Source organism: Neospora caninum, chromosome VI (genome assembly GCF_000208865.1).
Source record: "Neospora caninum Liverpool complete genome, chromosome VI".
Lineage (NCBI taxonomy): Eukaryota > Apicomplexa > Conoidasida > Eucoccidiorida > Sarcocystidae > Neospora > Neospora caninum.
In genome coordinates this window covers 3,137,214-3,256,085 of record NC_018392.1, presented here as the reverse complement: position 1 = coordinate 3,256,085, position 118,872 = coordinate 3,137,214, and the positions used below count along the sequence as shown (strand labels likewise).

The window sequence follows — 118,872 nt, the reverse complement described above, 5'->3', positions numbered from 1 at the left end:
GGGGGCCGCGGACATCGGTTCCGAGAATAAGTGATCTAGAGAAGAAACGGGGTGCCGTAGAGCCCCGGTGGATCTTCTCTTATCTCAGCCTCGCGCATTTTGATACACAGAGAAGAGGTAAAAGCAAACCAGTGAGCCTAAGGAGGGGATGGAGAAGAAGAGGGCGACTCAACAGGGAGTGGCGCAACTGAGGAAGGCGAGGGAAGAAAAAGGAAGAGACACGGAGGTATATGAAGAGCCCCGAGGAGGGCATCGACGGTGACCGAGAGAAATGATAAGGAAATGAAGAGAAAGGGGAGTTTTACAGAGACAACAACGCATGCGCTTCGAGAGAAAACCCCGCGTCGAAACGGAACAGACCATCAGCGCCTGGCGCTCATGACTGCGGTCGAGCGGCGTAAATAACTCCTCCCGACAAGAGGGAAGAAAGAAGAGAAAGCAGGGAAAAGGGACTGGCGACACTCAACCGCTGTCTTCTTCCCCCAAGAGAAGCTGGCGGTAGAGAAGATGAAAGATATCTGTCCTTTGAGCGGCGCTTCTCAGTGTCTTTCTCTCCTGCCTGATTATTTGCATGCAATGAAAGAAAAACCAGGAGCCCGATCTGCGATCCCTCCTCGCCGTGACTCTCCGCTGCATATCTCTCCTCTGTGAGGGCGACTGGAAAGAAGAGGCAGTTTCCCTTTTTTCCTCTTCTAGCAGAATTCTTTTAGACGCAAAATGCTTCCTTGATGCTGTCCTTCCGAGCCTCGAAGGAAATCCGCGGAAAGATCGACACGCGCGCTGTTTTGTGGGGCGACTGTTTCTTTTCGAAAAAGTCTCGAGCGAGCGTTGACCATAATGAAGAGGAATGAACAGTACGGGAGAAAAGGCCACCGCTGTTATTTCCCCTAGAACGGAAAGGAAAACGGTTCGATTTTTTCGCATAGGTAGCTAGAGCATAAAGGTGAAAGGAAGAAAAGGGGAGAAATCTTCGAAGGCACTACGTGGCGATGCGTAGCGCGAGGGACTAAGCTGCGAACGCAACACAAGTCTGTGAGCGCCAAAAAAACGACGGAGTTCTTCGTTTCTCGCTCTCCTCATTTTTCTCTGCCGACCCAATCGTCTCAGAATACAAGAGCTGAAGGCGCCTTCTGTCTGGAAAAACATTTTTAGGTAGTGGAGACGCCAGGAGGCACACGCGTAGAGAGAACACCCATAAAACCCATCAACTGAGAAATGAACAGACAGATGACTCTTTTCACTTGCACAGGACTTCTCTGCGGAACGTGTACGCCCCGAATGGGGCCCCACACAAAAAATACTTTAATAACAGAGGTCCCTATATATGAGCATATATATATATATATATATATATATATATACATCTATACATTTATATAGATGTATTTATAACTCTCTATCTATTTGTATACGTAGTCTACACCAGAGAGCTAATATAAATATGTATGTGTATTTGCACAAGTGTAGGAATTTCTTTTCTCGCCGACACGACGCTGTTCTTAGACCCATGTTCGAACTGTCTCGAGTGCACGTATTTAGTTTTTTGTGTTTGTATCAGTGTCTAGAGAAGAACGGAGTCGCGCGGCAAGGACGAGGGCTGTTCGTTGAGAGAGATCCTTTCTTGTTCTTCATTTTTGTGAGTCTTGATGCATACGCCTTGTCGTGGACCAATGCGTTCTCGCTTGAACTCTTTGTATCTCTCCCCCTTTTGTCCTGACCTGTCTCTCTGTGCCTCAGCCCTTTTTCTGCCTCGGCCTCGGTCGTATTCCTGAGGCAGCCTTTTCCTGCTCGGGATTCTCTTTCCTTTGTGGTTGCGTGCCTTCCTCTGTCGCGCGACGGCTCCGCTTCCTCTTGCTGGGTTTCGAGACGGTTCTTTCGCGGGCGTGAAAAAGCGGAAATTCTTTGTGCGTTTCCAAAGTTTCCCATTTCGCTTGATTCGTTTCGAGGGACAGGAAGGCACGGGCTCTCCTTTTATTCACCCCCTCTCACCGTGCCGACTGCTGTGCGAAAAAAGTTCTTTGCCAGAAACGGAAAAAGCTTAAGAGCCCAGCTTGGCTCCACGCGTCTTCAGGAGCACACGTGAACCCCCCCTCCCCCCCACTTCCCCTCCCCCCGCTCAAGACGGAGAAGAAGGGAACGAAGAGAAAACGCAAAAAACTGTGGGGAGGGACACCACCCAAGTCTTGCCTCTAACCGAAAGAGACCGACACTCAAACCCTCCAAGAAAGCGTTTCTGCTTCCTCGCCGAGCACGACCAAGACCGGACTCGCCGGCATGTTGAGGTGAATTTCTTCTCTTTTTGTCTCGTTCCCTGGCGCCCCAGCGGCCGGTCGCTTCTTGCTTTTGCCCAGCGGCCCCTGACCTCCCCGAGAGGTCTGCTGTCTACCGTTTTCCGTCTTTTCGGGTGCACAGAAGAGAATCCAGAGAGGTTCTGATGCGCAGACAACTCAAAGCCGAGCGGGGCCCTACAGGCCTACCGGCTCGTCGAAGGTCAAAACCACTTTCCCGCAGTTCGCGTTCGTTTCCAGTCTCTCGTGGGCCTGATCTGCCTCGCTGGCCGGGTACGTCGAGTCGAGAATCACCTAAAGAGGACAAGGACGAGACAGAAATAACCGACGATTCGCTATTCGGCGACGCCTCTAACTCCCTGTGTTATAGGGAAAAGCTCCAACGGACCAAAACACATAAAACCCCGAGATGCGGAGGAGACACCCAAAACCTTCTCGGCCCTCGAGCTCCTCGTTTACGTACAGCCTAGAGCACACCACTACGCACGTGCAAATATAAGGTAGACACACATACATTTATAGGAAGTCATCTTCAAATATGAATATATATATATATATATATATATATCGCGAGACATCGACATCGCTACATTGAGAGAGGCGTGGTGTTTGCGCCCGGCTTGAGATCTTCTGTTGGCGTGCAGTGGCAATGCTTGCGGTCGCCCGGCAGCTGGTTAACTCTATGGACACATGTTCTTTTTCCCGGAGAGGCGCGCGACTTTGGGGTACTTTGAGAGAGCCGTCGGCGAGTTTAGGCAGAACGGCCACCTCGAAGCTTTTCACCAGCATTTCCCGGTAGCTCAGGTCTTGGCTCCGGAGGGTGGAGGCGAGGAGGCGAATGCGCTTCGCAAAAAAAGGCTGGAAGTCGAACTCGGGAACCTTTACCCCTCCCAGGCCTCCGTAGAGCACCCAGCTGCGCAGCGTGAGTGCGAAAAAGCATCGGGACAGTGGACGCAAAAGAGACAAACACAAAACGCACCAGATGGAGACGACGCCAGTGGAGCCGAGACGGGGACAAAGCGTAGAAAACAGAGAAGATACCACTGAGGGTTTTGTCCCGAAGAAGAAGATAGGAGCGAAAAAATGAAGGGAGAGATAAAGGACATACGGCCGGCGAGGCATCGGAAAAAGGCGGGCGACGAGAGAGAGAGAGGGGTTGAGAGGGAAATCGACGGAAACGAATCGCAGGAGAGACACCACCTGAAAACGGAACGGCCTAGGCGAGGAAAGCGCGGCTCAAACGAAATCTCTCTCTGTTCGAAGCGGAGCCTGGGTGCACGGTGAATCCAGCCCCCCGGCCTTGACTCTGTCCAATTCTCGTCTTTTCCCCTTTCTGCGACGGCGTTCTTTTCTCGGCCTCGGCTCACCTCGCATCCACAGCGCAGCATTTCGCGTTCTCCTTCATGAACGAGGCGCCGACGGGATCGAGCAGCAGGTCCGCACCGCTGCAGGAGAAAAGCGATTTTCAAAAGCGAAGCAAAGAAGGGACAACGCCCGTTGGTCCACAAAAAGCACAGCCAGCTGCGCTTCGCGGCGAAAACAGATGCCTTTCCGTCTCCCACATGCGTCGTGTTTTTGCACATGCATGCGCGGCCCTCGGTCCTGCTGCGCATGCAGATGGAGACATTGACGGAGACAGACGGAGACGCACGCAAGTCAGCCAAGACGGGAAACGCGAGGCGGCCGCGAGACACAGTGAAGCGAGGCAACTGGAACAGGAGTCAGAGCACACACGCTGACTTGGTCCTTGACTGGAACCAAGAATCCTCCACAAGTTGTTCGATTTCTCCAGAACCGAGCTTCCGCTTTCTGTTTCTCGAACGGGCTCTCCTTTGCCATCCAGGCAAAAACAAAACGTCTTCTGTTCGGTCTCGACAGACACCGCCTCTTCGGCGGCCACTCCTTCTCAACCTTTCTTTGAAGTTACCTTTTCTGCGCTTCCGACTTACTCGCCGTTCGTCGCCTTCGAAACTTCCTCCGCAAACTTCCCTTCTAGCGCCCGATAGTTGATCACGTGGGTAGCCCCTGAAAAGACGAAATGATCCCTCAAATCCAAGATCTGTGATTACCCGGCTTTCAGCGGATCGCAGCGAAACGCACCAGTTCCAGATACGCGGCATCCCGCGACTTCGCATGCTTGCCGCTTCGTCTCCAAACGCCTTGGATCACCTGCAGTTACACACAGGCTACAACTGAAATGCGGCAACGCCGACTCTGGCCTCCGGAATACGAGCTTTACAGGCAAAACGACAGAGCTCCGTACTCCTCCGCACGCATCTTGTCATGATATTTGTGTACATACAGCTTCGCTTCCTACGTGGCAGCATGCATGCTCTCGGCAACGATGCATACCGATATCTGTCTATCTACCTACCTATCTATATATATACAATATATATATATATATATATATACATAGAGGCATGTAAGAACATGGATTAGAAGCTACGACGATCGCTTGCATGCATATATGTTTATATTCTCTCGCCTAGGTGAAAGCAACGAGGATCCTCCGCAATCGTTGTTCAATTTGAGCGCACCGAGGGCTCGACAGAGTCGCAGTTTCTCGTCCGAGCCCGCGGAGGCGATAACGGTGGGAATGGCGAGGAGGCTGCTCAGCTGGACAAGAGCAGTGCCGACCCCTGAGCATGCGGAATCGCGAAAATCGAAAACACAACTAAAAAAAAACGCACCGAGGCGTTTAGCTCGACGTCTCCGCACACAGAGCACTGGCCATAGCGATAGGCATACCATATACAAATATACACATACACACATGCACAACGACCTACGTATATATATATATATATATATATATATTCTATACATATGCGTGTATAGACATGTATATATCTATATGTATATGAGAATCACGACGGCCTTGCCGACTTTTTCTCGTGTTCGTTGTGTGTCATCTCTCGCGCTGTTTCACAACGCCCCTTCTTCGTTCCTGTGACACGTACAGATCCCACAGGTTGCAGCATGCGGGTTTCCACGCATAGGCAAAATGTCTCTCATCTTCCCTCGACAGCTGCCTCGTGTGCAGAAGCCGACTCACAGGAACAGACAGAGGGACTGAAACTCGACACAAATGGGGTGGGTTGCAGGGGAAAGAAAGGAGGGAAATGGAGGAAAAAGGCTGGAAAAAGAAAAGAAGAAAAAGGAACGGAAAGGCGTTTAAAGGTTCCTCACCTGAGGCTGCAGCGTGGATGAGGACGGAGCGAATCGACCGTCTCAGACCCGACGCGCCGGCCGGAACAGAAGGACCGACATCCGTCCTCGTTTCGTTTCCAGAGCGCGAAGGAGAGACAGGAGAGACAGGAGCAGAGAATGGAGAGACAGGAGCAGAGGTTGGAGAGGAAGAGCAGAGCGTTGGAGGCGTGGGAAGTTCAAGACCTAGGCGTAGGGAAAGACAGGCGAAGAGCGGCGACGTTCCAGAGGAGTGACAGGAAAGCAACGTTTCGGCACCGACGGTGTGAGGCGAGCGAAGGGACACTTTTCACCGGGGTGGAAACGACAAAGAGGACAGAAACCGCATCGGTCCGAGCACTCACCCGCAACGAAATGCAAGAGCTGGTACGCAGTCAACCAGTTCTCGGGGATAGCCGCAGCCTGCAGGGGAAAAGGCGCAGAAAAGGCGAGAAGATTCCTAGACAAGCGAAACCGGAGGAGGGGGAAGGACAGAACATCGAGCCAAGGCACAGAGGAAGGAAGGGACGGGACAAAAGACAGGCGAAAGAAGTCGCAGAGAGGACACGAACCGCAAAATGTGCGCAGACGCCGACAGGAGGACGCCGAGTCGAGCGGGGAAAGGAAAGACGAAGGAGAGAGAAGAACGTGAAGAAGAGACACGGAGAGTGAAGGAAGAGAAGGAGAGAGAGACACGAAAGTGTGAAAAACAGCGAAGCCAGTGGGATAGAGGACCCGAGCCAGACACGGAGAACATGGCGGCGACGGAGAGACAGTGAAACGCTTGTGAGAAGTGGTAAGGTGGACTGAAGAAGCGCAACCGAGCGCGTGGCGGCCGAGAGCCCGTAGCTTGAGAGAGAGTCGGCAGAGAGTTGAAATGGCAGCGGTGGAAAATTGAGCAGCGGCGGCGATCTGATTCCGGGCTGAAATGGGTGAAAGACTTTGCTCTTTATTTTTTCGACGGGAATCTCGAATGCGGTCTCACCTGCGCAAATGAGAGGGAGTCAGGAATCGGCATGCACAAACCCTCCTCCACGGCGACGTATTCTGCATAGCCGCCTCCTAGAAGAAGCGCCATGACTCGATCGCCCTCGCGAAAGCGGTTTCCTGAAACCACACACCAAACGGGCGAGTCGACAGGCGGACTTGAGGGTGAACCCTACGCCACAAGCAGAAAGACCACCGGGAGAGCGAGAAGGACGGAAAGAAGGCGAGAACGAGGGACTGGCGAAAAACAAGATTCCCGAAGGCGCGCGATTCGCCTACGGCGTGGCTTCGCTTCAGAGCTGCGGGGCGGGGAAAGAATCGAATGCGAAAAAGGGAAACGGACGAAGTCTACGTTCGCGAGTCTCACCGGAGGACGCCACAATTCCGGCTGCCTCTGGTCCGAGGATAGGCGAGGCACCAAGCGGCGGGGGGTATTTTCCTACAGGAGAAAAAGATCAGTTGTCGAGAGACAATATCTACTTATAATGTGATAATAGCAATACATGGTCTAGCTATGATCTTTATGTTCTTAATGCCGGCTTCGTACAGACTCGGCCAGAAGGTGAAAAGCACAGCGTGCAGAGACGCCCGGAAGCAGAGAGACAGAAAAAACGCGAGAACTCGGAAGAGTGACGCGGGGACGCAAGAAGATATCGGGACTGTCGAGAGTGCGGCGACACGGCACGAGAAAACACGAGTAAACGATTGGAATTCTCTTGGGAGACGGCGAGAAGAGCAAAGCGTCCACCGCGCAGTACGCGAAAAAATTGTCTGCTTCACCAGCAACGTTTGCGTCGTTTGTCCACTCCCGCTTTGCCTCTGCGTCTTCTCTCTGGTGAATCTGATCCGCCGCTCGCCGTCTTCCATTCTTCTCCCACTGCGCAGCTCTGCGCTTGCCTGCTTCCTCTCTCTCTCTCTCTCTCTCGCGTTTACTTTCTGCCCCTGGCTGTCTCTTCTGTCTCGCTCCGTTTTTGCGCTGTTCCGCGCCATCGCCTCCGCGCCCAGCGTGTATCCCCTTTTCGCACCTCGTTTTTGCAAAAGGTCCATGCGGTTCACGCCCGCAGCCTTCACCTGGATGAGAATTTCCTTCTTCTCCTTTTTGGGTGTAGGCTTCGCAGCGGACCCGAGGACGAGCCGAAAGGCTGGCTTCGCTGCGCCCTTCGTGGCTGCATGCAGCCGCGAGGGAGGCGACGCTTCCACGAGGACCGCCCGCATCACTTGCCCAGCGCGCAGGAGAGGCGGCACCTGCATGGGGAAGAAATCTTGATTCTTGAACAAGAAAGGTAATGCGTGGAGTGTCTACGCCTCGTTCACCGTTTCCATCTGGTTCTTCTCTCTCTCTCTGGGAGTTTGCCGTCCTCGCCGCTAAACCGAGAGCAATGGGCTACTGCGCCGACGAGAGAAGAGAAGACAGAAGGACAGGCTAACGGAGAGAGGCGAGGTTTTGAGGTGAGGGCCAGGAGAAAGACAGCAGATCAAAGCAGAGAGCGAGAGGGGAGAAAAAAAGACGTCGATGGAGACAGCTGAGCGGAGAGAATAGAAAAGTGGCCTGTGAAAAAAAAAACGGAGCAGAGGACGCGAGGAAACGCGCGAAGAACAAGGCGCTGGGCCCTGGTTTGAAAACGGAGACAGGAGACAGGCAGAGACGCGTCTCCTCCCGACGACTCCCATGGGGAGACCAGATCAGGAGAGAACAGGCAAGGGAAAAAAATCAAGGAGAGACGCTCGAGCCTCTGCGTCGTATCTGTGAGGAGAGGAAGATGGCAGAGAAAGAGATCTACAATTCGAGCTCGAGGCGTCTTCGTTTCTCGCGCGGCGGCTTCTCGACAACACACTGCTTCCGTTGAAGATTCTCCTCTTTTTTCCTGTTTCTTTCGACAAAGGTGTTTTCGAGCTCATAAGAGGAACAAAAGGCTAGATGCGAATCGGCAAGAAACAGGCGCGAGGACGGAAGACACAGAGGAAAGGGCTGGTTTGCATGCGGAAATAAAGGGTGCACGAGGAGAAACAAGACAAGAAACGTCGATTTTTCGTTTGGGCGAAGAAAGGAAAGGCGCGAAAAAGTCTCAGTTCCTTTCTCACTCCTGTTCAACGGAACAACCTAGGATTTCCTGCTTTTTTTCTCATGGAATCTATCCTCGGATTCTGTTTACCTTTCTCGCCGCTATCTGAGCTGTCTCCTGGGTGTTGCCTTGCTCTCTCTGTGCGGCCGACACATCCACGTTTTTGTAATTCCATATATCTCCTTCTATATATCTTTTAGAGTTTATCTACGTTTCCACCCAGCAATGTCGAGGTTTTTGATCAGACCTACCTCAAGGTGAATATGTATGTCATCTGTTTCGGTAGACTTCTGCGTTGATGATACGCCTGTGTGTTGAGAACAACAGCTTGCATGCAGCCTACACGTCTCCCTCTGGAGAAACGTAGCTATCCGGAGTTGAGAAGACACTTTTTCCTCTGAAAAACCGTTTCCTTCTCTCTGCGGATGCGTTTCTTCTCCTTCTTTCCTTCGCTCCTCAGATTGCTTCTGTCTGTTCGTTACCTCTTTGCTTCGCTTTCATAGCTCCTTTACCTCGTTTGTGTTCTCGGATCCTCCGTGTTAGGCCGCCGTCCATCTTTGTGTCCTTTAATTCTTCTGCTTCTTTTTTTCCTACCTTTCTCCTCAGTTCTTCTTTTCGGCTTTTTATTCCCTCACTCTCTCTCTCTATCCTCTTTCTCTCCCTCTATTCTCTGTCTTCCTCTGTCTTATCTGTCTGTTTCTCGCTGTCTCGCTCTCTCCCCGGTGACATCGACTGTTTCCTTCTTCGTCCTGCACTCTGGGCTGGTTTTTTCGCCTTTTTTCTGAGCGTTTGCGTTCTTGTCGCTCTCATGAGTCTGTTCTAAGAACGGCGGCTGTCAAGAAGCAAAACGCGTTTTTCTTGAGGGGTCGTCGACGCCGCCCGCTTCTTCCCAGAAGTTCGGGTTTCTTCAGGCGACGCTGGCATCGATGAACGCGCCGTCATGTTGAGATATTTATTCCGAAGAAAATGGAGGAAAACGTAGGCTGCAGATCGTCTTCTTTTTGCCGTTTGTTTCCTTTTCGCTTCCGATCCGTATCATGGTCTTTCCTTACTTTGCGTTCTCGCCCCTTCCTCCCTGCTCGTCTTCTCTGCGAGACCTCCTCCTTTCCTTTTCTGTTTTGTGCCTTCCGCAAACACGCCTACGCCACTAAATAAAACATTTATATCCGTATATTTATGTAGATTCCTACGTGTATAAATACCTCTGGATTCATAGTTGTATCGGCGCGTAGGCTCTGTGGTTCAGAAGTGGAAAACCGCGTGGGTCTGTACACAAGGATCAAAAAGCAGTTCATCACCAGCCTGCGTCCCGATGCCTTGCGTGCGAGTCTTCGATATTGCCGCTGACAGACGCAAAACCGGGACAGTTCTGTTTCTGCATTTCTCTCGGGAAGAGAAAACTTCTGTCTAGAAACGGTTTTGGAAACCGCGTTCCGCTGCGCTTCTCTTTCCTCTCGGTTCGAACCTCGCTTTTTTCTGCATTTTCCTCTCAGGCTGTGCGACAGGGGATCCTCGAGAAGGCAAGCAAGGTACGTTCCCTGTCCTTTCCTTTTCTTACCTTTCCTCTCTCTGTTCCCATCTCCCCGTCACTACTGTTCCTTTCTTTCTTCATCCACACGCCACAAACGATACTTATATCTTTCTATATACATACATATGTTTTTAGATATGTATAGATGTGGAGATAGATGTAGCATTTGTTGCATCCTGAGTCATTTGTTGTGCCTCTGTCTTTGGTTGTTCCTCTACTCTTCGTGAAAGCTTCTCCACGCGCGTTGATGCCTGGCTTTGTCCGTTGTCTGTCATCGTCCTTGACTTGTGTCTTGTCTCTCTTCCCGACTTCGCCGCTTCCTTCGCCGCAGGATGTAACGACGTGGAAAGCTCGGCGCTGTCTCTTGCGGCCCGAGGCGCTCTGGTATGCCAAGACAGCAGACGATCCGTCTTCCCCTTCGTCAGATTCCTGTTCGGCCTCGTCTCCTTGCTCTCCTCCTTGTTCTCCTTCTTGTTCCCTTTCTCCGTCGTCGTCTTCTTCGTGGTCGTCTCAGGCGCAAGTCTCTGGATCTGCGAAGCGTCAAGGCCGGTGGACATTCATTCCTCTGCGAGATTGCGTCCAGGTAGGCATCTCTCTGTTTTCTTTTTCGTTCTTTCCCGTCCTTCTCAGGCCCGATTCCTTGTCTCTTCCGCGAATCAGTTTCCCGTCATTTGGAAATGCTTCTTTTCTGTTTCCCGCAGCTGGTCGCCCCTCCGCACGATGCATGCAGTTTCCTGCTGCAGACGCGCGAACGCTCTCACTACTGGAAAGTGAGCAGGCACAGGAAGGCGGAAACGAGGGAAAACGCGGGGAGGGAATGAGAAACAGCCACGGAGCTATCACGGGAGAAACGCGCAAAAAGATGCTTCCGTGCACTCTCGCCTGAGAAAAGCGTTCAGACGCTTTTGTTTCCACGCAGAAGTGCACCCAGAGGCCGAGCGCAAGAGAGAAACGAAAGGGTCAAGATGCGACTGGTTTTCCCGTTTCTTTCCGTTTTTCTCTTAGGCAAAGTCTCAAACGGAACGCGACGCTTGGCTCCATGCGTTGGCGAGTAAGACCGACTGTGAACTTGGATGGGTGTAACAAAGATGGTCCGGGCACAGACGGAAAAGAGGGAAACGGCAAAACTTTGACACGAAAGAGGCAAGACGGGACGAGAAGAGGGAGACAGACAACGGAAAAGACGCAGCGAAGCAGCCGTGCAGCCGTGAAGAGGGCTGAGGTTTCAGGGTGCGGTCCAAAGCCGATAGGCGCAGAGCGCGGGGCGTCGAGAGGCGAGGCCTGCAAGAACGAGAGAGAGAGGGAGAGAGAGGAAGAGAGAGAGAGGAAGAGAGAGAGAGGGAGAGAGAGAGGAAGAGAGAGAGGGAGGAAGAGAGAGAGAGAGGAAGAGAGGGAGAGAGAGAGGGAGAGAGGGAGAGAGAGAGGAAGAGAGGCAGAGAGAGAGGAAGAGAGGCAGAGAGAGAGGAAGAGAGGAAGAGAGGGAGAGAGAGAGGGAGAGAGAGAGGAAGAGAGGGAGAGAGAGAACAGGGCGTAAATCCATCAGGAACCGGGTGAACCGGGACGGCCCCATGACACGGCAAAACGCAAAAGGAAGGACCGAGGAGAGACTCGGACCCTCTTGGTTGACATGTCCTCTTCTCCAGCGCAGTGTATCTCCATCCGCGAGGGCGACTTGCTGAGAGACGTTGAACGCCGCATTCGCGAGGGAGAAGAGAGGCGAGCTTCCACGATGGTGCGTCTTTTTGTGTCTTGTGTCTCTCTGGAATACCCTCTGACTGGGCTCTCTCGGCCCGACGGTTTCCTCCCCTGTTTCCCTGTCGCCTCTGTTTCGCGCTTCAGTCGCTCCCGGCATTTCCACTCGTACCTCTGCTGTTATCTTTCTCGCTCTTTCGTTTTTGCGGCACACGCTTTTGGTTTCTCGTATTGGCCGCAAGCGATACACTTTGGCGGCAGCCCACTGTTCCTCGATTTTCTTCCGGATTCTCTCTCCTTTTTGCTACAGTGCCTGGCGTGTGTGCGTGGTCCTGCCCGAGAGCACTCTGTGTTCCGCTTCCTGAAAACCCGCGTGTGCCGCCGCGCTCTTCTTTGGAGGGTTCCTCACTTCAGGCTGCGCGTCAGCCCTTCGCTTTCTGCAGTCTGCGTTTTCAGTTTGTCTCTTTTTCTTCAGCTCCAGTCGCTGGAAAGCATGTACAGGCTGGACGGGACTCTGTCGTTTATCGACACCCAAGAACTGCTTGCGGGGTTTGTCGTCGACTTTTACCGCACCCTGGCGGATCGAAAAGAGAAGCGAGAGAGAGAAGAGAAAGCGCGAGACGGGGATAGGCACGAGGGAGGCCCTTACGAACAATCGGAGGAAGAGGCAGAGAGCCTGTTTGGCTACATGACAGACGACACTGCCCCGCGTAAGCTGGCGTCTTCTCCACCTTCTAGACGGTTGTGGCGGCGTTTGCTTCGTCTTGTGTCAGCTGCTGAGTTCCGGGGTTTTGCGGTCTTTTCTGGCGCCGTGAATCGCGCCATCGCATCCCTGGGTCTCCTCGGTGCTTCCGTTCTTTGCGGGGCTGTATGGCCATCTTTATCCCTCCCCTTCCGTTCTTTTTCTCGATTCGTGGGGACTCTCGTCCCTGTGGTTTCGCATCTCTCTCCGGCTTCGGCCTCCCTTTCCCCCTGTTTTCTCTTTTCTTTTCTCTCTCGCATGTCTTCCTGGAGCGTACGGTGTGCGCGCCCTCTGGGGAACCAGCCGACGGCCTAGCGCTTAGACGAAACGTCGTCGCTCCGCCTCTTCAGCACTCGCGGCATTTCTCAAATTCTGCCGCTCGCCCGCGTTCCCTTCTTTCCTCTGTTCATGTCTCTCTTCTTGCCTGTCCGCGTTTCGTTTGTCTCCGCTTGTCTCTGTGCAGCCCAATTTACGCTTCAGCAAGTGCTAGCCTACATTCGTTCCTACGACCCAGAGAGCGAAGCACCAACAGGAGCGCGTCACCGCGAGGGAGAACGCGGGAAGGAGACAGCGACAGAAGGAGGAAGACGCGAAGCGACAAAGACCGCCGCGACGGAGCGAGACGCCGACGGAGGAGGAAAGGGAAGGGCCAAGGAGAGAAACAGCGAAGAGCACGAAGACGAAGATACCGATCAACAAGCAAAACAGGAAAGGAAAGGTAATCCCGATAAATGGGACGCGAACGAAGCGCGCGCCGAACGGAGCGATTGAGAAGACCAGACCTATTCTATGCATCCTTCTTTTCGTTTCCGTTCTCTTGGTGCCACCTTTTAGAGTCGCAGCGCTCGTGAGGGTGTTCCCCAAGCTCGTGTTTTTGTCTTGGCTCTTCAGGGTTCCGGAATCGAATCGCGTGTCGTCTGTGTGTTTCCTGTCGTGTTTTCTTTAGAGATCCGAGAGTGGCTAGAGGAAGTCATCTTTCCTCGTTTCATGGGATCTTCGATTATCCAGCGAAGAATCGCCCAACTAGCCGCTTCGCGGACGGTTGTCAGCTGGGGCTGCGATCCCCTTCGGAGCCCGCTGCTGTGCTCCCTCGAGCACACAGGCGGCCTCTCGCGATAGAACGACGGTCTACCGAAACCTCGGAAATGTAACTTGAACTTCAAAGGTCAAAATCGATTAGAAGCGTTCTTTTGGCATTCTGGGTCGGGCCTTGAGAGAGCAGGGCGATTCTGTTCAGGCTTTTGGTGGCTCGGCTGCGGTCTCGTTTCGGCGCTTGGTGTCCAAACTCTTTTTCGACGCGACTCGAGTCTTGTGTCTAGGTCTTTTGCTACATGATTTGCGACATTTTCAAGAACCAACAGATCGTTTCCAATCGGGCTATAAAAGAGGCAGCACAAATGGAGCGACGTAGACGTTCAGGTGAACAGACAGCAGTAGATGGAACAGGCAAACCCAGAAAGGCCTCCGCAAAGGTGTCTCTGGAATTCCGCACAGAGCCGCGTGGACGTAAGTTTTTGAGTCTATTAGAGTACGCCTAGCTGGACGCGTTCAGGATAGCGGGCTTGGGTAAAACCCGAGGTATCCGTGAGAGTGGAAAGACTTAGAGTTGATTCACACTCTCGCGTTTGTTTCTCAAATCTTCCTCAGCACTGCACTGTCCCAGATACACCCCGTTGTGTCCGCCGCGAACGGTGGCAGCGGCGAGCTGACACGAATCCGCGGTGTTTTCTCTCTGCGCACGCGAGGCAATTTCTCGAAGTTGCGAGGTTCAGCCGCTACTGCGCATCGTTGCGGAAACAGAGCAGAGGGTGGGGAAGGAACGGAAGGTCTTTCTAACAGGGAACCAGTTGCGCGGAAACGGAGAGACACAAACACTGGCGGAAAACCGAGACAAGTGACGGCGAGAACGACGCAGATGCATTTTTGCACATGCATTAATGGTTAATGGGACTTGGTTCCAGGTTAGGCTTCCCCCTGGATAAAAGGAAACCTAAGGACAAAGGGTACGGGTGGTGCTCTCTCCCTTCTCTGCGTTCGCGAAAGAAAAAGCCTCGAAAACCTGCTGCGCGCGTCCATACAAACAGCGAACAATACGCAACATCCACACACAACATTTGCAGACACACCAGAATATACAAAACCGCCTGTCGCACTCCTCCCGCCATCGGACCCCTGGCGTAGCCCACAGCGGGTGCGTCGAGGTATGCACGCATATGACGAGACAAGGAAGTTTTTGTGAACGGCGAGAGAGGGAGAGAGGCACACAAAACCGGGGGGAAGCTGGGCCCGCATGCCGACCGTCGGCTGTCTCGTAGACAGGAGGAAGCCTATCCAGGCGGGAGTTTTTTGAGGCCTCTGCGACGGCGGAAACGGAGGTAGGCAAAGTGCGGTGAAGTCTAGAAGCTGTTTCTTGTTTCCGTTCCTTGAAGCAAGGTTTCTCAGCACACGCCCTCAGGCGCCTGCTCTTTCGGAACGGCTCTGAGCCTCCAGTTTTCTCAGTGCGGCGTAGCTGCAACACCAGCCAACACACAAAGAGACTCCATAGCGGCAGAAGCGGTCGGAGCTTCACAGTCCTCTCCAGACAAACATGCAGATCGATAGGCGTGCATATTTATAGATACGCACACACCTACCCGTGTATATAATTATATACATATATGTATTTATTCATATAAATATATATATGTTTATATATATATATATATATATATATATATATTGAGAGAGAGATGCAGAGAGATGAATGCAGGGCACTGCATGTGTGCACATTTGTAATTGTACGGGTAATTTGGAAAAGCCACTACCTGTGGAACGTCCATGATTTTTTTTTTTCTCACTGAGGCTTTCCTGCCTTTCACGTGTTTCCATTTCACTCTCCTTGTCGTGTATTTTTCTTTCCAAACGGTGACACACACGACTGAAGCCTGGTTTTCCCGGTGAACGCTAAGTCCTAGCACAGACGTCGAAGATTCTCGGAGGCGAGAAACACGAGTCAAGTCCCCTTTGCGCGCTCTGAAGTTCGGGTTTGGAGCGGCGTTTCACCTTTTTCGGTACGCCTTTCACCCGACTCCAACTTTCCGCTGATCAGAAAGCCTCGATAATCGCGAGGCCGTCCTCGCGGTGCGAGTGCAGTTACAGCCGCTCGCCTGTGTCGGCCAAGTTCTCTCTGTTGTCTTTTTCGATGCCTTTTTTTCGGAAAGCTCCACGATTCTATCTCTCACCGTCCCATGAGCAGAAGTGTCGCGGTTGGGTTGCCACGAGTGATTTGGGGGAGAACAGAAGCGTCGACAATCGAGAGGCCGTCTAGGCCTTTAACGCGGAAGAGATCGTCCACGACAGTTCCCATTTCGGCGGTCCCGGCGTGATGCCAAATGCTGCTCATGTAAGTCAAAACGTACTCCGCAATTTCCTTGGGGTCGTCCGGTGCTGAAGCAGAAGAAAGAAATGCAGGCACGTCTCGCCTAGAAAAGGCAGCACAACGTGGAACCCAGACTGGCTACGTGCTGCCAAAAAGCCTAGCCGCGACGGGAGTTTTGAAGGACTAAGATCGCTGTTCTGTTCAAGCACACATTTGCCTGTGGACGCGGCAATCTACGTATAGGCGCATACAGCTACCAATACCTGCGAATATTGGCGTATATGCGTTTCTTGCTGTAGATTCCGGTATACGCAGACATGCCGCTAGAGACGCATATCCGTGCAGCGAATGTCTCGGGGCACCCAGGGAGCTCACGGGTACGATGTACATTTTGACTAGAAATGATAGACACAGAGAAGCGAAAAGGTAAACTCGACCAAGCTTGATCACGGGAGGAACTGAAAACCGGAAACGGCGAGTGAAACGAGAAACGCAGTTAAACGTGCGAGGAGTCTGAGGTCCTTGCACTCTTAAATCTAACGCCGTGACTGACTGATGTGGGAGGCTTTTGATTCTTATTGTTCTTTTGATAATGATTGTTTCGTGCGACCGTACATGGAAGCAGAGGTGGGAATGTAGCAGCCCACTGCCCAGAGGAGAGAACAGATTCTTTTTGCTGGAACCGCCTTGCCTTCGTTTCAAACTTGAGGACAAGGTCATGGTCGTCGTCCTCGCTTCCCTCTTCTGAATCGGCAACAAACTCTCTGCGTGAGTTTTCAGACGAACGGGGCGCAGCAGCGCTACAGAGGCCATAAAAGCCGTAATACGCGTCGTTCCACGGACACGTTTTCGTGTACATGCCATAGAGGAAGCGATCATCTACAACTCTGCACGTGTTGCTGCAAAGTGTCTCGTCCAGGAGTCCAGCTAGACGATGCAGGCGGAGTGTATGCACATGGGAACTGCGTGGCTGAGGTTCGGTCGTTTCCGCGTCTTCTTCGTGGCTAACCAAATCCTCCAGCAGCTGTTGCATTTCTGCGATTCTCTGCAGAGAATCCAGGCGACTCTCTCCTTTCACCGGTGTGGGGCTCTCCTTCGTTTCCCCTGACAAAGACAAGACAAACCAGCAACGGCGAAGTGACCAAATGGCCAGACACGCAAACGCCACCCATCCGCTACACAAGAAACGCGTGTACAGCCTTACTCGCACTGTATATAGAAAGTACCTATATACACACATATGGGGAGGAACGCGTAAATACGTGGATATGCGTGCATGCACACATACATATATGCGAATATATTTGTGAAAAACAGCGTCATGAGATGAGCATGTAGACGCAAATCTTCGACTCCTTTTGAGGGCAAATCGACAATTCAATAACTCCGAATATACATGTAAATATATGAGCATAATACGTTTATACATGTGCTTATGTTTCTGTTCTGTCTGCATTTCTCGCATTTTGCGTGTTCGTTTCTCTGCGCTTTAGAAGTTCTGAAGTGTTGGTTTTGACCCCCTCATACCTTCTGGGTTCTGCACGCTCATGCTCTCGTCGTTCCCGTCATTCTCGTCGTTGTCCCCGTTGTCGGAAAACGGGTATAGGTGGGCCAAGTTATCGTGATGCTTTCGGACCTTCCAAAAACGCATTGCACGTATGCATCCACATTCCTGTGACTGGGCATATATGCGTGCATGCGTGGGAGTGTCGTGTACGGTTTTAGATATGAATGCATGCACACAGCAATACAGCCAAACGAGAAACGCTGGTCTGCTTCCACACTGATCCCCAACAGGCACAGAGAAATGCAGACGTAGAGTCCTTCTTCCCGACATATATACAAATATATATATATATATATATATATATATATATATATAGACATATATGTACATAAGTACGAATATACATATATACGCAGAAGGAAGGTAGTTGGTGGACTAGAAGTGTTCGCTTACTTCTTCGAGCAACTCAGGAGTCACCGAGGTGGGCGACGTTTGCTCAAGAAGCCTCGTGACAATTTGAAGAAAAGCATCCAGAAGCATCACTGGGCAAGCTGTTTTTCCGACAGAGTCGATAAGACCGCGAAAGGCGTCTCCGTTGACACGCTGAAAAAACCGCGCAGAGACAGGAGACAAGTAAGTAACTCTTTTGGGTGGAAGTCGGAAACGAGATGTCTTTGGCCTTAGCAGTATCCTTAGGTCCATTGCCTTCCTTGGTGCATGTGTCTTTATGGGATCTTGTGCAGGAGAAGGCGGCAATTTCTGGCGAGAAGCAGCGCGGGGAAAACTCCAGCAAAGGGAAAATAGGATTCTCGAGGCGGTCTGCTGCAAAAGAGTGAGAAAATGAAGACGTGAGGCCTACTTCAATCGCCAACTGCACACCGCGAACCGCGTCGAAGAAGTCCTGGGGATCCTTAAGGTAGTTCGCCTCCACTGTCACTTTTCCGTCTTTGTCCAGCGAAACATAGCCTCGTGACTTGGGCTCCGAAGTGAAGGAAAACTGAACTGCCGTGCGGCTGAAGACCGGAACACGGGTGACAAGGAAAGCAGAGACGCGTAGGAGGAAACAATTTCGGAGCGGAGCCTGTTTAAAAATGGCAACCCACATGCACGTTCTATTTTCTGCCGAAAGCTTCGGAACCTTTTCATGCGCCTAGACGCATGCTCGCATTGGAACGAACAACTTCTACACAAGAATATTTGTGTGCGTTTTGGAAGTGTATCCTTTCCAATGAGAGGGGAATTACCTTGCGCATTCGATGCCTCTGTTAAGAACCAAGCAGACAGGCTTCAGAAATCTTTCCCTTCTGGAGAGCTGTGCACACCGACTGAAAATCTGAAACGTCGCTTCGATAACTCTGGTGTTGCGCAGATGAGGCGGGACGAGTGCGCGCGCCGCATAAATGGGCCCGTCCATGGCATGTGGACCGTACATCGTTTCGACGATGACCTGAGTGCATTTCAAAGTCCTCTCGCCTATTCTGAGACCGGACAGCCAACGAACGCACACTCGAAACATTACGCAAACTGTGCGGAAACACAGGAACATGCATATATATTTATATATATATGCATGTGCATGTGACTTCACATCTGCACAGTTGAATTCGAGAGGCAGCAAGTTTATATGTTTACCTATCGAAAGAGGACGAGAGAGGTATGCATGCATACAGACGTAGAACTCGCACCCTATTCGACCGCTGGGAAAACGCCTCAGACGTAAACGAGGGTAGCAGGCGGTCTTCTTCACGTCTCACTACGAACCAAGGAGTCGCTAGATTTGTGGGTACTCAGATGTGTATACGTGCGATACAGGTGACCGAAGGACACCGCGCGCTTCCTTTCCATTCTTGTCTCGCTTCGCACTTGAAGTCTGAGCAGTCGGGGCCGAAGGCTCTAAATCCAATGACGTCGGAAATTCGGGGTTTGCTGAAAGTCTGTTGCTGTCGCCGGGTCAGGAAGACACCAATGGGGACAGCGATTCGATCCGAGAAGCGTTGGCCCAGCTGGGGTACGTCGAGAACGAGGGGAAGACCGAGAGCCTTAATCTGCTCAGCTGGCCCCACGCCCGACTTGAAGAGGTTCACCGCCGACAAAATCGCTCCAGAAGACATGACGATTTCGCCGTCCTCTTTCACACAGGCGTGGTAGACGCGTGGAGCAAAAAACGACCCAACCTTCGACAGGAGCGTCTCAGCAGGCCTCGCGCCTGCGGAGGCAAGGAAACACAGCGAACAAAAACACATGGAAAGGGAAGGGTTGCAAAAGCGGGAAACAACGAGAACAAGTCAAAAAGGGATGGCGACACAGGCAAACACAGAAGCAGAGAAAGTCGACGAATGGAAGAAAGCGCGCTGAGATACAAACGTCCATATACATATATATATGTATATATATGCATATTATATATATATATATATATTTATGTACATGGGAGGATATACAAAAACGTGCAAGCGCATTTGTGTATCAGTTTCATGTAACGTTTGTCTCTTCTGTTTCAGAGCTTTCTGTTTGGTACCGTGCTTTGGGCGTGACCGACGCGTTCCTTCCACTTTGCGAGTTACGCCGTTGTTCCCGAATCTCGTAATGCCGAGGGGATGGCACTAGATAAAGACAACCAAAGAGTGATGCGCATTTGTGGATGCGAGGAATTGCCGCCTCGCTAGAATTTTTCATTCCGTTTGAAACCGCACCTATATTGTTTTCCCTTCTTCGTGGTGGACCTTCTCCCAGAGATGCCAGGTCGGATTCTTGCGTTCGACGATAATTGACGCATCTCGCACGAGGACGGTTGCCCGATCTGTCAAACAGAACTTTCTGGAAAGAAACACATGGGACACGCAGAGGGTAGTGAATGGACTCGAGTTCGAGGAAAAGGACTTCCGACAAAAACGACTGCGTCAAATCTGCAAGAATACACTCCTTTGACAAGCATCTACCTCCTACTAGGCCTGTAGGTGCATACGCAACTGCACTCCTTTACGGCAGCAGATGCACGTAGATGTTTGTAGATCTATGCAGTTGTATAGTCTTGAACATTTCTTTGATCGATGTTCAATGCAACTAGAATTTAGGGTAACTGTAGCATGCCTCTCTACGACCACGAGGGTATATGCGATACCGGAGAATTCGCAGAATCCATGATATGCACACCTGCCAACTGTATTTCCCACGCCATATATATATATATATATATATATATATATGCAGGCATGTGGACTTGTTTCATAGGGGTTATACAAAAAATAATGAGCACCACGTGTCTTCATTGGTCTACAAACCTTGGTATGCATATCTGCTCCTTTACATCCCACAGCTCGGTGATGATCTGTTTCTGCACAGTTAAAGGTACCTTTTCGGATCCTCAAGAAGTAGAAACACACGAAGCAACTATCCCCTGGGGTTCTTTACCCGAAACATCGATTTGGATGCGTCTGGAAACCTTTCGTGTCAAGAGAGGATACAACAGCATATCTGCAAAGGCGGTTACGAGTGTATGGCAACACAAACAAACTAACGTTGGCCAATCTGGGCTTTATGTTACGCTTTCGTACCAACACGATGTGATCGGTAAGCAGTTCGATGTTTTTCGCGGGCGTAAAATTTTCAATGCTTTCTGCTCCAGAGAACTCGTCAACCAAGAAAAGGTCTGCTGCATTCCTGAAACCCGAAGCGGAAGAATTGAAGAGCGACATGGCCCCCCAGAATTCTCCATGTCTCAATTCGGCAGATACAGGAATGGGGTACGTATAATTTTTGCCCGTCGCATCGAAGCCTCCGTGGGGCGTGAACCCTTGATCAGCTAGGCCCTGACAGATTGCTCTAGAAAAAGCGTTCTCCTGCGGCATGGGGCAGGAGACTTTGTCTTCTATCCAAGTAGAGGCCTGAGGGCATGCGCTCACAAAGGCAATTTAACACCAATAAGAACATACAAGCGGCTAGACGCATGCAAGCATGCATCTGCACACATGCCTGTACGTACACCGACACGCACATGCTTGTTCACGTGTCAGCACGCATGCACCGACAAACCCGCGAAGGAAACCACAAAAGTAGACACATCCTCTGACTACAAATCAAGAAATATGTATGTTGACAAGCAGCTAACCGGACGCACACCGAAACACGTGAGTACATAGAAACCCCCACGGGCGTGCGAGTAAAGACACACATATACAAAGCCCTCTCTACCGTTTAAATCGTGGACATATATTGAACTCTACTACAATCTTCACGCTCATGGATTCAGCATTCAGGACTACCGGGCGCCCGGCTGTAGATACCAAGACGCAGCCACACACAGTGACACATAAGTGTGATACTTCAGATACACATATACACATATGTATATGTATATAATGGCACGTTTTCATGTATGGAGGCTTGTGTGGATATCTGCGCAGTTTGCCTTGTGGTAGCGTTACTTCTGTTCTCGCACCGAACGGCGGTTTTCAGCGCGCACCTTACGAAGGGTTTTGGTGTCCCAAGAATGTCCATATTGGTCGTTGAGGAAATGGAAATACTCGTCGAGTTCCCGCACCATAATCCCCACGTTGACACTCGTGCCTCCGCCCGTGACTTTGCCGATGTGGGTCCGTACGCCTTGAGTTGTGATGACAGGCTGACTGATGCTGTCGTCGTTGATGCCGCGTCCAGCTCCATTCAAGTCCATCGCCGCAGGAGTTTGCGCTCGAGAACGCGCGTGGCCCCGCTCTATCACCAAGACCCGCTTCCCTTGAAGAGGCACAAGAAAAAGGAAGGGAACCAAATGGCATACTAGAAGGAAGCGCGTAGGAATGTATGCAGTTCTGCATGTGTATACGCACACAACGTGCGAGGTGTGGAGCCTGGTTTGAGATCGAGGGATAGTCCACGCCTGTTCTGGCTGTTTGCAGTGACCTTTTGACTCCACGCCAATGAGCAGTTTCTGCTGGATACACGTTCACGCAAGTAGCAATGCAGATGCGCCAGCACCAGCCCCTCCCTTCCTGGCTACCCATGGCAAAAGGAAGAGTCTCATACTGGCATGTGCGAATCGGTTTCCTGTGAGAGTCGAAGGGGAGATACACGACTTTGTTAGGCTCTCGTCACCATGTGCCTGTTTTCGCCCCGTAAAACGGTCCTAGTTGTACAGACCCTGAGAAATCCCCCGTCCGTGTCGGTTCCCCAAGCCGCGATTCGTTCGTTTTCTGGCGAGGTACCTGCGTCGGCCATGGTTCTAGCAAACGGACATCCAGCAGCTCCAGCCCCAACGACGATGTAGTCAAACACTTCTTGAGGGCGCCGCGCTCCCTCAACTCCCTCGACATGTCTCTCGTAAAAAGGCGTTCGTATCGTTGGCTCGACGCCAGATCGCAGCCACTCCCAAGGAGAAGAGCGAAGCGCAGTGAAAAACTGACTCAGAGAACTCGACCAGGAGTCGGCCGTCGGCGGGCCGTCCTCGGGGGAGGGAGGCGAGGGGGGTATCTGGTTCTTTGCTTGGTCCTCATGGTCGGAGGGCGAAGGGGATGCAGAGTAAGCAGAAGCGAACTGGCGAGAGACGAACAAGAGAGCGAGGACGGAGAGAAAAAGGCAGTGAGAGGGTCTCCACCTGAGCAGCGGCTTTGACGCCGCAGGAAGCAGCTGTGGGCGAGTCATGGTTTTGAAACGCGCGGACCCCAAGTCAGTACCCAAGAAAGAACTGACGAAAGAAAAGGACATGCCAGAGAGGCTGAGAGGTCAACCGGAATCGAAACGGTACGGGGAGAATGTGCGGATCCAGGAGTAACGACAGGCGCAGAAGCGGACCCGAAAGCTCAGTCCGAACGGCAAAAAGGGATACAAACTGGCGGAGAAGAGAACCAACAAAACAGCCAGAAGAGAGGAAAGTGTCAGGCCTTCGGGAAGAACCTGTTGGACGGTCGCATTAAGCACAAGAATGGAAGAGAGTCACGAAAAACACGAGAGTACGGCACTTGAATGTCAGTGACCGAAATCTCGGTTGAAAGCTCGTATGCATTGAAAAGGCAGAAAAAACCTGCAAGCTTGTCTCTAAACATTTGCTGACACGGTTTCGGATCCGGAGTCAACCTGCATTTCGCTTCAAAGATCGTCCGCCGACAACTGTCCTATTTCCCGGCCATCTCATTCACGGTTACAACCCAGTGCTCAACGCGTAGGTCGACGAGTGTTTCATGCCTAGGGCCATGGTAGCACAAATTACAGACAGTCTGGTGACATCGGAAAAGAACCGAAACATCACACACTTAGGTAGCCAAATAAAGAAGTTCAGGAGACGAGACCTGACAAGTGAAGTGACGAGGCGGTAGATGCATGGCGATCTGCATTCTTACAGGGATAAAAAAAGCAAGACGTGCGACTGTTCGAGACCGAAAACGACTTTTTGAAAGGGTGTGCATACGACCTTTCTCTTTCTCGTTCTTGGGAAGAGCGGCCCAGTTTTCATTCTTCCGTGCGCACAAAAGGAGGAATCGCCCTTTTCGCCAGCGTTTTACACTGTACTGTTTTCTTCTGGTTGCAGTGTAGATAATAGCGGCCTACGTGACGAACTTTCGAGGCGCGATGGTACTTCTCTTTCCTCCGCTTTCTTCTTAGAACACACACCCAAGTCCCTCTACAGACGTGCACGTCATCGAAATTCAGCTTCGAGACCAGAGAGTACATAGAGGGTCTAAACCAGAATTTGGGAAGTCTGAATTTCTCTTTCTGAGGAGACGCACAGACACCCCAATTTACTCGCGAAACAACGACGCACTTGCGAATGTCGGGGATCTGTGGGGTGAATGAAGAAGGCATTTCGGTTGCTCTGTGCCAGCGCCGAGTTCAAAGGCGTACGCCTCTATTTCCCTTCCTTTCTACCACTTTAAGAATGGTGAGAATAGCAGTTTGAATAGCAGTGGCAAGAACGCGCAAGTTACGTTCCTGACTCCTCGAGACCTAGAGAACCTGTGACAGTGTTGTTTCAGCTGTGTACAGGAGGGTGAGAAACCCATTGTTACCTTACGAATTGAAGTGTATGCAGCTTCACGTGGAAAGCTATGGAGTACTGTGTCCTTCGGAAGGGAAATGCCTCAGAAAGAGGCCGGTACGGGTGCGAAACGGTGTCGCTGTTCCTGTCCTGCTAAGAACCACCAGGCTAGCGCATACTTTAAGTACCCGCTTTCCGCTCAAATTCGCGAAGTCAGGCGACAAAAAAGGGGAGAAAACTAGAGAAAGCGGTAAGGAAGAGAAGACAAACAATGAAAAGCGACGGCGGAGTTCCTTCCGGTTCAAATCCTTTAAAGCAACGGCACAAATTTTCTTTCCCCGCCATGTGAGAAAACTTGGCCACGCTGACGACAGCTGGCGGACTCAACAGACTGCGCTTGGCTCCAGCGACTCCTTCTTCATTTCGATCTTCTCTGAGGAAATAAAAGGAAATCTTGAAACTCAACATGATGGAGAATCTGTTTATGTGAACGAAAACGGTGGTGATCTGCGGTGGTCAATCACTTAGTACTGAGAGAGAGTCAACGGGGTCAGGGAACAACAGGAGTAGGAACGCCGTCTCGGTGTCTTTTCCCGGATTTTTTTCAGTATCCGCCGTAAAGGTCCATTTCTTCTGCATGAACCCGCCGACCTTTCGGTTCTTTCCGGTTTTTCTTTCGCGTTTCTCGTGTTTCTACCCCTCCGTCTCGACAGGAGAGCACCCGAGAATCCTTTTCGCGACTCCGGTTTTTCTTCGATTATGTTCTCATTCTCTCGACGAGTTGTCGCAAAACGTGTCCCGGCCGCACGGTTCAAGTGCTCCATTGAATGTTCAACGCCCACAATTCTCCCCTTCTCTCCCGTCCTTCTCCGTAGCTGGGATTGAAGCGGAGATTCGCCAGAAGAGCACTTTTCGGGGCGTTCTTTGCCGCGGGTTCTTGCGCCGGTCGTGTCGCTCTCTTCCTGTACCCTGACCGTTTTCCCCTCCCCCATTGAAAACGGTTTCTGCGATTTTTCCCCAAGATGCCCGCCACAGTCACCAACGTTCGCATGCCCGACAGCAATCGGGTTCCTGTCTCGCTGACTCTTCGAACACACGCCATTTGGGTAGGCCGCCTTTCCAGAGCTTGATTTCTTCCTTGCCTGACAATTTGATCTTTTCGCTCCTTGCTGGACCTGTTTGCTTCTTCTTAAGCTCCTGACCCTCACATCTACATTTCAAGACGCTCTTTTCTGTGTAAGTCTGGCTCTGTGCCTCTCTACCTGTTTCAAGGCCTGTGTTGTCTTGCCAGGTACACCGCCGCGTTGTCTCTCTGTGGAGCGTTCTTTCAGTCTATCTTCCTCCGTACTGTGCCCTCTCCTCTCTGTCTTATCTCTCTGTTTTCCCATCTCTCCAGTCTCTCTCTGTTTCCTACAGACAACCAGTGCCGCCTTTGGGCGTGCAGATTTGCTTTGAAAGGCATTTGAACGCTGCGCCCTCGAATCTCGACCTCCCTCGCATGTGTTCTTTTTCTCCTCTTTTCAGAGAGACACAGTTGGGCACGATCCGTACGCCCCACAAGGCTCAGAAAACACAGCCGCTGCAGATGCGTCCCTGCGAGACAAGGCGCAAGAACTGCTGGTCCTTGCTCGTCTCACAGGATCCGTCGCATCTCGCACGCCTGGCGCATGCGCGAAATGCAAACAAGGTACGGTGTACTTTTCTCGTGCCATCCGCGTTTCCTGCCTTTCCTCGACGGACGCATCAGGAATCGTCCTCTCCCTCTCTCGCCTTCTCTCTGCGGCACTCGCTCTCTGTTCTCTGCCACTTTAGATCCTCTCTGCGTCTTTCCAGCGGGCGTTTTCTCTCTGTCTCGCTGTCTGTGCTTGCGGGCGTGTTCTGCCCATCACTCGTCCTCTCTATCAGTCTTGCTCTGTATCCCTCCCGCTGTCGGTCTGTTTCTTCTTTCCACTGAAATTTCGTCTGGTCTCTGCGGCTTTCTGCAGTCGGACACCTAGCCTACCAGTGCCGCAATATGCTGACCGGCTCGACAGACGCACCTGACGATGCACAGCTGGCCTTTCGCCGCGTTCAGGAAAGAGACGAGGAGGAAGACGACAAGGTGAGATACCTTACCTTTTCGCCTTTCTTTTCCCAGTTTTTTACACCTCTGGTTTTCTCTCCGGCGTCCACTTCTTGTAGACATCCACTTCGTCGTGTGCTTGTATAGTGTGGACGAAACGTGTATTCACCTTCCTGAATGTGGGCACCAAGGTCACCTCCCCGAGATTGCCTGCCTTGACGCTGAAGCCCAGCAATCTGTTTCGTCGTTTGCTTTGCTAGCGAGAAGACAAAGCCTTTCGTTTTCTTCCCTTCACAGGCTGAAGCACTAACAAGGCGACACGGGGTCTCGAGACAAGCTGAGGGTTTAGGGTCTCAGCAGTATCGCCCTTGTGCGTTTTCAGTTAACGTAGCCTAGCTCGATTCCGCCTTTGTGGTTCTCGACTCGTGAGAAGTATGTGCGGACGCACCACAGCTTCCTTCCCAGACTGTCCCCCCCGTCTCGGGTAGCGCTCCGGTCTGTTCTTTTTAGACATGAGGAACTGGCCCAGCCCCGCGGAGTGCGCAAACGCGCGGGGAATCTCTCGCAGCCTTTCCTCTTTCCTGCGGCGTGGTAGATTGGACGTGGGCATCTTGGGTGCATTGAGAGGTGCGTTTTCCGGTTTTCTGCAGAGAGCTCGAGAGGCACTCGGCATAGCGACGGACTCGGAGGAGAGCGACAACGACTTTCTGCGGCGGAAACGCATGCGCACAACCACGCCGAGCGGCGCGGGCGTCTCGCGTTCGGCGGAGAAGAAGAAAAAGTCGCGGAAAGTCTCCTCTTCGTCAAGCAGCGACAGCGGCTCCGATAGCAGCAGCTCGGACAGTGAGAGTGAGAGAGGTGAGGCGAAAGAGACAGGAAGAGGAAAGACTGGACCCGTGCCACAACGTGGAGGTTGAGCGCGTCGGCAGTCTCCAGAGGCATGTGACAGCGTCCGCCGTCCAGTTTTTCAGCCAGGCGCAGATGGAGACGGAGCCGCGCGTCAGATGATGCTTGTCCCGGTCGGGTGAGGCAACAGCGGGCGGTGCGTGGCCGGCAGGCAGAGTGGCATGGGCGGCGAAGGCCAGGGATCAGAGAGAAGGAGAGGGAAGGGAGAAGTGCATGCGCATGTCAAAAAACCTTTCAACCCTGAAGGAAGGAAAATCCGTGCTGAAGCGCTTTCTTTGGTGCCCCGTGCAGAGAGGAAAAAGCGCAAGCGCAAGGCGAAGAAGCAGAAAAAACGTGACCGGAAGTAAGAACTGGCTCTGTGAAAACGCGTCTCTCTCCCTTCGTTCTTCATTCCCGCCACTCTCTGTTTTACGTCGAGGCCGCTTTCCGATTGCGTCCTTTCCTCTTGGGTAACCCCTTTCCCCTTTGCCCGCCGAGAGATTCCGTCTTCGCCTTCAGCCCAGTGGGCGCCGTAGCCTCTCATCGCCTCCCCAGTGTCTCTCTTTTTCGCGCTTTTTTGTCGGGCGCCGTCTTGTCGCTTTCGCTGTGTTTGTCGCCGCCTCCATGCTCAGAACTCCCATGGTTTCCCCGTTTTCTCCGCTCGTCTCTTCATTCAAATGCCCGTGGCCCTGGTGTGTCGTGTACAGGCTGTAAGCCTTCCCGCCACGGAGGTGCGTGGGGGCTTTTACTGCGACCCGTCTGCATGCGTCTCACTCCGTCTATCGTCGCTGTGTTTTGTTCTCCACTTTCTTTGTGTCCGGGGAAGGCGCGGCACTGTCGTCCGGCCTCGCCCATCAGGCTTTTCCCATCTCTGTTCTTTCCTTTCTTTCCCTCTGCTTCGCGTTTTCGCAGGTCGAAGAGCAAGAAGAGAAAGACGCGGGGATGAGCGCCGCAGGAACGAGCGGCATCGGCCACACGAGAACAACTGAGGAAAGAAGACGTCCTCCGTTCCGGCGTTTCTCTTTCTTTTTTTGCATGAAAATCGAGACGAATGCGCGCTTTTGCTGGGGGTTGATGACTGGTTTCGCGAGAAACGACGAGGAGGCTCAGAGCTAACGCAAAACATCACCCATGACTTGCTCCTGTCTCCTCCGCAGTTCTTGTCCTGCTTCGCTTGCGCGTTTTCGCGGCACCTGAAATGAATGGCGAAGTCGCCATTTCGTCTGAAAACGTTTCTTTTCTCTCTGTCGCCAAAGACGAGTGGAGTCTTTTCCTGCTTGGCCGACAGTAAAACAGACAGGTGTTAACTCGCCTCTCTTAGCTGGTTTCTCTGTCTTTCCGTTCCTTTTCCCTGTTTTCTTGACTGTTCGAATCGTGTAGAACTTTCTCGATGCACCCTTCGTCATTGCATGTCTTAGAAATGGTTCTTTTCTTTTCCGACCGTTTCTTCAGTTTTGGGAAAACGCTTTGCGCGATTTTTTGCTCAGCCCCAAAACACCTAGAAGCCCCGCGCCGATCGGCCGTTTCCCCGCGCGTGTCAGCAGTTTCGTCTCTCGTGCTCTGAACACTAGCGAAACCCCCGCGCGTCGCGTTTGCGGGTTTTCGGAATCCTCACTCGCGGGCTGTTGTGCCGGAGCAAAGCAGGGAGGTGAAAGTGGGGCAAGGCAAAAACTCGCGTTCCGCATGGTGCATGCATGGACGCTGAGGCCGCTTGCAGAACTTCAGAGCGTGGAAGACGAACGTGGAGAAGGGCTGGCTGACTCCACTGGAGACCCAACGTCTGGGCACAGGAGAACGTGAGGGAGATGCGAGCGCCGTGGGTTTTTATCTGTGTTGATTCCGTCTCGAAGTGCACGTGACAAGGAAGGTCGAACCTCCACTGGCACTGGATACACAAACTAGAGCAGAAGGAAAGCGGCTACCCGGTCCACGCAAAAAGCAAGAGAGGGGAAAGCCGAGAACCGAAAACCGATCAGAACTCGAACTGTGGAAAGCGACAGACTCTAGGAGAGCAGGGGAGCGATTCCGCGAGGGAGATGGAAAGGACCGAATAAGCAGAAACTAGGACAGGCTGTTCTAAACCCTCTTGCAGCCGGGAACCCCCTTCCGCTGGCGAGGGCATTTGAAGGGAAGACACACGGAACTCGGACACAAACGGGAAGAGACAGCGTTTTTGATTGATCAGTCGCAAAAACCTAAACCTCTCCGGGACGTTCTCGAAGGTGAGGGAAGGAAACGAAGACGAGAATAGGATACGAAGATGCGAAAAGAGGAAACTGCACAGAAGCACAGACGTCGAATCCCTTCTCGGAACATCCCCGGTTTGTCGCGTCCTCCGACTCTCTTTTTCTCTGTTTTTCTCAGCCTGGTGGCTTGTCTTCTTCGGCTTCTCCCTCTTGTATCTCTGCTTGGCTCTTCGGCGACACTGCTTTTTCGGAGCTGCAGTTTTCTCACGCTCTTCCTCGCTGTCCTTCTCTCTGTATGGTTGCGCCTTTTTGATTGGCCCTCTGTTGCCCGTGTGTTCCTTCACAAAGAAAACTTCCACGACAGCGGTCCAGGCGCCGCGTTTATCCCCGAGAACTGCAGAAAAAACGAAAGGCAGAGACGCGCATCTCCGTTTCAATCTGTGCATGCAGAGCTGCGGCCTCCTTCGGAAAAACCAGTGCGTCAACACCTGGAGCATTCGTCGGTGTACACCTGACAAAAGACAGTTTATCTTCTCGCGGTGTACGGATTCAGCTGCCCGGATGTCTGTGCGTACATATATATATATATATATATATATTATGTAAGCATTGGTTATCTTCGGTATGTAGTCTGTACATGTACATGCATAGACCTATTGGCATAAGTCGCCACACTTTGTGTGAGTTTTTTGTGTTTCAAGCGCATTTCCTGGCTTCAGTTTGTCGGGACTGTGAGGATTTGTGGATACAAACAAGGACATGTGTGCATATATACTCGTAGAGTTAGGAGATGGAGATCATGCGAAAACAGTTTGTTAATGCACCAAACCCGTTCCTCTCCCTTGGGTCTTTTTTCCTTCATCCCCACCTCTCCGTCGTCAGCATCTTCGTCTTCGTCCTCTGCCTCACTGCTTCGCCCCTCTTCTTCGCGGGTCGAGCTCTTTCTTCTCTTCTCAGCTTCCATAGACGCTAGGAGCTGCGACATCCTGCTGTACATGTTTGTGATTTCTTCTCCGTCGCCTCGGCGCGGCTCTTCGCTCCCTCGCTGCCACGGCCTCGCGCCGCGCATGCCTTCGAACGCCTCTCGGCCGTCTCCTTCTGCCAGGCTGACGCAACCGTCTTTCCTTGACTGCTGCGCCTGCTCTAGGTGAGGCAAAACAGCCTCGTCTGAGCCTCGAACTCTTCCGGATCCTTCCTCGCTTTCGTCGCTCGTCTTTTCCGAGGCAGGTTCCTGCCGAGAGGCCTCCGAGCCCCAGTTAGGCGCAGAGGCTGTCGGCGGGGAGCGCGGCGACGGACCGCCTCGCTGGACGCTTCGTTTTCGTCTCAGAACCAGAGACGTTCGCGTCACAGGCAGAAAGGGATTGACTTCTTCCGGGGGCGGGAAGGGACACGGGGCGGAATAGGCGAGGAAGGGGCTGGCCGGGAGCGAGCGAGGAGAAATGGAGCCTCGCGAGGAAGAGGGCGGAGAGGGGAAGCGGAGAGCGATGTCGCCGCCGTCCAGAAGATCCGCCGCGTGATGCGCCGCATGCGCAACCGTCGCGCCTGAGAGAACAGCAGAGTGCGCGGAAACAGTTTCGGCGAGAGAAGGAGATAAAACGATTGAGAGACGTCCCAGAGAGAAGAACAGCCGGTGAGGGGAAGGAGGGGAAAGTGGGAAGCCAAGGCAAGCGGAAGACGTGAATATATACCGGCAGCGATGAAACGAACAAGAAAAATCAAAGTACGACGTGGCCAAGAGCCAGGGGAAAACAACAGCTGAAGGACCAGAGAAGGAAAACTGCGAGAAAAAAGCGCCTCACCATCGATCCCCTCGATTCAGCTATTTTTCTGCTCTTGCGTGTAAGGCGCTCGCACCCTGTACACCTCTCTTCACACCTTCTGCCTTTTTAGTCTCTCTTCTGCCTTTTTAGTCTCTCTTCTGCCTTTTTTGTCTCTCTTCTGCCTTTTTAGTCTCTCTTCTGCCTTTTCCTTCCTCGCTTTTCTATGGCTCTGCGTGGTCTGGCCTTTGCCTGCGTCTCTCTTTCCCCCGGTCGTTTCCGCTCACAGCCGAAAGGGTCTGTACCGATGAGGTTCCACGCGTCCATTTGTTGGAGCAGTTTCGTCGATTTGCGTGTGGGTCTCCTGTCTGTCGTCTCGTCCTCGTCCTCGCTGTCGCCGTCCTCGCCGGCGTCGCCAATGTCCCCCGCGGGGAAGGAGCCGCGCTCTTCTGCGCGCGCGGAGAGGCCTCGCAGTGTACCGACGCTCGGGACGCCTTGTAGCTGCAGGATCACGCTGCCTCGTTGCCTCAGGCGTTGGGCGTGACACGAATAGGAAGCAAACAACTTCTGCATGAAGTCGTCCGACCTCGAGAGCGAGGACGCCGCCCCTGGACCTGCGAGGATCGATCCTCCCTTCCCAAGAATCGACACTCTCGGTACCCTCTCGCGGCGGGCAGGCGGAGACTCCGCGGACCAGATGCCCCAGGGCGCAGGAGACACCTCGGCGGGCAACCCGCCCACGGCCTGGTCCAGGTGCGGCGCGTCTTTCGGGAGGGGTCGAAGCCGGGAATGAGCACTGAGAGACCCAGCAGATGGCCCGTTTTGGGCTGTCTGCGCGGCGAAAGACCGCGAGGCGTCGACAGTGCTCACGCGAGCGTGGCTCTCACCAGATCGGCGCCTTCGGTCTCTGGGCTCGAGACAGCTTTCTGCTTTCGCAGGCGCATGCAAAGTGCGCAATTTCCGCGGTGTCCGTTTGCTTTTCTCTGGAGGATGGGCCAGGGTAGCAGGATTGCCGCCTCCCCCTGACACAGTCACCCTTCTGGAAAAGGGATGAGGTTTGCTCGTGCTCCCCCGCTTCGGGATCGGTGGCGAAGCGCCCGCAGAACCCGAAGTCGAGGAGGTAGAGGAGGAAGAAGAGGAAGAAGAAGAGGAAGAAGAAGAGGAAGAAGAGGAAGAAGAGGAAGAAGAAGACGCAGGAGTGGAAGCCGGGAACGAGGGAGGTTTGGAGAGCAAAGGGAGGGTGGGATTTGGCGCTTCGTCTATTCTGGGAGACGAGGAGGAACGCGACGCGAGGCTGGACGAAGAAGCCATGTGCGAGAGAGCCGAGCTTCGAGGCGATGCTGCGCCCTGAGGCGGTGGCCCCTGTAGCCGCCCTGGGAGGTCGAGGGCGGAGGAATCTCCGTTTTTTTCTCTGTTTGCCGCCTCGGTTCCTCGAGAGCCTTCCCCTTGTGTCTCCGTCGCCGGACCACTCTCGCCGTCTTCGTGCTCTGCATCCACGCGCGACGAAGCCCAGGAAGAAGCGTCGGAAGAGGCGCGAGAGAACGATACAGGCGAGCGGCCGGTCGCCGCGTCGCGAGTCTCCACAGGATTCCTTTTGGGCAGTGCTGGGAAGAGCGAAGCGAGTGAAGGAAGAGGCGGCGGAGACACCCCGCAGGCAGGCGAGGAGGAGAGAGAAGGATACCTCGGGAAAAAAGCGGAAGACGGCGGAGAGGATGTACCCGCTGGAGACGCAGGGAGCGCCTCTGCAAAGACAGACAGAGCCCAGAGTCGAGGTTGGAGATGAATCTAAGACGCCAACACCCCGACAGCAGACAGGGAAGGAAATGTCCGTGCATCGGTGTCGAGGACGCGCTGAAGCGCATTGAGGAGGAGGAGGGGTTCGGGGGGATCTGCGGGTACACTTCGCACTCGCAGAGGCCATCGAGGACAGAGCGCACATCCGTTTTTCGCAAGCTGAATCGCCAGGAGAGGCGAGACCAGCCGTCGCCTGTGCTTCCAGCAGGGAAGGAGAAACACAGAGTCACTCGAGGGAAAGGAGCGGAAGCGATGAGTCGCTGAGTCCGCCTTACTGGGTTGAGAGGGAGGACTGTCCTTCGCTGTGTCGCGTTGCGCCTCGGCGTCCCCAAGACTGCGTCGTCGCGACGCCTGGGACTCTCGCCGCTCGCTCTGACTGAAGAGACACAGGACGCAAGCCTTGAAAAAGGAGGTAGAGTTGGGAGCTCGAGCGAAAACGCGACTCTCCTGGACTCCAGAGGGAGCGAGAAAGTGAAGGTGACGCTGGAACGCATGCATAAAGGGGTCTCAGCGTGGCAGAGAGAAGAGCAGATGCACCACAGGGGAGAGTTTAAGAGTTCGAAATCGGAGACGAAATCTGAGAGCGCGAATTCGCAGAGCTGCTCTGGTCGCACGAGAGGGCGAAGAAGCAGTCGAGGAAGAAGCGGAACGAAGCCAGAAGAATCGACGCTGAAGACAGAGAGGCCAGTTCACCCCGACCCGAAAGAAACGTCTACACGTTGCCGCAAAAAGGCGATCTCTTTGTTGTCCTTTTCGCCCTGTCGTTTCACCGTTTTGTGCGTTGTGTGTTTCGATTTTATTTCCGTGCTGTCCCTGTGCGATTTCGAGCGTCCTGTCAAAAGCTGTTCTTCACCTTTCGTCTCCCTGGTGTCCTCTCTCCCTCGTCTCCCAATCACGCGAGGTGCGCGCTGGGTCTTCTGCTCACTTTTGGCTGCGCGGCGCGCTCACAATCTTCTTGGAGTTGCCTCGGCTCCGCTTGCTCTCCTCGCCCAGTCGGGGTGCGCCCTTGGAGGCGGAAGGCGTCAAACTCTTGTTCGCGTGCCTCGACTGCTGTCTCGATGTCGAGAAGGAAGATCCCGCAGAGGCCGACGAGCTCCAGCTGGGCCGAGAGGATTCGCGGCGACTGCCTGAAGAGCTTTGTGAGGAGACGCTGTTGCAGGCAGACGCTTTTTTCTTTGCGAGTTGTTTCAGAACTTCTTGTATGTCTTCCCGCGAGTTCCGCTGGTGGAGGAGCCGGGCTGTCTTACCTAGAAGAAATACAGGAAAGAAAGGGGAGGCGGGGTTTGTTTTTTTCTCGTCCCCATGTCTTCGCGTTGGAGCTGTGTGTTCTGTGTGCGCATGTCCTTTCTCTTCCCACCCGAGAGTGTTTCTTAAACCGCTGTTTTCTGCGAATTGAGCGCAGAGCACTCAGCTGCCTGTAGCCTGCACTGGACGGTGCTGAGGGCCTCGTTTCCGAACGCTAGTTGTGTCCCTCTGTGGTTACCACGGTACGCGCACGTGCTTGCCTCTCCGTGTTCACCTGGCAGGGATTATATACTATGCCTCTACAGCGGTGTTAGCAGTCTCTAGTGCTGATGTATAACAGACGCTCTCTCCTTGTGTGCTGTACAGCAATCATAAGAGAACTTGGTTGCCTTTATCTCATAACAGCAGTGTTCCCCCTCCAGGCTTTCACTATGCGTTCATCTCTGCGAATAGATTCGCGCGTTCCCGGTATCATCCTTTCTGTGGGTTTTCTCCCCAACCGCTTTTCGGGTCTCGGCGTGGACATTTCCTCGGGCTTCACTGCCGCTCTAATCTTCATCTCGCCTCTCGTAATCTCTGGGATTTCATTCTGTTTTTGGCTGCGGTTTTTCGGCCGACTTCGCCGCGGGCGTCCTCGCGCCCGAGTCACATTTCCTCTCGCCTCCGTTCAGCTTCACCTGTCAGGAGTTGATGCGCTGGCGTGAAGCCTTCGAAAGATCCAATGCTGTCGGGGATCGATGCCAATACCATCGCCGCTGCATGCGCCAACATGCAACCTCAAACCCACTTTTCCGATAATCTCCCTCTCTTTATCTGCATATATATATGTATTTGAAGAGATAAATATATTCAGAATCATGTATCAGTAGAGATGGAATGTGCTTAGACGAGCATGTATGAAAATGCACATAAAGGTTGCGTAGGGATGTCCCAAAGAAGGAAAAAAGGTTCACATACTTCGCTATGATCTTTGCCAGTTTATTTTGGGCTCCTCTCCAGACACATCAGTACGCCTGCTCAAAGATGCGCATCTCAGTGAACTCCGAGGGTCTATGGGTCAGTCGAGTATATTGATCACTCTCTGCATGTGCGGGGCGAGAGACATACGAAGCTCTACGGTTGTGGGTGTCGGTTCTGACACACACGCATATATATCTATATCTATATATGTATATATATATATATATATATATATCTGGCTTCAAACAGTAGTGCACGTGGAAGCGGAAGGATGTCGGCACCTTCTCCACTGGTCATTTTCCCTCCACTTGGTAGGCATTTTGCTAGAGGTTCGACGACGCCCTGTCGGAAAGAGCCGAGTGGCTTGAGGCCTTCAGGTTGAACGCTCTGGATGTGGCCAGGCGCTAGAGTCTCTGCAGCGCACTTGGCGTAGGCGCCCGGCGCTGGTTTTGCCGTCGAGGCCTCGCGAAGCGGCGGAGCCGGCTGCGGCTGCGAAGCAGTCGGCATGGCCGCGTGTTGGAGAGGCGAATAAGGATAGAAATAAGGAGCTGAAGGATCTGCATTCCGGGGACAAAGATACGGCACACAGTCGCATTTCCAGAAATGAAGAACGCACTGGAGAAGGGGCGGCGGAAGGGGGGGTCGGGGATGAGAAAGCGAGAGAAAGAGCGAGAAAAAAAGAGAAAAGTAGAGAAAAAGTAGAGAGAAAGTTGAGAGAAAGTAGAGAGAGACGATGAGAAAGACCGAGAGCGAACGTAGGGAGACAAGTAGAGAAAAACGTAGAGAGACAAGTGGAGAGACAAGTAGAGAGAAACGTAGAGAAAAGCGTAGAGAGACAAGTAGAGAAAAACGTAGAGGGACAAGTAGAGAGAAACGTAGAGAGACAAGTAGAGAGAAAAGTACAGAGAATCGTACCGAGCAACGCAGAGAAGAAAAAGAGAGAAGGGATGAAAGAGAGACGATGCAGGGGCGATCCGAGTCAGTCAGAACGCAGAGGCGAGGGGAAGCGAGCAAAGAGGCACGGCGGGAGAGTGGGAAAAGCACAAACAGGAGACGAGGCGGAGAGAGAGGCGAGACGGCGCATGCGAGCGAAAAGAGAGAAACCAGACAGAAAGGCGGAACACCGTCACACTGGCGCGAAAACCAGGTTCAAACACAAGAGTGAACCCATCGGAAGCAGGCGGAAAAAGGTGGGCGCAGTCGGAACATCCTAGCAGAGACTCCCTCCGTTCTCCATCGTTTCCGTTTCCCCCTCTCGTGCCTACCTCGGTCTTTGGCTCCTGGCGCTTGCCTGGCAATGGCCGCGCAAACTGAAGGCGGTGCGAAGCCTGGAATGTCGACGGGAGGTCTGGGTCCATACCGGTGAAAGTTTGGATGTTTCAGCCCGAGAGTCAAGTGCAGCCAGGGAGAATACGACGGCGTTTGCGCGAGACGCTGGCGCAGGGGCGAAGCCTGACGGCTGAAAAGAAACCAGTCGCCGAGAAGAGAAGAACAAGCAACCCCTAAAGAGGTGGAGGGTGAAAACCTACCCAGAGAGCCTCCCCCCTCCGCGGTCACCTCCGAGGCGCATACAGGGCGTCTGGTCTGTGGGAGGCGGAAAGGCGCGAAAAAGGCCGAGAATTTCCCCCTCGATCCAAGTGAGTCCCCCAATTGATGCACATGCAACGAAGGAAGGACAATGCCTCTTCGGCGGCTGACGCGACATCTGTGTGTACATGCTTACAGGCGCGCATTGGAGTCGCAGGAGTGTGCAAGCAGCAGAACCCGGCTCTGATTCGAGAGAGGGAGAGTGCGCACGAGTGTGCTTCTATCGACCGACCCACAAAGGTAAAACCCTGACTTATATATATATATATATATATATATATGCATGTATAAATATACAAATATATTCGTATATAATATACATATATATACATACATGGATATATATATATATATAGAGAGAGAGAGAGAGAGATGTGTATATATAAGGGGAAACGAGGAGGAAATGTAGACTGGCGGGGGTCTAGCTCGGCGACAGGAAAGAGCGGCGTGGACCAGGCGTAGGCGCAAAGTTTTCCTTTCTGCCTGCCTACAAGAATTCCACTTCTTCTACTTTTGCGGCGACGTCTTCGCCGCCCAAGCCGAGCCAGTGTTCTCGGATTTGTTTTCGTGAGCTGCTGGCGCTGATGCTTCTTCGGCTGTACGTCTGTTCGGGGTCGCCGTGCTCCGTTCGGCCTCGTCCCTCTGACACGGCCGCAGCCGTCGCGTCTGCGCGCCCGCCTTCTTCCTCGCGTCCTCCCCGCGGCGCCGCGCGCACCGACGCGAGCGGACTGTCGCTGGCGTCTGTCGCAGCTTCAGGCAGAGGCCCGAGTTCCAGGAAGCGCAGGATTTTCGCGTTGTGCTTGTCGCGCCGCTCGACCTCTTCGTTCGTGGGAAGGAACGGGACCGCCGCCCCGGCCGACGCGAGCAGGGGCGGAGAGAGGCTCGGAGACGCGGTCGGAGGCGACACGGGCGCCGGGAAGAGCGAAGCCGGAAAGAAACCGGCCGAGGCGTCATCCCGAGTGGACAGGAAGACGGCGCGGGACTGCTGACCTGAGGGAGACCCAGGAAGCAACAAGGCGAGGCGGATGGCGAAAAAAAGAACGCCAGTTTAGGGGAGCGGAGGCGTGTTCGTAGAAAAAGCGAAAGAGTCGCAGGCGGAGAGAGAGATGGCGAAATCGACGTGCGTCCTAGAAGGAATTCGCTGTTCATTCCCTTCTCCCTTTCGTTGCGTTTCTCCTCGGGGTCGAGACTCTGGCTCGGATGGTCTCTCCCCGTCACAAACGCGCGTCTTCCTACCTGTTCTGTCTCCGAGATTCGCTCGAGCTTCGCCAGGCTCAGCAGCCAAAGACGACGCAAGAATGCCGCCTGACGAGAGGGCTGCGCGAGGCGAAAGTGCTGTTCGATCGTGTTCAGATCTCCACCTGTAGCATGCAGGCCTCGCAAGAAAGTTCTCGTTTCCTTCGCGCCCGTTTCCTGCGTGAGTCGTCTCCGCGACACTCTCCTCACAAAAAAATGTGTACCTTCTCCCTGGTTTTTCCCTTCTTCTCGCGAGGCTTTCGCTCGCTTGCGAAGCCTGCTGCAGCTCTGACGAACGCACCTCGCGACTCAGGATCTCACGTCCCCACGAAGAAGATCTTGCGCTCACTCTCCTCGAAGAACCTCACCTCGTTCCGTGCAAGCGTTTCCTTTCCCCCTTGGTTTCTCGGATCTCCACTGGCTTTTGCTTTGTTCCCGATCCCCCCAATACGCGTTTCTCTCCCGGCATCACGGCCCTTTCTCCCTGTGGTTTTGACGGTGTTTCTGCCCCACGCGTAGCCCGTCCTCCGCCGCACCACCTCGCGTTCAGTCGCGTCCCCCTCTGGTCGCCACCGTCTGTGTCTCTTTTTCTCCGAGTCCAACAACAGTCGAGTTCCGTGTGTTCGCAACCAGTCCTTCCCAAACCCCGGTTCTCCGAACCCGCCTCGCCTTCGTCTCTGAGCGTCGCGCTCGACTTCTTTTCGCTCCGCCACGTCTCGCCCTCTTCCTTTCCCCTCTTGCCTCCCCTTTGTGCGCTCCACAAGCGTAAACACTGGAAGCCGGAGCGCGGATTGCCTAAACATGTGTGAGATACAAGTCTGCCTTTTCGTGCCTTGGTGCCTACCGCGTCCAGAGCCTTCGCCACTTGCCCGTTTGTTGCTGCTGGCGTCTGAGGAGCGCAATGCGCTGGAGTGTGTCCTGCAGCTGTCTCTGTTGTTTTTCAATTTCGGATCGCGCAGCGAAAGAGTGCGCTCGACATGTGAACGGCAGGCGAATGAGGAGACGCCGAGTCTCCACCCTCGGCAGCTTGAGGGCCTTCGCGGAGGGACTGCCTCGGCCGGCGCTGTGGGAAAAGAGAGACGGAAAACGTCACCGCCGCAGCTGGGTAGGCGCGCAACGCACGCGAGCGTGTCCAAAACGTACATCTGGTGGAACAACACTTGACGCCGCGGGAGAAGAACGCGACGTCGACGCAAGCAGACGGCGCGGGGTGCGATGCATCGACCTAGAGTCGGGAGTTAATGGAAACGCCTCCGTAAGTGAGGTTTCAAAGCGTTTTACCTGGTGCCTCGCGACATTCGCTCCGACAACTCTTTCAGCCTCTCGGCCTTCTGCTTGTTCGCCAGCATGGCTGCTTCGTCTTGAGGCGTCAGCATCGGGTACTGCATCCACTGCAAAAGAGCCTGTTTGGTGTTTTGAACGACTTTCTCGAACTGCCGCCGTCTCCACATCGCCGCCAAGTTCTCCTAAACATCGGAGGGAAAAGGGAACAGGGGAGGAAAAAACAAACAGACGATTCAGGTCTCCTTTGTACACAGACCACGCGAGAAGGCAGAATGCGAAACAGTCGCAGGAAACAGTGCAACGCGACCCTCCAACCTTCGTCGGAGCCGAATCCACAGCGGGAGAGCGCTGACCAATCGAATCGAGAGACAAACACCGGACGAAGCAAGATGCCCATGGACTAGAATCAGAAAAACCAAAACGCGAGGACGCAGGAACTGAGTGGAACCAGAAACGCGCGGGAGATACGAATGAGGAATCGGGTTGGCGTGCACGTGGTAGAGACTCGAGCGCGGGACGTGAGAGAGGCAAAAGTCAGCCTTCGCTACAAACACGAATCCAGCGGGTCCGGTTCTCGCGATTTTCAGGCGCAGTTCAATGGTTGCGTTTCTCGTCTCGGCTGCCACGCACTCGGCAGTCACGAAGGTGATAAATGCGCCGAATCCAGCGCTGCAGCTTCACCGCCGCATCGCAGAGCGCAGGCAAGGGGTGACCGAAAGGAATCTCCGGATGGTACTTATGGTTGCATTTGGTTATGCCTCTCAGGGCACAGAAGGCCTCCAGCGCTCGTGCTGTCCGTTCGCTTTCTTTGACGAGATCTGCCGGTGGGCCGCGAGCTCCTGCCCCCTCCGTTTTCTTCGTTTTGGGCTGTCCATCGGGCAGGAGGTTCCTGCCTCGCTCTTCCTGCCTCCCCTCTTCTTTGTCCCGCTCTTTCGAGCCCTCGCCTGCTTCGCTCGTCCCGTCCTCCCTTCCTTCGCCGTGCGTATCAGGCGAGAAGGCCGACGCTCCCCAGGCGTCTTCGCCCCGGTTGCCTGGAGGAGAGTCATGGTGTGTGTCTGCCGCCTGGTCTCTCCCGGACAGACCGAGATCGAGAGTCTCGCGCTCCTCTCTCTCCCTCCTGGCCGCTCGCTTCTCCGCTTCTCTTATCGCCTGCCTCAACTCGAGGAGAAGCGATTGAAGCTGAAGCTCTCTTTCGCTGGCAGGCCGCCGACAGAGGGAAACCACCCTGCGGGCCGAGTCCTGCTCAGGCGTGGAGCCTGCGAAGGGAAGAAAGTCGCAGGACGGAGGCGACGACGATCCCGCCCTGCCTTTGGCTTTATCGCCGCGCGTCTCCTGAATGCGTAGCCGGCGCGGAGAGAGCGCGCGAGGGCGTCCGAGGCTGCTCGGAGACGGCCTCGAAAAAAGGGAAGGTGAAGGCCGCTCCCCGGTTCGCTCCCCGGTTCGCTCCGGCGGGGGATGTGCTGCGAGCCAGGAATGTGAACTCTGCGATTTCAGGCGAGGCTCCACAGCGGTCGGCGCAAGCTTGGCTTCGCGTGCGTCCTCGCGCTCTGCGTTGTCCGCCCAAAGGAAGAACGCCTTGGTGTCTTCCAGATCCCGGGAGGTCTCCTTCTCGTGCGGCGCGCGCTTCACCGAGATGCCGTCGTCTGTCGGCTCCTGGGCCTCGCTAAACGTCGGCGCCTTTTTGGAGGCACCCGCTGGAAACCGTATCTGCGGCCGGCACGGGCGGGGAGGCGACAGGCCTTTGTCGATGCATGCGTCGTTTTTTGGTTCTTTGTTCGCCATCACTTCCGAGTAGTCACGGCGCAACTCCCTGCATTTCCGGATGGTCAGAACGGAAGCCTCCAGATGAGCCGTTACAAATTCCCCGGACGAACAAGCGACAGGCAACGCGCTGCGGCATCTCTCTCTCGGCGCCTCCCCTCGCAGTCGCCTCTCCCCATGGCAATCTCGGAAACTGGGGTTTTCCACGTCGAAAAAGTGCGGTTCCTCCGAGTCCTCTTCGTCGCCGGCACAGGGCGCCGACTGCAGCCTATTGGATCTCAGCAGGCGAGGCGAGACGGACGCGAGGAGGCTGCGGCGCGACTGAGGTAGAGGCGACGAAGAGAGAGGCCGGCGGCCGAGCGCGAGCGACGTCGCCGGACGGTTGCGGAGTGCGGAAGAGACGGCGACCACGCCGGGCGTTCGGGGCGAAGACGCCACGTTGAAAAGCACTCGACGTTGTTGCGCCAAATCCTCTGCTTGCCGCCGGCGATGTTCGCGCATCCACGACTCTCGGCGCTCCTGCGTTTTCGCCCGGTGAAAATCCTAGAAAACACAACCGAAAGGCAGAAAGCGAGGAACAGAAAGGAAAATGTGGTAAAACACAAAGTGTGGGACGAAGAAACACGGAAGCTGCAGACTGGCACGCCATGCAGGCTGTCACCGGTGGGGCGAAAGTTTCGCTTTCGAAACACAAAAGGCACGCCAAAGTGGTGACACCAACCAGGGAGTGGATACGCAGCGGTGGAGAAACGGAGAAGGAATCGTTCCAGCATCCTCAGTTGAGGGACAACACTGAACGCATCGGCGCCTTCCCCTCTGTTAGAACGTGGGTTAAACCCCCCTTGGCAGGCGACGCAACGTAGCTCGCGAACACGAGCCGTTCGAGGACAGGACGAGGGCCGCTCTTCGCTTACCTCAACTGCTGCTCGATACGGACACAAAATGCTTCCCACATCCTCCGGAAAGGGGCCATCAAACAAGTCCCGCAAAAACACTCTGCAGAAGGATACGAGCAAACCGCAAGCTTCATATATCTCTATATATATCAGTATAGTTACGTACATGCATTTGAATGAATGTACATGTGTATACCGAGAGAAAGCGAAACACAGGTAGATAGCCACATATATAGATTGGAGCATAGATGGATAAATAGAGATGTAGGGAGACATATATGTATATATAGATAGATGTATGTATATATATATATATATATATGTCGGTAGATGGACAGAATTACAGATAGACACGTACACGGTGCATGCAGAGTTTATGCATCGCTCTGACGCGTCCTTATGTGCCCTGACCATCGGAGGTATTCCGAACAAAACAGACGTGTCTCTTGTTTCTTTGCCACTGCGGATCTGCGTCTCGCTAGGTCTTCCTCGATCCCTTTCTGCCCCCGACGGACCGTCTCGTGAGGAGACCGCGGATCTTGCTTTGGAGAACCGTCGCAGCTTCGTGCATTTTCTTCTCTGCTTGCCATGCCGTGCAGGCCACGCGTTTCATTCTCCGCAAGAACGTGCGCCAGTAAAACCCGCGGAAAACCGTCTAGAATAAACAAAAAGGCATGCGGTAAGTTGTAAAGAAGCGCTGCAAAGACATCGCGGCCACTTGATTTTTTTCGAGAAAAAAGGAGGTGTATGTACGGCTCACAGAGCGGTGCGTGTATGCGACGACGAAACTCAGGCGCGAGCCCCGATGCGCATTCCCAGTACATTTTCATTTGCATCCACCCGCACGTGCGCCCGTCTGCCTATTCTGAGACAGAAAGCTGCCGGCGGGAAACCGCGCAGGAAAAAGGAGCTTTTCACGGTTGTCGCGTGGATGTCTTGTCATCGGCAAACGAACCAGCGAATGTGCAGAAGACTCAAACGTAGACATATATATACATATGTATGTATAAATATATATGCAGAGGTATATATACATATGTATGTATAAATATATATGCAGAGGTATATATGCATATGCGTGTATGTTAGAGCGACGGCATCACGGAGAGCGGGACACAGACGCCTTGTGTCTTTTTTTGGAAACGGCGTTGCTCCGTCGTCAGTAGCGGTTGTCACACATTGGGAACACCTTGCGGAATGAGGGACGGCTCAGAGGCGCATGCGTTACTTGAATTCGGATCGCTGCCAAGTGCTCGGTTTGTTTTCGTCTGGTTTCCGGCGTCAGCGAGACGGAGATGATGTTCAGGGACAAAGTCTCCTCGCCATTCGCGTCTTTTGCCACATTGGCTTCTGCGACTCCTGGCTGTCCCATCGCTCGTTGTCCCTCCCTGTCCTCGTCGTCCTCTTCCAACGGCTCTTTCGAGGACGAAGACAGAGTCGACGAAGAAGGAAGCGCCTGCGGCATACTCGGCGTGAGCCTAAGGAGCTTGAGTTTTTCGTCTCCGCCCTCCTGGCATTTTGCCGCTGTTCGGCGCGGAGACGGAGCGCCCGCCTCTGCCGGCTCGGCGTCGCTTTCCTCCGCCCCGGCTTTCTCCCCTGCCTCAGTTGGCCCTTTGGAGACACCGTCCCAAGAAACCGACCGCGGAAGGTTCTTTCCCTTGGCACAGACCGACAAACTGTTGCAGCTGCGTGTGTGCCGAAGCGGCGAGAAACCGGGGTTCCGAGACGCAGAAGCACGTGAAGATATGTGTGGTCTGCGGGGAGGCAAGGACGAAGAAGCCGGAGAGGCTAGCGAAGGCGAACGGGCAGACGTTGAAGTCGGGTTGGGCATCCGAGAGACGTTTTGTTTTGCTTGAGAAGACGAGGGTTCCTGAGAGGAACAGACAGGCGACCCGCGCTGGGGCGTCGTGGGATTCCTGGAGGCCGCTTTCAGATGAGCAGACATGACTGGGTTTTTGCTCGGCTGTTTCCAAGCGGGAGCGAGGTGTAGGTTCCCTCCAGTTTTTTCCCCCTTTGCTGAGAGCGGCAGCGCAAACGCTGGAAGGGGAAGAGCACGACACGCTGTGCTGGAACTGCCGGTGGGGGAAACGTCGCCTTCGGACACACGGCAAAGAGAAGAACTTACACGACTAACGCCGTTCTCCTTCGTCACGAAAGGCCTTGCGCCGTGCATTGGGCCTTGGTACACGAGCTCGTAATCTTTAAGAGGTTCACTAAAGCAGCTGCGAGGCAACACACACACACACAGAAGAAAGCGCAGATGGAAGAAACACAGTCACACATCGATATACAAACGCAGGTGTGCACATCTAAACAGCGGTGACAGAAAGTCGCTGCTGACCGCACAGTTCACAGAACCAAGTTGCGAGCGCCGCCATTCCGCGATCGCCGGCGGAAGTCCATCACAGGCTCTGAGTAAAACAGGACAAAGGGAGAAGAAGCAATCCCCGAGGAACCCTCCGGCCACGGACTGAAGTCGAAACCGCCAAGGCGACGCAGACGAAGGTACTTGCACTTGAGGCAAACTACGAATACGCACACGCGAGTGACGGAAGCCTGGGCAAAGGCGCAGTCTGAACACACGGAACGCTTTGAGGGATTGCGAGAGAGGGGGTGCGAGAGTCGGAACGGTGAGGAAGGCCGAGAAATTTCCACGACAGATCCTGACGAAACACTTTTAGGGTAGCGGCCGACGGAAAGAAACGCGCAAGAAGAAGGCCGTAGTACTGTAAGAGAGCGCGATGAGGAAAAGGAATGCCAGGCGGAAGCCGAGACGCTGCCACGGATCAGAACCCCACTAGGGCAGCCCCGAGATATACACTGGCGGACACGCGCCGATCAGACCGAGGGAAGAGAGAAAAGACCCAGAGAAGGAACCAGATGGCGTTCGTCGTGTAAACCTCCATGCACCAGAAAGACGAAGAGAAGGGTTGTGGCCCGCAGAACGAGAGAGAGAGAGCGACGAGCGGAAGCGGCGCGGGGAAGCAGAGAGGACGCTGGCAGATTGTCAACGCGAAGCGGTCACTTACAGAGTTTCGTCTTTTCTTACCATCTTCGTCGCAGGAGCTCTTGCAACAGCTCCTGCGTGCGGGTTCGTCGGCGCTGCAGTTCGCGCAGTTGATGGGCGTGAATTTGACACGCTTCAGCGTAGATGGCCTTGATGCTTCGAACGCACTGCAGATCAGGCACGCGCGTCTCGAGAGCTCTCTCGCTGAACAAATCGTCACGGCGCGCCGCCAGTCTCCCCTCCACTTCTGTCTCCCCCTCCGGCGCGGTGCTCACGGGAAGAAACGAAGGAAAAGAGAGACACTTCCCGACCCTCCAGTCTGTGAAAGAAAGGCCGGAAAGGGATGTGCTCAAAGCCCGCGAAGGCGTCGTTCTCCGGGCGGAGTGAGCTCACCGGCCTCCCTTGTGTCACTGCCATGTGGGCGTCTGTCGCTGTCTTCGAACTGGCGAAGTCGCCGCAAATTTCCTTTTGTGATTCCCGTTTTCTTAAGGAGAGTGGCTCTAGAGTTGGAAGCATCATTTGCCACCCCGAGCGCTCCCCCTTTGAGGCACAGAGGGACATACTCTGCGTTGTATAGCGTGGCCGGCGCCTCCTCGGCTTCCGCTTACCTCCCGCTCGTACTGCACACTGGCGATTTGTCTGTCGAGTTCTTCGATCCTTTCCTTGGACCTCCGAAGTGAGCCTCCTCCTTCCGCGTCGTGGAGAAGTCCGGGTGACGAGCCTCCGTCCTTGGATATGCCTCCTCTTTGCGTGCCGTCGGGTCTTCTCTCCGTCCCTGCTGCCGCGCCGCCTGGCGCGACGGCGCCTTTCTGGGATGCGTCGTTTTCGGGGGAATTTCCAGGACACGACGAAGGAGAAGCCACGCAGGCGAAAGGCAAGGCAGGCTCGAGGCAATGTTCGTGGCCTGCCGAGAGTACGGGCAGAGGACGAAGCAAAGATGAAGCAGCCAGCAAGAAGACGCGCGTTTGCAGATGGAGTTTGTCTGGAAGTTGGAAGGCGGAGTCGTTATTCACAGCCAGGGAGTGTGTTCAGAAGATGAGAATACCGTTCTTGTGTGGGGAAAGGTGGGCCGAGACGACGGCGCGCGAAACTGATGATGAAAACGCACACGCTGTGTGAAGAGGGGAAAGTGATCACGGGATATACGCAGGCCTCGTAGCTTCACTTTTGCTTCGATATACGGAGGAGAACGCGAACGCAGGCAAGTCTCATGCGTGCAGACCGCAACGGGAGACGAGCACACAAAAATCCACTTGCGAAAAACACAGAACGTCTCTTTTTTCCCCCGCCTCCTTTGCGTCTCCACGCGAGTCACCTGTCTTGCCTCTCTCCCTTCTGTCTCGTTTTTCAGCATTGTCTCGTTTTTCTGCATTGTCTTGTCTTCCTTTCCGTCGCCTTTCGTCCTACCTTTTCGCACGGGAGACGCCAATCTGGTTCGACGAGGACCGGTCTCCCCTGTCCTCTTTTCCTGGTTCCTTCGTTTTTTCCCGTTTCCTTGTTCTTGGCGCGCACTGGCGAGCAGCAGTCTCTTCGCCGTCGCCGCCGCCTCGGCTGCCACTGTCCCCGCAACCGGGAGCGCCCCGCTAGCAGTGCATCTTTCGGCCGCGACAAGCAGGAGATGCGCGGCCTGCTTTTGAGCCGCAAGGCGAGTCTGCGACGCCAAAATCTCCTTCACTTTTTCTCGCCGCCGACGCTCAGACAGACGCTCGCGCTCGGCCATCGCTGCGCCTGCAGCTAAGAGCGCAGGACAGGTCATGGACGGAGACATCGAAAAACCAGAAATCGATGGCGACGAAACCGAGGGTGATGAAGCCGAGGGAGAAGACGCCGAGGGCGAAGAAGCCGAGGGTGACGCTGACGCAACTGACGAAGCAGGAAACGAGGAAGAGGAGATCGAGGAAGGAGACACACGAGCAAGGGGGAGGCGAAGCGACGGATCACTGGAGTCAGGGCGCCGAGGCGAGCAGATGCATGCGCAGAGAGCGTGCTCCTGGGGCGAACCAACCGTGCACATGGCTTCAAGGGACACTTTGGTCCGTTCGGGAATCTGAGACCGGTTTTCAGATTTGCCTTCGTGCGCTTGAGGGTCGGAAGCCGTCTTTGCCACGCTCGTCGCGCGCTCTCTTTCCGTCCTTTTCTCGCGTGCTTCGCCTCCTCCTTCTTGTCTTCCAGGTGAAATCTCCCGTTGGAAAGTCGGTACCTGAACTGCAAAGCCGTCCACGTGTAAGCCCACGTCGTCCTCTCGGTGTTCCTGCTGATCTTCCTCATCGCGCTCCGTGTGCGCTGTGCCCACCGCTCGGCCGAGGCCTGCTTCTCCGGTGTCTTGGTTCGTCGCCTCTTCGTTTCTTTGGCCCTCACGCGCGTCTCCGACGGCGCCCTTTCGCGTTTTAAATTCCGTTTCAAACGCAGACAGCCCCTCGTTTCCTCCTCGAGAGACATCCACGGCCTCTTCCTGTTTCGCCAGATCCTCGGGGGGCTCCGCCTCCACCCCATCGACGTGGCTGTCGCCCGCCTCGTCCGCGACGCGAGAGTTGTCGTTGTTTCCTCTCAGTTCCATATCGTTGTCCCTCGGTTCCTCCAGTGGCATCTCAGAGAGCGGCTGCTCGATCTGTTCTCGAGCTTCTCCGTCCTGCTCCGTCCGCTTTCTTGTCTCCGCCGTTTCGTCTTCGAAGGCTTCAGCCCCATCCACTTTCTCCCCGGGAGAGTCTTGAGAAGACTGCGCAAAGGTTTCGCCTCCTCTCGTCTCTCTTCCTTCCTCCTCCGTCGCTGCCAAACCTCCATCTTTGGGTCTCTGTCCTCGGCGGATTCCGCTTCCCTGCAGTCGCGCTTCTCCCTCTCGCGTTCCTGGCCCTCCGCGATCTTGTTGCTCCGCCGCAGCCTCTTCCTTCCCCTCTCCGTTGTCTCTGCCTCGCCCTCGCCCCCGCGGCCGATCCTGAAGCTGAGCAGCAGCGGGCGAGCCAGCAGAGGCCGAAGGCAAAGTCGCGTCGAGAACCGAGGAAAGACAAGAAGGGTCAAGAAGCGTTTCAGGAGTCCTTTTCGTCGCCGCGGAAGCTTCTGCGTGTGCGACAGCCTCATCTTCCGAGCGAGGCGACGGCAAGGGAGAAGTTGAAACACCGTCGCTGTGGCGTGCGCAATTCTTTTCTCCGAAATGAACGTTCGTCTGCTCCAGCCCAGAAGGCAGGCGAGCGGCCGAAACCGTCCTCTCGGCGTCTTGGCACTCCACGTTCCCTGTAGGGTCGGCGTCTGCTGCGTGGCCTGCGCCTGTCTCTCGCTCAGCTGCTTGTCCTTCCTCACGTGTTTCATCCGTTTCTCCTCCGCAGCTTCCCTTGCTCGTCGTTCCCTTCCCCGACGCCAGCCTGTCGGTGGATGGCGAAGAGGCGTGGGAAGAGGAAGGCGAAGACCCGCGCGGCGGAACGGGAGGAGAAGGCGCTTGATCCGGCGGACGACTCGCTGGGAAGAAAGGCGAGAGAGCGCCCGATGGAGACAGAGGGCGAGAAGAAGAGAACGCGAGAGGCGACGAAGGACGAGAAGGAGGGAAGGGACGGAGCGCAAACGGAAGAGAAGGAGACGGAATCCCAGGAGGATCACAGACAGCAGAGGAACAAGAGTGGGGACGCGTAGCAGGAGTTGGGAGAGTCTGCGACGCCGTAGGAGGCAACGCAGGACGCCCAGACAGGGCGGCGGAGGGCGAAGGGAGGTTTCCGAGAAAACCTGAAACGGAGGGAAAAGGTGAGGAATGTCGCGCCTGGCCGCTGTGCACCAGGACGGAGGCCGAGGCAGGAAGAGAAGAATACGATGGCGCCGATGCGTTAAAACAAGCTGGCGGAAAGGACGGAAGAGCATCGGGAGACTGAGGCCTATCTTGTTCGGAGGGGTGACAAGTCAACGCGGAAGCCGAACGAGAAGAAAATGAAGTAGACGAAGATGAAGAAGATGAAGATGCGGAAGACGGTGGCACGGCAGCTGCATTGGAAAGCAAGGAAAAGGAGACCGGAGAATTGTAAGAGAACGCAGAAGAAGAAGAGGTATAAGCGTTTGGAGACGCATGGCGAGGTCTCAGCGCGGCGTCCGGCTCCGGGGTTTCTGAAGCGGCAGGAAGAGATGGCGGAGCGGGAGACGTTGTGCGTGAGAAAACAGAGGAAAGAAGAGAAGGCGAGTTGGGCCGAGGCTGTGAAGCGCCTGAAGCAGAGACGCGCGGCCGTGGTCTGGAGAAGGGAAAGACAGGCGGGGCAACGGGAGGCGATCCTATGGTGGGGACGCGAGGGATCGAATTCATCACCAGTGAAGGCGACGGAGAAGCAGCGACACAAAGCGAAGGAGAAGACGAAGGAAAAGGAAAGGGATACGAAGGCTCAGCAAGCGAGACAGAAGAAGTGGAAGAAGAAGAAGAAGGAGAGGAAGAAGAGGAGGAAGAATGAGAAGAAGAATGAGAAGAAGAATGAGAGGAAGAATGAGAGGAAGGAGAAGAGGAAGAATGAGAGGAAGGAGAAGAGGAAGAATGAGAGGAAGGAGAAGAGGAAGAAGAAGAGGAAGAATGAGAGGAAGGAGAAGAGGAAGAAGAAGAGGAAGATTGAGAGGGAGGAGAAGAGGAAGAAGAGGAAGAATGAGAAGAAGGAGAAGAGGAAGAGGAAGAATGAGAAGAAGAAGAGGAAAAGTGAGAAGAAGAATGAGAGGAAGAAGAATGAGAGGAAGAAGAATGAGAGGAAGAAGAAGAGGAAGATTGAGAGGGAGGTGAAGGAGGGCGGTGATGCGCGTCTGGCTTGGCAGGTTCCCTTTGTTCGGGGACCTCCGGCAGAAAAGGATAGTTTTCCATCTTCCCCGTTCCCCCGTTTGCCCGCTTCTGCGTTTAAGCACAGGAGGAAGAGAGCGACCTCACTGCCTGATGAGACGCAACTTGCGCGAACAGTCCGTTCGAGGAGCGCAGAAGCGAAAGCCGAGACAGCTGCACGACGAGGCGTGCGGCGCGTTCGTGTGCGTCTTTGCGACAGGCTTCGTTGTGTTGTGAAGCGGCGTTGTGTCTCAAGGACCGACGAGCTCCTTGAGATCGTTTTTCTCCAAGCGGCGGGAAGGAGACCAGACTGTGGACGCGGCCTTGGCACGCGACAGTCTTCAAATCAGAATATCAAAAGGACGCACTCTGTTCGCGCCTTCTCTCCCTCAATTTCGTCTCTCTCGCTCCCCGTCACTCACCCCAGCATCCTCTCGCCAATCTTCCAGCTGTGTGTGTCTTGTTCTTGACTCTCCGACAGTTAAAAACCCTCTCCGCGGACTCGTCCTCGCCTTCTCGTCCCTTCTTCTACTTGAAAGAAGATGCCCAAAGGAAGCGGTTTTGCGCATGTGTTTTTGAAAGGTCTCGGGAATCCGGGAAAGAAGAGACCCACCGCGCCAGGAAAGCAGGCGTTTCCCGGTGGGCCGTCCGAAGGCCGCTCTCTCGGCGGGGCGCGGGGTTGACGCGCATTTGGGGGCGAGGCTCTGTGCGGGAAAGAGTTCTCTCGGTAGCAAGAAGCGCTTTGTTCGTGAATCCCCTCAATAAACTTGAAAGGAAGGCGCGGCTGCAGAAAAAAGGCCAGAGAAGAGACGGTCGGCATTGCGCGCGAAAATGCACATCTACCGAGAGACACCGCTAGATGTGCGCGAGGTCGCGTGCGGGGGGCTAGGCAAGAGTCTCGCAAGACCGCGGGGGGGAAAATGAGGGAAACGCGTGTTGTGATAAAGCGCAGAGAACGGAGTTGTTTTTTCTGGACCGCGCCCCCGATATTTTTGAGTGGAGAAGCATAAAGCGAAAAGGGGGGGAAAATGGTGTCGCGGGAAGCGCGGTCCACCTCGCGAGAGAACTCCTCCGCCGCTCCTGTGTCTCTCGCTCACCGATTCTGAGCCTTGCCAGTGTCGAGACCTTACTGAACGGAGTGAATGTTCTCTTTCGTTCGTCTGGCCCACCCGTTCGGAGGGGCCAGACGAACGAAAGAGAGTAGAGAAGCCTCCGTTTTACTGGCTGTTTCGGAAGTTTGTGCGCAAGAACGGAACTTCACGCGCTTCAGCTGGACGACACAGCCCGCAGCCCAGAGACCAGGAGAACCAGCGCACTCAGACGACAAGACACGAAGGAAACCTGAAACTGTAAAACACAGATACATAAACAGATGCAAACCGAGAAAGAGATGTACAAAGGCAGGTGACTCTGTTTATAGAGTTGTTTCGAATGAGTAGAATGGAAAGGATTCACTTTTTTTTTAGCATCTCTGTCCCACTTTCTCTCTGCAATCCGCAGGGAGTTAGGAACGAGATCGCCCCACGGAGGAAGAAATCGGGAGAAAATCTTGCACGGTTGGAACTGCCAAACGGTTCATTTCGACTGCTACGGAGTCGACGGGGCAGCCGTGGGACAGAGAAAAAACGCGGAAATCTGAATTTCCGAGTCTCTGTTCTGTGGGTTATTCTGTTGGGACTCGGAGTGATCTACCTAGGCAATAGAGACACAACCATCCCTCCAGCGACGTACACCTTAAGTGGAAGATTCGCTACTTATACTTTGCCGTCGGATTGGCTCTCGGCACATACGCATCAACAGTTTCAATGGCTACACAACTTTGTGCCGAGAGGGGAGTTTTCCCGCGTTATCCTTTCAGACTAACATGGCACAGCGTGCGGGAGCGTGGAGGAGATCGAACGGATTTGGGTGTGCTGAGTTTTTCGAATGCGGTCACCGCTGGGAACAGACATCAGTCGATCGTTCCTCCTTCCGATGTTATGTGGATCCATTGTAGCAGTCCCAAGGAGAGGAGGCATGCGTCTTTCCTGTTTGCAAGATTCGGGTCTTTTTTCCGGTATACACGAGAGCTTTCCATCACAACTACCGCGGAGCAAAAGTCGCTTCCTCAGGTTCAAATGCCTATCTGTCTCGTGTGTCCTCTGATGAAACCGTTTTTTTGAGCAACATGGACGTTTGCTTCATGCGAGAATTCGGATGCTCAGAAGGAAATCGGAGGTCTCCACGTCTTCCATTGCGACTAAGCAAGTCGGCAACCCGTGTTCGCTCAGCAGAACAAGTCCAGTATTGGACTGAGCACCCGTGCGAACTTGTCTGGAAAAGGTTCCCCGTCTCATCGGGGCAACTTCACCTCTGTTGTTCCCAGGAAACGTTCACGATTCTCTGAGCCGAAAAACGGACCCATTCAGATATTAGAGACGGTCTTGTCAAAATGGAAAGCACGGCGCAAATCGGCACATGTTTTACTCTTCGCCTGTCACGCCTTTGTAGTTCTATCCCTCTGGCTGCTCCGGCAAATTGAGCAGAACGTCCACACACAGTGGAGACTGTCTTCTATCTTCAAATTCGATTCCACGCCTGTGCAGATTCTCCTTCTTACTAAAGCATCTGGTGTGTTATCCTCTTGGTTAAAGAGGGGCGACCTCTTACAAGTCCATAAGAGCGTTTCCCCTCGCGTTTTCTCTTCTTCGGCCGGTTCTGGCTCGTGCGTTTCGCTCTGCTTCAAACACACTGGTGCCTCTACTCGCGGTCCAGACCGAGGTAGACCGGCTGCAAAAAAAGAATTCGGACCATGCATGTCGCGTAGCAGAGCGAATCGGCTTCTCAGGCCAAGCAGCGGAGAGACTGTCTCTATCCCGGCAGCACATAGATCTGAGTGGCGGGCAAGTGAAGAGCTTCGGTAGAGAAAGGAAAACAAGTCTTGGTTCCTCAGCACTTCCGCACCTGAAGATACACTCAGGGCCACCTACTTGAATTGCCACGATCTGTTCCCCTCTTCTCGCGTTTTTCTCGCCCTCGAAACGCATCGCCTACAACACTGCGAAAGAAATCTGCGCCGCAGAAACGACGTGGCCGCGGCAACTGGAAAAAGAACTTCGATCCCTTCAGGAACGGGATGAAGAGAGAAGCCCTCACAAAGAAGGAAGCAGTCTTCTCACGCTAGAAAAGGAAACGGGCTCGAGAAACATAGAAAAGGAAACGCACGGAAAGGAATTCGCTCTCTTCTTCACTGCCTTTGCATTCTCATCCTGTGCGATTCAACTGTCCTCTCTCCCTTCTCATGGAAACCGCTGTCTCTGCTCCTATGCTGCCGAATCTTCTTTCCTCTCTCTCTCCTGCATCGTCCAGCAACAAGCCTAACCTTTCCCCCCGCCCTAAAGGTTTCTCGTTTCCCTTCTTCTCCTTCCCTTCCTCTCTTTTCCTTTTTAAGCTTCTTCTGGAAACCCGCCCTGCGTTCGGTACTTGCAACGCAGTCTCTCGAGAGTCGCGAGGTACTCCTCTGCGATGGACGGGGCGAGGCCGCTTCGGTTCCGGTCTTTTTCTCGGTCGAAGTCTCCGACTCTTCCTTTATCTCCAGGCTTCTGCTGCGCGAGAAAGGAAGAAAGGGGACGGGAGCCCGAAGGCAGAGACGCTGCCTGTCGGTCTCTGGTCCGTTCGCTCTTTTCTTTCTTCGCCTTGGCCTCCCGATCGGCCTTTTCCTCCTCTCTGCTTAGCTTCTTCTCTGTTGCTCCCACGTCCTGCGCCCAGGAACGCGGCGAAGGCTTCGAATCCGGAACCGTCGGATTCCAGAAAGCGCGAAACGCGGCTTTCCTCGAGGTGTCGTGGGCCTTCTCGCCTTCCAGAGAAGGGAACCGAAACGTTGTCGACGTCTTTCCGTTCCTCTCCTTCCCTCCCTGCTTTGCTTCGTTTCGAACCCTGCGCGAACCTTGCGTCCTCGCGTCTCGCCCGTTCTTTGAAAACCCCTCCAACAGCCGGTGGAAAGCGCTTGAGGCGCCGGACGCCTCTTCCTCCTCGCCACCCGAATAAAGCCTTCTCTCCGCGTGCTCTTCGCCTCTTCCTTTTTCGCGCGGATCCCCTCTCTCCGCCTCCAGCCTCGGAGACTCCGGCGGAGACGCCGTGTTGCGCGACTCAAGCAAAGTTGGCGAGAGCCTGTTCCCTCTCTTTTTCTCGACTTCACCCCCACGTTCCTTGGGCTCGCCGCTGCCGCGATAGCGACTGAAGGAGAACTCCGGGCAGTTCATTTCTCTCTCTTCTTCCCGTCTCCCGTCTCGGTGTCGCGATCGCTCCTCTGCGCCGGTGGCCGCGAAGGAAGACGGGACACGCGACCTTCTGCACTCTTCGCTTCCAGTTTCCAGCGACGGTCTCAGGCGAGAAAACGGCGAAGCGGCCTTCCAAACGTGCGCTTGCCGACCGTTCTCTGCCGCGTCTTCTCGCCAGCCCAAGCTTCTCTGTGAGAGCCCCGCAGTTCCGTCAGGGACACAGTCGGCTGCTGCGCTTCCTCCTACAACAGCGGCGGACGAGACACGTGCCGAGTTTTGAGTTTCTTCCTTGAGTTTCATGATCTTCTGGAGAATCGTCTCCATCGAATCTGCGGGTTGAGTCACAGACGAAGCCGCCGCCGCGGAAGATACAGCCCGCCGCGGAGAATACGGGAGAGCATGAGAGCGCGCGGAAGAACAGGGCAAAGAGAGAGGATTCGCGGAGACAGAAGGAAGCGAGGCAGGTGCGACCCGCCGAGAGGCTTGGTGAGTCGCGCCAGCGCCTTGCGGAGAAGCCTCCGCAGCCGGTGACGCACGAGGATCTTGAGAAGGGAAGGGTGACGACGAGGGAAAGGCGAGACACCCGACGCTGGCCGCGGAATTGCGCTGGAGCCGAACGGAGGCGTCGGGATGCGGCGCAGGAGCATGCAGAGCCGCGTCTCTGTGCAAGAGAGAAACGTGAGAGACACGAAACGAAGAAAAAGACGAGGAAGAAGAGGAAGAAGAAGGGAGAGTAGTCGAAGGGCGTCTCGGTAGACGAGAAGACGCAGTGACGGAGCCTTCACGCGACTGAGGAGAGAACGTTGGAAGCCGGCCGGGGGGCGAGGCGGGCAAGACAAAGGAGCTGCGGTTTGGCTCTGCAGCCAGGGAAGATTGACGTTCGAGAGAGTTAGAGGGGCGAAGGGGAGGCGAGTGGGGAGATGCGAAAGAAGACGAACGCCCAGGATCAACAGGACCATCCGGGGAAGCACCAAACGGACTGTGTTGGGGCTGAAGAAGTCCCCGCCGCTTCTGTTTACGATGCGTTGAAGACAGGACAGAAGCGCGTCTCTCCCGTTCCCTCTCTGCCTGGTGCGTCTCGAAAAAGGAGAATAGGTGAGCGCCTGCAGGAGCGACAGCCTCTGAGGAAGAAGAAACGCGCTTTTTCGCCACGGCCCTTCCGTGCACGTCGATCAACTTTGGCGAGGAGCCTCGCGACTTCTTGTCGGCGGAAAGCTGCTGAATCTTCGCCTCCAACTCACGCTGCTCGCCGGCGAGCCTCTGCAAACAGAGAGACAGAGAAGGCAAAAACTGTGCGAATTCAGACGAGAAGAGGAGTGTGCAGAGACAGGAAAGCCTGTGTCGCCAAGAGACCTTGCCAACAGGGGCACACGAGACTGTGTCCTAACGCGACATGCGTCAATGGAAATCACGAGAACCGACAAACACCCAAAGAGAAAAAGCTACGCCGTGACAGGGAAGCACGCAGCTGGAAGGCGAGAAAGATTTCACGCGGAAACGCACACATTTCACATGTTTAACACGATGCAGCGTTTTTTTGGCGCCCCCCAAAAAAAGACCACTCTGTGCCCAAACTCCGTGAAAGAGGCAGGGAACGAAAGCACGAATCGGAGAGCGCGCCTTCTGAACGGCGCCTTGGAAAAACAAAGAGGGGGAAAAAGTCTCCACGACGCAGTTCGATCAAGCCTTCTTTCGGTGCCCTGTCTGTCCACAGTCCGCTCGTGGCCTCAGGTTTTCCTCGTCTTTCTCGTTTTCAAGAATTTCTCAATGCAGTGAAAGAGTGAAGTGTCCCTCGGAGCCGCGTCACTTCGCCCGCCTCGCCCGTTCCCCTCCTGGACACTCTTCCCAACCTGTCTGTTCCTCCCGCTCCTTCCCCTCTTTGTGTGCAGCAACTGAGGTATCCCAGGCAGTCGTGACAAAACCACGGGAGAGCAATCGCCCGCGAAACAAAAGAAAAGACGAATGCGCTGCTCCGCAGCGTGTGGGAACCTCGCACAACCCCTTTGACCTTCTGCACATCAGGTCCCCCGTTTGGTCTGCTTTGGAAGCAGGCAGCCAAACCTTTTTCCAGTTCATTCTTCACACCTCCCTTCGTCACTCACCTGACAAGCTTGCAGGAGCTCGGCGTGTTTCGCGCGCATCTCATCGTCGCAGGTTTGTTTGTTTGATCTTCCTTCTCGCCCTTCCCCGGGAACTCTTCCGTCTCTTCTCTCCCAGGCTCTTGCGCCTTCACCTGCGCTCCAGCTCTTCCCCCCGCAGGCTCCTTCTCGCCCGTCTCCTTTGCTGACTCGGCCCTTTCCGTCTCTTCTGCCTTCCCGTCGGGTCACTCGGCTGCTTCGCTCACGTGCGCCGGCGTATCTGTCTGATTCAACTTCGAGTTTCGCTCCTCTCGCCTCTCTTCTCTCTCGCTCGTTCGCGGCTCTGTTCTCCCGGTCCCTCGCCCTTCGGCCGCGCTCCCTGTCTCCGATTCTCTCGTCTTCCAACCACAGTGTCTCTTCTCTCGGCCCCTCCCTCGGGTTGCTCTTGGATTGCAGCGCCGCTCGGGATGCACGTGCCTTTCGCCAGCGAGGCGAGCAACGTCGGCACATGCATGCCCGGGGGTAGTCACAGTGGGAAACCGCCGAGCTGCGTCGTTTCTCTTTCCTTTTCCGACCGTCGCGGCGTCTGTCGTGGGAGAAGGGAGGCGAGAGGGAGTTCTCGCTTCCACACTCCTCGAAGTCTGTCGACCGCGAAAGAATGTGCACGCCTTCTCCGTCTCCGTGCGTTCTTCCTTCCCTCCTGGCAGCCAGTTGAGCCCCCGGCGAGACGCGGCGGACTTCTCGTCTCAGACCCTCCTCCCGACACAAGAGAAGCTGGGAGTTCCCGCATGGACTCGAAACAAGCGCGCGACTTCGCCGTCTCTCATCGCGCGCCGCGTGGCTCTGCCTTCCCTCGTCTGCTGTCTTCTCGGAGATCGGCAGGCGAAAAACGCCCCGAAAAGGCTGTTCCTCGGCTCGGGAAAAGGAAGACAACGAGAGCGTTCGCGTTTTTCCCCTCGCCGAGTCGCGCCCGAAGCCGCATGCAGTCGACGGGAGAGCTGTGTGGGGTCTTCTGCGCATGCGAAGCGACGGAGACAGGGGAGTCCTGTGCTCTTCCAGGAGATACCTGCCGGCGGCTCCTCGACTGGCGCTGACTTCTGAGCCCGGTGAGAGAGAACACGAAGGGCCGCACGAGCTGTCTCTCCCTGTCGCCTCCCTGTCTCTTCGTCTCCGAACGACGGGAGACAGCACGGCTCGCCTTCGGCTCCACACGCCTCCCTCCCCGACCTCGGAGCCGCCGGAGCCGCGCAGGCCTTCGCGCTCTCGGAGACAGGGGAGACACGGACCAGACGGGACGGACCGGAAAGGTCCGTTTCTCAGAGCAGCACAAAAAGCAAAGGACGCGAACGAGGGAGACGCGGCGCGACGCGGCGGGCCTGGAGTGTCCCGCGGCTCTGCATTTGGCGAGTGCATGCGCAGAGCCCCCAGAAGGCCGCGCTGGGAATCCAGAGTCGCGTTCTGGGCTCTCTGAACCTCATCTCCCCCGCCGCGGTTTCTCGGCGTTTCCGACGCGCCGTCTGGGAAAAGGCGCAAAGTGCCGAGGCCGGTTTCTTTCGCGCCCTCGCCAGCTCGCCGGCTATGGGTCTGCAGCACGCGTGTCTCTCGACGCCGTCCTTTGTCCAGCAAATCCGAGAAGGCGAAAGGTTTCTGGCCGTTCTCCAGAGGTGAAGGCAGAGGCGAGACGTGCGAAGCGGATGTATCCTTTCCCCTTTCTGGAGAGGTAGACACTGGAAAGGCGTGGTTCGGTTCCCGGCTTCGACTTCCCGCGCCGCCATCGGGCTTTGACGCAGAGAAAGTCGGCGACTGGTCGCCGATTCCGCGGCGTCTCCCTGTGTTTTCCCCGCGTACGCTTTCTCGTCCTCTCGCAAGTTCTGTCTCCGGTCGTTCCCCTGGGAAAGAGGAGGCTCGGGCAGAAGGAAGCGGCGTCTGTTTTCGCGCGTTCAACCGCGCCCAGAGCGCCGCAGCTGAAGCGACAGGAGCCCGGTCTTCGACAGCCCGCGTGCTGTCCAGAGCAGACGGACTCCGTTCTCCGCTGGCTTCGGCTCCTCCGCGTCCCTCTCCGGCAACCCGTGAGGCAGGGAACGAAGTGAAAGGGACGGGAAGACGCGATGGAGACGAGTGTTGCCGGCGCAGCGAAAGAGACGATCTTCGCAGGAGCGCTGACGAGCGGAAAGATGTGCGGTCCTTTTGTGAGAGCGAAAGGGCCGACAGCCGTTTGTTTTCCCCCTCCGAAGCCGACGGCAGACGAGAAGACAGCCAGGGATGCAGCCCGTCGTCGTGAAGAAGCACGCGGCCTGTCTCAAGCGTCGATTGGAATTGCTTTGTCGCCCTCTCTGCAGTCTCCGCTTTTTGATCTTTCGCCGCGATGCTTCTGAATGTGTGGTGAGACGCGTCGGATGCACACGAGGACGCTTCGCTCCCAGACGTTCTTCTCTGCGGCAGTTCCGCGGTCGCCAAATCCCCCCACAGCGACGCGCTCTCTCGCCGTGCTAAAGACGACCGCAGGGCGCTCACAGCGAGGCAGGAAGACCCCAGCGCCGGAAGCGCAAACGCAGGCGGATGCTCCTTCGTGTCGCTCTTCCCCTCCTCTCTCTCTCTCTTCGGCAAACCCGCGACAGAAAGCAGAGACAAAGAACCTGTGCTCGGCTCCACCGTCCTGGAAGCTTCACAAGACGAGGAAGAAGAGGAAGATGAAGACGGAAAGGGAAGACGCTCGGGGAGTTTGCGGACGTGCTGGCGTAGAGCCTCGTAATCAAAAGCCGCTTTCTCTCCCGTGGGAGGGGATCTCTCGATTCCCTTGCTCGTCCCCTCTGCCGCTTGCGGCGCATTCCCGGTCTCTAGTTCTGTCGGTAACGCCTGCTTCGCGCCTTCACAGCGCTCCTGTTTCTGCGTCACAACAGCCCAAATGTCTTCGGCGAGCAAACGCAGTGGGAGGCTCGCCAAGCTGTCGGGTTGCGGATCTCCCGGCGCCCCTGCTGAGTTCTCTCGCTCGAAGCCGCCGCTCGGCCCCGCCTCGCTGGAAATCGCCGGCGCATCTGGTGCATGCATTCCAGAAAGCGACGGGGCGGGGGCCGAGCGCTTGTCGTCAGACACGCCGAAGGAAGCAGCGGGAGAGCCCGGTTTGGCGGAAAGCGGAAACGCGGGAACCAGACTCGAGCCGTGGTCAAAGTGATAAGAGTCGGTCGGAGCAGTCGAAACGGTGTGGCACAGCACGGGAGCGGAAAACAGAAATGCAGGAAGAGAGGACGCAGGCAAAGACGAAGGCGGAACGAGACGGCGCGCCTGAACCGACGGGAGAAGCGGAGGCAGCGATGGGCGTCTCGACGCCGTCTTCAGAGAAGAGGCGCAACGAGCGGACGACGGAGAGGGGACAGTGGACGGTGGCGCAACACCAACGACACGAGGAGCTAGAAGGAAAGAAGGAGCAAAAGCAGAAGAAAACGAACAAGAGGACGAAGAAGAAGAAGAGAAAGAAGAAGAGGAAGAGGAGCAAGACGAAGAAGAGGAAGGAAGATGGGGGTTTTTCTTGGCTTCTCCGAAAGAGAAACGAGCCTCTGGATCTGCCGCGAGGGTCGCCGAAAAGGGAGAGGCCGAATGCGTTTTCGAGCCGGCAAACGGAGCAGAGACAGGAAGAGAAGAACGTGCATCCGGCGTCAGCTGCAGAAGACTGGAACGTGTGGGGTGAGAAGCGAGACTCTGCTGAGACGGAGGAAAAGCGGAAGGCAGAACCGAGTGAGGAAGAGACAGAGAGACTAGTTGGTCTCCTCTCTTTGATTCTTCCTGCGAAGGAGCGGCAGCCACAACCTTTGGTTCTCTCTGCTCTCCATGTCCACCCCCTCCACCCTCCACGCCTTCTTTTGCTTCTCTATGAGTTTGCGTCCACAAAGGAGACGCCACGTTTTCTTGTTCCGTCTCTGGCCGCGCACGAGAAACGGTGGAGTCGAGGCGCGCCTGGGCGGCGGCAGGTTCGGTCTCGGCGCATGCCCCAGCGCGTCTCTCTTCGATCGCCGGGTCCCACGAAGGCCGTTGATTCGCCTCCTCGTCGAGGAACGGTGCGCGAGCGTGGCGCGAATCCGCCCGAGACGGGGAAACAGAAATCCGCGCACGCTGGGGAAACGGACTCGCCGTTTGCGCGTCGACAGGCAGCGGCGACATGTTTGTGAACCTTTTGGGTGTCTCGAAAGAGAAGGACGAGAGGATCTCGGAGGCGCTTTTCTGTTTCGAGGCGAAAGAAGCAGAGACGCGGACAAGGCCTTCCTCCGTCTTCTGAGTGACTCGGCTTTGTGTCTCTGTGTCCTCGGAAACGCGCGCGGTTGCCGGAATCCTTTTCGTCGAACTTGCAGGCAGAGGGGAGCGGGAAGGAATCACTTTGGCGAGAAACGAAGAGACAGGCAGTTCAGGGTTGAACCCGTTCTCCATCTCCCCCGTGACGCCGGAACAGCCAAGGTCTCCGGAACTTTGGCCTGTCTCTCCCTCTTCTCCCTCTTCGTTGCATGCACGGCACGAGGGCATTCTCTCTCTGCCTTCCAAAGACAATTCGAGACGACTGCACGAGTCAAGTGCAGAGTCCTTCCCGAAAAGCTCTTGCGTCTGACTCTTTTCCTCTTCTTCTCGATCTTCCCAGTCCTCCAGTCTCAAAAGAAAAGCCTGACCGCCCCAGCTTGCCTTGTTCCCTTCTTTGCTTCCTCCTTCATCTTCTGCGCGGCGCGTGGCGAGGAAACTCTCCTCAAGAAACGTCTGCGCGTCGGGACTCGAGGAGAGCCGCGCTCCCCCGTTTTCTCCCCCGGGAGAAGGAGTCTCCTCCCATCGGCGCCACTCTGCCTCGTACGAGGAAGAAGAGGAAGAAGAAGAAGAGGACGAAGAAGAAGAGGAAGAAAAAGAAGAGGACGAAGAAGAAGAGGACGAAGAAGAGGAAGAAGAAGAAGAGGACGAAGAAGAGGAAGAAGAAGAAGAGGACGAAGAAGAGGAAGAGGATGATGACGAAGAAGAGGACGAAGAAGAGGAAGAAGAAGAGGAAGCAACAGGGATAGAGGCGGATCCAGATTCAGCGGAGGTTGTGCCAAACTCCTTGGCGGGTTCCTCTTCCGCTTCCTGGTCTAGAGACGAAGGATAGAGGAGACGAATGGGAAGAGGCGGTAACCGAAACCGGAGAGGAAACAGAGACGGTTGCGAAGACGCACGAAGAGAAGGGCCAAGATGGGGGCAAGAGGCATGGGATCGATTCGAATGCTGCGGAGAGTTCGAGCCTCGCAGATCGAGAGAATCGCAACTTCTGTTGTCAGAGTCGCCCCCCTCGGCGGTCTTCCGGGGTCTCCCGACGGGTGCCAAGATCGAGGCCGCGTGCAAACTCAACAGAGGGGAAGGCTCTGTCTTCCGTTCTTGCTCGCTTCGGAAAGCCGTATCGGCGGCAGCTTCGGTTCGTCGTGGTGTGTGTTTCGTGGCGAGAGTCGCTCCGTCTCGCATCCAGATTTCGGTTTCTTCCCCCGCATTTCTCCCCCTTTCCGCGAGCAAATTTCCAGCGCCCTCCCCGCGGGCCCCCCGGAGAGATAAAGTCTCCTTCGCTGTCTCTCTCCGCTCTCCAGAAACAGACACGGGCCGCGACATCGCCTGTCCCCTCGCCAGCGTCACCGCTGTTTCCTTGTGACAGGATGAAGAAGCCGACGTGAAGAGGCCGGAACCGCCAGGGTGTGAGGCCCCAGAGAAGTCAGCATCTGCGGGGAAAGATCCCTCGTCCTCTAGCGAAAAGGACGAGAAGAGCGTGGGAAGCAGGTCACCGAATCGGTCGTTCCGGGCTGTAGTAGAAGCAGCCGGGGAATGCAGGCGGCTCGGACCTAGGTTTAATGAAGCGGCTGGGCACGATGAAGCGGCCGCAGCGTCGGCGGGTTCTGGGAAGAAGGCAGAGACTCTGGACAGCGTCGAGCGCGCGCTTCCAGTTTTCGGGAGGACGGAATCGCAGCGTTCAAGAGACTTCTGAGAGGCACTATATGCTGGCAAGGGCATCATGTGAGACGAAGCCTCGTGGGCGTTTGGGCGGGGGGAACTCGGTTTCGGGAAACTCGCAGCTGCATGCGCCAACGACGAAAAATGAGCCTTCTCGTCCTCGGGCTTCTGCACCAGTTCCTCCCAGGGCTGAAAAATCGAGAAAGCGTTTGCTTGAATCGAGGGCGTGCCTCCCCAACCCTCGTGCGCTGAGGTGTCTGTACACCGCGTCGGCGACGAAAAACGCGGCGGGAGACCGGACGAGGCTGCAGTTCCAGGTTCGCCCGAATCACGAATGACCGGAGGACCTGCAAGTTTAAAAGTGGAAACTAGGTTCGCCAAATCTGGGGCGGATGGCTGACGCGTCTGCCGAGACAAAGACGAGGGAGACAAGCGTGTGGAAATCTGAGAGGACCTTCCCGTCGGTTGTGCGGCCGCAGAAGAAAATCTGCGAGAAGAGGCACAAGCAGGAGACGCAGAAAGGTACGAGCTGGGCGATGGGTCAACAGAAGAGGGCGAAGCGAAACTGCTTGAGACTGTCCAAGACGAACGCCTCGCAGAAGAGCTGCCGAGTTTTAGACCCGAAGTGAAGCATGTGTTCGCCAGAGATCTGGACTCGCGGTTTTCCGTTCCACCGGCGGAACCGCCGAGACTCTCTGACACAAGTCGCAAGGAAAGGCCACCCCCTGGCCTCTGCACGCCCTCCACTACGGAGGTCGATGAGGTTGTGTGCATGGCGACGTGGCTAGAAATTTTGTGTGATCCCAGGGAACGGAAACCGGCAGCAGCTCAGAGCGGCGAGTGAACGGAAACCGGCGGCACCGCAAAGGATGTGGACATCACGGAGAACACAGTGGAGCCTAGGGGCGAGGATTCGCCAGAATAGCTCCGGTTGCTTGTTTGGAAAGAGTAGAAATACCACGAGGCACTCATTCTCGGTTTCATGTCAGCAAACAAAGGCTGTCTGTCGCGGGGCCAGATGCAAGGAAAGCCCGGACAGTTCCTCGCCGAATTGCAGAACCAGGTTGAGCACACGAACTGCCAAGAGAGTGAAGTATGTGCCTGCCCTAAATAGCGTGAGTTCGACCATGAGAAGAGAAACGGGCAATCTGTGGAATGTTTTCCTAGTGTCGCATGCAAGCTTAGGCTGAGGACGCAACGCCGGAATCACGCACCAACCAGCCAGCACGACGGGTGACGTGGGAAAATGGCAAGAAAACTGTAAACATTTGTTTGCGGGGCGCCTTTCAAAAAGCGAGAGTTCCAGGAAGATGAGCAGGACAACGGCAGGGTGTCAATTTGTGCCGCAGAAGGGTAAAGCACAGCGATAAAAAGCTGTTGCGAAGACAAGACAAGCTCACAAAAGGTGGGGGAAATGGGTTGTGGCGGGTCAGGGGGGCGGCTAGATGCACGCAGGGGGCTGCATCTCAGACGAAAACGATCTCCTTCAGAAAGGTTTTCGAGCACACTTGCCTTTGTTCACTTGCATCAGTGGTTGCCTTGGACGCTTTTATTCTGAAGGGGTGATTTGTTATTTGTTCTGGAGCGCCGACCACCTCCAAGGGCGTTGATCAAAGACACCGCGAAACGACTCGGTCTCGTCTGTTGACCTCCGGCAGCGACACAAGAAAGAGACGGAAAGGCAGATGGCTACCTTCCTCTCCGATTGAACTGCATTTCTGGACGAGTACTTTCTCATGAACCACTTTCTGGCGGACCTACAGCAGCTTGCGCCACAGGCACATCCACAGGTGTCATTTTGTGGGTTCTCCCTCGGAATGGGCGACATCGCAACGCCCGGGGGATTCTGAATATCGGTAGCTCGTCACTCGAGATAGCACAGCCGCCGTCTTGATGTGTTTTGTCTCTCGGAAACTATCTAGCCAGTCTGTCCTAATTTTTGCCAGCTTTCGGTTACGGCGACTCTGGAACCGAAGGTTTTTCTACTGGTGTGTCCGGCGACGGCCATCCCAGCGAATGCCCTGCTCCTCTGATGCGTCGGCAATTCCTCAACATTTTGTACAACTCACGCGGCCTCTCGCGTTTTTCGCTACAAGCAAAAAGCTCCCAGCAAGTGTGTTGCGGGGGCAGTTCTTGCCGCCATGTAGTACGGGCAGCTGCCGGCACGTGTCGTTAGCCAAGTGTAACCTGCAAGAAGATGGCAAAATGTCACGCGTTTCTACGCAGTGACACCAGTAACTGATTCTTCGAAAATCTCTTTGCGGATGCAGCTGTACTATGTATAGCATGGCTGCGTATACACTTTTTTCTGCAGACACCTCGCACCGAAATACCGGGGGAAGATGCTAGTATGGAGCAGAACGCTGGAAATCAAGAAGCTTGTCTTAACCGCGACTTGTGGACACAACACTTTACGGGCTGCCCTACGCGCGCAAATTCACTGTGACAACGTGCCTTCTCATCTCCGGAAAGTAGACGTCCGCCCTTGTTAGCCCTACACGTGTAGATTTGCCTGTCAATTCCCGGTTTTGCACGTATCATCAAGAGACATGATACATATATATACATATATATAGCCAATTTGTATGTTTACTGTGCCTACCTGTTGAATTATCCACGTGTGAAGCCGCGACGGCTTCACTCAGTTTCTTAACGGATAGACGTTTTATCAGGACCCATCTCGTCTGTGAGCAGACCATTTTTTTTCGTGCTGGAGAATACGAGCGCCTCTGCTCCGAGGAAAGCCTTCAGCTGTCGCGAGTCCGCCGGACAGAAAAGCGACTTCGAGCGGCACACTGAAGAGAAAGCCATACAGAAATGGAAGACCTAGGACTGGACTCCCTGTCGTAAAAGACAAATCTGCTTCTCTGTTGTCATGAAAAATAACATTCCACGACAGTGCTCCCCCTCCCCCCCGCCCCCCCCCCCCCCGCCCCAATACTGGAGAAATAGCCGTGTGACGCGAAGGCGTTCGTGCCGTCTTTGTAGCGCAATGTGAAGGTTTTATGAGGGATTGCGATTTGCGTTGTTATTTGCGCGGATGGGGGCGCTAATTCTTGACAACCTTCCTGACAGAACGTTGTACGTCTCTTACGTGTTTTTCAAACTAAAGACGTTCGGAAAATCCACGTGGGGCCCCGGAGAATTAGCATTCTTCGCACTTTGTCAATTGGCAACATGAATGGAATATCAAATTACATGCTCGTTTTAGGGAACGACTCGAGCAAATGGAGGTTTACGTACGTCACGCGTAGTTATAGAGGAAAAGCTCGTTTCGGAGAACGGCTGTGAGATCCACATGCCACAAATAGCGTAGTTAGAGCCGGGAGATTTCTCAACACTCCACAGGTGTAGCGAGAAAGTACTAACATACGATACCAGCGTCAAAAACAAGCTTGGCATCGTTTTCCAAATCGTGAGGGAGTTCGAGGCTTCGATTGTGCCTTCATGCATGGTGCTGGTCTGTAGACCAAAAGAGTACACGGGAGGCAGCGGTTTGTTATTTTTGAGGTTGTTACTTCACCCTGCATCGTACCGATCTTCATTTCGGAACAAATCATTGCAGCACATTACCAAGTCACTGCTGTGGGCAATTATCGAGTGGATGGGCTGGAGCCCCGAACCCCCTTGCTTTCCAGGGCTGCAGCTGGGGTGTGCACGCTTTTGTATGGGAGCTTTCATGTGGCCGACGGTAGAGACCTCCTCCAACGATTTTAGCTGGAGAAACAACAAAAAAGGTCTTTTCGTGATTATAGAAAAAGCATGAATCTGCCAAGCACTCCCTGTTTTCCCTCATCCACGTTATCTCTGGATAGCGAAAAACGCTTCGCATAGAGCAGGTTACGGCAGCCGCGATACGCTCCACTGCAGGGGCAGTCGACGGAACTCACTGCGCGCCTCGTCTTTGCTTTGTATCCGGCATCATGGGTGTTCCGAATGGCGAGGACAGACGTTCGAGAATGGAGGAACTTGAGCAAAAGGTGATCGGCCTTTCAAATGCAATGTAGTAGAAGCAGACAGAGCCAATCGGAAGACGGCATGCCGCTGCATGAAGTTACTATAGAAAACTAACACTGGAGTTGTCCAGTCCGAGTCTGTTGTGGCTTTTCCAGCGGTTTGTCTTTCCTGGGGGCAGCATACAGTGTTTCAACTTTGACATGGCTTTTGGGCACGGTCTGACGAGGAAAAGCTTCACTGTTGGTGCTGCTGTGTGCAGATAGAGGGTTTGCACGCGGACTTGAAAGCAGTCCACGAGAAGCTGGATACGAAGACCGTCGAGGCATCCACAGATCGATCCCAGGGAATTGGAGCAGGATCGCTTCCTCCTGATATCCGTGAAATGCTGAACAAGATCTTAGAGGAAAGAGAAGCAAGGTGACGTAGCACGGAAATGGACACTACTTACCGTCATGTGACTGTTGGGTCCGTGGCATGATAAGGGACATCTTCTCGCTTATGCCATTCGTGGTCAATGGGGAAAACGAAATGAGATGAGTGCAACTCCAGCATCCGACAACGTCGATTCAAATGGACGAAATAAGCCATGGGCTGATCCGAGACATCACACCTCCTCTGGTCGTTTCTCCGGCTGACCATCGACGTACCTGTTTTGGAAGTGTTGGAAAGCGGAGAGAAGGACTTCTGTACTAACCCACCTCACGACTCTTAGTGTCATCCTTTCCCCTGATAGCGCTCTGCTTTCGGAGAAAGGCGGCATTCACGACTTGGCCCTTGACAGATCGCACTTGTGTGCTGTCTACTATCCTCGAAAGAAATCGCATGACGTGACGAGGCAGACTCGTTCGGTGTTTGTCATATCCCTAATTCGATGCTAGCGTTTTTTCAAAGAAGGGCTGTGTAGCTCTAGGCTATAAATATGCGTTGTGTTTTGCAGAGATTCGCTTGCCTTCGCTCCGGTGGACGAAGTGAAACGCCTTTCGAATGTGGTGAACGGGAAAGTTTCGTGGAGCGATTTCCAAAATGGTTTGCGCCGAATCGACGAAATGCGAGTCTTTCTCGAAACGGTATAACCAATAAATTCTCAGGGGCCACCGCTTAATGCCGGTGTTTGCTCTTGCCATAGCGCAGGAGCAGCCAATAAAGACCTCAGAATAAATTGTATGCCCACTGCCAGCAAAGGATCTCCTGGGGGTTCGAGCGACAGCATCAATGGACTAGGGCAAAATTCCCGATCGACCTCAAAGCTTGTCTGTCAAGGCGCATGGTCATGCACGTATGTGTCAGATAACCGCACCACTGCAGGATTGATCCATACAGAATCAGCATAAAATTCAGCGACCGCGTTCTTACCGTGGATCTCTCCTTCCGCCTGCACGACGCCCAGGTTTCTGACACCATGTTGATCTGTTTAGGACGCGGGCCGCCGGAGAATGGTACCTGCTAAGAGTTAATGTGCACATGAAGCCTCCAAGGAAAATATGTGGACAAGATTTTACGACTTGAGCTCGGTGCGTGCAGGTAGGTTGACAGCAAACGCGTCCACGACAAAGTGAAGAGAACCAGTTCCTATCAGACAGAGCCATGTGCACACTGATCGAGACCGGCAAGCGCCATAACCATTTAGGCTCTCTCTGTAGCCGAAACGAGTTGATGATGAGCCGTCACGAAGTACGCGTGTGTAGGCTCTGAGCGTTCAACGCATTATGTGCTCAAACAGGCCGCCGAGAAGGTCTTCATTGGTCACAAACAATTCGTTCTGCAGGAACTAGATAAGAAGGTACGGCGTACATCTCCAGTGCGCTCCAGCGGCATGTCTTGTTCCTCAGTTCGGGAGACCAGCACAGTACGTCTGCCTGCTGGTGTCGACGGCTTCCTACAAAAGCAGATAACAGAAGCCGTTCACACTGAGCTCTGAGAGTCGCCGCGACAACGAACTGGCGCACATATGCCCGACGAGAAACATTCTGGAGAAAGATGGCCCCGTCCGTTCGCACACGCGTCCTCATTGAGTACGAGTTACGGACATGTTGCCTAGCTACCCTTGGAGCAGTGGTTTGCTGGTGACACAGCCACAGACCCTCAGAAGCACCTGGAAGACCTCGTTCGACAGACATCTGGCGTTTTCCTTCTAGATTCGTTTGCCCCCTCGTGACCCCAGGCGGACGCTGAGGCAGTGAACTGGGGGTTGAGAGCTAAGGGAGACGAACACGAAGTGAAAGCCCTCCGTGCACGAGTCGAGCATCTTGAGCGCCTGCAAGGAGCCTTGTTCCGAGATGTTGAGTGCATACGGTTAGTACAAGGAAAACAAGGTTTAGTTGACAAAGATATGCGATGAGCCAACTGTAGTTCAGTCAATGCAAGGCGGTTGCTCGGGCAGATCTGATGTGGACGCTAGACCAGGATGCCTGTTGATTAAGGGAGTGCGACTCTCTAGGAAGAGTGCAGGCGAAGGACGATACAACGAACTCGCCTCACGGATACCATTTTTCAGCACGGCAACAGAACACAGAAAGAAGGGGGGAGTCATAGGAGCGAAGCAATCGTTTGGTGCTGTGCTTACTGCAAATTATAAAGCGTCGCTGACGCAGGAACAATTCTCCGCCTTCTGAAACCACAGCGTGTGCCTTTTCCACCTTCCTCCAAATGGCGGTCGCTCCCTGTTGCAAGTGAAGTCCCAGTGATACGTTTTCTCTGCGCTGTTCGCAGCTCTGAAGTGAACTATTTGACCGAGAGAATGTCGCCTGCCGTAGTGAGAAACACTACAGTTTGCAAGATCATGTGGGATTTGCTCGGGCTCAGTGATCCAACCGCAAAGCGGCTGTTGACCGAATGCAGTGCTCCCCCGGATCCTCTGACGTTCCCGAAAACCCCAAGAATTCCTGGACCCGAGCGAGACAACCAGGAGGGCCCTCAAAAACGGGGAGATACCCGTGGGAGGTATTCTGCATCCAAAGTGAATCGACAGAGCTCTAGCAGCGCTTTCGGCCAGCGGGCAATCCGCACAGGCACAGAACCTATCAGAACAGAGCAGACAATCGTACCCCCTGGATCCCTTCTTTGGCCTCACTCTGCTGACTCGAGTTCGCCAGTCGGCAAACAATGGAGTCCGGTGTCGAACGAACAAGGCGCACGCCGAAGTCCCTCAAACATATGGAGTAAAACGTACCGATGGAGCAGGGAAGATTCTCGCGCTCACGCTGACGAAACGTCTTCTATCGGCAAGCGCCTTGGGGCTCGCGAGGAAGGCAGCTTAGACCCGATAGAAGAGAGTGCACAACAGGAATATCCTTTTGGAGCCAACGCCGGGATGCGTCACCACCCGTGTATCCGGATCAACCGAGACAGCAACTCGGACGATTCATTTGCATCTGCCGAGCCAACAACAAAAGGAGAGAGCAAAGCCGCACCCCCCACTGCTCCGAACAAGTTTTGTCTTCTTCCAAAGAAACCCGCCGCCGCCAAGAAGTCCTCCGTACCACCAGGAGCAGGTCAGTTGCTCCGAGCGAAGCCACGAGGAACTGTTGCTGACGCCGGAAGACGCGATGGAGTGGATATCGTCTTGGATGTACCGTGTCTCTTGCTTAAGATAGAGTTCAAAGCGGTGGCATCTCCTATCCTTTACGGTCGTCCATCACCGAGCTGGAAACAGATTGCTGATACTCGTGCACCCCGCAATAGGGTCGGGTTCGGCGGCACAGATTGACTGGGGTTGATGATGCGCTTCCGCCCTGATTCTTATGAATGGGTGACACGGGGGGTTCAGCGTTGTCACCTGACTGAACTCGCTTCGTTAGGGACCGATGACGCTGTGCAAAGAACCCACCGAGCCCCGAAAGAGCGGCAAGAAAAAGCGACTGCCGCGTTAGTTCATTTCTCCAGTCAGATCGAGATTCCGCTGCTCGATAATTCTGCACTGTCGGTTTGAGAACGCTGATGCACACATTCACTGCCAGCGTGTACTGTTCATCGGAGCCGGCCGCCTTAGCATTCCAAAATGCTGTTGTTTGCAGTTACAGCTTCCAGGGCTGAGAGAGCAGATCATCAAGAGGCGCCATTAGCACTGATGAGGCCTGTTCACCCCCCACGAAGGAGGCAAGGCATCTTGCAGCGGTGAGGCATCGGAAAAACGTACAGCCGAGGTGTTGACGTTGATTCAGACAGCGACCTTCGTATCCAGCCGCTATCAGCATTGTGATACCCACGCAAAACGTCACCAGAGTGGTACAAGTTCGTCAGATGGCCGAAGGTACATCCACGAAGAACTGAGTTAACATTGCGCAGATCGCAGACTGAACTAGATCCGCTGCCATGACCTTCAGACACAGCCTCGCTTACCCGTCCTCCTTGGCGTTTGATGCTTCATACAGGTTGGCCGAGTTAAGCGACGCACTGGCGACGATGTGAGTCTCGTCAGTGCAATTTCCAGAAGCACAGAGTGGACCACAGGGAAGGCATTCAGCAATTGTTTTGCTTCCACATGCGAAGCAAACGCAGATGCACTGGTACACCTCAGCGAACATGCAGACCCACCAATACTCCCTGCGGAAACGGCTCATCGACACAGAGCACACGTGGAGTAGTTCCAGTTCCAATGCCGGACGCCTGTGGAAGAGCGCTCGTCAAACGGGCGCGCGGATGTATGTCTCTGTACGGTCTGTGTAGGCGAAAAGACGGAGACAGAGGTAACTCAAGCATACTCTCATGATGTTCGACAGAGTTCCAGCAACCTGCGTCCGTGCAACCGGCCACGTATCAATCAGCTGTTCCTTCACACAGACCTTGCTCGGTGAAGAGCTAGTGCAGCCTGGAGAGGAAGTCTGCCGAGCAGCATGTTAGACCCGCTCCCTTTGGAAGTGTCGGCTACCACGACGGAGTGTAACCCTCGTTTCGGTTCCGTCCCTCTGTTCTGTTACGCCGGAAAAAACACGTTCAAACGACCTGCAGCCAGCGGCAACATATTGTCGGTAAGCGGATGAAGACGAGTTCCCCCGTCCGCACACTACACTTCTGTCTTTCAAATCTCGTCACAACAGAAATCCAGCTGACTTCCTCGGCATAGTGCGCTGTCTCCAACGCAGCGGTCCCTCACCGGTCAGCACTATCGGACAGGCCTTTGCACAATCGAGGGAAACTCGCTTTCTTTTGTGGTACCAAAGGACTGCAGCTTGTGCTGTTTTGGCCCGAGAGCATCACGCAGCGCAGATTTTCCTGCTTATTACGGGGTCGCACGGTGCCCAGAAAAACCAGGTCGGGAGGGTAAGAAGCAACGAGGTCAACTGAAATGCGGATGGGCGTCCATATTCTCACATTTGCAAACTTCTTTTGCAGCTCTGCGACCGCTGCGGCTTACCTCGCGGAGTCAAGGACTGCCAAGCGTGCGATGCCCTCGGTTTTCGCGTAGCGCACCTGAACCCTCAATGGGAAGCAAGCGGCGATCACCAGATCGGACATTTGCTTCACCACGGTCAATATCTGTCTTTCTTCCCTCCCCTTCAACACATTTCGACGGTGCGCCTCTCGCGTGTTTTCCAGAAGAGCTGCCACGCCTCTGCTGCTGTTGCCTTTTGGCCCTTCCTCCGACATTGTTTCTGTAGGCCATATGGGTGACGATCTGAACTTGGACTGCGATGCGTATTGGCTGCGGCACTGTGAATTTGCAGACGAGTCCTGCAAACGCGACGTTTTGTTGCTACCCTCGGTAAGACGCCGTCTTCCGAACTGACAGGAACGTGAGCAGCATGTGCGTTCCCCTGAACGGCTCTTTTCTAAGTGTCTTGCGGATCTACGTGACATCTTGACAGTTGCCTATTATAAACGAACTGTCTAGTTGGGATTGTACGCAATTCGTGAACTCAGATGGTACTCGAATAGGGAATACCGTAGCGGATGCAGCCTGGAACCGGCACTTGACTGAACTGTGCCGTATACACGTTTCTGCGTAGAGCATCTAACGAGTAAAACCAGCGGCAGCAGACTGATGTGGTTTGTGCACACTTTTTACTCGTCTCACATGTGCACATAGTCCCAAATACAACTGTTTCCCTGGTGTGCAGATACATCGAGTACTGCTTGGAACTGATAGAAGAAAAATTCACGGCTGTCGAGGTACGGCGGGCGCTTTTCGGCTTGATGGAACTTTCACACCCGGATAATTCCATACCAGATTCTTTCGTATTCGCGATATGAGCTGCGTCTGGTCCGAACCCAACACAGCCGACGTTTGTGGCGAGCATAGAGAACGACAGATCACTTTTGCGGATGTATTTTATGAGGAGTTCATCCCTCAGTTGACCTGCTTCAGAGCCAGTCCCCACGCACGTTCACCAGATCCCCGGCTGCTTCAGTGATCATCCTTCGACTTTTTGGTGCGCCAGGAGAAACTCGAGATGCTGACCGAATTCGCTGACGGCATCACCAAGAAAACACAGAGGTATGCCGTAGAAGAGACGATGGTCAGAGTTGTTTCGCTCTGTTGAAACGCTTTCAGCACGGTCGTTGCATCCATTCTTACGCGGTTTTCCCTCATCGAGTAATGGGATGAACGGAACGCCGGGACTGAACCTACAGAACCGCGTTCTTCAACGAAACCGCGGTATGAGTGTATTCCTGCCACAGTCTTGCACGTTGCCAGCGAAGATCAAACCTCCTCCGAAAACGAGAGGAACGCCCCTGCTCAGACAATAGCCCCTTCGACTCCAGCAGACTCACTCAGGTTTTTTTTTCACTCCCCACTGATGTGGATCCTTCCTACAGGGAGGAGGAGCGGCGCCTCGCAAACCTGGACTGGATGGTGAAGGAAGTGTTGAAGGTACACCCCGAACACACTTGGATTGCGAGATGACATCGCGGCACTCGACAGTTATCCACGGCGTGCATTGTCCGCTGGAGGATTTGATGAAGTGCAGGAAACTGTGGAAAGTGGCTACGAAAGGCGCTTCCTCGAGGATGTTCGTCACAATTCTGCGGGAACGATCCCGGGCGTCATTACTCGAGGGTAAGCGCCGCGCCTTGTCGGTACCTGTTCGCTTGCCTGCTGCTCAGAGGCTGACTTTCTGCAGTTACTTTCATCTCAGTCCCCGAGCACACCACATTGACCGGGGCGTCATTCAGAAGGATTCTGCAGGGACGCCCTTGCCGGGAGTGCACAACGTTGCATCTCCTGACGACGCATCGCCGGAGATTTTTCAGCCGAAACGAGCTCCTCTCGCCGGCTCCGGCAGAGCGACTCCCGTGAACTGGCGCCGCCGTGAGAGTAGCGAACCAGAGGGAGAGCCGAGCAAAGGAGACTTGCTGGACGCCACCCGAGACACGTTTGCGTGGATGAAACAGACGTCTGACTTCGCCGGCGGTACGACCAGGGGAGGTTTCCAGACCAGCTCCGTTATATCTGCATCGCGTTCGTCCATACACCAGTTCACTACAGAGAGAATGGGTACTCCCTTTCCGGAACCAAAAAAAAACGCGAAATTTGATGGATACCCTGGACGTTGGATGCCACAAAACCAAGTCTCTGCTACCCAAGTGGAGCGAGGCCCGAGCGCGGCTGGTCCCCCCATGTTAGTTCTGCGCCCTACCCTTTACCGCCGCGCTGTTTGCGCACAGTAAAGTGTCGGCAGCCTACGAGTAGCGAAACCGCCGTTTGCCTCGATCGCTCCCCTGGACTCCCCAAGTTCTCACAAGGCAGAACCTCCTCCAGGTGCGGTTCCCGTGTATCCTGTCAGACATCGTTTGACGCCGAGCGGTTTGTGCCTCTTGCAGAGACGCCCCGCCCGCTCTTTGGCAAACGAAACAAGAATGAACAGCCGGACGGCCCGTCCTTGGCCACACTGCTGGCAGGAGAACTCAAACAAGGAGACAAGACCGACGCAACGCAACTTCCCGCAGGAATCGTCTCGCCTTCTTTTTGGAAAAAAAACAACTGGAAAACGTGACCGTGCGCCGATCGCCTCGGTTCGGCTCGACCGTCAGCCGTTCGCGATTCGGCCGATCGGGATGACCGAATTCCGCTTGAACCCTTTTGTTCGTCTCTTGTTATCTGTGTCTTGTTTCCCGTGGCAAGTCCGACGGATCAACACGTGAGTTGTCGTCTCTTTCCACCTTGCGCCCCTCTAACTGGTCACCCTCGGGTACAGAGGCATTCACGATTTAAATCCGCATTTTCCATGAGAACCACAGTCAGTGCTTGGCGCACATGAACTGATGTGAATCACCGCTGACTGTTTCCCGCTTGAGGCGTGAACCACACTTCTCCAACCAGTGCCGTTACGCGGGATATGCAGCAAGTGCGAGGCAGAAATTCAGCTGCGATAGCCCATGGGACACAGTCGGTAACATCCGCGTGGGATGCGTGGCTGCATTCTAAGCTGTCTGGGAAGGAGTCGGCTGGGGGGAACTGAGGATCTCCTGCATCACGGGGGAACCCCGGCACACGGGAGAACTCTGAATAGAGTACGGGTTGGAAGCTGTATCCATTCTAGTTGTTCGTCAACCGGAAACATGGAAACCATCAGTGTGGTAACGTGAATGAAAGCGCCGAATATACCTACCTGACAAGGTATAAGAGGCGAGGTTGTTCCTTTGGAATAATTTATGTGCGGCGTCCACTTGCTGAGAGACTGCGGGCGAGACGGCGCGTCTACAGAACCGTTTATGTCACGCATGGGAAGAGCTACAAACTTTGTCCAGTGCTGTAAGAATAGAGAGCTGTTTGCAGGGAACAGGTGCGAGCGAGATACCGCTGTGGCCATACAGCGACAAGTAGTGAAGTACAGAAATGTGAATGGAGAGCACAAGGGCTCCAGAAGGATGAATAGGATGCAGAAAATGAAGGAGTTGGTGGTACCCTTCGGCGACAGCCTTGTTCGTAGACACTCGAGTTTACCTTTCAGATTGCCCAGCAGAATACGAATTGCGTCTGCTTTTTTGCCAGACAGAGGGGCGCGGACACGCCCGATTCGCTACATGTACCAAAGACACCAAACTTCAACTTTCGCGTTCGGTCCCCCCCTCCAGTTCCACTTGTGCTCCCGATCGGCCACAGACGCCCAGAACAACGTGAGCACAGGATGCAACTGGCTGTAGCGTGAAACGCAGAGCGCGCCCCGCAAGTCCTCGCACGCTACCATCAGGAGGGAGGTCGAGTTCTAAACACAGAAACCACCTTCCACGTTACAGTAGAACCCCCCCCTGCGTCCCGGATGCCTCGGGGTGAATCCACACGGTCAGCGGTTTCAGCAAATCTTTCCTCCAAAAACGGCGACAGAGCCTCCAAACACTGCCCTGGCCGCTGTCGCTGCCTACAAATCAGCAACCTTCCACCCACTTCCCCAGTTGACTGCTCGTCTTCTGTGATATCGTACGGGGCATGCCTTTCCCATCTCCCGTTTCCGGAAAGGACGATTTGTCTCGGACAAAACCACTGACTGCGCGCCTCGTTAATCCTCCGCCCGCCGTAACTAGAAACGACCTTCCTCTCTTGATCGCCATTTTTCCACAGCTTCGACCACACCTGCCGCCGCACCTATCCGGCGCTCTGCTCGGCTGCCTGGTTCGTTCCCGCGTGGGCTGAACATGGAAGTTCGCTCCCTACTCGGCTCCTTCCCTTCGAGACGGTTTCTGAGTGGAGTGTTTCGCGGTGCGGGGAGGGGAAGAGACGCCAGAATGTTGCGGCGTCTGTCTCCGCGATCTGGACGGAGCGCCAGCGTAGGCTCTGGGCGTTGTGCAAGAGAGAAGAGGGCTCTTTGCAGCTGGACTGCTCGTTGTGGCTGACGCACCCGACGAAAACGAACTCAAGTCTTGGACATCGCGGAAAAACTCCGAGGACTTGCGCCCCGAACGCGACACCAGGCGCACCTGCACATTCCAACCCACAGAGAAGTGCAGAACACACAAGAGTGAAACCACTGGAGAGCCGCAGTTAGGTACTTTTCTCTTCACACGCCATCCAGAAACTGAGACGCACTGACGCCTCCCCAAGTAGCGCAAAAATGGGGAAGAGCATCGAACGGCTGCCTGAGGCCATAGGACGGGAGATCAGCTGTTCGAGGTTGCCATGTAGTCCGACCAAAAGACCCCCGTTTGTTTGAAGAAAAGCCGATGGCCTTCAGCAGTGCCACACGTAACCGCCCCGATGTTGGAAACCGAACGCTTCACGGCAATTGGAGAACCGGGAAAAACATAGGAAACGTTGGCCGGCGGAAGAACTCGAGACGCGGATCGAGGACAGAGATGTGCTTGAACGCCTGGGAGACCAGAAACACCGCGCTCTTTTCAGGCCGTGCCGCGCGTGCATGCGCGCCTCAACCGCTGTCCCACGCTTTCGCCAGTGGCGCTGTGTGGGGTTCCAGGCCGCTTACCATCGTCGTGCACTCGTCCGTGGGAAGCATGAAGACCGAAGATTTTGTTCCAACGAGATGCCCACCGCTTTTCGGCCCTGCGGCAGCTACTCCGCGGGATTCGCCGGTTGGCCGCAGCCGTCCTGCGTCTGCGGTCCACAATCTTCCTTCTGTCTCCGTCGGTCGCCGCCAGGCGCTCGCACCGGTCCCCCGGCCGGAGCGACTCTGTTCTTCTTCGCCCCCGAGAAGACTCGCCAGAAGCGCACCGGTGCTGAATGCGCAGCGCGGCAGCGCCGGTTTGCCTGCATCGCTCGGACATTCTCGCCGATCGCGGTCTACACAGACCGGCAGCGGGTTGGAGCGCTGAGAGAACGACGAGGGAGAAGACGCCACGGACAAACGCCCGCGCGAGAGCTTCGGGAGGTTGTCGCTCGAACGTCGGGCTGGAGACACCCCCGAGCGACAGCTAAGCGGAGGCAGAAAGCGAGAAGCCTGACCGAAAAACTCTGGCGACGGCGGTGCGGAGGCGCTCGCGGGCTCTCGGGAGACGTCAGTGCGGAAGTGTCTCGCAGAGAAGGAAGAATGCGGCACACTTGCAGAGTGCGGCAGGCCGAGAAGAAGCCGAGGAGACTCTTGCGGGCGGAAACTCGAGGAATCCGGGAGCGAAGCAGCCAGCGACGGCGTCAGGCATCGACGCCCGTCGGCCTCGCCGTCGTGGGTGGAGAACTTCGCGTCCTTTCGCGCCTGAGGCTGCTCGGAAGTATCCGAAAAGAAGTCGCTCGCAGAGTGCCTCGACCGGCTCGAAAATGTCGAGGCAGCACGACTGTCTTCCGGCCCTGCCGAGGACGGCAGGTCGGCTTCGCGCACGCACCCGGACAGCGATGCCGCAGGGGAACTGCATGCGCTGGCGCCTCGAGGCGAAACAGGCCAAGAGCCGCCAGCCGGCGAGAGTCCTGCTGCCAGAGCCATGGGGGCGCACTCTGGAGACGCCGCAGCTCGCCCCGGAGGCCTACCGTCTGCCTGCTCATCTGCGCAGGACAGTTCCAAACGCAGCGCCGAGGTTGGAAGGCCCGCAGTCGCGCGCGAAACCGCCGCACCGGCTTTCGGCAGGGAAGGCGACGACACGAGCGAGCGAGACGCCGACGAGAAAGAAGACGTCGAACAAGACGGGGGCGAAGATGACGGGGGACAAACTGGAGAGTGGGGCGCCGCTGGACTCTCGCGTGGGAGGCCTTCATGTGCCGACACAGTCGCGCATCCTGGACTTCGTGACGCTCCCAGCCCTTCGTCGACACGCGCGCCATGTGGTTTCGCCCGCATGTCCTGCCGAGCTGTTTCCGGTCGTTCCGCGCGTTCTTGTCTCCTGTCTGCTGAGACTTGCTTCGTCTCTCGCCTCTGTCCGTCCACCGACAGGCGGCTTTGGAAATCCCATCCACCCGTTTCGGCGGCTTCTCTTGGTGGAGATGTCCGTGGCGAAAACCGCGCCTCGTGGCGCATTCCTGGCTTCCACGCTTCTCCGTTTCCTTCACCAGATGCTTCGTGGACGGGAACCACTCGCTTCAGACAGGCTCGTCCGGAGCCTGGCGAGCGGAGGCGTCGCCTTGCCTCCTTTTGCGTCTCGTCTGGGGCAAACATCCCTTCTGAAGAGGGCGGTTCTCGTTCGCTGCACACCCTTTCCATCCTCGCCTCCGGCACAGGATCCCAGGCTGGCCTCAGCCGTTCCACGTGAGGCGGCGGCGCGTCAGCGTGAGCATCGACTCTTTCTCTTGTCTCTCCACGCTCTGCGTCAGAGTCCCCTCTGCTTCCGCAGCTGTCGTTTCGGAGCCGGCCGACACAGCCGTCGCCTCTGCTTGAGAACTCCACGTCCGATTCCTGGTCCTCGAAAGGCGACCGTTCTGCATCGTTTTCTGCCACGCTTCCCCGTTCGCCTGTTCGTCCTTGTCGACGGTGGGTTCGACCGTGAACGAAGTGGTCCGCCGCTAGACCTGCGTGCTCTTCGGTGCTCAGAGCCTCCCCGCTGTCCTGCGTGCCGTTGTCCTGCGAAGCGGCGCGCGGACTCTCTTCCTCGTCCGCCAGCCGCCGTCGGTCGCCCTCTTGCTTGGCCTCTTTCCGGCGATGGTTTGCCTCCCTTTCTTCTTCCTCTCCGTAGGAGATGACGCGGTGGATGCGGTGATGGTCCACCTGATGGCGACTCCACTCCGAGAGCGGAAGACACCCGCCCCGCTGACTCACGCGTGAGCATCTGACACACAGCATCGCCGTTGCGTCTCTCTGCTGAAGCGACGCCTCTCGACGCGAAGCGCCGCGTGCGTCTCCCTGTCTCGCCTGTCTCCCCAGTGCGTCTTCTCTGCTCGGAAGTCCTGGCAAACAGTCCTCTCCCACCCTGAACTGCGCGTCATCCGCGTTGCTGGCCTCCGCGGATTCGTCGGCCGCGTCTGCAGCCGCGTCTGCAGCCGCGGCGCCGCGCTCGCATGCGCCGCGACCCGTCAAAGGCATCGATGCCCACAACGGTCCCTCTGGGCTCCCCGGCGAGCACGCCTGGAGCGAGAAGACGCGCAAGACCGGCCCGCGCAGCACCTCAGGCGAGCGCTGCGTCGCGAGTCGCGGAGGCGAGCGCCGGAGACACGAGGCCCGCGACTGGGACAGCGTGAGCGTCGTCTTGCGCTCAGAACACGAGGAAGAACGCGCTAGGCCTGACGGCATGCACACGGGCGGAGCCGAGAAGGCAAGCGACGCCGAACAGGGAAACGGGCCTTCCTGCTGCGGTCCACGGCCTCTGGAAACAGTCGCTCGGCCAGGGTCGCCTGGAGTGAACGCCACAGAACTCGCGGGCGGATCGGACTCGCAAGGAGGCAGAGACACAGAGGAAGACGAAGAACCGGCAGCGGAAAGCGAACCGCGAGGCTGCTGTGCGTCCTCGGTGGTGGGGCTGCCGCGCGGCAGGTTTTCCGGGAAAGAATCGGAGTGCCTGGCAGAAACAAACCGTGAAGAGCACGAACAAGGCGAACGACGCGGTAAAGAAGGCCCGCCTGGACAGGCGACGCGGCTCGGGAAACACGAAGGATCTTCCACAAAGTCGCTTCCCCCGCGTTTCCCCTCTCTTCTCTCTTGATCTCTTTCCACCTCGTCCGGCTGCGGAGACGAAGAGACTGGTCGGCAAACATCTCCCACCGCCGTCCCCACGCTCGGGCCTTCTCTCGACGCGCGCGACGCCGAAGCTTCTCTCGGGGAGACGGCTGTCTCCGTGTCGCTTCTTTTCTGCCTGGTGGCCCCCTCGCCGAACGACGACAACGCGGCGAGCGCCTCGCGGGGGACAGCAGAGGCTGCCGACGAGGGCGAGACATGCCTCATTGACGGAGACGCAGGGTCCGAATCGGCGCAGAGCAGCGGCGGCGACAGAGGAGACACTCGCCCCGTCGCCAGCAATGAAGAGTGACACGGCAGCCGTGCCGTCTCTTGCAGACTTCTCTGCTCCCCGGCGTCGCCAGACTTCCATTCCGGGTCTCGCGTCTCTTGCGAGGAAGGAGACGGCGACACATTTTGAACCTTCAAGAGCGACGCGGAGTCCTGAGCCGTCCTGCTGTGCTCGGAAGTCGTCCTCCCCACCGCTTTTCGACAGGTATCGCGTCCCTGCGCCTCGTTCCGCGCTTTGAGTCTGCCCTGCCCACTTTTTGCGCCTCCTCGTTCGTCGCGCGTGTCGCCGCCGCCTCGATAGCTGCGCGCCCCCGGACTCGCGTCGCCGTGGCTCTCATCTCTTTGCTCGTCGCCGCCTAGCCCGCTTTGGCGAATTCGCAGGTTCCAGTTCAAGCCTTTCTTCAGAGACTCCAACCAAACGTCATGGCAGGACGCAGGGCGTCTCGCCACCACTGCAACAGGAAGGAAAAAAAGAGAGTTCAGTCCACACGCAGGAAACGCGTCGACTCTTGGAAACCACGAAGCGCCGAGACTGCGCCTGTCGCGTTTTCACCACGCGAGCGCCGATCGACAGCAAAACGCTCGCAAGGAAGTCCCAGATGCGCCTTCCGAAATCGGATTCCGTTCAAAGGCGGAAACGCTGAGACCCGCGATAGGAGCCCCCGAGAACTTTTTCCAGCACACCCTTTTCAAACGGACAGCGAAACGAGACCACCCGGAGAAGAAGAACCTGGCCAAGAGAAGTTGACGGTTTACGCCCGAAACGCGTGGAAGCAGAAAAAGTGGCGGGCGTCGTCTTTCACGAGACGAAACAGAGAAATTAGAAGAACTTTTCGGGACCTTGCGGAGCGATCTGTCCGGGGGGCGGCGTCACCGCATCACGTGCCTTACTTGGGAAGGGAAAGGCGGACAGAGAAACGAGGACGGAAACGCCGCGCTTCACCTGCGTTCGAGACCGCCCATCGACGGCAATCCAGATGGAGCCGCGCGCGTCCTCCGGAGCGACAATGCGCAACACGACGGAGTCCGGGAGAATCAGAGGACGAAAAGAAAGGGAGTGGGGACAAATCGGCGTGAAGAGAATACACGGCACCTGCAGGCATACCGGCACACCGCAACCGACGAGCCAGCACACATTTAAAAAATCCCAGGAATTCCGTCCGTAGCCTTCCACGTGCAATATATTTCAAACACTACATACATATATATATATATATATATATATATATATATGAGAACAAGGGGGCAGTTCAAAGAGCATGCGTTGAGACAGGTGCCCAGCCCTGCGCATTGGTGCAACGAGGGCCTTCACTGTGTCTCTCGCCGGCGCGTTGTCTTTCGCCTCTCTGCTTCGTTCCCCCTCTCCCTCTCTCTAGATCGGCGCCTCGACTCTCTGCGCTTCCCTTCTGTGTGTCTCCGTCTCTGCTGGCGACTTCGGTTTCCAACTTGGTTTCCCTCAACCTGCCCGTTGCGCGAACCTTTGGATGCACCATGGAGCCGCCCGCCGACATCGAGTAGGCAGTGGATCCCGTCGGAGTCGCGAGGATTAAACCGTCGGCGGCAACGGTGGTGAAGAAGCAGTCGTTGCAGAAGACGTCGAGGCTGCAGAGATTCGACGAGTGGCCGCGGTCGATCACGCACTCGTTGAAGGCGACGAACGTCTCGAGGATTTCGTCGTTTGCCGACACCAGACAGACCTCTGCAAAAACCAAAGAGCGATGGGGCGACGGGTGAAACACCGCGAGAGAGAAGGCGAGACCAAAGAGGCAACACGCGCCGAGAGGGCCAAAAGGAAGGGCGTCGGGTGTCGCCAGGGAGCGGCTAAAGAAATAGACATCATCGGGAATCCACCAACAAACCTGTGGAAACGGCGCACCCTGAGGCTCGATTTGAAACGCTCCCTTGAGGTCGCAGAACGTCACAAGCCGGCGACGGCGCCACCACAGGGGACACGCACGCAGAGACGCCCAGCACGGCTAGTTTGAGCCTCACAGACACACACGGCGGTGGGGGGTGTAGAAAACCCGCCGAGTGGCGGAACTCCTCGAGAAAGAGAAAGGCCGTCGAGAAAACAACGCGCGACAGCGGCATCGACGCAAGACAACGAGAGAGAACTCGGTGTCTCGACGTACTGAGTCTACATCTGAGGTTGACCGGGAACTTTCGCCGCGAGGTCATTTCAGCCAGTTGACTCCGAGCTTCTTCGAGGGAAAATCTCGTCAAGTAGCCGAGACTGCCCATGGAGACTCCCAAGACGGGCGGGACACTCTCTGCGAAGAGGCGCGAGACCCAGAGCATGGTCCCGTCGCCTCCGAGGGCGACGACAAGGTCGACTGCTTCGCTCAGATGCGGAGGCGGCTTCGACGCTCGCGAAGACGCGGCCTTTCGCTTCTTCCTCTGGACGCCACGAGCAGAGACCGGAGAACCGGAGGAGACAGAGGGGGGAGAGGGAGCAAACAGAGAGGAGGAAGAACAGGCTGCCAGGCGTCGGACTCCAGCTGGGTCAGTTCCGGACTTAGCCTGCGGAGAACGTGCGGACGGACACGGACCGGAGGAGTGCGGAGACTCCGGGGCAAACGGCGACGGGTGAGCGGGCGAGAAAGGGGACAAGGGAGAGGCCTGAGACCAGGCTGAAGCGACAGAATGACGCGAAGGAGACGTGCCAGTCTCTTTGCCGGATTCGTCTCGGGCGTGGCCGGAGTCGGAGTCGTCGATCCAGGTCTTGAGGGGAATGGCGTTCTCGGTCTGAAGAGAACAAACAGGCGAGAGAGAAAAAGCGGACTGACGACACGCAAAGAAGACAAGCGGCGAGGCTCCACAGAGGACCTGCAACGTCGACATACGACAGAGACGCTGCTTGAAACGTTTGGGGAGATCATGTAAGGAAAGACGAGAAGTGGAAGATCCACGTCGCTGTGGTGTTGAGAAAGCGGAGTGCGACGCAGAAAGGACTCGGGAGGCTTCACCATGAGACAGGTTTGCTTTCCGAGGAAATGCACAAACATACGAATTTGATAGATCGGAAGATACGGGTCCACACACCAAGCTCCTCAGGTGTTGAGGGACATCGATACTCATGGACATACACATCTATATGCATGCGGAGGGTCGGTTTCAGGTGAAAAGCGTCGCACGAAGGGTTGTTTCGCTTGTTCAGGCAGAAGACCGGGACAGCCGAAAACGAAGAGAAACATGCGGGAAGACACCAGGGGGGCGAAACGCGCCGAAAACGAACGGGAGCGAAAAATCAAAGATGAGAGGGAGGAACTCTGAAGCGTGCACGAGGAGGGAAAGACAACGAGGAAGAAGACAGAATCAATCAGGACGGACCAGAGGATATCTTAAGACAGAGAAACAGGAGAACGGCTTCAGGGATCGAGCGAAAAGGACACGGGCAAAATCACCAATGACGCGACTGAGGAAAGGGAAACGCCAAACTCAGGAAGAGGACAAAAGTGGAAGGAAGACGACAGGGGAGACAGAGACGGGGGAAACGGCCCGGGAAGAGAAGAATTACAAAGGCAGCAACCTCACTGCAGCTGCCATCTCTTCCGCGGCTGAAGGCTCCACGATGACGGTGAGGCCAAGTTCGCGATGCATGTAGCTGAAAAGGCCAGCAAACAGGGAAAAAAGAAAACAGACGCCAACAGCGCTCCATCCCTGTCTTTTCGAAAGTGCTGTGCCTGACCCGCAAGCGCGTTTGTCGATTGCACGCCCTCCTTTCTTTGAGATCTCACGCCTCCAAGCTCACGTCGGCCCCCTTTGCGCCACGCTTCGTCTCTCACACAAATCTCACCCGCTGACGCGCCTGCGCATCTCTGCATCACAGATGCATGCAGCTATACTACGTCCATGTCTGTATGGAACTCTACACGCGCGCATGCGCCTCTAGACTGTCTGGGGAATCCGAGAACGTTCTCCGTCTCCCGAGCCTTCCGGTGATGGGTCTTCGCTCGAAAACCGCGTGACTCCTCCGGCTCTCGGCCCACTCACTGAGAGCAGACATCGCCCGTGGGCCGAGACAGAGAAACTCGCGAGATCAAGGAAGCGGCGACGCAGGAAGCGCCGACGCGCACGGAGACTTACAGCGCCAGAGAAGCAGCCTCGCGCGTCACAGCAGGGGAGCTAATGCGTTTGATGAGGAGAACCACTTTTGGTCTGTTGGTGAAGTAGCAGACCAAATCTGTCGTCCAGAAACGCGGAATGTAGTCGACTCTGTGCATCCAGGGAGACAGGACAGTCTCGAGAACGAGAACAGTGGAACCAGATGAAGAAGACGCAAAGAAGCGAACAAGTGGTGAACAAGCCACATATGCCTCCAGAGACGAGAGAAACACTGCAGCCACGCCGGCAGCAGTCAAGTGACCCCAGCGCGAAACGGAGAACGCAAGGATCCAAACAACGGCGGCGCGAACGAACCAATGAGAAGGGCACGAGCGGGAAGAGAACGAGAGTGACGATGCCGCTGAAAGGGGTACTATTACATTCAGGAGCATACGGTTATATTCGACGATCGTACGTGCTCACATTGGCAGAACGCAAATCGAACAGAGGCATTACTGTGCCTACGATACTGAATATATGACTCCAGTTATGCGATAGAGACAACCAAATTTTTACGATTGCTGCATTCCAACCCCAGCCATACGAAAAGAGAGAAGCAAAGCTCAACAGTTCTTGAGACGCACTCTGTTACGCAGTAGCATTCCTCCTTCCTTCTCTGGACAATTTGGACGGTGGACCGGGACTTGGGAATCCCTTCTTTCTCCTCCGTCTCCTCCTCCTCGTCCTCTTCTTCTTCCTCTTCTTCTTCCTCTTCTTCTTCATCTCCTTCCTCTTCCCCTTCTTCCTCTCCTGCTACCTCAATGTCGTGAATGTGCTCTCGCTGAGGTATCCACTCCCGGACCTCGATGAACCGCGAATCTGCGAATTCGGCGTTTCCTTCTTCTGCGACGCCCCGTCGAGAGGGTTCGCCTTGTCTCTCCGCACCAGCTCGTCTCCTTGCGTTCCCATGAGAGGCCTCTGTTTCGAGCATCGCGTCGCCGGCTGCCTCGGCAGTTCTCGCCGAAGAATCCGTAACCGCCGCGTTCCTGTTCCTCTGGCAACTTCTCATTTCCTCTTCTGCGCCTGGTCCCTCTTGACGTGCTCTGTCCGCGCATTCCCTCTCTCTCCGTTCCGCCGCGCCTTCACATTCCCCGCCATCCAGTCCCGAGGCCGCGCTTCGAGTAGCGGGCGACGGTCTCCCGGCCCCGTCCGGGCGACCTTTCCTGGAGGCTGGTCCCATCGCTTTTCCAGCAGAAACGGGCGAATTTATATCCTAGCGAGAAACGGGAGGCTTCATCCTGGTCTGTGTCCGTGGGCGCCTGTGTCTCGGCCAGGCTGCAGTCTTGCGTCATCCACGAATCCCCAGTCTCGTTTCCCCTCGCTCGAAGTTGAAACAGCGCAGGTTGGCCTCTGTCTTGCGCACGGCACCGGGTGAAAAACGCAATGGTGTTGAAGCCCGCGAGGAGAAGGAGATCCCTCTTCCCGTGTTGTCGGTCCGCTAAGGCAAGTCCGAAAAACTGAACGGAAGAAGCCTGGATACTTTCCAAGGAGAGGAAGAGAAAAATGTCGTGTTGCCTAGGTTATCAGACAGCTAAAGGCCCTGCGACCTGCGCTTTCGTATGCGTAGGAATTCCCTGAAAACCGCGCGGGGACGTTGAACTGGAGACGGCCCATTCGGAGAAATGAACAGCAAACACTCAGGCTTGGAGGCTAGGGCGGGAGAAAAACTCAAGTTGTCACGCCCTGTACATACAATGTAGAAGCTAGACCGCTGTGAGCGTCGGAAGACCAGGCTGATCCGGAGTTAGACAGCACATAGAGGCTCAGACCGCAGTTTTGATACCTTCAGTTGCGGCACTGGCGGGAGCATCGGATCCTGAGAGAAAGGGAACGGGAGAAACAGCGGAGGGGAGAAGGGCGAAGCTGAGGCGAGGGCAGGAAAAAGGAAAACGACACGGAGGAACGGAACCCGAGAGACAGAGAGATGCCATACTGGAGGCTGCGGATACAGCGACAACCGCAGCTCAATCAGGAGTCACTCCATAGATCCTGTTTTTCTGGCGCCCGGCTTATTTTTCACGCGGGAATGAGGAAAGATGCGTCTGACGAACGCGCGAAGGAGAGCTGACGATCAAGATGCGCGGGAGCATGAAACCGCGGCCAAAAACGTCTGGGAAACAGAGGAGATGCCAGCGTTGCGCATGTCGAGCGGCACACGAGAGGCACGTCTCTGCAGTGAGTTTCGGAACCCGCCGAAGGGACGAGCTGTGAGGAGAGTTGCCACGGGAAGACGACTGGAAACGCGTTTGCTGCAAGGCACCGCAGTTCAAGTCGTCTCGACAGCCAGAAATCCCGTCTTCACGGGGAAAGAGCGCTCAGTCGCTCGTGTTCCGGCGCTCGGCCGACAGACGCATGCGCAAGACAAGGACGTGAGAGGAAACAGCACAGAAATTCCCCTGGCAGTCTTTCGTTTTTTCCGAATACCCTGCTAGACCAAATCTCCTTCCTCAATCGGATTTCGGTCAGTTGCTGTCACGAATCTCTCGGTATAATACCTTCATTGGGCTCCGCCGCATGATAGCGCGACGCTCACCACAGGCAATCTCCAGTGAACGGCAGTTGAGGTAAGACACAACACCCAGGATTCCCAAAAGCGCACAGGGCGTTCTGCGGACTCTTTCCCCTTCGGGAATTCGGAGCGGCGACCTCCGCCTGCCGTTGCCGTAATTGTTCAAGCTTTTTCGGCAACAAACTCGGCGAGCTCTCCGTCCACGATGGACGACGCGCCGCGAGCCTGCACACCGCTGCACAGCCCGTATACTCAGAGTGCTACGGTCTCGGAACTACTAGCTTGGTTTGAGCTGAAATTCTGAAACAAACAGGTAGACGGCTTCAGAGTACGCTACAGAAACTCTTTCCGTGATTGCCTAACCAAAAATCTGTTGGATCGCGGCACGAGACTGAGACAGCCCGAGTCGCAGGGGGGGGGGGGGGGGGGAACTGCGGCGTACGCTGCCAAAACTGTGACCGAAAGGGTTCCGCTCTAGAATGCGTTTGGCATTGCCTTCTGAGGGGTTGCCAAACTGAAGAGCGCTGGCTACTACCGAGCTGCAAGAACGCGATGCTCCTCTATATGCCTCTTCAACGTGTAGGGAGAACCCTCATGCTGAGGTGCTCGGAAAGAAATGCTGGAGGCGTGTTTTCGCGGAATCTCAAGGATCTTTTATTTCCCAGTTGTTCAGTATGCAACGCGGTTTCCAGTTGCACGGCTCCAGGGACTGAACGCTGCTGCAGACCGTCTCCGAAAGTAACCGCGAATCGGTTTTTACAAGAAACATCTGGCTGCTGAACTGACACACGTACCCGGTTTCACCAGCTGCTGGGGATACCGGACACCACACAAAGCGTCACCAGCCGTTTGGTGCCTTTCGAAGCCTATTCCCTCTGGAACATCTCGACACACAACGCACTCCCACAGTTGAAACACGACTCAGTCCCGCAGGTTGCGGAGTTTTCGCACGTGCGGGCTTTTCCTTCCTTTCTGGCGGAGCGCGAATGCGCTGGGGAGAACCCCGTCGGCGGCCCCCAGAGGGACGGAATGTCCAACCACGGTTTGTGAATTGGGCACTCCTGCGCTGAACACAAACAGACGCGGCTCAAGTGCTCCAGGACGGCTTCCTCTTCCTCAGATAAAAAAGGTCCGGCGTCTGAAGCCGAACCCGTCGCCGCAGAATCTGGCTCCACACTCCCCGCTGGCGCTTTGGATTCGCGGTTTCCTGCCGCCTTCTCGTGACGGTGATCGAGAGCCGCCGCCCGAAGCAGCAGAGAAGCGTTAAGAATTTCCAAGACGCGAGCGGCAGGCTTTCCGTTGCACAGCATCAATGACCACCGTCCAAAAGTGCACGATATTTGTTCGTTGCAGCGACCGCGTTCCGACTCTGGCGGTAGCACTGACACACAAGTACACCCCGCAGGCGCCTTCGGGTGAACGCACGGTTTCTCGCGGTCCCCTCCTTCCCCGATTGCCCCGTCCTGGCATTCCGCGTCGTCCCCGATGTCGAAGAAAGACCGTCGGATGTGAATATGCAGTTTCTTATCAACGAGGACTTCCCGTATCACCCCGTGATCCTCCAGCAAGCGTCCGAACGGCCTCGACGCCTGCAGCACGGCAGCCCTGACTTCTTCCGGAAGAGCCTCCAATCTCACCAGAAGAAGACCGTAGGACAGCGCTGGACCCCAGGCGGTTTCCTCCGTTTTCGAGGTTCGCGAAGCCGACTGAACACTTGTGCGCGCCTCAGAAGTTGCTAGGGATGTGCTGCCAGGATGAGACCCATCTGTGCCTTCGCTCGTCGATGAAGACGCACCGTCTGTTACCTGGCAACACGCAGATTTTGATCGCGCCGGACTGGCCCGAGAGGCAACCGCCGACGAAGCGAGAACATTCAGGGTGATGTGCCGCAAATAAAGTGAGTCACCGTCACCACCAGGAGACGCGCTGGAAGGAGCGGCCGTTTCCCAGCATGAACTTGCAGTGCTCGAATCTGCGCCGTCTTCGCTGGAGTGCCGCCCGCAGTTTCGATCGCCGTCAGCCGCGCGCGTCGGGCTACGTTGTGGAGCGAGGAGCTGTAACCAGTTGCCCATGCCGTTCCGTCCCTCCTTGCCTGTCTCCTTTTTGCGCTCGGGACGATCCTTCGGTTCCGTCGCGTCGCTCGTTTGTGCGCCGGAAGGACTGTGAACCACGGCTAGGGGACGAAGGAGAAGGTCCGAGGCGCACAGGCGCTTCCCGACAAGCGTTAGGTTGCATCGGTGGTTCAAAATCAGCCGGAAAACGGGACACAGAATTTCATCCTGTGCGAAGCCGAATGGCCGGATTCCCGACCCTGTGGACGCGAGGCTCTCCGAGTCGCCGTCGCGCACTCCGCTGACTCCGTGGAGCCTCGCCTCTCTTCGGAAGTCCGCAGCCGGCATCTCCTCCGTTTCTGAGCTCGGTCCACCGTTGTAGTTCCCTTCTGAAAACTCTGCATTTTTAGCACTCCCTGAAGACCAGGAGCAAAGACCCTGGCGCATCCGCTCGGCGGTGTCGATCTCCCAGAAAGAGGCAGTTGCAAAGTGACTCCTCAACAGATTCAGACGCCTGAGTTCCGCGGCCTGTCCAACTTCTGGGACGCCGTCGGGGGTGTCTGTACACCTGGTCTCTTCTCGAGGGTTGTTCCCTTCACTGCTCTTTGCTTTTTCGGAGTCGTCGTTGACAAAGGCTGCGTGTTTCTCTGGAGTCGGCTCCGCACCTGCTTCTCTTGACGCGTCGACTTCCCCCCACCAGCTGTACGAACTCGGCAAAACGAAGGGACGCGCCTGGGATCGCGCAAAAAGGGAGGCAGCCGCAGGAGAAAGTGACGGTTCCGCCATGGCTGCGGCTGCTTGAAAGGCATCAGAAAGATCCTTCCTGCGGTGTGAAGTTTCCCCGCGAGAACTCCAGAAATCTGCCAAACTTTCTGCGCACGTTTCGCTACTGGTCACCTTTCGGTCCAGGATTTCTGCGAGGCACACGGACAGGCGCCGCGCTCCGTGGTGGCGAGACGGTGACCGGGAACCGCAAGCGAGGGCTTTGACTACATCCCCAGATTTGGCGGTGGTTTGGACAGAAAAGGGGAAAATGTGGCAGACTTGCTGAGCCAGCAAAGCGATACTGGTACGGAAAAGGAGGACGGAAAGGAAGAAAGACGGGGGAAACAAGACGTTGGCCGCAGGAGAGGCAAAACCGAGAAATCGCAACACCCACCGGCTGTGGCCTTTCCGACACGCCTCTGGGCTGCCGATGTGGGAATCCGGCAACGGAGTGGACAGAATGAGCGTCTGTTCCTGCAGTTTTCGCTTGTTCCTTCAGAAGGCCTAGCTTCTAAACAGACGCGATACCGGCGAACGGAGAGCGAGAGAGACAGACACACACGAGGACACGGCGCAACCGCAACTTCTCGTCTCTCGTGAGCCGCAGAGAATGCTCCCCCGATAGAGACGAAGGCGGCCAGGCGGTCTTTCTTTCCCAAGAAATACACGCACACGCCTTCTGCATCTCTTGATAGAAAAGTATGCGCATCTGCGGAGAGTGACCCTCTGGTAACTGTCTCCTGTAGGCCGAGAGAGTGTGAGACGCAGGTTCGCCGGAACTGTGCGGAGAGTGTCTTGCGAAACGAAGACACACAGCGCAGGACGCGTCGACACGGCGAGAAACTCACGGGTTGACTCGGCTGCCCTCCCACAGCGGCAGCAGCTTGGGGATTTCTCTCGAAAATCCACGAAAAAATCTGCACATTGAGACAACAGGACCAAGCAGTCACGAGCGCCACGAAACCTGCGGCAGGAGAGGAGAAATTCAATGGAAATTGGGCGGAAGTTGGGCACAGAGGTTCCACTCGACGCAGCAGCGGAGACAGCTCTCTCCTCAGAGACTGCGCGCGCTACGCCACGTAGAAACCGAGAGCGCCTTCTGCCGTATACGCAGACGGCCCTCCGCATCCAAAATAGTCGCACGGTTCAGATTCTGTCCTTTGTGCTTCCTGTTTCCCCTGGTTTGAAACGGGCGTTTCTGCCGTCTCTCCCCACCTCATGGGCTCGTCTTTCTGCGGTGCCGCCGCCCGTCGGTACCTCTCTGAGCAGCCTTGCTTCCTCCCGGAGACACTCTCACTTTCCTGGCTGTCTCTCTTTTGACTGCGCACTTAGCCCTCCTCTGCTCCGGCGCCATCTAAAGGCTCGCCTGCGTCATCGACAGACTCGCGCCTCCGTCCTGCAGCCTGGCCCTCTCTTCCTTCGACTCCTCTTCTCCGTCTCCTGCCCCGATGCCTCCCGCCGACGCCGGCGACTCCTCGCCCCTGTCTCCTCCCGCCGACGCCGGCGACCCCTCGCCCCTGTCTCCTCCCGCGTTCGGCGCTCTGCCCGGATCCTGCTCGACCGCTCCGTGCCTCGGCGACAGAGTTGCCCAGTGTCTCTTCAGCGTCTTTGCGCGCGACATCCCGAGGCGAGGCAAACCCGACGAGGCTACCGGAGAGTGGACTGTCTTGGCCGGCTTTGCTCTGGAGGAGGTTCCACCGGACCAAGACGCACAGGCGCACGCGCAAAACGAAGGCGAGAGCTCCAACCGACGGAGCAGGGAGGAGCAGAATGGAGGGGGACGAGGAAGAAAGTCGCTGCCTCAGCGGGAGGACGAGCGTCTCCGTTCGTCCTTCGCCCCGGAAGACGAGACGTGTCTCTCATCTGCCTCCGACGCAGGCGAAGAGAAAACGGCTCTCGTCGCGGTGAACCATCTGCAACAACTTCCCTCTTGTTCTCGCTCTTCTCCCTCGTTCTCGCCCTCCAACTCGTCTGTGTTTCACCCTCTCGTCGTCGCCACCGGCTCTCGATGCATTGGGCGCTGTCGGCTTGTCCCCCCCGCGCACATGCCGTCGCAGGGAGACGAAAAGGCAAGGCCGCACTGGAAGCATGGAAGCGCCGATCTGAAGACAGTTTGTGCCTCAGAGTCGCTCCCTCGAAAGAGTGCCTGCGGCCATGCGTCGAACGGCGACGTTGCTTCGATTCCGCCCGTCTCGTCTTTCTCGTCTCCCAACGCCTCTCTCGGCGAGCCGACGGAGCCGGGAGTGCATGCGCAGGCAGAGCAGCCCGAGAGTGCGGAAGATCACACCACGACGCCGTCGAAGAAGACGCGCCGAGCGTCGTCGCCGAGTGATGGAGGTGATCGTCTCGTTCCTTTCCATGCGGGCCCCGGGACGGCGATGATCCCGGAGACAGAACAACCTGCCGGTGATAGTTCGCCCTCTTCGAAGACGCCAATGGCGACTGAGAGAGCAGACGAGAACGCGACCGGGAAGAGGGGAGCAGGGACGAAGCGTGCGAGTGAAGCGCAGCCGTCACAGCCTTCGCCTTCGCCTCGCCTGTCGTGTTCTCCGTGTTCTGGCTCCTCGTCATCGGCGTGCGCTTCGTCTTCTTCGGCTTCCGCGTCGCTTTCGGGTTCTGCATCCCGCTCGGAGTCTGCAGCGCGTTCCGCCTGCTCCGGGGGTCAGCAGAGACCAGGCTGCGTGGACGGCTCGGCGTCCGTCCCCCGAGAGCACAGAAAGAGAACGCATGGGTGTGCAGTTCCCCCTCCTGACACACTCGCCGGTGATGATGCGAATCCAGGAACAGAGATCGAGGCGGAAACAGAAGCTTCTCTGTCCTCACCTGTTCCACCTGAAGTGTATAGGCAGTGGATGCAGGGGAGTTGCGTCTCCGTTCACGATTCCCACGCAGAAGTGCTCGCCAGACGGTCGCTCAAACGGTACTTGGTCCTCGGAATGCTCTCTCAACTGCATGCGTTCCTTTCGGAGGTGCGCGAGAGAACGCTTCAGGTCGATGCCTTTTTGACGCGACTCCTGCGACGAGACAGAGACGCGCGCGCCCGAGGTCCACAACAAAATCGAGGAAACGCTACAGCCAAAGTGCAAGAAGAAACTCAGAAGTTCCTGGAGGAAGGGGAACATGCCATGTGCACGAGGACAAACAGTCAAGGTGAACGCCCCAGCGGAGGCGAGGCACAGCAGGTACAGGAACTCGACAAGACAGAGGACGGCGCGAACCGCGTTGCAAACGAGAACCTGAACACGCATGCGGAGGACGAACGTCGGCTGGTCGACGACTTCCCTGCGGCTGTGCATGCGTTGTCTCTTCTCCTTCTTCACCCCTTCCCTTCGTCTCTTGCGCTTCTCTCCCCTTCGCATTCTGTGTTCTCTTTGCCGTTACCTGGCACGGGAGAACCCGATCGTAGTCCGGAGGTTTGCTCAGGCGCGAAGAGCTGGATCGAGTTGGTGCCTCTCGCGCTCCGCTTCCGAACGCGGAAAGGCATGCGCCTGCACTTCTATGCCTCCATGGCCCCCTGCGGAGATGCTGCTGTCGCCCCGCGGGACGAAGAACAGGAAAGCAAAGACGCAGGCGACAAAGGGCGAGAGGGACAGAACGCGGAGGCGAAGGGAGAAGGCGAGGAACGGGGAGAAAAAAGCGGGGCAATCCACGGAAGGCCCCAGGCAGTCGGCAAAGGCCCCCACGACGAACGAAACGCAGCGAGAAGTGCAGAGGCAAATGCCGCAGGCCATGCGACAGAAGCGGCGAAAAGAGCGGGAGGCGAGGAAGGAAGCGGAGGATGCCCAGGAGAGTTTCAGGGGCCAGGTAAAGGCGGGAGGAACCAGTGCGTTGCCAGCAGAGGGAAGGAAAACGAAGAGGGGGATACGCTTCCTGTGAGAGACAGTGGAAGTGAGAAGCTGTGTGAGGCGAGGAAGGTGAACGAGCAAAGAGGACAGTCTCCTTCAGTCCCTTTCCGTTTTCGGCCAACGGGCGCCAAGCCAGTCTCAGCTGAAGAACGCGTCGACGAGAAGACCAGCCTTCAGACTTCGGGAAAAGACCTCCTCTCTGTTCAGAAGCGAGGCCTTCTCCGCTTCAAACCGGGTACGACTCGCAGAATCCGAGCCTTCGCGTTGCGAGTGTTTTTCTACCTCTTCCTCTGTGCGGAGTTCTTCTGACGGTGATTTTTTGTTGCTCGGCGTGTCCTGGCTTGAGAGTGTCGTCTGCGTTTCGATTCAAGAAAAGAAACCTTTCCCTTCTTTTTTCTCGAGCCTCTCGTGTGCGATTGCTGCATGGTGTATGCGGCTGAATCGCTCCCTCTCTGTTGAAGTTAGACTTGAGTCTGGCCTTTATACGCTTCCGCGCGCCGTTCACCTGTGTCGCTCCGCTTTTCTTTTGGTTCGGTCACAGACGCTTCGCGTTCCTCTTGTCGTGTTCCGCGTGCAGGCCGCAGTGATTTACCTAGCCACTTGCGATCGCTGTCTCTCAGTTGCAGCGATAAGATCTGGAGTTGGAATTGTCTAGGGTGGGGAGGCGCAGTGCTTTCCACGTGTCTCACATCCCCGCTCTTCCCTTTTGCCATCACCATCGGCGAGCCGTCCGTCTCCCTTTCGGCCTTGGAGTCGTCGCTGTTGTTTCGTCACGCGTGGGACAACGACGTTGGACGCGGGCACGCTGCAGAGCCGCAGGCAAGTCTTGACCAGCCCTTTCCGCATTCGCAACGCTACTGTCTCCACAGGCGGGACGTTCCTCGCCTAGTTAAAACGACAGCCGCAACTCTCTTTTCGGCATCGCGCGAAGCTGCGGAGAGACGGCGACTGGTCACCACGGGCGAGAGACTTGCTGTCTCTCCGGAAGCGAGGCAGCAAGCAGTCAGAGAAGAGAAACGAGAAAGCGCGGGGAAGAACGCGAGCCTGGCAGGCAACAGACACGGCAACAATCTCGGGAAAGAAACGATAGGCGAGAGGCGGTTGACGCACGAACTGGAGAGGCACGAAGCCGAGGCCAGGAATGGTGAGGGACGGCAAGGTGATGGAAGCACATCGATGCGAGACCGATCGGGTTTCCTTGGTCACACTCCGCCTGCAGACAGCAAAGTGGAGGTAGCGCTGGAAAACCCAGAGGGGCGGGCGGCACCGTCCAAAGGTCTCAGTAGTGCCGCCAGTTGTTCCAAGAAGCAACGCAAAACGAAAGAATGGGAAGGAAAGTGTTCGCTTCCTCCCGTTCGGTCGTCTGGCCTCTCAATCGCGTGGCATCGACCGCCCAGCAGTGAGTTCCCGCGTAGGTACGAGGCTCTTCTGTCCCTCGCGAGCCGTCCGACGGGCGCTGGACTGTCTGAGGATGCGTCGGCGAGCGTGGAGTCTCACCGAATGCCTGCCAAGCCCCGCGTTGACCTGCGACCGAAACGCGTTTTCCAGGGAGACGCCGAGGCCAGAGAACGAGAGCACGCCCGCGGCCAAAACCGCAGTCAGAGAAGCTGCACTCGAGCGAAGGCGCTTTGTGAAACTGGATCTTGCGAACAGGTGAGAACCAGCTCTTCGCGTTCTCCTGTGGCGCCGGAGCTCGCGTCGGACGTGGCCGTCGACTGCGTTTCCCCAGATAAGCGCGCAGGCGCAGGAGATAAGAAAATAAGTTTGTCACCTCCAGCTTCGCACGCCGGTTGTCTCACACCGCACGCGTTGCCCGGAAGCGAGAACGGGACAGGCGTAGCGGAGTCGACTGGCGGTTGGGAGGCGAGCGACAGAGAGGCCGAGCGGGACACGCCTGTCTGCGTTTGCCGTGCTGCCTCTTTGAAAGCGTTTCACGAGGTCACGGTTGGCCGCAGTGGTCTCTTGCACCGTAGTGTGCAGAAACGGGCGGCAAATTGTAGCTATTTTCACTCCGATCTCTGCAAGGCTAACCTGGCTCGTATGTATCTCCATCTGACCAGACTTAGGACGGAGGACTTGCCAAAGCTGTTGGGTACCGCTTTGGCGGCTCTGGCGACTGCAGTGGAGGAACTCGAACATTGCACGTCTTTGTTCGCTACTCGAAACGTCGTTGAAACGGGGAGAAAAGTGCTGGACGAAGCCCGCAGACGAGGGTTGGGTAGCCAGGGGTTGGAGCACGCCCCTTTCGGCAGAACCGTCGCCGCAACGCAAGAGAAAAGATTGCCAAGTGTCGCGGAAGGAGCCGAAAGCTCCGCGATCACGTACGGGAGTCTGAAAGCTCTATCTGTTGAATATCAAAAGAGGAAGGGAGAGTGGCGAGCCTGTGATGGCGGCTGGCAACGAAAGGGCCCTAGCTTCCAGTTGCCAATGCCCAGAGCAGATTCCACCGCCGACCCACTCGACTTCATCGTCGAGAACTTTTGTTTGGATCCTCCGACGCGTCTTACAGACGGTTTCGGTAATGCGCAGCGCACACAGCGGCATGCGAGCGCAGAGACTGAGACTCAGTGCCATGCTCGAGGGTGAGCGACGACAAACCAAAAACGAAAATGTGAACGCAAGATTCTCGCTAAGGAAATGGACGTATCGATTTACCCGGAGAACGCGCAGCCGCTGTGGAAACTGTAACCACGCTGCACAGGTGGTGCCGTTTCACCTGGGCATACGCACGAGTGTCTTTAATGTTTTTCTTCTCCAGTGTTTAGTCAGGAGCGTATCTCAAGGGAAACGGGACACGGGTGAAGTTTCGGTATGTGTAATGAAACGGCCAACATTTGAAGCGTGTCGCACAGCGTGGACAATCGAATGAAACAATGTACTCCAACGCTACTATAAGTCTCTAACGTACCTTTTACCTTCAACTGTGCGGAACGTAACAAAGCTCCAGACAAAGAACTTGATATTGTGTTCTAATTCCCCGTGTTCTCCCACTGAGAGGGACGACGCTGCTCCATGATTTGCATGTTCCGTAAAAGACTGTTCATTTGAATTGTTTTATCCTGAAGGACGTGGGCAGTCAGTTTCGTCCCTCGAAGCTCGCAATAAATTACCTCGTGTTACGGTCCCCGACCGCCTCACCGCATGTGGCGAGACCCAACCGAGGATGACCGAGGAGTACCCGAATTTTGGCCAATGTGAAACGCTAGGCATCCGGTCAGGCGTGGTTGTTCTTTTGTCCGCAGCCGGGAATAAAAGGAACACAACTGAGCGCGAAAAAGACTTTTGTTGTGCATGAACTGTCCGTATTCGACACCACACAGTCCACCAAACCGTGTGCAACTGCGAAAGCGAGATTAGCAGGACCAGAAGCCTGCTGTCGCTTCATTCTTGTTCGCTCAGCATTCTCGCCCCCCCCCCCCCCCCCATCCCAGACTTCAGACATGTCCAGATGAGGGCAACCCTGTGCAAAGCCTGAACTCACTCGATCTTTCTATTCTGTCTGACCGCGAAACGCGTATGTCAGCTGGACCAGGCACCCGTTTCCGGCTTAGAGGAACCTATGCAGGTAGCATACCCGATCCGACAACGATTCACAGGATTATTTTTATCACCTGTTGCGCTGGGGGGGGCAGTTTTTGATCCGTCTCTGATCGGAAACGCAGGCGAGGGCGCTTCGGAAGTGGACGCGTTCTAGGAGTGTCTCCGCTCCCCCCATTGGGGGTATGCGCAGCTTGCTGCCGATGTTCCACGGACTTCCCGTCCTGAGTCTTCCAACACGAAAAACGAATATTGCAGTGGTACACGCACCCACAGCCGCCCTGGATGTTTCAGTGCATATATTTGAGCCATACCCAGATCATCGCCGCGCTGAAGAGCGACAGCTGTGGCCTCTTCTACAGCTCAAAGTGCTATCTTGCACAAAGCTGTCGACACTCATCGGCCGCTCGGTCTTCCGGCGTCTCGGGTTTTTGTTTCTAGCACGTTGCTGTGAATGCTGAGATCAAGCGTAGAATTCCAGTCTCTGCAGAAGGTCTGTGCATTTCTCGACACTCAACATCCATTCGTGCTCTGCGATTGACCTTTTCACTTGTACTCAACGGGTTTCTGGTAAGCGGTGTACTACTCCCGTGGACGGACTTGGTTTTGTCTATTCCAGCTGCAGACGTTCCGCGACGGGATGGCTTCGCATCCCTGGTTCTGATGTCTGTTTGATTCCTACGGAATGTGCAGATCCCGTTTCCGTCTTGTCTAATGTCTTTTCCGCGAAACGATGGCGGAGCCGTCTGTGCCGGTACCGCCGTGTCCAGTTTCACAACCCGCGCCAGCGACTAGTCGAGCTCCACAGGATAGCGCGACGTCTGATTCAACAGTCAGAAAACATGTTCACAGAACTGCTACCGGGGACAGGGGCGGCAGGAGGATAACTGAAGCAGGTTTTTTTTCTTCGTTGCTGCAGCGGCTTTCCTTCGGTCTCGCCAGCTGCTCAGACGTGAGACGGGGACAGGACGGCCTTGGTGAGCTCCTCGTCGCGGAGTCGCCGCCCGGAGATGCAAGCGCGTGCACACTTCCATCATCGTTTTTTCGAAATACCGACGACGATTGGCTTCCCGTAGCCTGCGGACGACCTGCCAGAGCCCCGCCATCCAAGACGCCTGAGGGTCTGCTTTCGCAGGCTGGCGGTGAAGAAGACCTTTCCTCTTCGAACGAGTCCAGCGCTCACGAAGCAACCAACTCCCCTCTCTCTGCCTGTGAGTTTCTGCCCAGACATTGTCTTTGCGCTCAGCCGTTCGCCGTCGGAACTCCTGCGTGCACAGTCCCGTTTTCATCATGCCTCTCGCGGGCTGATTTCCACAGCTGCCTACCGCCGCCCACCTCTCCTGATACCTCCTCTGCCTCGTTCTGTGAAAAGGCGCACTTTCTGAATGTTCCCCTCTCGTCCCGCCATCCTGAAAGCCATGCGTCGTCGCCTCCTGCTGCGTCTAGCCTCCCGCACGCAGTGCCTGTCTCCGACGCTGTTGCAACGGAGGGGCGAGATTGCCGACACTCCACCTCATCCGGGCTCTGGCTGACTCCTATTCCCGCGGAGTCGGTGTCTCCAAAACTGTCCATGTCTGCGTCCACAATCAATGCTGCAGACGGTCTTCGCCCGACAGCAGCCTCGGTATGCCCACACGATACAGCCTCGTCAAGACCTACCGAAATGCATATCCCTTCGAATCGCCTGGCGCCCGCATCCGGTAGTGCTGAAGAGCCGGCACAATCACCGGGAAGGTGGCGAGCGGCAGAAGAAAGCGGTGGCCTTTCCGAGGAGGCGACAGTCTCGTACATAGGCAGAGGGAGCGTCCACGCGTACGCCACGTTCGTGCAGGGAAGACGTCCAGAGCCCTATACACCTGACAGAGACGGAATCTTTAGTGAAGAAGCTGAGGTTTTCCCTCCCTGCTCCAGCAGCTGTGGCGGGATCTTTTCCCCACAGTCGAGCTCCGAAGGAGGGACATCCTCTACGCGCTCCTCCCGGCGACGAGAGCGAGGAACCGAAGAGGGTCGGACTGCATCAGATGCATGCTGCGTCGGACAAACCCGAGCGGATGACGGTCGCCAGACTTTTGGCGTCTTTAAAATCGCTTTTGATGTATATCAGGGCTGCCGGGCTACTCACATCGACGACAATGAAGTCTCACTTATAGGAGATCCTCTCTTCAAAGAAAGAAGACCGAAAGTAGAAGATCTCGTGTTGATCTCCAGTCGGCACACATAGTTTGTGGCCTTGAGAGAAGTGATGCTTGTTGCAGTGTTCTTACTCCTCAACAGTCTTTTTTTCGGAGTTTTTCCTGTGCAAAGCGCCCGCGTCCGCCCCAACTTCTTTTTCCGGCGGTGCACGTGGAGCAGGGACCGTCGTCGAAAACCAACTGTGTCTCACCTGTGCGGGCAGCACTTCAGTGAGCACTGTGGGATGATGGGATACGTAGGTAGAGAGGAAGGAAAAGAGACAGACATGGCAAAGACGGGGAAGGCAGAAGAAAGAGGGCACGTTGATCTCTCCACGGCGAAGACGGCCCCGGTAAAATTCCTTCTCTTGTCTATTGTGGTGTGTCTCGTTGTCTTTGCCGAGATATTGGAGACACATTGTGACTCGATTCCCCGTCTTACCTGCTGGGAGTGCCGTATTTTTCCATCTGCGAGAAAACAAAGGAGAAACGGGCGAAAACCTCCACCGACAGTGCCGTCAGTACCCATTCTATGTCCTTATCCATGAAGACACGGGGTCCGCCGCCAGTCTGGGACTTTACGGAAGTTTACGGTTTTGGTGACGTGGAACGGAAAGGAAATCATGTGTAGACAGAGGGGAACGGACAGTAGTCGAGAGGCGAACCACCTTGTCTCTCTGCCTCCTCTTCCTCTTTGTGCACCCTCTACATTGAGTTGTGGGTTCGCCTCTGTTCGTTGCGAGATCGAGAGATAGCGACAGTGTCGGTGCACTTTCTTCGTTCTAGGATGCTGAACGAAACGCGTGCTTCCGTGCCGTGTGGCTTAAGCATTTTGACCGGAGTGGAAAATGCCGTTTCAGGCGACTGGATGCCTCTCGCGCGATCATTGTCTCGTCGCGGCAAAGCTGTGCAGTTGACGGTAAATAGACTCGTTCTCTTATCAGTGGACACGCGTTCGGTCGGTCGAGCCTTTTTCCGTTTTAGACGTCCTTTAGTACAAAGAGCAGCTGCGGAGTGTTCGAAGCTGAAGGCAAATGAACCTTTGTATTCCTGAGAAGCAGTCCAGTAAACTGATTAAAGGACCGAAGCACCACGACCAGTTGACCTCCCTTTCCGAATCCACCTTCAGAGTATTTCCTGTTCCTAGCTGTCACACAGTCTCTTGCTTTCGCTATCACATTTGTTCCTTGTCACTCCTTCAGATTAACATCGTCTTCTCGCCAGCACTCTTCCCACTGTTCTCTTTCACGCTCTCTCTGCTTGTTTCTCGACACCTCAAAACCCGTCTGGCTACTGGTGTTGCCTCCCCGCTGCTCTTTGAAATTGTCTGACTCCTGCATCCGACTCTCTCTACTTTCCACTAAGAATCCCTCATTCCCCTCGGCTTTTTTTGGGCCCACCGCCTAGTTGTGTACCTGCTGCCCTCAGGCTATTCTCTTTCATCAACGTTATAACAGTCTCTGGCGTGCGCCCCGTCTCGCTATGCCTCACGTTACTCTTCAGACGCCACCGCCTAGCCTTTTTCGAGTTCTGGTCTAGGATTCGATATCGATTCCATCACAGGAGACAACGCCTCTCTCGGACGTTTTGGTCCTCGCTCCCCCGGGCACGTATCACTGAAGGTGGTTCCAGTCCAATGCGCTACGTTCACTCCCGTCCAGTAACTTATTCTTTCCTCTCTCTGTGCCGTGGCTTCATGTCTCCGGTCTAGATGCATATATCGTTTCTGTTTTTGTGTTGCGCGTCGATTCTCCTGTATGGTATTTCCCCTCCCGTACAGATCATAAAATGGGATTCCTAGTTTTGTACAAACCTGTGGCAAACTACGTACGCGTGAGGCTCAACCTTTACAGTGCTCCACCAGCCTACTGGTGCTGGCATCATGAAAGGAAAAATAAAGAAACCGGTAATCAAGGGACGGAAGGAATACAAGAAAACGGGGAGAGAACCAAGAGCCGGTCCGTCTCGCAGCGTTCTATACTGTCGTCTGCGACAAGCGAAAATAGAACTTTGTTAAAATGAAAACAGTTTCAATTTTCGTGAGCACGCGCTGCTCTCTGCTTCATTCGAAGCGTTGCGGCAACGCCACGCACGCACGATCTTCATTTTCTCAGCCCCAAAAGAAACGCACTCCTTCGTCTTCCCGTTCTTTTTCACCGTTCCACCCTCCGCCCAGAGTCTCGCGTGTCTAATCTCCGTCTCATGCCAACAGTCTGTGTCGTCCCCCAACGTAAGACGAAGACGGAAAAAGGTCTTTTCTCTCCCACCCCGTCGCCCCTCTCACTTTACCTCCGTCTTCTAATATCGCGATTCAAGGTCTGAACCCGCAGTCCCGTTCAGATAGCTTAACGCCCTCGAAGAATGCTGACAGTCAAACGTGAAAACCCGGCCGACCGCTCCCCGATTTTCGTTTTCTTTAGCCGGAGACGAGACGGAAAAACATTTTCGAGAACCGTTTCTAGGAGACACAGGAAGAAAAATCATCGTAAATGTTTCGCTGACGCAACGCGCGACGAATACGCGATGAGACGGATCGGCTCGGGACCTGCGATATAGGGGTTTCCTTTAAGCGGCCTCAGCAACAGCGCTGTGTCCATGGCTGTCGACTGTCGGTTACTGTGTTCCCATCCCCAGAACGAAAAACAAATCCCCGGTTGCTTCATCCCCCAATTGTTTTGCCGTCCTTCCTGCTTGGCGAGGCCGGCTCCTACCCCATCGAAACGCAGAGCGTTTTTCGGATTCTCAAAAGCCGATACACTCGCTTCGAGGTTGTCCCTTCGCCTTCCTGTCTCTTCGACTGCTGTTTGTGGTTTGTCGGCGATGTTTCGACGGCAACGCAACTGTCCGATTTCACCCTAATTCCAACCCCTGGCCTTTTCCAGGCATATTTTTTGTTCTTGGGTAGTTCTGGCTGAGTGGGTATTCTCAATCTCGTTCTGCCGCCAAACTTCGCGACAAGAGATGCCTGCTGGAGAACATCCTCCCACTCTTCCCTCCCCCCGTCAAAAGCGCCACATTTGGTGGAAGCGAGAAAAGTGTGAACAAGACAGCGACGAGGCGTCTCTTCCTCGGTATCCCTCTAGAGCCTCACCAGCGCACCTGTGACCTGTTCGGCTAACATCCGAGCGCAGCCTGTCGCTTGAGACTCCGGCGGAGAAGACTCAGAAGCGGAGGGGGGCGAGGAAAGACACGAAGAACAGTCAAAGGACGAGGCAGCCTGGGAAGGACAGGCCGACGAGCAGGCTGTCGAAGGCGAAGACAGAGGAGGGGAACCTCCACGGTCCTTCAGTCTCCTTTCCTGAGATCGATGAGATAGCAGAGGCCTAGGAGACGCTGCGGGCTCATATGCGTTTCCGCGGAGTCTGCCGAGCACCTGGCGTGTACCCCCATCCGCGGGAGCGTTCACGACGCGCCTCAGTGCGCTTCCTTCCGTGTGCCGACCTCCGGTTCTTGAACGTCGAGAGCTGACTTCTGTCTCTCCAGCGGCACCCGCATCGAGCCTCGCGAGGCCCTCTGAACTGCGAGTGGGATTTGCCCGCCTTTCGGCTTGGCCAGAGCTGCGCACAGGAGACGCCAACAACCGTCCTGGTCGCATGGATCGTGCCCGCCTTTCGTGCGTTGAAAGATCGCCTCGAGGCCTCGCGCATCCCGAGCGGTTCCCTTGGCAACAGTCTTGGCCGGCAGGTCCGAGGTTCGCCTTTTTCGCCACTTTGTCGCAGGCTCCAGACGGCTCTCCAGGGACACACTGCTCTTCCCTTCTCGCTGCGTCGCCAACCAGAGGAGCTGCCGGAGACCCCGGAGACGGAGACGACGAAGAAAGAGAAGAAGGAGAAGATGAAGAAGAAGGAAAAGAAGACGGTGCGCGCGCCGCCAGCGTCTCATCCGATTCCGTCAAGAAGGTGCCGAGACCATCCTGAGGGAGGCTTCCCGAAGGTTCCGCAGAAGCCGTATCACCGGGAGGCAAAGAGGAGGGCCGGCCCTCGGCGCAGCACGGGAGATGTGCAGCTTCCAAGGCTTTCTCGTCCTGCTCGAAGAGCGCGTCAATCTCCTCGTTCGTCAGGTTCCCCGCGCGGTCGAAAACTTCCCGTTCCCATTTCCACGGCGACGGCAACTCGTTAGCCATTCCCTGCAGACCGGGGTGCGGAGACCGCCAACCACAAAAAACGCTCACAAACGTGGAGGAATGCAAAATACATAACCGAGCACCAACTTAAATGCACAGATGGACATAATCAATCCTTGTACGGCTTGTCGCAGGCTAGGGTGTCCAGACAGCCAGAAGTCATTTTCGAAAGCAGGCAAGTTGCTCTTCAAACGCCACTGTCTCTTTGCGAGCCGCAACCACACCGCCTCGGCGTCTTCCGCGTTTTTCCGTACCCAGGTGAACCCGTTTCTCTTTCTCAATCGCTTCACTGCAAACATCAGACGTCTCGACCTGAAAGTGGCTACCTTAGTGGAGAGAGGCAACACTCGATCCGCCGCGCAGAAATAGGACGGAGACGCAGGCAAACAGAGAAGGAAGAACGGGGTGAAGAAGACACGCGCAAAACGAGGGACGGTTTCTAAGTTTTTTGCGAACCACGCCGTGAGACGAAGGGGGGGATAAATGCAAGTCACCTACCGGCTCGACAAACCCGCGGGAGGCGGCGAAGCTGAAGATGTCTCGAAGAAATCGAGCAAACTCTTTCCCGTGGTTCATGTGCCTGTTGAAGAAAGAAGACAGCACACATGCGAAGCTGACGATCGCGACCCAAGTCTGTCTCTTCTGGGACAGCAGCCATGCGTAGACAGTGGGGCAAGACCCCCCGCCTCGACGAAATTAGGAGAGTCCACTAGATACCTTCACCTGAGGTTGGACCTGAAGTGGAAACGGATTTTTTTCGGCCAAGAACACACGAGGAACAGGAGTCTCGGACGGACCGAAAGATCAGAGTTTCCGAAAAGACGGGTGAAAAAACGTTCTGCTCTCGCTCGCTGTCGGCATCCGCTGGCCCCCCCACACGCGCGCATCTCTCGGAATGTTTGTTCGCTGAACCGAAACAGACACGGGAAAGAAACGCTGAACTGCTGAACCGCGAAGCAGGCGCACACTGACTACCTCTGGAGATGAGACGTGGCGAAGGAGAAGACATCACAGGGCGAAGAGGCAGGAGGCGAATCTCTCACCGAAGATGGGCGAGTTCGTGGAAGAAGACGGCGAGCTGAGTAGGGCGAGCGATGAGTTCGTCCACATCTTCGCGTTTCCTCAATCGAAGTCGAATCGTTGCCAGGGACCGATGTTCCAGCGCAGGGCGGCTGTCGCCTGGCTTCAAAGGCCTGATCCCGGAAACGGAAAAGGAGCGTGAGCGTGGGGAAGCCAAGAGAGCCGAACAGTGAACGAGCGGGGAAAACCGAGGGAACCCAAACTGAAGAACAGGTTCAAACGTGAAGAGGGCTATAACCGCGCAAGCAGTGCCGCCGGCAAAATGCCAAACACCGGCCACGGGAACAAAGAACTGAGACTTTGAAGGCCCTCTCTATCAGCCGTCTCCTTTCCACCGGCTTACTTTGCCTGCATCGGCTTCTTCATTGTGATGCCCGCCTTCTTCTCTGTCGGGTGGTGCTCTGCAAGGAAGGTGTACCTACAGTCGAAAGTGCGCAGATACACCCAAACGTCGCACGTCGCCGTTTTCTCGCTTTCTCCGCCGAGCGTCCACACAGAAGCTTACCGATGAAAACACTCGTCTCTCTATGGTATGTCGCATCGCGTATTTTTGTGTGTGGTTTTTTCGAGAACCAAAGCGTTAGCAGCATCGCGGCCTCGGGGCATCGACTTGTCTCAAAACTCGAATCGACCGAAATTGCTGGACGGCAAAAACCCCCAGGTGAATTCGCGCAAGAGAAAAATTCGACTGCGGTGGCTTTCCTTCCTGTTTCCCTACTCCGGCCTGCTTTTACTCTCCAACCGCCGTGGCTGCCTTCGCGCTGAAGGTCTGTAAGCGCTGACGGCGGGAGACGACCCCCCGCAAGACTGAAGCCGCACAAGAGAGCGAAGCTCTGTCTCTCGCGAGAACAGCGACTTCCTTCCCAGCCTTACCTGAGGCCAAAGTGCCGACAAATCTCGGAGCCGTACAACGTGTGGAGAACGTGGAGCGCCTCGAGGACTTTCTGGCGATTCGCAAGAGGCGCAAGCTTCCCATCGACCTGACAAGGACGAAAGAGAAACCAGTCAAAGCGCGAGTGAACAGGCCGCAGAATAAGTCACGTTCCCCGTTGCAAACAGGGCCCTCTCTGCAGAAGAACGGCGGGTTTCGATCCCACCTTAGACCCCGTTTCCCTGCGTGTACATGTCTCTTCGCGAGCCCTTGCAGTTCACGTGCTCGCCCGCTCCGTCTCTCGTCTTCTCTTTTCTCCCTCGCTCTGGTAGCTGTCTCGAGACAGGTGTCTCCCACCCCCCTGCAGAACAACGGCCCAGCCCGCCCCATCACAGCCGTCAGCTCGTCTCTTCCACACGTCTCCCCACTGGAAAACGCCTGCTGCTGCGCGTTCTCTCTCCCAGTGCACCTTCCCCCATCCAACCAAAAGAAGCCGCTTGAAAACGTAGAGTCCGAGGACGCACGATACACTTTTTTCTCTTTTAGCATCACACGTCTGAGCGGCAAACCCCGCCGTAAAACATCTGACCGCTACGCGTCGTTGCTGTCTTGCTCTGCCTCCTAAGCTTGTCCGCAGCGTGCAATGACAGTTGTTCTCGTTTCTTTCAGGACTGCCCAAAGAACCTAACTCCTCCCCACCGCTGGGAACGATTCGTAGCCTTCACAACTCAGCTCTCTCCTCCCTCGTGATTCCCCGCGCGTTGCCTCTATTTTCCACGACTTTCACCTTTGTGTATTTGAACGTGAAGTATAGGGATTCGTCGAGATGCGCGAGTTTCCGCTCTGTTCTGTCTCTCCGCCCTCGGTCTTGTCTGCTGTCTCCGTCGCCTCGCCCTTCCTTCTCGCCTCCCGAACTGCCCCGGAGCAGACGTCTCTCTGCGGGGGTCAAGAAGCACTCGCGGGTCTGGGATCCGCTCTCCGCGAAGCGCGGCGAAAAGAAGTACAGCGGAGAAGACGGAAAACACGGCGAGCGAGGCACAGCTTTGGCTGCAGATCGGGACCGCAAGGAAGCGGCTTCCGGGGCGAGCAGCAAGTCGGGTCTTATCGACAGCCGCGCACTCAGGCAAGTCGGCGCACGGCTCCCGTCGCACCGAGATCGAGCCCCACGCCACTGCGAAGGCTGGGAGCGAGAAACTGCGTCCGCATCGGGCAGACCTGCCACAGTCGTTGACGCGCATTTCCCAGTCTCCACCAGAGGCCCGCAAGACGCCAGTCTCTCGCCCCGGCCGCTCTCTCGCCACGTGGCGAAGCCGCGAGAGGCGAACGACGGCGAGGCGGAAGGCGAGGCGGGGACAGAGGAAGAAGAGAGGAACCGAGGGAAGCAAGACGGCGAAGGAGACGCCTGCCGTAGACGTCGTGACGCGCGATGGGGAAGAGCACTGCCTGGCGAGTGCAGTGTCTCGGGTGTCTTGGCTGCATGCGCGTTCGAACGACGCTGGTCAGTTCCACGTCGTGCGCCTCGGCGTCCACTAGGTGAGGCGGCGGACGCCCTGCCGTCTGGGGCCTCGGCGTCACCTCGTCGAGCTCTCCTGAGCTCTTCCGGCGCTTCGCCGCCCTCGACTTCCTCTCGCCCTTGCTTGGGACGCTGCTCTTCTGGGACTGGCTCGCCTGAGGCTCGCCCTTGGTCCTCAGCATCTTCTCTCTCGGCCTCGTCCTGGTCACAGTCTCCATCCTCTCTCTTGTCGTCTTCCTTCGGGTCCGCTTGAGTGCCCTGTCTCACGTTTCGCCGTCCGGCGGTCGCGTGCGCCTCCTTCACTTCAGTCCCCTGTCGCACTTCCTTGGTTTCCAACCTTTTGCCGCGTGCATGCAGCAACTGAAGGCAAGAGCGAGGTAAGCCGTTCGCTTTCGTGGCGAGGAGCCTGCGCGGGGGCAACGGCATCTGCCCTAACGAATTCCTCAGCACACGGAAACCTGCGCGGCTTGGCAAGTTTGCCCTGGCTCCCACCTCTTGCGTCCCTTTTCCGGCGTCCGCTCTGGGAGACAGAAATGCCAGCCTCTCTGGGGAAAAGACAAGAGGTCTAGGAGAGCCCGCCGCCGTAGGGGACTGCGACGAAAAAAGGGACAGCCCCTGGGGTGCCCTAGGCGTCTTGAATGCAGCGGGCTTCCGACCCGTAGTCCCCGTGACGATGCGCTTCCTCTGGGACGCATCCACCCCCCCTGAACGTTTCCCCGTTTGCAGATCTCCACTCTTTCCTTCGGGAGTGTCTTCGTCCCTCTCCTTGCTCGCCGTCTTCTCCTCTTCCTCTTGCTCCGCCTCTGCGTTGTCCGTTTTGCTGTCCGTCACTTCCCCACTTCCCCCCTCGGCTTCTTGCAGCTTCGCTGCGTCTCCTTCTTCCGGGTTTGCCGTCTTCGCGGCGGATTCGCCTCGATCCAGTTCTTCGCCCTGTGCCGGCACATCGAGAAAACTCTTAGGCGCCGAGGGCCGCGCTGCAGGCGAAGCGGAAACCGCGGAAAGGGAAGAAGAAGAAGCCGGAGAGAGAGAAGGGAGGGCCGAGCGAGAGAACGACCCAGGAAACACACCGGTGTGCAGAGAAGACGCGTCGGCGCATGCAAGGGCGCCCCGTCGCTCGGCATCTGTCTGGGGAGGCAACCGGCCCCAAAGAATGCGCGTGGCGACTCCGACCTTCGTCTTGGGATTTTTCTGCGGAACAATCCAGTCCCGGAAACGGGAGCTCGCGAAGGCTTCAACGGGCGGGACGCTCTGCAGCTTATTCACTTTGACGAGTCGACAGGTCGAGGCACGCGAACAGCTGCCTCCGGTCTTTTTTCTCTTCCCGAGAGACGAAACGGTCGCCCGAGTTCCCTCAGAACTGCACTCTGAAGCGGAGGAAGAGGACCGGGAAGGAAATGCAAACGTGAAAGCCAGAGGTCGGGGAAGTTCGGAAGATGAAGGCAAAGCAACCAGTTCGGCGTGCTTCGCTTCTTCCCGTCTCACAGCGTAGCGTCGATTCGTCTTCTTGCCGCTCGCCGGGGCGGACAGCCGGACACTGTGCAGCTCCTTTGACTTCCTGAGGTCAGCGTCCGCTTCGAGCCCTCGCCTAAGCGGGGCCGTCTGACGCTTCGGTCGAAGAAGAGAGCCGGGAGGGAAGCCGTCGACGTGGGATGCAGTCCTCATTTCGAAACTGTACTTCTTTGGACCCTCGCGGAAACTGTCTTGCTGTTTTTTTGTATCACATGCACGGGTTAGCCTCGGGTTTTGAATCTGGGGAAGACGGCGGCCGCAAAGCAGGGCATAGAGTGGAGATGCCGCGGAACCAACAAAAAAGAAGGGGGAGATAAACAATAGACAGCGGGCCGGATACACAACGAGGTGAGGAAAAAGCCAGAAAGGGAGACGAGGACAGACAGGAAAACGGGTTCTAGCTGACGAAAAGGAAGATACAGACGACGATGCGGGACGGCGAAGGATAAGGAGCGGAAGGTGTTTTACCAGAAAGGAGGAAAAGGGGGAGAAAGGCACGTAGGAAGTTGCCTGTGTCCCGATTGCTCTTCTCGAGAATCTGTAGCGAGGAGTCGGCTACGTGCTCGTTCGCGCTTCAAATCCAGCCGATCCGCAAGGAGAAAGGAAAGAAAACCTGTTTTGCACCGAGGTGAGAGCACCTCAAATGTCCTTGTTAGGTGATCGGAACGGGTAGGAAAACCGATCGCGAGGAGAGCGAAGAACCACTGACTGTCTCTCAGTCAAGACCTTGCGATAGACCAAAGGTGGAAAGCCCAGATGTCTCTGCCAGAGAGTGCTGCACACAGCGCGAGTTTTCGAGACACGACCCCGTGCAGAAAAAAATTGTTTGTCTGGAAAACAGGAAAAGGGGGGTGATTGCGTTGAAGAAATCAAACGCACCGGGGCTTTCTTGTCAGTTTGGATCCCCGACGAAAGACGCGCACAGCTCCTCAACGAGGAGCGGGCTTCCTGGTCGGGTCCAAACTCGGGTGCTCTGTATACTTCGAGGAAACAAGTCGACCTCCGCGAGCGTTTAGGCGCACGATCCAGGAAGATAAAACCGACGAGCAACAGTGAGTCCCTGAAAACCACACGCAGCTGCGCATCACCTCGTTCGAGGCGTACCACGGGAGTTGTTGGATGGGCAAACTGTGACACCACTGTGAGGCCGTGCCCGCTATTTCTGCACGAATATATGCAAACACGACCGCAACAGCAGTTCCCGTGCCGCAGTATCGAGGAGCATGATTGCTTTAAGCCTGAACGCCAGCTATGCATGTAGGCACGTCTGTGAATATGCACACACGCAAGTGCGTTTAGATGCGCGATCGGTGTGCAAAAATTTGTTTGGAACTACGGGAGGCGGTTGGACTGGGAAGGTGGGGGAGTGGTGCGTTGAGGGAACGGCGGACGCGAGTTGGCCTCTGCGAGCCCGTCAAAGACAAAGATGGCGTCTCCCTCGCTTAGAGTTCGCTGACCATTGAACTGAAACTTTACTGAAACTTGTGACCATCCGGGCTCATCGTGATGGACGGAATTCCCCGGCGAATCCGAGAGACCTGACAAAGGTGCTCTGAAGGCACTCCCTGGGGGCGACGGTGTTGCTGGAACGAGGAAAGAAACGGTTGATTGGTTTTGTAGTGGCAGTGAATGAGGAAGGAAGATACGCAGATGTCGGCGCTTCCTTTCTGTCCCGTTTCGTTTGGGGAAGCGTTGAACGCACAGAAGGGGGGACCGTCTGGCGGCTATACGGCGATGGGTGTGTGTTCGTCCGTGCTGCTGGTGCTGCGATATGGAGACTGCAGTGTTCGCGAAAATGCTGGAGCCAGGGGAGCGACAAAGGCGGAAGAGTGATGCAAACAAACATAAGTATAATCTGCCCAGGGGCGCCTCTTCTCAAACCTTGAAGCGTTTCTCGTATCGCGCCTCGCGCGGGCTCGCTATTGGGGTCTGTCCCCGGTGTACGTACACCCACGAAAGAGGCTTCTCGCTCTAACAAGTGAACTCAAGTCGAGTCTCGAAAGGCACAGAAAACTGAAGAATGATAGCGGACGGTCTGCGGTAAAACCTTCATGCGATCAATGCGCCCTTGCTTCCAAAACATCCTCCGTGCCTAGCCGCAGATCAAATGCGTGGCAGGACAAAAAATAAAACCTAGGAAACGGCTTCTCATGACAAAGAAAACAGGGCCACATTCTCTACTGCATTTGTTTGAATTGTATCAGGTTCTTTGGTCCGTCTGTCGCTCCTTTCGCGAGAAGACGGCTCGAGACGGCGAACACAAGAACAAACTAGCTGGCTTCTCCCTGTGGCCCAGTCCAGGTAGCGCACTCGACTCGACCTGGGTTGCCACGAAAGGTAGCTGCGGGGTGACTCTTGCAGCCAGGCTGCTGTGTTCACCAAAGAACCCTCCCCGTCCATTTAAAATTTGAGGGGAAACACCGAGGCGACGAGCCTTTCTGGCGAGGAAAAAGAAGGCTAAGGCAAAGTCGACAGCGCGTTTGCCCGCTATCGAACGTCGATATTTGCTGCTCGTGTTGTTTGTGGGGGCAGCGTGCGCGGGACCGGCCCCGTCGCCGCGTTCTTTTGAACCGGTCATCAGCGGCTTTTCTCTGCAGTTTCTTCTCAAAATCTTTCGGATGCGGAACTTCTTCTTCCAAAAGCTTCGACTGCTTTGGCGACACCCTTACCATAAAGCAAACGTTTTTTTGCCAGGAACCAAGCCATGACTTGGACACCTGGCTCCACGTAAAAAGGAACACTCCCCGTGTTTTCTCTCCAACGCCCCGTGCACGCGACGCGTCAGCCGAGTCGACCTCGTCCACGGCCACACACGTATGCAGTCAGATGCGCCGCTGCGCAGTGCGAACATTTTGTGTGTGTGTCTGTGACCTACAATCATTTGGGGACTCAGTTCCATAGAAAACACGCATGGAAGCCCCCTTCACTATTTTCTTTTACAGCCAGAAATCACCCGGGGAACAGCCAGCTGTTGTTGTGACCACCTAGCAGTGTAGGCGAGCGGCCATAGAACACTAAGAGTTCCTCTCTCTATTTGATTTCAACCTCTGCCAAGTCGGCGTGAAGACATGAAAACTCCAGACAGCTGCCGGGATTCTTTAATGGACGAGAAGAAACAACCATCCCCCGTCGTCTACTCTAAAAAAAACAGAGAGCACACACTCGTGTGTGCGTAGGATGTCTGGGTTAGGCGTTGCTCGGTAATGCCGTTCCGCCTGCACACAGTTGCGGTTATATGCTTCGGCATCCTCCGATTTCGCAAACGCATATATATATATATATGTATATATGGATTTGCCTTGCAGCTACTTTTGCATATCTTTCCTCTGGGGCTTCTGTTTCGGTACGCCCGCACCGTTGCTGACTTCCCGCGACTCAAGCTCAGAAGGCAACGTGATGCGAACGACACAGTTGGGATATTCCTACACCATATGCGCAACTTAACTTTCAAGAAAGAGGGCTTGTCGGGTTGACAAAAGTAGTATTCGTTGGTTTCCACGTGGCACGTTTTCCTGGGTACACAGTTCCGGGAAGCCGATAGAGAAGTTCCTGTTCGCCGCCGGGCGGATGTGAGGTTGTGACGTCCTCAAAGTAGGTTCAGCGTCCAGTCAGCAGGGCAGCATGCTCGATGTTTGGCTGCTGCTGACTTCGCTGGGAAACCGTTGAGTTTTGCAATGCCATCTCCAGCCCGCTCTTGCCAGCAACACCGCGCTAAGTCCCGTACCACCAGATAGAAACTCTATTTTGGCTCATAGAAGCTCTCGCAAGACAAAGGAAGCGACTAGCGCTTTTTTTGAAAACTGCCAAGTGCCAGAAAGAATTTAGGGGGGGGGGGGGGCTGTACCCGGAACCGTTTCACCCTACTGAGGTCAGAAGGCCACAGCTTGTTATTCTAGATTGGAACATTCATAGGGCTTCTCAGCACAGCCTGCAGGGAAGCACATGATTCAACCTTCTGTTTGCGCAGCTTGTATCTGGTTTCACTGCCGAGCTCGGAAGGTGAGCACGTTACGTGCAAACAAGGGAACTTGTGTGAAGGGACGTCTGATGCCGTGAATGAGGAACGCTTGTGACTACCTGCCCTTGTTTTCCCCTTCTCGGCCGCACTGGTTTCCTGGCGCTGCCAGATCCTCTGAGATGTTGTAAAGTTGCCGGGATTTTTTTGCAGGAGCGTCGTCGTGGCTCAAGAATCCGTGGCAAATGCACTAGCTGCACTCCCAAGCTGTTTCAGACGAGATGGAGAAATGAAAAGACAACTAGGGGGAGAAAGTCGCCACCTCATCTAACTTCGTTCCCCCCGTCTGCACTTCGGCGGGTGAAGACACATACGCAAGGCCACACCGTTTTTCTTTGGAATTTACAGGAGAAAACACATGTTCGATCTGTTCATCGAACGGGCAGACAGCAAACGGCGCCCAGTTTGTGACCGATCGCTTCGGTGCTAAAACTCGAACCTTCCCAAGGGTATTCGTATGGCCTAGTCACGCCTGGCGTCGCCTTTTTTCCTTCGCCCTTTCCGTTAAAAACAGTCGACGTGGCGGGTGTGTGCGTCGATCCAACGTACGCGAATGTCCGTGACAGGTCTGCACTGGAATTTGTTGCGACCGAGTGACGCGTCCACCTGACGCAAAGCGCAAAGGGCAGGGGGTGTCGCGGGAGAATCTACTTCACAACTGTAGCTTGGTTACAGAAGCTAGGGGAAAACGAGCGGAGTTTGATGATGACTCGACTTTGTCGTGTTTTTCTCGAAGAAACGTATGAAGAACGCGCAGAGGCTGGACCCCCGCTAGCGATACGCGCGGAACTCAGTTCCACTACTCCGCATACGCAAAAACGTCACGGAAAGACTGCGAACAACGGAAGAACCTATTCAAGCCGAGAGAAGGAACAAAGAGCATGCATTGCCAAAAGAGATCTTGCACCTTCGCGATACAGGCCGAGGGGAAAGACAACACGGTGTTAGGCGGGAAACAGAAAAAGAGGATCTGCCTCATTGAGGTGTACGTCCACCTCAGGAAGCACACGCGAGGTGACCGTACCGCAGTGAGCGAACGCGCCTCTCAGACCAACAGCACTAAAAGTCTCGCACACGGTAAGTTGCGACAAAGAATGGACCTTTTTCACTCGGCACGCGTTGTCTCGCACGTGAGTTTAACAGCCAAAACAGACACACGACGTGGTCCCCAGAAGCCGTACGTTAGACATACACGTACCAACCCAACACGTGTCATCACAAAACGAACTTCGCATGGAAAGGCGAATCTTGCGCTTCCCTTGATGTTTCCGCGAAAACCACCTGAAACGGACTTCCTTCGTCTCCGCGTCCCTCCCTCTGAGTCTTTATGTCCCGAGGAAGGCATCACAAAGTCCTGCGAAGAGAGAAGGGAACTATACAGGGGAGAAGGCAAAATGAGACGAAGCAACCTCCCTGCCCTCCTGGACAGGACAAAAAAGATGCCTCTCCTTCTCATCGTTCTCCCAGACATACACCTGCGAGTCGTCCTCTCGGGCAACAGGAAAGCGTACCGCCTCTTGGCCACCTCTGAGAACCATCACTTCCCTCTCCCCATTTCTCTCCCACCTTTCACCTCTCTTCTCTCCTCGCATCTTCACAAGAGTCTGTGAAGAACAACGCGCTTGTGCTCCCCTCTCAGAGCTCAGCATTATCCCGCACCGTTGGTCTTGTCTTTCTATTTTTATAAAACTCTCGAAAACGCTGGCGTCGACGGCACACATCCTGGAGCTCCTCCACGCTTGCCACCTGTCCCCAACCTCGAGCTTTTTCGTCTATGCAATCGCCCTGTGTATCTTGTTGCTCCACATACACGCCCTTCCGTGACGCGCGTCCGGGGTGCACATTCCTCGCGGTCGGAAAACACAAAGGCTCTGGGATACAGTGTGCGAGGCGAATCAAGTTCCCGACGACCACAGGAAGACAGCCGACGCGCGACGCCACAGCGTCGACGTGTCCGACGCTCGTCTTCCAGAATACGCTCCGCACACAGCCTCGAGTTTCTAGCTCAGAACGCCTTCAAAGCTCTCTCGGAACATACAAACGAGTGGTACACCGAACCGCCTGCGCCTAGCCCGGGGCCAAGCCGGCTACAAACCCGAGCCTTTCCTCTTCTTCTGATTCGAGTCGCTTCTCCCGAGGGCCTTTCCTCCATCTCTGCTTCACTTGTCCTTTGCGCACTACTCCCCGTGCTGTCGGCTCGCCCCTTCCTGCCAAGTCTCCTTGGACCGACGCGCATGCAGCCCACCGCGCATGCAGCCCTGCGTTCAGTCTTCTTCGCTGGATTCTTCGTCCTCGGCGAGCCAGTGGAGGAAAGGCTCCGCCTGTTTCTTGCAGGCTGTGAAGACGGGATCCTCCTTGTCTTCCGAGTAGTACTTGAGGATGTCTTCCGCCTCGAGCGCTTCTGCGTTGTACAGCTTTTGGAGACAGTACGGGAAGCTGGCCATCGCCGCACCGCCCTTCTCTTGGCAGTAAAAGCCAAAGGCGTCCAAAACGTCGCTCGCGGAGACAGAAGTGTCCAGAACCTTCAAAATGTACGGCATCCGCTCTTCCAGAGACGTCGGAGTCATGTCGTCGTTGAAAATGGCTGCCACCGTCACGTAGACACGACACTGAAAAGACTCCACACACAAGACAAAAACACAATGTTGCCCACCGACCACACAGACACATGTATACATATATGTAGCTTAATGTTTGTATCCACGTTGGAACTAAAAAGATCGAGATATGGACAACCGGGAGCGCGCTTGCGAGCTACACGTGTGAGCCTGATCACCTTCCCGGCTTCATCGTGCCGACGACACGCGGCAGAAAAGCATGAGGCACCAGGCTGACACACAGAAGAGACACACGCCCTGGCGTGGAGAAAGAAACCTTTCTTTCCTCTGCCCAGTGCGAGACACTCATCCTCCACATCCTCTTCCTTGTTCGCGTGCGCATGCATGTTGCCAGTTCCATCTGTGAATTTCACTCCGCCTTCTTCACACACCGACGACCCTACGCACCCGTTTCGACGAAACTTTGTTCCAGCTTTGATCGAAACAAAATGCTCCTCTCTCGGCACAAACTGTGTCTTTCGAAACTTCCGTCCCTGCCGTCGAGTCAAACTCCCGGCCTCGATGAAAACGCCACCCCCCCCGAGTCTGTCTCCTCTCCACCGCGCTGCAGCCAGGTCTCTGTCCCGTGTGGACTCGGCAAAAAGCCATCTGGGGCTGAATGCATGCAGCCTGGAATGCGCCTTGGCGCTTTCCGGTCTCCTACCTTGGAATCGAAATCCTGGGAAACTTGCAGCATTCGCATCTCGTGGAAGAATGACGCGAGGTCGACTGTCTCGCTGCGTGTGACGACATTCCTCAGGCGCTCGATCACATCTTTCAGCTCGGGGCTGTCAAACACGAGGGCTTCCTTGTGCATCAGCTTCTTTTCTGAGTCCAGTGTGCTGGACTTCTTCTTGTCCTTCTTCTTTTTCTCCTTCTTCTTCTCTTTCTCGGTCTTCTCGTCGTCCCAGCTATCCGTCTCTGCTGCAAGGAGTGAAGCGCACCGCGCAGAGCGCCGTGAGAGACAACGGACATACCGCAAAGGAGACACACACGGGCGAGAGAAAAAAACCGGAGAAAGCGACTGGCGATTCTCTCACCTCCCCGAAATGAGAAGAACCCGTCACAGGCCGCCTGGACAGGCAGGGAACAACAAAAAAACGGACTAGATACACGCCAAAAACGCCTCTCTTACAGAGAGAGGAAACAGGTCCTCAGACGCTAGTAGGATCCGTACCATCGTCCTCCGCGTGATACGCTCTGAGACAGGATGGTCTACTCTCTCTAGCCGTCGTCCCTTTTCCTTCTGAGACCCTCTGCCGATTGTCGCCCCTCCGATTCCCTCTTGCTTTTCCCCTCTTCTTCTCCTTTTCAGCCTTTTCTCTGTTTCCTCTTCTCCCCACAGTGGCACTGGCTTTCCCGTACCGTCGTGGGTCGGAGTGGCGTCGCCGGACCCGTCGTGCTTGCCGTTGTGGGCGTCGTCGTCTCCGGATTCCTCGTCGTCGTCAGTTCTCTTCTTCTTCTTTTCCTTCTTTTCCTTCCCGTCCTTCGCAAGCTTCTCCTGCTTCTCTGAGCGGCGCTCTTCCTTGGATTTCTTCTTCTTCCCCATCGTGGAAGAACCCGCGTCAGGCGGGTTCCTGACCATGTACGTCGCTGCCTTGTGGACGTTGTCCAACGAGCCTTGGTAGCCGCAGGCGTTGCATTTGCAGGTGAGCAGTCCCTTCTTCACAATCAAATCGATCTCTGGCAACTCGCACCCCGGGCACAGGACGTACATCTGAATGAACCTGAGAACAGGAACCGCCGCAAAAAACGCGAAAAAAGCAACACTCGCACAGAAAACGAGAAATCAAGAGACAACTCCGGGACACGAAAAAATCCTGCAGCTGAAGTTTTATTCACCAGCTATAGATGTGCAGAGCCTCTGGAGGCCTTATGGCAATGGTGCGTCCACGTATGCACACTGTTTTCTGGAAAAAGAGCGAGAGGAGCTCTGTGTTAAAAGGTTGAACAGGCACAGCTGCCTATGTACACGCATTGGGACATCCAACGCAATATATCTATATGCACATGTGGACACGTTTATGCATATGGAGGCGCGAAATCAGGAATATCGCGATTCCTGTGTCTCACTTGTCCAGAATGTTGACGAGGTCAGACTCTTTGTGGGCGCCGTTGACGAGAGCCTTTTCTTCGGCCTCCTCGAACTTGGCCATGGCTCCAAGCTCGCAACCGAAGAATTTCGTGGGGTACATGGGAGGGCGTTTCAAGGCCCTGGCGATTTCTCCCATGTTGAAAATGTTGGTTTTGATGCCGTTTCCTCGACCTTCGATTTTGGACACCAACTTGGGCATTTTGTATCGGTAGTTCGGGTCGTCCCGATCGCCTGCGGCAGAGAAACGGAGAAAGTCTCAAAACTCCGTCACAAGATCAAGAAAGAGACGCGAGGTCCACAAACTCCCGCAAAGAACTCCACCAAAGTGTACATCTACATCTCCCTACATCTATGCATATATATATATATACATATATATATATATATATATATATACGCATACACGTGGAAGAAAAACGAGGCAAAACGAGCGGCTTGAGAGGTGAAGACTTCGCAGATATCGATATCCACGAAGCTTTGTGTCCCTTGAGAGAGGTTTCCGCGGTCGACCGAGGTACCTTTCTGTGCCTCTGAGAACCTTTGCGGCCGCATCCCCCCTCGCGGTTTTTGAGTAACGAGTTGGTGGGGCGAGAGCTTCATGTTTTGGTCTTCCAGCGAAACAAGTTTCCTCGACATCAACCGTTTTTCGGACTTACGCGGAATGTTTACGAGCGCCATTCTGACGAGGAATGGAAGTGGATCACAGGGAGTTTTTGTTCACAGGTCTGGGAGACGCCGAGACCGCGCGTGCTTCGTTTTTATGCCGCAGTGGAACAAGGGTTGAGAAGCCTTGTTGCGAATACCCGCTTCGGTAGGGGATCCGTCGACGTTTTTAGCTTTCGTTCTCAAGAAAAACAGGCGAGGAGAGAGTCGTTGCGCGTGGTTTCGAGCTGGACATGCAAGGGGCGTCCATTGAACAGTGTCGCGAGGCTTCCACAGCCGCAAGAAGCAGAAAATGGTTCAAAGGGGATATTGTACGCGGAGACCGTCGCGGATGACCAGAGAGGCGAGCGGAGTATTTTCGGCCAGAAAGCTTACGAGGAGCGGGAAGACCGGAGTTCCGTAGGCGAGGCGCGAAAAACCCGGGACGAGCTCTGCGTCCTCGACACGTGCGGTTTCCTGTGGGCTGTGGAGAGATTCGAGCCGAACCCGCGGTGAAACTCTAAACACTCTAGACTGAGACTACAGCCAGGCGTGTTCTCCCGAAGCTCAGACATTGCCGTAGACGTGAGAAAGTCGAGCGATTCTCTCCACTCTCGAGGTGGAGCGGCGCTTAACTTGCAGAAGTAAGCCATGCAGAGAGCGCGCGAGTGGAAAGCACGAGCGACCCAGGCCAGGCGAAAAAGCGTGAAAAAAAGCAAAACCTCACGCACCGCCGACTGGTCAACCGACTCGGCTTCCGACGACGCGCGAAATGGGAAGAAGTCGCGAGATTGCGCCACGTAAACGCACTCGGCCAGTCTTTCGGAGTCGAAATCGGAAATTCGCCGCAAAGAGAGAGACTGATGTTTTCCACCAACGCTGTCTTTTTGACTCGGAAGAACCACGAAAATCGAAATGGGGACAGCTCGCGAAGCACGCTCCGGAGGCTGTCAGAGAGCGACGGACAAGCGTCTGTAAAACGCGAGGTTGAGAAAACGTCACAATTCTGCCAAAGTGAGAAAAAATGAAATAACACCGCAGCCGGTCCTGCGCCTCTCTCCGCTGTATACGAAAACAATCGCCACCCTCGCGGCTCTCATTTCCCTCTGGTCGGACTCTCCACGCACGCGGGTTTCCCCCCTCTCTGCGCGCTTTCGTGTGAGTCCGCGCAAAGTCGAGCCTCCGTTTTTGCCTCAAGGGATGCGCACGACAGCCCGAGAGACGACAGATGTAGAAGGGAAGGTGGACGAAGGGAGGCCGCTGGAGCCGACGGAGATCAAAAGCGAAACGCGTGTCGTTGCTTCCAGAGCGCTGCAAAAATCCGTGGACACCCCAGGGGGTTTGTACGGCGTCGATTTGTCAGGAGAGACGTGCTGCTGTGAGCGCTATCGCACAGTCCCCTTCTCGGTCTTTTGCACGGCCTGCAGCGAAAAAAGAGAGATCTCGGCGACAGTAAAAAGCCACGAGGAAAAATAGAGGCTCTCTTCTTATGCGAGGAGGCGAATCGACAGCGCTCTCTCCGTACCAAGGGAGGCAAGAGAGTCTTACGGAAGGAATGGACGGTTGCCGTGGCAATATCGGGCAGCCTGTCCAGGGGGGAACTGAAAGATTCCTCGTCGGAGGGAAACCGGGACGGGTTGGCTCTTTTTCTGGAGCGGCGATGAGAAAACGCGACACTCAGATGTACAACCGAAAAGCAGAAGACAGT

At 55.5% G+C, this 118,872-nt stretch overlaps 14 protein-coding genes across 14 annotated transcripts; 6 read left to right on the top strand and 8 right to left on the bottom strand.

Annotated features, from left to right (window-relative positions):
- Positions 1 to 2,465: 2,465 nt before the first annotated feature.
- On the bottom strand, positions 2,466 to 7,679 carry NCLIV_019330 (NADPH:quinone reductase and related Zn-dependent oxidoreductases, related; the record flags this gene model as incomplete). The annotated part of the gene is made up of 9 exons (XM_003882127.1): positions 2,466 to 2,582; positions 3,018 to 3,201; positions 3,656 to 3,733; positions 4,238 to 4,313; positions 4,829 to 4,930; positions 5,843 to 5,900; positions 6,463 to 6,584; positions 6,832 to 6,903; positions 7,490 to 7,679. 9 exons carry the CDS (start codon positions 7,677 to 7,679, stop codon positions 2,466 to 2,468), a joined length of 999 nt encoding a protein of 332 aa, XP_003882176.1.
- Positions 7,680 to 9,493: 1,814 nt separating this feature from the next.
- On the top strand, positions 9,494 to 13,611 carry NCLIV_019320 (conserved hypothetical protein; the record flags this gene model as incomplete). The annotated part of the gene is made up of 9 exons (XM_003882126.1): positions 9,494 to 9,505; positions 10,021 to 10,056; positions 10,573 to 10,641; positions 10,760 to 10,828; positions 11,064 to 11,109; positions 11,702 to 11,790; positions 12,226 to 12,460; positions 12,956 to 13,210; positions 13,439 to 13,611. The coding sequence occupies 9 exons, from the start codon at positions 9,494 to 9,496 to the stop codon at positions 13,609 to 13,611; spliced, it is 984 nt and encodes a 327-aa protein (XP_003882175.1).
- A 1,332-nt stretch (positions 13,612 to 14,943) lies between these two features.
- NCLIV_019310 (putative GMC oxidoreductase) lies at positions 14,944 to 22,994 on the bottom strand (the record flags this gene model as incomplete). Its single annotated transcript, XM_003882125.1, has 12 exons — positions 14,944 to 15,001; positions 15,714 to 15,953; positions 16,555 to 16,954; positions 17,378 to 17,486; positions 17,811 to 17,960; positions 18,217 to 18,370; positions 18,602 to 18,835; positions 19,221 to 19,563; positions 20,051 to 20,174; positions 20,912 to 21,241; positions 21,820 to 22,091; positions 22,559 to 22,994. 12 exons carry the CDS (start codon positions 22,992 to 22,994, stop codon positions 14,944 to 14,946), a joined length of 2,850 nt encoding a protein of 949 aa, XP_003882174.1.
- Positions 22,995 to 25,346: 2,352 nt separating this feature from the next.
- NCLIV_019300 (putative zinc knuckle domain-containing protein) lies at positions 25,347 to 28,217 on the top strand (the record flags this gene model as incomplete). The annotated part of the gene is made up of 6 exons (XM_003882124.1): positions 25,347 to 25,430; positions 25,849 to 26,011; positions 26,310 to 26,425; positions 27,037 to 27,244; positions 27,584 to 27,635; positions 28,184 to 28,217. The coding sequence occupies 6 exons, from the start codon at positions 25,347 to 25,349 to the stop codon at positions 28,215 to 28,217; spliced, it is 657 nt and encodes a 218-aa protein (XP_003882173.1).
- A 1,580-nt stretch (positions 28,218 to 29,797) lies between these two features.
- On the bottom strand, positions 29,798 to 47,571 carry NCLIV_019290 (conserved hypothetical protein; the record flags this gene model as incomplete). The annotated part of the gene is made up of 18 exons (XM_003882123.1): positions 29,798 to 29,851; positions 30,326 to 30,999; positions 31,520 to 32,956; positions 33,284 to 33,380; positions 33,934 to 34,135; positions 35,638 to 35,770; positions 36,479 to 36,672; positions 37,292 to 37,790; positions 38,037 to 38,161; positions 38,881 to 39,099; positions 39,318 to 39,502; positions 39,951 to 41,624; positions 41,996 to 42,077; positions 43,156 to 43,634; positions 44,103 to 44,199; positions 45,027 to 45,151; positions 45,593 to 45,888; positions 46,392 to 47,571. 18 exons carry the CDS (start codon positions 47,569 to 47,571, stop codon positions 29,798 to 29,800), a joined length of 7,752 nt encoding a protein of 2,583 aa, XP_003882172.1.
- A 1,514-nt stretch (positions 47,572 to 49,085) lies between these two features.
- Positions 49,086 to 49,989, top strand: NCLIV_019280 (hypothetical protein; the record flags this gene model as incomplete). The annotated part of the gene is made up of 2 exons (XM_003882122.1): positions 49,086 to 49,638; positions 49,973 to 49,989. The coding sequence occupies 2 exons, from the start codon at positions 49,086 to 49,088 to the stop codon at positions 49,987 to 49,989; spliced, it is 570 nt and encodes a 189-aa protein (XP_003882171.1).
- Positions 49,990 to 53,177: 3,188 nt separating this feature from the next.
- Positions 53,178 to 63,826, bottom strand: NCLIV_019270 (conserved hypothetical protein; the record flags this gene model as incomplete). Its single annotated transcript, XM_003882121.1, has 3 exons — positions 53,178 to 55,271; positions 57,317 to 62,434; positions 63,791 to 63,826. 3 exons carry the CDS (start codon positions 63,824 to 63,826, stop codon positions 53,178 to 53,180), a joined length of 7,248 nt encoding a protein of 2,415 aa, XP_003882170.1.
- A 1,430-nt stretch (positions 63,827 to 65,256) lies between these two features.
- On the top strand, positions 65,257 to 72,830 carry NCLIV_019260 (hypothetical protein; the record flags this gene model as incomplete). The annotated part of the gene is made up of 9 exons (XM_003882120.1): positions 65,257 to 65,268; positions 66,246 to 66,403; positions 66,924 to 67,053; positions 67,707 to 67,766; positions 68,148 to 68,278; positions 68,696 to 68,926; positions 71,522 to 71,687; positions 72,364 to 72,419; positions 72,743 to 72,830. 9 exons carry the CDS (start codon positions 65,257 to 65,259, stop codon positions 72,828 to 72,830), a joined length of 1,032 nt encoding a protein of 343 aa, XP_003882169.1.
- A 2,744-nt stretch (positions 72,831 to 75,574) lies between these two features.
- Positions 75,575 to 85,021, bottom strand: NCLIV_019250 (ATP-NAD/AcoX kinase, related; the record flags this gene model as incomplete). The annotated part of the gene is made up of 8 exons (XM_003882119.1): positions 75,575 to 75,841; positions 76,345 to 80,189; positions 80,629 to 80,830; positions 81,216 to 81,436; positions 81,870 to 82,482; positions 83,272 to 83,341; positions 83,824 to 83,952; positions 84,426 to 85,021. The coding sequence occupies 8 exons, from the start codon at positions 85,019 to 85,021 to the stop codon at positions 75,575 to 75,577; spliced, it is 5,943 nt and encodes a 1,980-aa protein (XP_003882168.1).
- A 2,195-nt stretch (positions 85,022 to 87,216) lies between these two features.
- Positions 87,217 to 89,187, bottom strand: NCLIV_019240 (conserved hypothetical protein; the record flags this gene model as incomplete). Its single annotated transcript, XM_003882118.1, has 1 exon — positions 87,217 to 89,187. One exon carries the CDS (start codon positions 89,185 to 89,187, stop codon positions 87,217 to 87,219), a length of 1,971 nt encoding a protein of 656 aa, XP_003882167.1.
- A 1,427-nt stretch (positions 89,188 to 90,614) lies between these two features.
- NCLIV_019230 (conserved hypothetical protein) lies at positions 90,615 to 95,597 on the top strand (the record flags this gene model as incomplete). Its single annotated transcript, XM_003882117.1, has 2 exons — positions 90,615 to 93,246; positions 93,589 to 95,597. The coding sequence occupies 2 exons, from the start codon at positions 90,615 to 90,617 to the stop codon at positions 95,595 to 95,597; spliced, it is 4,641 nt and encodes a 1,546-aa protein (XP_003882166.1).
- A 1,684-nt stretch (positions 95,598 to 97,281) lies between these two features.
- Positions 97,282 to 98,769, top strand: NCLIV_019220 (conserved hypothetical protein; the record flags this gene model as incomplete). The annotated part of the gene is made up of 1 exon (XM_003882116.1): positions 97,282 to 98,769. One exon carries the CDS (start codon positions 97,282 to 97,284, stop codon positions 98,767 to 98,769), a length of 1,488 nt encoding a protein of 495 aa, XP_003882165.1.
- Positions 98,770 to 101,798: 3,029 nt separating this feature from the next.
- NCLIV_019210 (conserved hypothetical protein) lies at positions 101,799 to 107,968 on the bottom strand (the record flags this gene model as incomplete). The annotated part of the gene is made up of 6 exons (XM_003882115.1): positions 101,799 to 102,845; positions 103,341 to 103,422; positions 103,886 to 104,035; positions 104,266 to 104,340; positions 104,796 to 104,902; positions 105,581 to 107,968. The coding sequence occupies 6 exons, from the start codon at positions 107,966 to 107,968 to the stop codon at positions 101,799 to 101,801; spliced, it is 3,849 nt and encodes a 1,282-aa protein (XP_003882164.1).
- Positions 107,969 to 114,094: 6,126 nt separating this feature from the next.
- Positions 114,095 to 117,200, bottom strand: NCLIV_019200 (Eukaryotic translation initiation factor 5,related; the record flags this gene model as incomplete). The annotated part of the gene is made up of 5 exons (XM_003882114.1): positions 114,095 to 114,439; positions 115,092 to 115,351; positions 115,793 to 116,154; positions 116,501 to 116,753; positions 117,179 to 117,200. The coding sequence occupies 5 exons, from the start codon at positions 117,198 to 117,200 to the stop codon at positions 114,095 to 114,097; spliced, it is 1,242 nt and encodes a 413-aa protein (XP_003882163.1).
- Between the last annotated feature and the right edge of the window lie 1,672 nt (positions 117,201 to 118,872).